General features: G+C 38.0%; 1 protein-coding gene across 1 annotated transcript; it reads left to right on the forward strand.

Annotated features, from left to right (window-relative positions):
- Positions 1-10102: 10102 nt before the first annotated feature.
- EMB1187 (Protein kinase superfamily protein) lies at positions 10103-96674 on the forward strand. The gene is made up of 11 exons (XM_089416243.1): positions 10103-10918; positions 11339-11430; positions 44704-44810; positions 63271-63376; positions 63456-63578; positions 63819-63910; positions 73624-73708; positions 74382-74487; positions 74676-74742; positions 96100-96192; positions 96312-96674. Exons 1-11 carry the CDS (start codon positions 10755-10757, stop codon positions 96432-96434), a joined length of 1158 nt encoding a protein of 385 aa, XP_089272369.1. The 5' UTR covers positions 10103-10754; the 3' UTR covers positions 96435-96674.
- The last annotated feature ends 47505 nt before the right edge of the window (positions 96675-144179 follow it).

Genomic DNA, 144179 nt, shown 5'->3' on the forward strand with positions numbered 1-144179 from the left:
CCGTTAACCTTGATTTCTTCATTTTATTCATATTCTCAATCAAATCTTACTGAGCTCACCAAACTACTTTATGCCTTTGCCTATGTACAACAACACCATAGAGCTCATTATTCATTGCTTGTCTTTGTCTTGATTTGGACATATAATCCATTACTAAAATGGTGGGGTGAGACTTTGGGAAGAATACACCTTGTTTGTAGATAGTGAAAGTAGTCAATTGTTAGACAATTGAATTTTTGTCTTCAAAATTAGGTACAACTACATCAAAAGCCCTTAAGAAGAAATCAAGGCCTTCGTAAGGTCCAAATATGACAACAAAGAATCAAAATACTTACATGACAATTTTAGTCTACGTAAACTCATGGAGGAAATCTTTTTGAGTGTCATATATTGTAGTTTATAAGGACATCTATCCAATAGAACTCTCGTGCTCCTCATCTTCCTCTCTGTTTGCATCTACCCATCTTTTATAACAAATTAAATCTCAATTCTCACCTAATTATATGTAGAACTAATATTTAAAATGGATGGTCTAGGTAGATGATGCGTGTTGTAAATAGTGGAATCTAATTGCTATTGTATATAAAAACACACCCTACCTTCCTCATTCCCATATCTTATAAAAGTAATACATTTTCCCTCCCTCAATGCCTCCTCTTCCAAAATATTATCAAACTTAAACAATTATCATGATATTGATGGGAGAGATGGGCAAGAGGGTAAGCGAACTATGATGGTGGATAGGTTGCAATGTCATCATTGCACGAGGCATGTACATTATAGGGAACATTGAAGAGGTAAATAAGTTGAGTGATAGATGGACACAAAATAGGTGGTATTCTATACAAGGTGGTTTGGACAATTAGCTTTGGGAAAAATCCCTCCCTAAAGAAATAGTTTCAACACAAAAAGGAGTGAAAATTTTGAAACAATATAAATGCATTATCTAAGAGATAAATAATGATATTGGGAATATTTTTGTTACAGATATCAATGTTCATTGAAGGCCAAAGTTAGTTAATGGGATTCCAAGGAATATGATATGTAAACATGACAAGAGAAAGGTGAAAGCACATCCCAATGAAAAATAAATTAAAATAAGGAAAAAGAAGAAGAAAATAATTGAAAAGTGAACTCAATAGGATGAAGAACTACAAAGAAGCTCAATAAGGAGGATCTTACATGGTTGAAACCCATTACTCTATAGAAGCACTTGAACATTCAAAGCCACAAAGAGATGCATGATGTGTGTGAGGCCTTGGTAGTCATGAAGCCTACAATGCCTCGCAGGTCTATCATGTGAGATTGGAAGTTGGCCTTGGACCTATTTCTATTGGTGTCAAAGGGATATAAGTTAATGTGTAATAAACTTGGACATGTTAGTTTGGGGAACTAACCTCTATCAAGTCACGATGAAGGTCAAACAACTTATGTAGGAAGAGGGCTAGGCATCTCTAGTCTTCACAAGCCATGAGTGTCTAGAGAGAACCACGATGAATCTTCAAAGAGACAACATAACCATCCTGTAAAATCATAATAGGGAGAGCATAAAAATGCAAAATGGTCACAAGTGTTTAAGGAAACATCTAAAGAGTATGATGCTCCCAAGAAATATAATGATACGTATCAATTTGAAGTTAATGAGAGAAAACTCTAAGTCGGGCAAGAGGACCTTCAAGTTGAAAGATAACCAGAGTTTGGTGTCCCCTGAGAGTTTAATGAACTCATCATTCTACATACATACAAATCTGAGTAGCATTAAAGTATGGAGAAAGCAATTCTTTAGGCTCAAACCATGTTGATTAAAGACAAGCTTTGTAGATCTTAGTGTAAATACCTCATTTATCTTTCCCTTGGGGAGATCAAGGAGGTTACATGGTTGAAATCCATTACTCTCGAGAAGCATTTGAACATTCAAAGCCATAAAGAGATGCATGATGTGTGCGAGGCCTTGGTAGTCATGAAGCCTACAATGCCTCATAGGTCTATCATGTGAGATTGGAAGTTGGTTGTGGGCCTATTTCTATTGGTGTCAAAGGATATAAGTCAATATATAATAAATTTGGGCATGTTAGTTTTGAAAATGCAACAAGAAATTCCTAATTTAATTTTCCCTTGAACTAAATTAGGAGAAAATTGTAATCCCACATCACAAGACAACTTGAATGAGTTAACTGAGATAGTATCACTTAGTTAGCTTAGTTAGTTCGAGTTGGGGCTAAATTGAGTTGTGTACGATGATTCCTAAATTTGAGGAGCCTAGGCTGAGTTAATTTTAGTTTTAACAATTTAATCCAGTTAAATCGAGTTAAAGTCAGTTAAACTAGTTCCAACTGTTGGAGGAACTAGTAGGAGGTTTAGGAGTGGGGTGCAACTTTAGTGTTCAACCAGTTAAATGATAAATCAACCTTAATTAACTCATGCATGCATGAAATCTGAGTTACCCAGTTGAGATTGGAGTTCACGGGAAGTGTAATATCAATTGTATGATTATCCAAGTTGTACAGGTGGTGCATGTAGTTAGAGAAGGGCCTAAAAGAATTGCGCAGTTCAAGATGGGGATTTCCCTAATTAATAGGGGGATAATTCCTTGAGAAACAACGGAAGGAAATAGGAGCTTCGTAGGCATCAAAATTGGCTAAGTGTTGGCCACATCCAGTCTGTGAGGCAGTAAGATATATTATACTTGTGCAGAGGTTGCTCAGGCTTGAGCAAGCATTGTATTTCTTCTCTATTTTCTAACTAATGCAATATAGATAGGAAGGGGTTTTGATCAATCGTTTTCCCCTAGATATATCCTCATGTATGTGTATTGATTTATGTCACATGTTTTTGATATATGCTTTTAATCATGAATTGCTTTCTGCAAATGAGTAGAGTAGATTTGAGTCTTATGTTTTAGAACATTACATGAGAAGTATTGAATCTACAATTAATTTCTACATGGTATCAGATCTAGATTCACAATAGAGAAGAGAATTTGAAGTTGTCATTGTAGGAGGTTCGGATTTCAAGATTAGTGTTGCAGGCTTTCTCCAGGACTGAGAAGAAGACTTCCAATGGACTCAAGCTCAAGTATGCTATGGAAGGAACCACAAATTTGTGGCATGGAAGATCCACATGGACGCAATATTGGATGACAATGGGTTGGTAGATTACATCAAGACAAATGTAGCAAAACCACCACCATATGATATCTAGGATCTCACTTAGTGGAAGAAGGGTGTGGCTAAAGTGAGGACAATCATATTGGAGGGAGTTCGAGACCATATTGTCTCAAATCTCCACGAGAAAGAAACTTCGTTCGTGACGTGTAAAACATTGACATACTTGTTTGAGAATAATAGTAACCACAGGAAGTTTGAACTCAAGGACAAGCTTCGAAGCATCAAATGCAAAAGAATGAATCAATTCTACAATAAGGGAGCAAGTTTACATAGTGTCGTGATGAACTTGGCGGGGTCAGTGTTACTGTCCCTGAAGAAGATTTGGTAGCTCTAGCTCTATTGGGCCTTCCTAAGAGCTAGCACCGTTATTAAGATTTCATAAATGGTAGAGACAAACTACCAAGTTGGGAAAAATTATGGTCTGATCTAGTATAAGAAGAAATAGAGATGGGACTTCATCCAAGGTTGAGGATGAGGAAAATTATGCCTTGGCTGGAAAGGAAAACAAAGGGAAAGGGAATAAATACCAATCCAAAGCATAATCTAGTCAGACAGGCAAGAAGAAAGACTTATCAAAAATCAAGTGCTTTCATTTTCATGAGCTAGGACACCATGCCATGAAGTGTCCACACAAGAAGGCTGGCAAGAATCCCTCAAGAGGAGCGGCAGGTAAGCTGTAGGTGAAGCTCTAGCTTCAAAATTCGAGTTGGATTTCACCCTCATCGCTTGTATGGTGAGAAAGTGATGGGTAGTGTGTGTTATCTAGATAGTGGAGCCTCTTTCCATATGACAGGAAACAAAGAAATTTTCAGTGACTTGGAGGAGAAATACCTCAAGCATAAATTGAGTTTGGAGATGACATAAGGTATAGCGCGACAGATATCAGTATAGTCACCTTTCAGAGGGAGTTAGTCTCCCCTCTCAGACTCAAGGATGTGATGTTTGTTCGGGACTAAAGTTGAATCTTGTTTATGTCGCGGCGTTGGAAGAGCATGGCTATGATGTGATATTCAACAAAGGAAAGGTATTCATGAGACACATCGCCATGAGATGGGTGAAGCAGATCGATGTGTGAGTCAAGAACCTGTATGCACTTGAGGTAGAAGATGCATGCAAAGCCTTGAGGAGCAAGGCAAATTTTAGAGACTTGGTGGTTGAGAGGGAGCATGATTTACCTCTCAAAATGGAGCCTTAGAAGTAGCCTCAGCAAGTTGTGGAGCAACCACAAATGGAGAAGAAGAGAGGAGATAGAGTGGAAACATCCACTCAAGCAGAGACCTCCAATAGGGGGATATTTCAAGCTAAGTGGGCAGAGGGAGAACATGCATCCATACCTCCAGGTGTAAGGTGCGGTGATGTGAAGCAATAGTCCCAAGAGTGCAAAAATTTGGGTAGGGTCCATTGAGGTGTTTTTGTCTCATGGATCATTACCTTGCTACGGGGGCCTACAATATTCAATAGCAGGAGGATCAATGTCAGTCAGATATTGAGGAGTACAGAGAAGTGTTGACAACAAAGCATGAGGCTCAGTAGTAGAGTCAACAACAACATAATTTTCCAAGTAGACAATTGCAGATTGATTCAATGATTATTTATTTATTTATTTTTATGTATGCTTCTTAGTTGCATATGTTGTAGTAGTAGCAACAACAAAGAGAAGTGCTGCATGTAGTACATTCCAAAGGTGTTGGATCAGAGTAGGTGTTAATCCCTTTCTTGTTGAGAGGGAGTCTTGAAAATGCAACAAGAAATTCCTAATTTAATTTTCCCTTGAATTAGGAGAAAATTGTAATTCCACATCACAAGACAACTTGAATGAGTTAACTAAGTTAATGTCACTTAGCTAGCTTAGTTAATTTGAGTTGTGTACAATGATTCCTAATTTCAAGATCCTAGGTTGATTAATTTCAGTTGTAACAATTTGATTAAGTTAACTTGAGTTAAAGTCAGTTAAACTAGTTCCAATTGTTGGAGGAACTAATAGGAGGTCTAATAGTGGGGTGTAGCTTCAATGTTCAACCAGTTAACTGATAAATCAACCTTAATTAACTCATGCATGCATGAAATTCGAGTTGCCCAGTTGAGATTGGAGTTCAAGGGCAGTGTACTATCAGTTGCATAATTATCCAAGTTGTATAGATGGGGCATGCAGTTAGAGAAGGGCCTACAGGGATTGCGCAGTTCAGGATGGGGATTTCCCTAATCAATAGGGGGCTAATTCCTTGAGAAACAATGCAAGGAAATGAGAGCTTGGTAGGCAACAAAATTGGCTAAGTGTTGGCCAGAGTTAGTCTGTGAGGCAGTGAGATAGATTATACTTGTGCAAAGGTTGCTTAGGCTCGAGAAAGCATTACATTTCTTCTCTATTTTCTAACTAATGCAATACAAATAGGAAGGGGTTTTGAGCAGTTGCTTTCCCTTAGATATATCCTCATGTATGTGTATTGATTCATGCCACATGTTTTTGATATATACTCTTAATCGTGAATTGCTTTCCACATATGAGTAGTGTAGATTTGAGTCTTATGTTTTAGAACATTACATGAGCAGTATTGAATCTACAATTATTTTCTACAATTAGTTTGGGGAACTAGCCTCTAGCAGGTCATGAGGAAGGTCAAACAACTTATGTAGGAAGAGTGCTAGGCATATTTAGTCTTTACAAGCCATGAGTGTCTAGAGAGAACCACAATGAATCTTCGAAGAGACAAAATAACCATCTTCTAAACTCATAGTAGGGAGAGCATCAAAATGAAAAATGGTCATAAGTGTCTAAGGAGCATATCCAGTGAGTATGATACTCCTAAGGAATATAATGATATGTATAAATTTGAAGTTAATCAGAGAAAACTCTAAGTCGGGCAAGAGGACCTTCAAGTTGAAAGATACCAAAGTTTGGTGTCCCTTGGGAGTTGAATGAACTCATCATTCTACTATACATACAAATGTGAGTAACATTAACGTATGGAGAAAGCAATTGTTTGGGCTAAAACCATGTTGCTTAAAGACATTCTTTGTAGATCTCAGTGTAAATACCTCATTTATCTTGCCCTTGGGGAGATGATCAAGTATGCCCATTTAAAAGCTAAGCAGGGGTGGTTTATCAATATCGAGGTAAATGAGGTGAAGCAATGAAGAGGCTCTTACATACCACCATGAATCAATCCCATATTCTGTTTACTCCATATATTATTATTATTATTATTTTTATTATTTTCCAAAGGAAAATAATGACACTTTATATTCAAGGAAGAATATAAGATACATTTTTCAAGTGCCAATGCACAAAGCACATCGTATAGTTTATAATGTAATACCACTAATGACCAAAAGAACATTGACAACTTGTCCAACCACCTTATTATATTAACAACAAAGTGCCAAGAAATTCCTACAAATTTATGACATCCATACTTGATAGAAAATAGTTTTAACTACTTATCTCAGACACATACTCATAAGATAAAAATAATAAAAAATGTACTGACTCAAAAGCTGATCACGTAAGGCCTACTCCACAAGTTATTCGAGAGCAAGATATAAATATCTAAGAAGACCACTCAGTGAGATGCCCATTCGTCCGAGCCTATTCGTAATTATCATCACAAGAAAGATCACCCAAACAATGAGTGGAGTTCTACTAAATTCTACCAAAATAATATCATGTGACATTGATTTCCTAGTATGAAAATGTTTGGATAACTTTAAGCACTCTCTTTATCTTGTTTCAATCTACACATTGAAGGTATGGCCCCAAAACCCCGCACCCAGATTTATAAATGATAACATTAAAAAGGGAGGTAACAAGATATAGAGAATCCACACCCACAATTCTACACAATTTTTTCAAGTAAGAGAACCATGTTCTCAAGTAAGAAAAACAATCTATCTGAAAAACCAAACCATGAAATATTACAAACATCTATCTCTCTTGATAATTCAATATAGGTGGTGGCATACCATATAATATAGGCAAAGCAATATAATCATTTTAGGTCTTCAAAGATACATAAACACCACTGAATGATGCAACATATACTCTATTCCCCTTCCTCTTCGAATATTCGCCTCTATAAGATTGCTTAACAAAGAATTTTACTGTACTTATCAATTAAAGTTTTCTTGCTTTTAGGCATTAAGGCTACATGCCCGAGTGCATATGTGCCTTCATTTGAAATGTTTCCAATTAGAGCTCACTAGTATATTTAAGTACAATTTACATAATAGTTGGATTAGATTTCTAACAATGTAGTAGTGATAAAAGTATTAATTATATTATAGATGATCAAACTCTAAACCATCCACATCTGCAATTGTTTCTCCTCATACAAAGTTTCACACACACAGATACACCTTACATATTATTATGTGACACAATCTTAACCATTGTAGATAACTTTCTACACTTTTTATCACTTCATAATGCTTATGATTATCCCAAGAGAAACATTATATAATTTGGTGAAAAGAAGATTATAATCTTTATTTGTTTTATCTATAGTGTCTATGTTGGCCAAATAATAAAAAAATATCAATTTTCTCTCTCTCTCTCACACACACATATTGTGAGGTTTTTGGTTCGAGTCAAGTTAATTCTTGCTACCTCTAGGTTGCAGGGTATTATTGTATATAACAATTAAGTTTCCATCCATTGTAATATACAATTAAGTTACCATCCATTGGAATATTCCAAGGAAGAGGAGAGATTCCATGAGGTTTTAATATATACATACATACATATAAGTAAAATGTACCTCTTTCTCGTAGCATGGAACAACAATTACAAATGTTTAAAAAAATGTAAAAACTCAAGGAAATTTTTGTACTTCAAAGGATTTTATCCGGCTAGACATTTAATAAATTTGAGATTAAGATGTATATACGTAAATATATTTACATAAGTTTTTTTCTAAGGAAAACTTAGGGGAGAAACTCTCAAACACTTTCTTGCATTTTGTGGATGATATCTACTACAAACTTGTCAACATTAATTACAACAGCTAACGTGGTAAGGACATTGATTAAGGTACATAATAGATACAACTGACCTAGGGATTAACCCCTAAACCTCTTACATGAAGCTCAAAGCATTTAACCACTTGAACTAGCCCACTATATCTATATGTAAAAACTTAAATTTAACTTAATCTAGAAGCTCAAAGCATTTAACCTGTAGAAATTTTGAATAATAAACACTTATTCACAGAGATTATCCCGATTATACACTATTGTGAAATACATGCACAATACATAATCTCCTCTACGTTGATCATCAATTTAGCAGCATCAAAAACAACGAAACATCAATAGCATGCACACATTAACACAGTATGTATCCCAGGGAAAGCTTACAGTTGAAAACCCCACACTATCTGTATATTAATGATTGAGAACATGTAACATTACATAGTACAATACTCCCCACAAGTACTCAGTACTATCTCCACCTGTTACACACAATACAACTCAGATCTGATCTCCAAATCTCCCTCGCTGCTTTGCCTGCCTCCACTGCACAATCCTGCAAGAGAATGAATGAGAATGGCTGATCCAAACTCCTATTTACCTTGTGAAAATCACCCACACTGTAAATCACGTGAGCACAAGCTATATTTCACTTGGTAATGGCCCACACTACGCAGAGATCATTGGCATAACTCAATCCCATGCATGTGCACAATCTCATGCACAACTGATAGCAATCTCAACCTCTAACACCTGTCTCCACTGAACTGTACATGCACTGAGTTAACTAATGTATTCTTCAGTTGCATTATGAGTTAATAATTAGTGAATTAATTAATAACTAATTCACACAACTCATCACTTAGTCTATTGATCAGTTAGACTAAATACAACTAGTTCAACCAAGTCAAACTGAACACAACTCCATCAACTGCTCATCCAACTCCACAGAACTCAACCACATGAGTTCTAACTGATGTCTTGCATGCAATAGCTCAACTGACTCATAAGTAATCACATGATTCCTTCAGGCAGTTGCATGTGCCACATCTATAGCTCAAACTGAAGTGCTCCAAGAGAATAAGATAAAGTTTATAGTCTAAATAATATTATGAGACAATAATATTTGACTTTTCTATTTTTGACTAGCAGTCTAAAAATAGATTCTGATCACTCCTGCTGTGATCACTCCTACTGTGATCGCTCCTGCTGTGATCGCTCCTGCTGTGATCAAAAAATAGACTTTGCGCCATAATTTGCCTACGGGCCCACTTAGTGAGGGCGACTCCTTTCCACTAAGCTCCATCATCTTGTTGCATTCTCAACAAGCATTTCTTGTTGCATACTTTTCAACATAACCACTTGAAGTATCCCACTATATATATATATATGTAAAAACTTAAATTTAACTTAATCTAAAATCTATGAAGTATTAGGAAAGAGCTTAAATATATTTTAATCCAATTTAATTGAGCAATATAAAAAAACCTAAATCCATTTTAATTTTAGATTTATTAAATTTTAAAAAAAATCAGCTACATATATATATATAATATAAAAAAAATCCTAAATCCATTTTAATTCATCCTAAATACTATTTTTTGTTTTTAAATAAAAAAATTATAAATTCATCTTAAATCCCAATCTATATAAAAAATCTAAAATAGAAAACTACTAAATACTATTTTTTGTTTTTAAATAAAAAAAATTATAAATTCATCTTAAATCCCAATCTATATAAAAAAAATATCTAAAATACAAAACTACCGCATTTTCAAAAACCCTTACACCGACTCATCTTATGCGAGTGATGCCAATGAAAAGAGGTACCCTGATATTTGACATAAGTAGCAGTATAAAATTGACATCGAGTAGCAGTATTTTTAATAGATTGGTAAAAGGCTTTGATCGGTGACGTAGTAAAGGAGAGATCAAAAGCTACGTATTGTACGCGTGAATGTAAAGCTCTTACGTATCAAAACACCTATGTATCAAGAAAGAACTACAGCCCTTACGGAAGACTTCTTCAATGTCGTGGATTGATGAACAAAAGAAAGGTCGGACACTAGTTGCCCCACCGTGGAACTATAGGAAAATGGAGGTACCTATAAGTTTTATCAAGTATTTGATGATGTCTGCCTTGTAAGGAGCCAGGCCTACCATAGACCCAGTTCGGTCTGTCACGACCCACCCCCGCTGCATTTTTTTTGGAACAAAACCGAACCCTGCTTCACTATAAGACCATCAATGAATCAGTTGGGGAGGTTATTATGACTTGTACCCCTTCACAGAAGCTTGAAGTGGTGTCTGGACCATCATATCAACAGGGCACTGCTTATTTCTAAGCTGCTCAGTTCATTAACTTGTTTCCAGAACTGGGCATCTGATTCGACAAGGGGTACTTCAGTTTTAAGAAGCTGGTACAAACTCTCGGCAATACTCTTAATACTTTATTCATTTGGCGCCCTTGATGCATCCCAAGGCCATTTCCAGCTCTTGGGCGCATTAAATCTCTAGGCAGCGCCCTCTGGTTTCGTAATCCAGAGGGCATTTGGGATTTCTGAAGCAGATCTTTTCTGCAGTGTGTATTAGATCCTGGGCAGGGGGCTGCAAGGCGGCTGTATGATGGTAGGCAAAATTCCGGATCGGTTTCAAATGGGTGCCCAAAGGAATGAAAACGAGAGAAAGATTGAAAATCAAGAGACGAACGGAGATGCATGGCTACCCACTTGCTCGATGTCCGTTGACATAACTTTGCCGTCCTCTGAAATGGAAGCTCAAGCCAGGTCTCTAATGGCTGGCATTTCTCAGTTGTTATTTGGTTTTGTATGAAGTTAGTTCAATCTAGTTATCTGCTGTATTGCTCTTGAAATGAAAATGAAATGATGCACCTGCACACACAACATTGATTCTGCTGGAATGCAAATTCCGACACACCTACTTGGCTCTCTCACAAAATATAGGTCTTATCCAAGGACGTATATAAATATTTATATGGAGAAGCCTTGTGGACCCGGGATAGGTTTGTCGAGTTATTCAGACCATTGAGGTCCTATCAACAAGCAATCGCCTTGGATTCTTTTAACTGAATATGTCGGTTATGTACAGATTTATCATTTCAGAGACCCATGAGCAATGATTAGCTTAATAGAACACAGTGTGCATGCATTTGTGAGCTAATGAATTGCTGGTTATCACGGATGCAGAGATGTTTGCAGAACTCTGATCAAGAGATGGTCTGGGTTGAACAATAGTTATTTCAAGGTGGAGAGGGTGTCTGGTGGCATTACGAACTTATGTAAGTACTATTTTCATGCTTGGAATTCAACTTGATGCAACCTTGTGTTGATGGAGTTGCATACAGGATCATTCTGGAAGGAATGGCCATGCATCTTGAATCTGATTCCACGGTGCACTAAACTAGCTGTCGTGCTTTTTTTTAAACACTGACTGGACAAATTGTATTATAAAAGGACTACAGCAAAAACTGTAGTTGATTACATCCATGCTTTCTTCAGTCAGATTCAAACTAACTACTTTGCAATCTTTAACCAAGCATACAACAATCCAGCAACACAAATTGCTTGGCTTTTAAACAAAATAGCCTAGACTATCTTGGTTGTACTATAGTAGGGAAATTTTTCCCTAGGATTCTTAAACACTAGCAAAAATCAATAAAGGCTGTTCCAGTATTATCACAACTTTCTGTAATTGTTACTACTCTAACACAATAAAACATATAGTTCAATCATCCAACAATTCAACCGTATTTAATGTAGTTCAATTCCAACAATCCAGCATAAAACATCCAATTCCAGTACAATTCTAAACAAAGCTAATTCAAATTTCAGAGCTTGATTACTGATTATCTAAGCTGATCCGGACTACACTGTACTTGTCTGGCCAATTATGATTCCAGTATGAAACTTCATGCTGCTGTAGGGCTTCCCGGAGGTGCTCTTAAAACTCAGGATTAGACTAATTTGAAAACTAATTTCTTACAGTGGAACACTTGAGGAAGAGGGCAAGTTGTGGACAATTAAGATGAATTCACTGTAAATCTGTGTATAGATCTGCCTCTCACTTGTTGGTTTATTGCTTTTCATCCGAGAGGCTTGGTAGATTGGTCTAGTGGAAAATTTACTTTAACCTCTTAAATAGGTTGTTCTTAGACAACATTTTTCATGATTGGATGATGATATATCTAAATGGTTGGAGTGAGAAAGGAAAATTCAAGGAAGTATGGGCTATATTTGTTCCAGGTCATGTAGTGGAAAGTATGGACAAGTAGGAATAAGCATGCCTTCAAAGATAAAGGGGAAACAGTAGATCAAGTGACAACAAAGGTAAAATCTTTAGTCATTGGGGTAATGAACTCAAGTTCAAGAAGTATGTGCTGCATTAGTCAAGCTAATGTATTGAAGATATGGAAAAATAAGAATAAACATGTCTTCAAAGATGGGGAAACAATGCATCAAGTGGTTGCGAAGGCAACATCTTTACTGATAAAGGCAATGAATTCAAATTCCAGTCTTTGTTCGGCTGGGAACGAGTGTGATGAAGACAAGAGGTGGATGAGGGAGTTTTCCTTGGAGGCCAGAGCCAAGGAGAAAGAAGTGATGACTAGCATGGCACTAAGTTACCAACCACACCATTCGTGATCTTGATTACTAGCTTTATTCTTTGATGGATCATGACATGGCTATCCAAGAAATGTTGGAGGTAGTGGCATTATTTGTTGGCATGGTATATGTGTTATTATAGATTGGGTCTAGGCCTTGGGGATAATACTAATAATTTTACCGAGACCAAGTCAGCATACCATGGCCCAAGGAGATTGGATCTTGGGTTCTGTAGAGGAAATATTGCCGTGACTCTAAACTGATTACCAACTTCTTGCAGGCATCATCAATGCCAAGGCTTTTGGATAAGGTGATATAGGATAGAGTTATTACACGATTATTCAAAAGAATTTGGTATGCCAAGGCTGACACCATAGCTGAAGAGGTGGCTAATTTGAGTGAGGGAGAAGTTTGTGAGGCTCAAGAGGATGATTCGAGAAGTGTTTGAGAGGGATCAACTTCCAGCTCAGGGAATTCAACTGTGTAAGGAAGTAATCAGGATCTCTATTTTGGATTTAATTGTTGTATTTGCTGAGTCACCACCATCACATGATTAGGCTGGAAGCATGGGAAAAGATTGAATTCCATTGCATTATGGAAAGTTTGCTCTAGATTAATTTGCTTCAACCAGGTTTGACTCATTCTGGACATAAGGGGCTGTTAATTCTGTTAAAGATGTGAAAGTTGACACTTTGAGAAATTCCAAGAAAGCTTACAAAGACCTTCTTAGAGATGGGCAAGGGCAGAGGAGGGTGTGAGGATGTTTTGAAGGCTCATGGATAGGACCTGGATTGGATTGCAGCAGGACTGGATGAAATGAGCAAAGCCTACCGGGTGATTGCAGGGGTACTACTGGGTGATTGTAAGGGTGGCTGCTTTGGTTAATGCGATGAAAGCATCCTTAGTCCAGCATCATATGGACATTGATGAAGAAATTGACTCTTTGGTATAGGTCCTAGGACAAATCAAATCAGATCTCAGATCTGCCTGACTCAGGTAAAGTTCATGACTTGTCCCATGTAGGGGAGTCAACAATGGAGAAGGACTTGGAGGACGATGATTCAGACTGAGGCCTGCGGTCTTCTACGTGTTATTGTTGTTTTCTGGCTTTCTCATTAATTTGTGGCTAGAAGTTTATTTCTGAAAATCTTCAAGGGCATTTTTATAATCTCAAACAAATGACACAAATGGCATTTATAGTGAATGTTTTGGCAAAGTTTTGTTCAAGTTGTATAAAATGTTTGGGAGCCCAGGAAAATTTCAGTTTAAATCCCAGACCTGTAGAGGAAATTATGGCAACCAGTGAAGTGATGCTGTTTTTGTAATGAATTTAGTATATTTTGTTAGGAAAAATACTGAGGGGGGGGGGATCAGTATTTTACACACTTCAATTTTTCAATTTCTTATTCTGATTTATGTACGCTACTGTCATTAAGGAAACAAGCATATGTACGCGACTGTGATCAATGCAACCCGCATACATCCAGATAACTAGTTTATCATTAATTTCATTAACTGTTCATCTTTAACCAGTGCATCATTACTTCATTATTCATTCATTAAGCAACAATAAAGAGTAGATAGATCATCAACACACAAGAAACATATCAACACACATGAACACCAAGATTTTAGGTGGAAACCCAATGTGGGAGAAAACCACCGCTGCCATCGTCTTTGTCTTCTTCTTTTATTATAAAGGAAAACTTCTTACAATCTTGTACTAGCACAGACTCCAACCAGTATGCTGGCACCCACCTGCAAAAAGCTACAACCTTCTCTCGTTCTCCAACACCTATTGGAAGGGAGTTACAACCTGTTAATTTCAGGTATGTTCCATAGTTTTAAAACTCCGACTCCGACTCCGACTCGGCCGAGGATCGACTCTGACTCCGACTCCGAAACGGTAATGACTCGGTCGGCTCGATTTCAATGACTCGGTCGTTGTAAAAAATACATTAAATATTTTTTTTTTCATAAAATAAAATAATTTTAAAGATTTTAAACATAATTTTAAAGATTTTCATTCATGTTTCCAAACACACAACATTATAATATAGATGGAAGACAACATATGATCAAAGTAGGCTCATGAACCAATCCATTATATCAAAATGGTACCCAATGGCAATACATAGTCAACTGTCATACATGATCAAAGACTCAAAACAAAAAACACATAACCAAGGAGGCTACAAATGGCCTCTATAATAAAAGTAAACTGTGACGGTGACCAGAGTCCAGTGCTAGTAATACTTAATACTGGCTAGTAGCTACTGCCAGAGGATCCAAGATCATGTCGATCAATCTCTGGATCATCATCATCAGAGTCAGACAGGGGGCCCCATGGCTCCTCCTCATCATCATCATCTCCAACTGCAACTGTAGAAGTGGTACCACTAGCAGGCTGTGCAACTGCAGCAGATGAAAGCTGAGATAGAGTAGATATGCAGCTGCACTTCTGTCGTGGCTGAGCAGAGGAAGCACCTACAACTGGAGTCCTTGCTGGTTGTGAGACTGAGGCTGGTGGATTGGGATTTGCATTCAACTGAACAGGCTGAAGTTGAACAGTGTGTTCAAGTTCAATTGATGTCTCGAAATCTAAATCTAAATCAAGATCCTCATCAGGATCAAACTCTGCTAGACGACTCTCCACTACCCAATTTGATGTTGGATCAATGTCTTCCAACATAATGGGATCTGAATCAGGTCTTTTGTTCAGCAAATGGTTTCGTCTGAGCTGAAGGTTGTATTGGACATAAACTAGATCATTTAACCGTTTTTGATCCAAACGGTTTCTCTTCTTTGTGTGAATCCTCTCAAAGACAGACCAATTGCGCTCACACCCAGATGCACTGCAAGTTTGACTCAAAATACGAATTGCAAACCTTTGCAATTCAGGACAATGGCCACCAAAGGCCTCCCACCATTGTGCTGCAAAAAACATAGGAGTGTAATGAGTCAGCTCAACAAAATTACAAATTATATCTAACTTTCAAATTATAAACAATTTAACAAACTTAAAAAAGAGTAAAACTATTAAGAATTTGAAAATTGAAATTTTTGTTTACCTGGCTCATCTGCTTCTCTTGTAATCTTTGCTAGGTTCTTCCCAAAGGTACCTGATGCATTGTTGAAGATATTGGCCTGTCGGTGTATCTCCAGCTGATCAGACTCCAATGGGATCATGCGATCAATGCAATCAATCAGTCCATCTCTGACCTCCCCCCTCAAAGCTCCTGACTCCTTAGCTTTATAATGATACCGTGGGTTCAAAAAATACCCAGCTGCATGTATAGGGCGATGGAGTTGATTGTTCCATCTTTCATCAATGATTGCCCAAATGGGCCCATACTTTGCCACTCTATCCTTGTATACCGTCTTTATTTGCTCCTTTGCTTGATCCATAGCCTCATAAATGAAGCCCATAGCCAACCTTTCCCCATCCACCAACCCCATCCAAAAAGTTTCTTCATGGACTTTCCTTTTCAATTCTTTGCCTTCCGGTTTGTTAGACCAATTGCTTTGATTCCATTCATCACTGGAAAACATCTTTTGCAAGTTTCTATGTTGGGAAAGCATAGATTGCAATGTCAAAAAATGTGTAGCAAATCTAGTGATGGTGCCTCCAGTGTGTTTCCTCATGAGGCTCAAAACCAATGTATGATTGTAGATAAATTTTGTTATGCTTTTGGCATGATCTATAGTGTTTTTGACCCAATCTAATTTTCCAATATCCTCAAGCATGAGGTCTATGCAATGTGCAGCGCATGGGGTCCAAAAGATGGTCTTGTGTTTTTCTTCTAACAATTTACTAGCAAGAACATAGTTAGAGGCATTATCTGTGATGATTTGAACAACATTAGCCACCCCCACCTCCTCAACAACCTGATCCAATAGCTGAAACAACAAGTGGCCATCTTTTACCTTATCAGATGCATCAACTGATTTTAAAAACATGGTTCCCTGTGGGCAGAAGACAAGAAAGTTTATGATGGTACGGTTTCTTTGATCAGTCCATCCATCTGACATGATGGTACACCTTGTTCTTGCCCATGAGTCCTTGAACTCTTGCAAATACTCATTAATGGATTGAATTTATTTCTGCAAACGAAACCCCCTTAGCTCATGCATAGTAGGGCCTTTGAAGCCTTTTCCAGCAGCATGTATGGCATCAAACATAGGCTCATAATATGGTGAACGAGCAGCATTAAAGGGGATATCAGCATCATACCACCATCTAGCTATGTACTCACAAGCAGTCTCCCTCAATTCTTTCTTCCAATGGTCATTTAAAGTGGGTTGCATTTGAGTTTTACTAACTTCAGGACCATGTGCATCTGATGGAGAGGAGGGAGTGAAATAACTTTTGATAGCCACATCACCCTTTTTCAAATTCATTCTACCCTTTCCCTTATATTGAACAGAACCAAAAGAGGGAGGAACATATTGGAAAGGGTTGGATGTATCAGTTTGAGGGATAGAGGAAGAACCCTCAAAATCATAATGGGGGTTGGTAGCCATCATTTTTTGTATCTCCCTCTTCCTCCCAATTTCAGCCTGTATGTCTCTTTGCCTAGCCTTATCTTCTTTAAATTTCTCAAAGCTGGCCAACAAATGCTTCCTAATCTCCCCAATTTCTGGTGAGGTACATGGGGTAATTTGGCCTCTAATCCCTACCAAGTGTTGTTTCAGCCTATTAATGCCCCCAGGGCCTTCCTTAATTTTCCTATGGCAAAATTTGCATTGCATTTGACTATCAACCATTTCAACATATGCCCAAGCAGGATCTCTTGCTCTAGGTGCCATTTTTTGACTAGGAAATGAAAGCAAACAATCTAAAAATGAAAAAAAAAAAAACCTTGATTCAATGTTCATTTATTTGACAAAAAACACTCTCTAAGCTTTCTAGATATGCACCTAAAATTTACTAAGCAAAAACAGATTTATAGAGGTGAAAAAAAATACCTCCAGGCACAAACTGCCTCTTCAAGCTTGCTCCAAGAATCAGCTCCTCAATGCTGCTCCAAATGGCTGCCCAAGAAGCTCCTCACTCCAGCTACAATGCTCCTCCAAGACTCCTCACTGCTGCTCCAAAACAAGCTCAAGAACTACTCACTAACTCTCAAAGAAGACTCTCACTCAAATGCATAAGATTGCTGTGAGAGAATGAGAGCACTTGGGTGTGTTAAATAGGGTTTGGGAGGGGGAAATGGACCCCAAAATTCATTTAGCAAATTCATATAACTGCTTGGAGTCCAAACCAACCAAAAAACACTTTAAAAATCCATTAAAAATTTATTAAATCGCAGTTTGACGTGTGCCTAGGCGTTTTTTTGTGACTTGGCCGAGTCATAACGGAAATGGCCGAGTTGGCCGAGTCATGGCTGACTCGGCCAGTCGAACCGTTCCAAGGGCCGGGTCACAGCAGAGGGTAATGGCTCGGATCAACCCGACCGTTTCGGTATCGAAACGGCCGTTTCTTAAAACAATGGTATGTTCTATGCTTAGAGCAATTTATTTCAATTTTCAAAGTTAGGTCAATATCTTTTCAAGATTAGCAATCACATCAACATTAAAGTAAACTGCAAATAGAACATAAATCGCAGAAGACAAGCCAAGACAAGAGGACACAAGATGTGGTGCTAGGCTGCTAGCCAAGGACAAACCCTAATGTGGGGAAACCCTTGATCAATTCTTCTTATATGTTCTTCAATAGTTCAACAGAGAGAGAGAGATAGTACGTTTACAACAGAAGTCAACACTTTGACTTATCTAGATAAGAGCATAGATCATCTCTAAGAAGATGATACATGAGATCAGTTGAAGACATGCTGTTTCAACTGATTCTCCAAGGTGACTCCTTCACCTATCGTTGTGCTTCATTTCGTCATCATGCTGCACCTCACCGCGTTGCACCATGCTGCACCCATCATCTCTATGCTGCATCTCATCACGCTTCATTAAGCATGATTGTACCCATCACTCTACTGCATTATGTGCCATTGCTACACCATGTTGCCGTATTGACCTATGCTCTGGCTGCACCTTGTTTGCTTGTTGTCCCTAGCATGCTTGTTGTCCTTAACATGCGTGCTGTTGCATGTTAGCTGTAACATTGCATGCTTGGTGTATTTGCTGCTAAGTACCATACAACTGTCCCAATGTTAGTTAACTGTCCCTTGCATGCTACTCTCCTTCAGAGACAGATGCTCCGACAGTTCCGGCTGTTCTCGGCAGTTGTCGGAAGTTTCGGTAGTTTCGGCAGTTCCTGGCAGTTGCGGCAGTTCCGACAGTTCCCGATAGTTCCCGATAGTTCTAGCTGTTCTTGGTAGTTCCAGTTATTCCCGACAGTTTCTGTAGTTCCCGGCAGTTCCGGCTGTTCTGGCATGCTTGGTGTATTTGCCGCTAAGTACCATACAACTGTCCCAATGTTAGTTAGATGTCCCTTGCACGCTGCTCTCCTTCGGAGACAGATGCTCTGACAGTTCCTGGCAGTTCCGGCAGTTCTGGCTGTTCTCGACAGTTCCCGGTAGTTCTGACAGTTCCGGCTGTTCTCGACAGTTGCGACAGTTCCCGACAGTTCTGACAGTTGCGACAGTTCCCGGCAGTTCTCACAGTTGCGGCAGTTCTGGTAGTTCCTGACAGTTCCCGACAGTTGCAGCAGTTCCGACAGTTCCCGACTGTTTCCGGTAGTTCCGAGCTGTTCCCGCTGTTCTCGGCAGTTCCGGCAGTTGCTGGCAATTCCGGCTTCTGCCCTCTAGATTAGGGCAACGTTATCCCTTAGGCTCCCTCCTCCTACTAAAACCCAAAGACAAGTAGAGAGGAAGAGATCCAAGTGTGTTGAAATGACTTGAAGGCCACCTCTATTTATACTAAAACGTTGAGCACAAGTGGGGTTTATTTGGTTGCTAGCCGACCTTGACAAATTGTCCCATAACACAAATAAATTCATATCTTCATGAATACTTATCGAAATCGGATGATCTTTAGATCAATCCTACACCTCTCGATGAGAGGAATGCAAGAAAAATATCAGCTTCCATTAATAAGATGACCCACATGGAGTTTGGCCCTAGTTGCCAATTTTAACACTCCCTCTCAACTAGGGAGAACTCCATCCGCTGATCCATATGTTTGACTATACTATCTCTGCCATTAGTGCCCTGCACTGCTTTGCTCTGCTGAACCATGAAGAAGAAGAATTGATCGAGAATGTCTCATACCATTCTCTACTGACCCAAAGTCAGTGTCATCTGAAGAGAGTGTGTCACATCACTCTTACTGGCTCGAAGTCAGTTTTATTGATCCCAGATCAATATCACAAGAGAGTGTCTCAAACCAGTCATACTGATCCCATATCAATGGAGGTCATCTTAGCATAGGGAGTATGGTAGATACATCAATGCATCCATCGTTAGTACTACTATGGTCCCTAACCCCATTTCCCTGTTCATTGATAAGATGAGAGGTACTTCCCATGAGTCGCACACTGCATGGGTAGGATGCCTTGAAAGGAGAACTAATCATCTTGTCCACAAGAAAACGAATCATCCTACCCCACAATTGCCACGGTAGAACTAATCATCCTGATCCACATGAGAACTAATCATCCTGTTTCGCAGTTGCCATGGGAGAACTAATCATCCCGGCCCACAGGAGAACTAATCATCTTGTTTCACAGTTGCCACGGGAGAACTAATCATCCCGGCCCACAGGAGAACTAATCATTCTGTTTCATAGTTGCCACGGGAGAACTAATCATCCCGGCCCACAGGGGAACTAATCATTCTGTTTCACAGTTGCCACGGGAGAACTAATCATCCCGGCCCACAGGAGAACTAATCATCCTGTTTCACAGTTGCCACGGGAGAACTAATCATCCCGGCCCACAGGAGAACTAATCATCCTGTTTCACAGTTGCCACGGGAGAACTAATCATCCTGGCCCACAGGAGAACTAATCATCTTGTTCCATAGTCGCCACGGGGTATCACAGGGGAAGGTTGAACTTGTCATCCTGTACATAGCGCACCACCAGGGGAGGGTGAGTTGCCCTGTGGTCGTATGTTGCTCCAGTAAGTACCCCAAGCCCCCCCAGAGCTCCCAGAGCTCAATGCATGCAACATGCAAGACCCTTATAAGAAGGTCTCTCAACGACTCCAAGTTGTTCGGGAAAGTCACAGATTTGACCTTTCCTCGGGGCTTTGACAAAATGTTTGCGACCTGTACATCAGTCTCAATGCGATGGAGCCTCCTCGCTCATCGACTTACCATATCCCAGATAAGGCAGTATCTGATGTCTATCTGCTGGAGCAATCATCGAATACGGGATTCCTCAATAATCGAATCCCTCCTTTGGTTGTCACAGAGAATCACAGTGGTATTCATCATGTGTACAAACAACTCACTTAAGAGCTTCTGCAACCATGCAACTTCACACGAGATCATACTCGTAGCTATGTATTCGGTCTCGGCGGTGCTTATAGCAACCGACTTCTGCTTCCTGCTCATCCATGATATCGAAGCAGAATCCAAAGAGAACCAGCACTGAGAAGTGCTCTAGTGATCCTCCACACTGCCTGCCTAGTCAACGTTTGAATAATCATGTAGTTTCATATTTCCGGCAGTGTATCTCAATCCATGAGAGATTGTGCCCCGAAGATATCTTAGAAGATTCTTGGCACCAATCCAGTGAGGCTCAACCAAATATGAGCTCACCATGCTAACTGCAAAACATATGTCCGGATGAAAGTTCACCAAGAACATCAATGCGAATGAGTTTATGAAACTCAGAGGCATTTCCCAAATCTGGTTCGACATCACTACCATATAACTTCTAAAAGTTAAGATCCTCGAGGTAGTCATAGGCTTGCAGTTTATCATTCTACATCCGGAATCCAACTCCCTCTTACTTCTGCAAATGAGAGGGTCTGCACCTATCAGAAATAGGTCGTCCTCATAAGGTGTCGGTATGAGAGGTCTATCATCCACAACCTTTGGGTAATGGTTTGGATCAGTTTCACTCCTAGTGAATCTCAACTTCATCAGACAACTATCAATCCTTTCATACTACGCCCGGGGTGTTTTGCTTCAAGCCATAGAGGGCTTTCTTCCACCTATATACATGAGATTCCCAATCATGAATCTCAAACTCCTCGGGTTGTTCCAAACCTGTGGACCTGTTGTATGAGGGGAATGGTCCCCTTATAAGATTTTTCTTCAGTACATCTCAGACATGTACCTTCATGCTCTTCTTGAATTCAGGCATCCCTATCACCATCTGACTCACATCGGGTAGGGCCCCATAGGTAGACCTCCGGTGTTATAGATGTGATATGTCAATTGTCATGATCCCTAATGGACCATCCTGCAACTTGATACAAATTGCCAACCCTAAACCCATGAGAAAAAGCATCTTTGAAAAGTTTATTTTTTAACACGTACCTTTCCACCAATGAATGCCACCCTGAAACCTTTCACTTCCATTTTTGAGATGGACACCAGGTTCTTCTTGCGATTAGGTACATAAAAGAGATTATTGTAAATGAATAGAGTTACCCTCATTCAATTGAGGGGTAACATTCCCTACACCCTTTTTGGGAGAGGTGGCATCGACTCCAAGTATAATCCCACGGTTGTTTCCGTCTCTACCAAATTCGAGAGAGCACCCTTCTATCTGATGAGGTGCCTTGAAGCACTACGATCAATAAGCCAGATTCCTAAAGAATTTGAAGGAGAGGGCCAATACAAGATAATGCTTCTTTATCTTATCAGAAACAACATTTGGTTCTTCATACCTGGGGTTCCTTGCTTTCTCTGAAGAGTTGGTCGTTTCCTTGATGACCTGCATTACCTGTCATTCCTTTGATCATTGAAGATGTCCCTGGAATGATTGTTGTCTTCATCAAGAGATGTGTCTCTGCCATTCAGATACTCCTTCGCATAATGGCCGAACTTATTGCAACCAAGGCATTTGCCTTTCCTTCCATCCTTAGATCTAGACTTCCCAATGAAGTGACCTTTAGGTAGGCCATCAGAAACTTCTGTTGCGTCATTCTGATAATATTCTCTACTTCGACTTCACCCTTGGTGAATTTGAAGAGGGATGAGGAATCCACTGATCCTTTTGTCCTTTCCCAACTGTCTTCGGTGATTGCTCTTTCACTCTTGCTTGGGCATTGTCTTCACCTCAGCTCTGATACCATGTTAATTTTAGGTATGTTCTATGCTTAGAGCAATTTATTTCAATTTTCACAGTTAGGTCAATATCTTTTCTAGATTAGCAATCACATCAACATTAAAGTAAACTGTAGATAGAACATAAATCGTAGAAGACAAGCCAAGACAAGAGGACACAAGATGTGGCGCTAGCCAGGGACAAACCCCAATGTGGGGAAATCCTTGATCAATTCTTCTTATATGTTCTTCACTAGTTCAACAGAGAGAGAGAGATAGTACGTTTACAACAAAAGTCAATACTTTGACTTATTTAGATAAGAGCATAGATCATCTCTAAGAAGATGATACATGAGATCAGTTGAAGACATGTTGCTTCAACTGATTCTCCAAGGTGACTCCACCTATCGTTGTGCTGCATTTCGTCATCATGCTGCACCTCACCGCGTTGCACCATGCTGCACCCATCATCACTGTGCTGCATCCATAGTTTTAAAAACCGTTTTGAAAAACCGGTAACCGGTCAAACCGGCCGGTTAGCTAGCTGGCCGGTCGGAACCGGCCTAAAAACCCGGTTTAACCCATCACTTGCCCGATTTTTTGACCTAACCGGTAAAAACCGGCCGGTTTAGGACAAAACCGGCCAGTTTGTTACAAACCGGTTGGTTTTGTCCTAAACCGGCCGGTTTTAGGCACAACTTGTGACCTGTGAATCTGTGATCAAAGATTTGAACCAGCAGCTCAGTAGCAGTTTTTTTGGATACATACAAACCTAAGGTAATAATTAATCCAAGAGAGGAGCCAAGAGAAGTAACAGATAACACAAGTTTCAGCACTTAAGACATCTTTCAGATATCACATTACAACAGTATGTGCAGGACTCTATCATGGCACATAATGATTGTTAAGCAGAATATAGGGACCTCAATTAGACGTGATTCTGAAACATATATCATTATTCCTTGGGTTGCATGCTTGATATGATTGCAAACCTTACATAACACCATAATCCCTGGCACGGCAGTTACCTTAATATGGCAAAGCTTTCATGACAAGAAAACAGAGATCTTGTAAAGACTCTTATGACAGGATTCTATGGCTTGACTCATGACAGTGACTTCACAAACAGTGCAACAGTGATGACTGCAGCATGACAGAGAGGTATGGCTATGATCTATGGACAGTGAAAGTGGCAATGACACAGTGATCCTCTTGATGGCAGTAACATGGTATTACAAGTAAGCAAGTGACAGCAGTGTTAGTGGACAGTTGGATCAGTGGGAGCAGTGAACAGTTGCATAGAGGGAGCAGGAAGTGCAAAAGGAAGATGCAGTGAGAATAGCAGTAGGCAGCAGTCATAGAGCAGCAATGAATGTGTGAATTGATTGATTGTAAAGGAAACTGAAGACCCCTGCAGACTTAGTCTGCATATCTTTAGACTTGGGGAGTCTTGTACTACCTTCCAGGTTTACCTGCTAAATGTTGGATGTACATTATACATAACTGAGCTTATTGTTGAGCAAATTCTTGTGTACTCTCCTTGATGTCATTGGTGGCATTGATACTGAGGTTGCAGATCAGGCTGAGGCATCCTCAGACTCTGAACCAGATGATGTCTATGTAGCTCCTGATGATGATCCTGTGTCTAGTAGTGGTGATGGACTTGATGATTGATCATGTGTACACTGTAGACTTGTAGTAGGCCAATGGCCTCATAGCTTGCAACATTGTTTTTGGACTTTATAGGCCATTTAGAGCCTCATTTCTTATGTATTTTGCTATTTTGTCGATGATATGTATTGCACTCGGTGCCATTTTGATATAATCACCTTTGCATGGTATATAAATGAGCAAACTTTGCATATTTTGTCTCTATTGGCTTGGAATCATGGTTTTACATCTTAAAAATAGTTTTGTTTCATTAAAAATTAATTATTTAATGTATTTTTTTAAAACCGGTTCGTTTAGACCAAACCAGTCCCGGTTAGACCGGTTCCGGTCGGTAAACCGGTTCATTAGGTGGACCGGTCCGGTCACCGGTTCCGGTTTTAAAAACACTGGCTGCATCTCATCACGCTTCATTAATCATGACTGTACCCATCACCGTACTGCATTATGTGCCATTGCTACACCATGTTGCCGTACTGACCTATGCTCTGGTTGCACCTTGCGTCCTTGTTGTCCCTTGCTTGCTTGTTGTCCCTAGCATGCTTGTTGTCCTTAACATGCCTGCTGTTGCATGCTAGCTGTCCCTTGCATGCTCGCTGTAACATTGCATGTTTGGTGTATTTGTTGCTAAGTACCATACAATTGTCCCAATGTTAGTTAGCTGTCCCTTGCATGCTGCTCTCCTTCGGAGACAGATGCTCCGACAGTTCTGGCTGTTCCCGGCAGTTCCAACAGTTGTCGGCAATTTCGGCAGTTTTGGCTGTTCCCGGCAGTTCCGACAGTTCCGCCTGTTCCCCGCAGTTCCGGCAGTGCTCGGCAGTTCTGGCAGTTCCGGCTTTTCCTGACAGTTCTGGCTGTTCTCGGCAGGTTCAGCAGTTCCGACTGTTCTGGCATGCTTGGTGTATTTGCTGCTAAGTACCATACAACTGTCCCAATGTTAGTTAGATGCCCCTTGCATGCTGCTCTCCCTCGGAGATAGATGCTCCGACAGTTCCTGGCAGTTCCGGTTGTTCCTGGCAGTTCCGGCAGTTCTCGGCATTTCCGACAGTTCCCAGCGGTTTCGGCAGTTCTGGCTGTTCCTGGTAGTTCGGCTGTTTTGGCTATTCCCGACAGTTCCGGCTTCTGCCCTCTAGATTAGGGCAGCGTTATCCCTTAGGATCTTTCCTCCTACTAAAACCCAAAGACAAGTAGAGAGGAAGAGATCCCAAGTGTGTTGAACTGACTTGAAGGCCACCTCTATTTATACTAAAACGTTGAGTACAAGTGGGGTTTATTTGGTTGCTGGCCGACCTTGACGAATTCTCCCATAACACAAATAAATTCATATCTCCATGAATACTTATCGGAATCAAATGATCTTTAGATCAATGCTACACCTCTCGATGAGAGGGATCCAGGAAAAATATCAGCTTCCATTAATAAGATGACCCACATGGAGTTTGGCCCTAGTTGCCATTTTTAACACAACCCCTTGAACTTGTTTATCGACTTCTACCGGAAGGGAGCTCCTACCCCCTTTTTGAAGGCTACTTAGTGACCACTTTTCAAAATGTTTCAAATTGGATCCACCTGTCAAACATCAAACCGCTTGTAGGCCACCTTTCATCAAATTTTCAAACTGGACTCATATCAACCATAAACCCAAACAAACTAAAGCACTGAATCTGAGACACTATCACATTGTAAATCAACTGAAATTCTGAAGTATTAAGTCATTGAAAGCAGAACCCAACCAGAAATAATAAATATCAAATTATGTATGCGACTGTACTGAATAAGACTCGCGTATATACATGCTTTCTCTGTATAACACCTGCGTATAGTTCTCAGAATACTGAATACTTAGATCATTAGTCACTAAACCATTCATAGACCATTTCATTAGCTACAAATCATGGAATCAATCACAGATTTTTGAACCAATTATAGATCATATAGTCAGTCACACTCCTGTCCCATTAAATTCAACCAAGTCACCTCAATCATGATAAAGACATCATCGACAAACAGTAGCAAGTAAACCAGATAACATTAACTGTGAACATTAATCATCAAATCTGTAAGCATCAATCAACTGATCAAATCCTGGTTTATGTACGCAACTTTCATAAGGAATATCAACGTATGTACGCGCTGACCATGCACAACACCTGCGTATAGATTTGCATAAACTGAAAATTATTTCGTAGAAAATATCAGTGTGGAAAAAGTCGGGAAAAAATCGGGATTAAATCCCCATAATGCGATTTTTTTTGGCTGGCCGATTAAATCGGCCGATTTTTTCCCAGTTGAAAAAGTCGGGATTAAATCGAAAAAGTCGGGATTAAATAGGGACTTTTTCCAGAAAATCGTGAATGAGGTAGTTTCTTTAACGATTTTTTATTTTTATTTTTTTGAAAAAATCGGGATTTTATTGAAAAAGTCGGGATTTTATTGAAAAAGTCGGGATTTTTTAAAAAATGAATATTTTTGTATTTTTTTTTTTAATTTTTATAATTTTGCCGACTTTTTCAAAAAACTCCCGACTTTAACGACTTTTTCAACTTCTGGACCCTTGCCGATTTAATCCCGACTTAGACTTTTTCCACATTGGAAAATATACGCGACCCATCAAAGTTGGATCCGCATATGTACACAATTATACCCAAACATACCTGCATATAAATTTGAAAAATTTTCGCTGCAAACACAATTTCACTTTCTGCAACCTTGATTGTCAATACTACAGGGTTTTGAATAAATTGTTTAGATCACAGCATCACAGTTTCATCAATATTAGACATTTGTAGCAAGTAAATCAATTAAGCATACATGTCAACATATTTTAGATCTGAGTCTTCTTCTTGTTCCCCGATGTACACCTGTTTCAGATCAAATCGTTCATCGAAAACACAATACTTGCACACCTAACACATTGATCTCCATCTCCTTATATAACTTTAGCCTTAGCCAATACCTTAGGCCAATCCCTTAGTAATGTCGTTGGTATTCTTTGATGGGATCAAATAATCGTTCACACTCATTACTATGGGCCAATACCATGGTAAAGGCCCTTGGTATTCAAGTTACCATGGTGTGGATTCTGTACACGACTTTGCTTCACAACACCCGCGTATGTACGCGACCTTTCTGCATAGGATCCGTGTATACTTTCCCAAACTTTATATTCAACATCCATTTGTCTCTGATATTTCATTTCTCTGTTCATTACTTTTGTAGCATCTGTTCCAGCCTGCATAATCATCCTATTATCGTAATGTTGACATTTTTATCAAGTAGGTTGCCATCAAAGACAACACATTAGCGATAATGCCAACATATTTTGTATTCTATTTTCTATAGATAGAAACTTGTTAAAAAAATCTTAGTACTTACCAAACTATTAAGCATTCTGAATTTGTTCAGAGTAACTTAAAACCTTTTTACTTACTAAACTGTTAAGTGTTGTAATTTCCCTCAGAGGTCGAAATCAACTATGGACTGTGCTGGATCATGGATGTATAATTATAATTCTGACATCCAATATCTTACAATATATGCTTTTCTCTTCTCATTTATGGAATGAATGTTCACGATGGTTTTGTCTTGAGCTTAATAAATGGGATATTTTAAACCATAAGAAGCATAAGCCACCCAAGCTGATTGAGTTTAAGGTTCATTATAATCAATTGATAATTAAGCTTAGCATTTAGATTTGTATTGTGTGTGTAAGTGAAAGGAAAGCATGAAACTTGAATTGGTTTGTTGATAGTGTTCTCGTTGGTAGTTATATAGGGATACTATGTATTGAAGATTCTTTCTAGGAGTTTGTCTGAGACAACTTTGGTCTCATTTTTTAGATGTCTATGGAGCTAAGTTCTAACATCACATCATTCCATCCTTTTGAATGAGAACTTCTGTAGAATAAACATCACTTGAAAATTATGTTGCATGCAATGGCACTATGTCAAAAGTTTATGAAACAAGTAGGTATTTTAGTTTTCAAATTCAAATTTTCAAGAAATGGGAAACATTAAGTATCACAGGTTCAAATCTAGAGTGAGGTAGAGTATGTACACCTCTATAGACTTTAGCAGTCAAATAATTGCATGGAAGGGGGTCCCTTTGTAGAAAATCCATGAAAATCTGCCACTGCGCTAATGAACAATTCGAAAACTGGTTTATTTTCATTAGGACACAAATTTTCTCTACCAAGTTTGGTCCACCGGCTAGGCATGATGTAATCATTGTAACCAACAGTCCCATTGACCTATTATGGTCATTTGTTGGACATTAATAAAATTATCTTATCTTATCTTATCTTATCTACCTAATTTGCAGCAGAATAGGCAAAGAAATAAACACATCACACAATTCAAGGCAGAATTTCTAGGGAACCCAAATAGGAAAACCCTCTGCTTGATGAGAATTTTGTTGATAGCAAAAACTGAGCAATTAATCTCTTACAAAATACAATTGTTTCAATCTGAAAGACACACTTGTCATTTCTGCTTGACCTAAGCTTGAAACCTTTGCAAGCCTGCCGATCTCTGCTGCCCTCTACCAACCTGTGCACAAGCTTCTCTTGCACACTCTTTCTCTCACAAGCTCACACACACAAACCTGTGCAAACTGCTTACAAACCCGTGAGCTCTATTATCTTGTATCACCAATTTGTGCTCACAAGATAATGAATAAATTGTGCCTTTGTTTCTCCTTTTAAAGCAATTTGAATGGCTAAGTTTAGCAAATTTCTAATTAAGGAATAATTTTGTGATTGATTGAGTTAGCATGAGTTAACTGCTCATGCAACTCGTCCTATCTCTTGAGACTCAACCACAAGTTCTTTTCCTCAATTAACTCACACTAGAAGACTGATAACTCGACCTTCCACTTTGACACATCAGTTAACTGCTTCATGAACACTTCCTAAATTTTAGGAACTCGCCCTAAATTTTAGGAACACGTCCTACTTTTAAGAACTTAGCTACTAACTCATTGGAAATCATGCATGCTCAAGGAGAAACTTGTTGTGGTTCTTCTGATTAAGGCACAAATCAAGGAACCCTTTCTTGCTATTATTTTCAACACTCATAGCGAGGAAGGTGTTCCTAGAAGAACCTCCTCCACCTGGATCTGGTCTCTAATACTACCATGTTCCCTGTTGTTGCAACTGCTCCCTCTGAAATAGAAGGCTTCCCTGCTCCCTTTTGCGGAACCTGCTTTGAAGACCTGCTCTTTTCCACAATACTCTACGAGTCCACCACTTTAGTCATAAGTGCCATGTGCCCTGTGTACATGTGTGTCTATTTCTTGATGTTGGGAGCCTTAACTCTCTTCTGATCTCCCTTAATTAAATCCTCTGCCCACTTGGCTCAAACTGTCCCTATATTGGGAGTCTCTGACTGAGTGGCTGCCTCCACTCGCCCTGGGCTATGCTCCTCATCATCTTGTTGGTCAGCCCAACTGCCAACTAGCTTAGACTCAAACTGAGATACTGGCTGAGGCTCCATCTTGAGAACTCTATCCTGCTCTTGCTCAACCACCACTTCTCTACTCTGAGCTCTCCCTACCTTGCTGCTCAAGGCTGCACTTGTCTCAAACAAATCTGCCCACTAGCTGCTCTCCTGCTCCTCCAAGATCGTCAGCTCTTAGGGTCTTCAACAAACTACCCACTAGCATTGATATGGCTGCTCCATCATCACTGCTCTTAGAGACTTTTGGAACTGCCCTCTTATCAACCATATGGCTCCTTTCATCAGCTGAACTAGGGCTCCCATTCGAATCTACCTCCTAATAGCCCATGACTCCTTCCATGAACACTGTACTTGAGGTCTTCAACAAGGCTTGGCTTCTCACAATAGATAAGTACATCTACCCACTGCATACTCGCCCATGAGAAACATTGTTCACAACTTCGTTTGTGAACAATACTCTGCTGCCTAAATTTTTTTTAGGACTGCATTCTCCGTGTGTTGGTCTAGATTCTGTTCACTGCTCTGATACCATGTAGAAAATCCATGAAAATCTGCAACTTCTCTAATGAACAATCTGAAAGCTAGTTACTTTTCATTAGGACACATATTTTCTCTACCTAATTTGCAGCGGAATAGGAACAGAAATAAACACAATCACACAATTCAAGACAAAATTTCTGGGGAACCCAACTAGGAAAACCCTCTGCTTGATGAGAATTTTATTGATAGCAAAAACTGAGCAATTGATCTCTTACAAAATACAACTGTTTCAATCTGAAAGACACACTTGTCTTTCTTGCTTGATCTAAGCTTGAAACCTTTGCAAGATTGCTGATCTCTGCTGCCCTCTACCAACCTGTGCACAAGCTTCTCTTGCACACTCTTTCTCTCACAAGCTCTCACACACAAACCTGTGCAACCTGCTCACAAACCCGTGAGCTCTATTATCTTGTCTCACCAACTCGTGCTCACAAGATAATGAATAAATTATGCCTTCGTTCCTCCTTTTAAAGCAATTCAAATGGCCACGTTTAGCAAATTTCTAATTAAGGAATGATTTTGTGATGGATTGAGTTAGCTTGAGTTAGCTGCCCATGCAACTTGTCCTATCTCTTGAGACTCAACCACAAGTTCTTTTCCTCAATTAACTCACACTAGAAGACTGATAACTCGGCCTTCCACTTTAACACATCAGTTAACTGCTTCATGAACACTTCCTAAATTTTAGGAACTCGCCCTAAATTTTATGAACATGTCCTACTTTTCAGGAATTAGCTCCTAACTCATAGGAACTCGTTGTGGTTCCTTTGATTAAGGCACAGATCAAGGAACCCTTTCTCGCTATTATTTTCAACACCCTTGTCCCACAAACAAGGTGGGTTTCATACACCAATGTGGTATCTGGTTTGGCTGTGACCTTAAAATTAGATTATTATTGTTATTTTTAGTGAAAAAATTAAAAATTACAAAATATTAGAGCCCCAACAGTTATGCTTTTCATCATTCAAAATATAATCGTACATAACGGAGTAGAAAACAAAATTTTACTTAATATATAAGACAAGTAGAGTAGATCAGGGCCTAGCCCATTTAGAAACAAATAACTCAACATGCCAAAATCATCAAGTAGATTAGATTAGGTCCCAGTCCATCTATAGTTATTAGAAAATAACGTTACATAACAAGATCATAAGCCCTAAATCGTTATACATTTGATAGCTAATACTGAGTAGTGTCATAGTTTTTACACCAGAAGTCACTGCGGAGCCGGAAGAAGATCTTTCAACTGCAGAAGTGCCTTGTTCTTGCGAAGACAAGCCAAGAGTCTCGAAAGTTGCTTCCAATCCATATTCTTCAGGATTTCTGTCCTGTTTCTGTAAGGCCCTAGTTTATATTCATCCTTCCGCTGAGAGAGGAGTCATAGATTGGAGCGGGTGTAGACCAAGTCTTCAACCTTTTGTGAATCCAACCTGTTGCACTTTACTAAATTGATAATGTTGTGGGTCTTGTAGTTCCTTTCACATGCTGATGAACCATTGACATGTGAAAAGACATGAATGGCAATATTCATTAATTGCTCTGATCCAATCCCATAAACTAACTCCCAGACAATCAGGTCCAATGTCATTGCTTCACCAATGGAAGATATATCTGAAAGTTGTGCCGTTCCAGGAGAAAACTCTTTGAAGCAAGCTGTTCGAACTGTTTCCAAACTAGTATAGCTTCTATCACAGTTGGAAAAATCTGTTAAATTGATGTCCTCACTCTGATACATTTTATTATCCTTGTGTGGGGCCTTCCTCTTCTTACTACCATCGAGAAAATTGTCATAACAGTGTTTGGGATAGATCACATTTGCAAAAATGTGCAGAGGATTGTTGAATCTGTCACACCTATCAATGAGTCAACCTTGATATGTGAGATGAAGCCTGCATGGGTGATTTCTTTTTGCATTTCCCGTTCAATCCTCATTAAGAATACAAGCTGGAATCATAATTGCCTTACCAGTTTTTGACTGCCTCCAAACAGCCCACATCCGACTGAAAGCAATTTTCAATTTTGTTTGCTTAACTTCTATGAGGTGCTTCAACAAAATGAAGGCAGCCGAATATATAGACAGCTATTTCAATAACTCTACTTTAGAGAATTCCTTGAAAATAGCTTGAGATATGGTGGTTTGTGATGAAATTAATAGCCATCCTGCACACCTGTACAATACAAGGTGTTTGAGTACAAATATGTCAGATTACAAAGCTCAAACTATGTATGATGCATGGAGTCCCAGGAAGCATGGGTACCTACTCTCCACCATCCATATAGCTTCAAAAACAGAAACATTGTCTGTGACAACCTGCGCCATCAAATGGGTTCACTTTTCTCAATTGTCCCCATTTAAATTTTTGCAATAAATTCTGCATCGTTATCCTACAATGAGCAGTTTTTGGCAGAAATAAACACAGAACCACTTGCCGAAGAAGCAATGATATTGAAAAGGGCCTCCTAGTAGTGACTGCCCAATCATCAGAAGCAATGGAAACTCCAGATATATTCCAGCTAGATTTACACTCTCCAAGCACCTATCAACAAGATTCATCTCCTTTGAAAGCAGTGTTGTTCTCACCTTCTCATAACTAGGGCCCTAGTATTCCCTTGGTGGTTCATTGACAACCCCTGCATGCCATTCAATACAGCAAATTGATGGCATTAATTGGGGTTTCTTACTGCCCAAAGCAGCACTTAAGTGATAAATCCCCAAATCACAAGCACAACCTTGAGGGAACTAAGAGGGGCTGTCCATTGTCACCACAAGAACATGCTCTCACTTTAGAATGGCTCTCCTCCGGCACAATTGGGGTATCCGTAGAATAGGATCACTAAAGCTATGCAATAGGGGCTGAAGGTGATATGAAGAGTTAGCTTTAGAAAAACAGAAATTGTAGTATTGGAAAATGAAGTGGCTGGAGGACCGAGACAAATGCCTATCCAATGTAATATCCCAGGGTAATTTTACCCTTGGGTTTATTATTCTAGCAAGGGTTTCTTCAAATCAATCAGACAGATTATATGGCTACACACATATTCATTCATTTGAAAGAAGATATCACTGAGTAACATAAAGATATTCAACAGCAATACATATCTCCAATAACAATACGACTTCCTCAATAACACAATAAGATGAGACTAACTGTTCAGAAACAGTAATCCACCAGAGTCTTATGGCTATATTCAGTAGAATCAGTATGACTAATAACGCTGTCCAATCCTCTGTGCTATTATACTATGCTCCTCTACTTATCTAATGCTGTTATGATCTTACAGTAATAGAAGGTCGAGTTGCCCTGGAGCTAACCGGCAGATCTAAAATGTAATTTATTGGCCTCAAGGAGGCCTCACGAATTGGCTGCAGAACCCTTCAGGAACCCTGTTTGGTATCCTGTAGAGATACTTGGACTGGTTTGGCTGCAGTACCGTATGATGGCCTTGTAATATGTTCTGTTCAGGAACCTTCGCTTCGATCTAGCCACGATATTTTACACTGGAAGTCTAGAGATGGCCAGCTGTTGATCTCAGTTATTCACCTGGTTAGACAGTCTTATTGCTCCAACATCCCCTGCCATCTTACCATCCGGCGTGGTGCTCAGGAAACCCTACCGCAGCTTTGGTCTCTAAACATATCTATGATAGCCAGACAGTTTCGTTGTTTTAAACAGTGGGGTAGGGTATCTTCTGTTGTGCCTGGCCCACTGATTGAACCTTAGATATGACCCTTGCTTCAATTAGGGTATCCACCTGACCATTTCAAACTTCAGTTCTTTCAGGATAGTTCTCGCTGTACCAGAACAACGATTTGGTGGCAATTAGACCGCAGAATATCACATGTAAGTCCCAGCTTCTAAAGAGTACGGTGGTGATAGGATGTCTGCAATTTGATCTTTGATACACAGAGAATCACAAGAAAGTCTACCTTCCAAATTGCCTTAACGAATATGCCGTATGCCAGAACAAGGGAAAATATTCAATCCTTAGACCAAACTGGAATTGCTCCAATGGCCTGTGCCAAAACAAGAGGAAGGGCGACTAGATAGGGTGGGATCTCCTCCATTGAAACTAGTCTAGGCAGAGACGGGTTTTAAAACCCTCAGAGCCTCAGATTCAAAGAAAACAGAGACAAATTAATCCAATCCAATGATGATTCAAATGATTCTAACTCTCTTGTATTTGTAGATTTCCCTGTAGGTGTTGCTCCTTAATTAATTGAGAGGGGTTTGTGGCAACCCCCAACTTTGGGCTCTTTTGCCCCAACTGCCCCAAAACTTACCCCATGTTGCCCAAACATTGGGTATTTTGGGGTTTTTTCCCTTTATCAAAGACTATAGCCTATGGGGATTAATAGGCTACTTCGTCTCTCGGGTCAGTTAATCAATTGGGGACATTACATCCAACTTGTTAAAATGGAGTCAATAAAGGAAACCAAGAGAACTGAAAATAGACAATGGAGGGGGGGGGTTGAGAAGTGCTGTTACAACATGCAAAATATGGCCTATAAATGACAAATAAGATTGCGAGAAATGAAGGTTTGTAGACCCTTACAAAGGTGCTCTACTCATGCATGCTACACCAAGAAGGGGAAATTTTACTTCTAGCAGAAATACAAAATGTTTTCTTTCAATGAAATTTGAAATTTCATAGCATTACTGATTCAAACTAGTGAGTAAAAACAGCAAAAATATGAATATATAGAACTTCATTTAATCACATTCCTCAATGACACTGCCGACCTATACAAGTCCTTTATTGTAACAGAATCATTGTTATAATTTCTAGCAATATATGTTTGTCAATATGGGAGAACATGGAAGCCATGCTTATCACATTCACTTTCATAAGATATACAACCAGGCTCCAAAGAGGTGTTCTTCATTAATCTAACCATCATAAAAAATGAAGAGAGCAAATCCTTATATAGATTTCAGCTCAACTCCTTTAGAATAAAATATTAATCAATGGTTTCTAGATCTGCTAATTGCTCCTAGAAAAAGGCTAAATTATTACATAAAAAGGTTATCCATGAATTCAGAAGTAAAGCCACTTAAGTGAGGTGCCTGATATCATCTCCTTTAACCCATATACTCAATTTATGCCGTCCTCTTCTCCTTCAGAAGACCCTTCAAGGTTAGTCTTCAATATCTCCCTTCAATAAAATATGAATTTATGCCAAGTCAAAGGTGTTGAATTTTGTAGCTATGGTCAGTATTCATAATTAATATTTTAGCCCTTGAAATATATGTAATAATGAATTTAGGACATGTTGGTTTCAAAAGAGAAAATTTTGAATTTTTGGCTCCAAAGTGATCAAGACAGCCCTCCCTCAAGTCAAGTTGCCCCGAGTTGAAGTGGCACAAATTCGACCATCTAAAACACTATATATACTCCACTCGTCCTCCACAAGGCAGAATTCAGATCACAACAATCATCTGTTTTTTGTTCATGTGCAAAGGAGAGAGAGAATAAGAAGTGTTCATGAGTAACATGAAGTTCGTGTTAACAAGAAGTGCAGATGAGTAATAGGAAGTTCACGTGAGTAACAAGAAGTACACATGAGTAACAGGAAGTTTGCATGATTAACAGGAAGTGTGCATGAGGAACAAGAAGTTCTTGTGAGTAACATGAAGTGCACATGAGTAACTGAAGTTCACATGATGTGTAGGGGGTCGAATTTTGTGGGTAGTTTGACCAGGTGTGTGTAACGACCAAAAGTTGTATACGCAGTGGAAATATTTAAAATACTTCGTAAACAAAGACATCCTTCGTAGGATAGTAATTGTAAAATTTATATTGTATAAAAGAATTGATAAACAATCATCTGTTTTTTGTTCACGTGCAAAGGAGAGAGAGAATAAGAAGTGCTCATGAGTAACAGGAAGTTCGCGTAAGTAACAAGAAGTGCGGATGAGTAATAGGAAGTTCACGTGAGTAATAAGAAGTACACATGAGTAACAGGAAGTTTGCGTGATTAACAAGAAGTGTGCATGAGGAACAAGAAGTTCGTGTGAGTAACATGAAGTGCACATGAGTAACTGAAGTTCACATGATGTGTAGGGGGTCGAATTTTGTGGGTAGTTTGACCAGGTGTGTGTAATGACCAAAAGTCGTATACGCAGCGGAAATATTTAAAATACTTCGTAAACAAAGACATCCATCGTAGGATAGTAATTGTAAATTTTATATTGTATAAAAGAATTGATGTAGGATGAGTAAAATTGAGAACAAGGGTCTTGTATATGTAGCCAGGTAAGTACCCTTTCACGAATAGACATGTTTCTATATTTACATAATTTATTATCATAACATTGCCATCTCCTTCAAAAAGCTTTGTCCTCAAAGCTTACTGATGAAGGATCAGATCTCTTCTGTCGTTCAAAATATCTTCTTGTTTTTGAGCTTTTATATTTGTTGATACAAGACGATATGATGTTCTGAGCGATAGACAAAATTGTCGTACTGAAAACGGATCGGACCATCCTAGATTAATCTTTTGGGAAATCTTCTGATCCTTGGAGATGTGTGGTGAATAGTTATCGTATGACCGGAGTGATAGATTTGTAGATTGATTAAGGTGTCTACTCTTGTGATTCAAATGTAGATAAGGAATTTTTCTTGTTTGAACTTCCTTAAACGTTTTTATTGCAGTTTCCTGATTTCCATCAGGCATTGTTGTTGTTGACTTAACTACTGAATCCTTATTTGGGGTGTTCTCTGTTTGAACGACAACCTCTGAATACATTTTTACTTCAGTAAGGTTTGGATTTGCCTGAACTGCGAGATTAGTGGTATTGATGTTTATTTATTCAGTTTGGACTGCTACATCTAGAGATTTTGATGCTTCCTTTGCGACAAGTTCTTTGAATATATTCGTCAATGATTTCTTTTCGTCCTTAAGTTTTTACTCTGTTTGAGCAGATTTTGATTATGATTTTTGAGACGTAAGCATTCCTCATTCTGAGTCAACTTTATTTTGGCCTTCACGCTTCTCGTTTTTTAAACACTTGATTTGTTCTACAAATGTTTGGTTAAGGCTCTTTAAATGTAAATTTTCTTCTTGTTATAAACGTTCCTTGAGTTTCTTCTTTGATGCTTTAGCTTTCTTAACTTGTTCGAGTAGTTTTTCTTGGTCATCTATGAGGCGTGAAATTTCTTTGTTTTCGCTGCAGATGACTTCTTCAAGCTCTTTTTGCTTCTTTGATATCGTTTTTTCGTTATCTTGAAACATTAAGTTTGAGATATCCTTAAGGTCTTTTAATGAAGATTTTATTGATTTTGATTTACTTGTTATGTCTCGAAACATGACCATCTTCCCTTTATAAGGAAACATCAAAACTTGTTTCTCTATGTTTAACATGAATGTACCCAAATCCTTAAACCAGGGTTGACCGAGTATGATGTCAGTCTTTTTATCCGTCCTTACAACATGAAATTGAGATATGTACTCATAATGACCTATTGTCACTTGTAGATCACTAATTTTATACTCTTTTTGGTCAAAAATATTTTTCTTTACACCAATGCTTAGCTCTGGAATTAATAGTTGATTTGCCAAGTTGATGTTGATATAATTTTTATCGTTGCTTGGGCTGATGGTGACATTAACTTCTCTTCCTTGGATACTTCCTTTTAATGTAATTACCCCTGATCTGTAATTGAAAGACCATGATGTGAAAACCTTTCTTCCTTCGTCATTTTAGAATTGAGCTCCATCATTTTTTCAATGATTGATCCCATTTTGTTTTGTTGAGAAGAGTTTAGGTATATATTTAAAGTTCCTTTGGACTTTGTACTTCAAGCCTCCTTTAAAAGTGTCTTTTTAATATATATATATATATATATATATATATTGTTCAAAACTCTTTTAACCGAATTTCCTATTATCCTTAATATTTCAAAACTCCTTTGTATTCTTTTTATATATTTCTACTTACGCTTTTTTCCTTTTGTACTTTAAAAAGAATATTTAAATATTGTTTCAATTGGCTTCTTTTAAGTAACCTTCTATAATAATACCCGCTTTGTACTTATATATATTTTCAATAATTCTATGACTTGAAATTTTCTTTAAATACCCCTTTATAATATAAAACTTCTCTTTACATATCTTTTATTTATAATTTTTTCTTTTTCTTTTTGAAAAGTTATAACCCTAGGGAAACATGGCTATTCACCTCTTTGGGGTATAATGTAAAATATATGTCCACTTATGTGCTTTTGACTCGGTTAGTGTTCTCTACGTAAAAAGTAAAACTTATCATTCACATAAAGAGTTTTGTATTCCTTTTGTTTTTTTTTTTTATACTTCTTACGTATTTGCAAGGATGCATAGTACAAGCATTGAATTGATTAGACATATGGGAATAGTAGTATAGTGATCATAAGCTTGAAGTAATAAGGACTAGTACACTGACTAGTATGTACACAAGATTAGGGTAAGATGATTGATATTAAATATTCAATGATTACACTTTGATCAATATTCCATAGCTTGAAAATACCATGGGAAATTACCATGGGTTGCTAAAACCACGGGCTTGTAAACTACTTAATGAAGAATCAAGATAATATTATCTACTCTTTCTTCTCTTACGTATAGTTATAAATATATTTGGAAAGGAACCCTCTTAACTTTATCATGCACGTTTTATCAATAATGTAGAACTTTTTTATATATATTCAAAATTTACATCGGACTATATATATATATATATATATATATATATATTTTTTAATCTTTATATGTACTTTTATTTTATTTTATTTTTAAATCTTTATATGTATTTTTTTTTCTTTGACTGTCTTATTTTTTTCTTCCTTTTTTTGTTTTGTTTAATGTCTAAAGCCTTGAATGACAAAACCAGTGGAATGGAGAATCTCCAAGACTGGTGTAGCGAAATGCTTAAATCACGACGACAACAAGGTTGACGATAGGTTGATGGCCAAAGGCTAGATCAGACGTAGCTCTGATATCAATGTAACAACCAAATGTCGTATACACAGCTGAAATATTTATAATACTTCGTAAACAAAGACATCCATCGTAGGATAGTAATTGTATATTGTATAAAAAAAGTGATGTCGGATGAGTACAATTGAGAATGAGTGTCTTGTATATATAGCTAGGTAAGTACCTTTTCATGAACAGGCATGTCTTAGAGACATGCCTTTTCATTATTAACTAACTAACCATTAGTTGATTTACTTATTATTTATTATTATGATTATTATTTATTATCTATTTTTACATAATTTATGTTCATAACAGTGTGACCAGGGCTGTGTTGCTAGTCATTTTGACTTTATGTTTGACTTGAAGGATTAGATGTATCTTTGTTGAATTGAATAATTTCTCTTAGGAAAAGGTTGCTGGGTTTTTCTAGGGTAAATTTTGTGTTATCTTTGTACATTTTGATCTCTATTTTGTCCTATTGCTTTTCTAGTTGAATTTCTGAAGTGTAATTGCTTAATGATAAACTGGAAGTGCTAAAATAATATCTACATCTTTGGAAGTAATTGTCAGTTTCAAAAATTAATGCTTGTATCTATTGCACTTGAAAAATCAACATGGTATCAGAGCTTTTGTGAAGAAAGGACGTTGAGATCACTCTTTAAAGAACTTTTTCTCTAAAGCAGAAGACTCTGTTCTGAAATTTTATATATGTCCAACAATTCTGAGCCGATGGCTCCCTCTTGTAAGGAAGGAAACAAGCTAGAAGAAAAGAAATTCCAAGTTTTGAAGAACTACGGACCTAATGTACTCAAGAAGAATCTAGACTCATATCAAAAGGAATAATTCAAAGACCTCAAGAAGGTGACTCCCAAGCATTTTCAACGCATTTCAAGAAGGCTGGAGGAAGAAAGAAGTTTGGTTTCCAAAAAAGAAATGCAGGTAGAAGACTTGCTCCTCAAGAAAAGAAAGATATGTTGAAGATCCAATGTTATCATTGTCAGAATCAATGTCCCGAAGGATCGAATCATAGGAAAAGGAAGGGCAAGCAACATGCTTCCACAACAAATACTGATCATGAACATCCAAAGAAATCCAAGAATGGAAATCCATGTAACAAAGATTTCTTCTTCTTCACTGCTCTTGCAGGTTTTGTTGCAGATAACAGTGACATGTGGTTGGTAGATAATGGTGCCTCTAGAGATATGGCAGGGGATCATGACAATATCACAAATCTAGTGTAGAAGAAATCTTCACAAAATGTAGAACTTGGATATAACAACAGTTATGCAGTCAAAGGTATTGGGTCATCATCCATTGAGATGAAATCAAGTGAAAACATTCATCCAAGCAACATACAGTATGTACCAATTTTGAAAAAAAATTTGGTTTCTACTTCATGTTTGGAAGATAAAGGATATAGAGTAGCATTTGTTGATGGTCAAATTCTTTTATGGCCCAAGTATAGATTCTGCTAGAATAATTGGAGTTCGTGAAGGTGGATTGTATAAACTTTTGGGACAACTAGCTCAAGCATTAGTGCATGGTAATTTTAATCTATGTGAACTATGGCATAGGAGTGTAGCTTATGCCATAATGGAGAGGAATGTAACTTATGCATTAAAGAGGTGTAAGAAGAATCTTTTTATGACGAGTCATTAAAGTGTGTAAGAGAGTGTAAGAGGTGCGTAAGAGCATTAAAGAGAGAGGAGAATGAATCCATTTAGAGAGAGAGAGTAACATATGCATTAATTGAGGGGAGTTATATATGACATGATTGAGAGACTTGAATTTCTTTTTAGTAATAAAATAATAATATCATAAAGAGAATAATAGTAATAATAATAATAACATTGATGATTAAGTTAAAAATTAAACAATTGTGATTGATTAATGACAAGTTAATTGATTTTCCATCATGTATATATGATTACGATTGATGGAAGGTGATTTACTATTTTTGGAAAGTCATGGTTGCAAAGATAGACATGAATTTCTATTTTTAGAAATTCACTTTAGAAAGGTCAGAAATGAAATTCTATTCAATGAAATTCATCCATCCCATAACTGTCAATTTTCAACACCCTTCTATATAGTATCAACATTCCCATCCTCCAATGTCCCACATGGTGTCCAATCTACCATTTGACCCATGTTTCCTCCTTACTTCTTGGGCAATGTTATTGATCCTGCTTTTGGACTCATTCTCCTCTAGTTGCTTTCTCTTGTGATTTTCGTTGTCTTTCCTCACTTATGTAAGGCATTTTTTATGGATGTTGGAAGAGGAACATGGAGTGTGTTGGGATGAATGGAGGTGCAACCTATACATGAGCGTTAAACCTATGCATGAGCATTTTTATATGGAGAGATGAGCATTAAACCTTTGGAAAACCTTCTCGCATAGGTTGCACCTCCATTCATGCATTCCTCTTCCAACCATGACAATCACTTTGGTAACGAGAAGGAATAATTACATCAAACAGTAGCACTTTTAGCTCCCTGATTAGCGTTGTGAGGTGAAGAAATAGGTTTTGGCTGCTACTGCTGTACTTTCAAACTCGCTGGTTGCACAAACAAACTCATCCGAAATAATTGTTGCACTCCCAAATGCTGTCATATACTTGTTTTAAGAAAGAAATGGTTTGAAAATGTTAAAAAATGTGTAACTAGGTTCAGTGTTCATAAGTACGAAATGTATTTTTGATTCTTGCATATTATGAAATAAAATAAAATTATTATTATTGTTTTTGGAGAATGGGTTTCATGCTCAAGGTCTTTTATTTTATAGGTCAAGCACCCGTTGAGTGCTTCCAGGGTTTGTTGTAGGTCAAGAAGTCAAAAGAGTCATTGTCATAAGTTGAAGACCCCACTAGGCACATTGTAACTTGTAAAGAAAAATATTTTTCTTTTTAAAAGTGTCGAAATACCTTCCAAGACCAAGTCGGCCTGGGAGTTGGCAAGTTGGCCTAAAGGAAGAGCCTATATATAGAAGAGGATTCGACCTCTTTGAAGACACTCACTCATCTCTCTCATTGAAGCGAAGGAAAAAGAAGAAAGGGGCAACGAAGGAGAAGGAGGACGAAGAAGTTAGTGTTTGGGCTATCTTTCTCTTGCACATGTGCTAGAGAAGACTAGGGTTTCTGCACTGACCTAGGGTATCCTTCCACATGTTTGATCTTGGTGGAAAGGAGGCAAGGAGGTGAGGCGAAGGCTACCAAGGGTCTCTTTCAAGCTCCAAAAGTCAGGCAAAGGCAAACGAAGGTTAGAGAAGGGCTCTAAGAGAAGAGTGAAGTTCCCATGTGTGGCAGCCGCTATTTTCTGGGGGGCGAAATTTCAGATCTGCAGTAGGAGGTTGAAAATCTTGCAGCAGAAGGTCGAGAAGGTGCAACTGGAAGAGATTTGACTGGGTTTGACTAGATCGAAGTTGGCACATCACTCAAAGAGGTTGGTCTTGGTTGTGGAGGGTATTGGTCTCAGTCTTAAGGTCCTGGAATTCGTCAATTGAAGAAATTAAGGAAGAGGAGATTTAATGGTTTTCCTCTCAAGAGAAGAGGTTTTTCCCTGGCTTGCAGCCTATAAACTGTGTCATTGTGCTTTTTTTTGTTTTGGTAGCTGTTTGCTGCTTCACACATATAATAATAAGGAACAAAGTAATAAGTAAAAAAGAACCACGAACAGTTATCAAGTAAAGAGAATTAATCATGATCATTGCCCTATTGAATTCTCAACAGAAAAAAGATATCTTATGGGCATTTATAAAGAAAATTGCTTTAAAAAACCCATTTAATCAAAAAACATTTCTAAAAAATTCCGGGTCCAAAAGGCCACTTCAAGGCTTTATTGGACACTTTTTCCATGAATTTTTAGTGGCAGGGGCTGTGGTCCCTATGACACATTTTAAAAATCTAAAATATTGGTGTTTCCAGCTATTGTCAGGCCAGGATACTGAAAGATAGTGTTTCCTGCCATACCGACTGCTTTTTCAGGATGCGACCAGGCAGGAAATGTCACCCAGCGGTGCTTTTCCAGGGGCAGAAGTTGTAATTTTGTTTTGCAATGTTTTATTCCTGGATACAAGCCACACAAGGTATGTTTGTAAACCCGACTTAACATGATCTGAATAAGAGAACACACACAGTATACAAAAGAATATTAAGGTTGGATTGTGATCACCACACTGAAATACACAATATAAGCCACAACTGACTTATAATAAACCCAATTTTGTATTTACTCCTAATATTTTGTTATTTACTATTGATGGCAAATAGTTCAGGCTTTTCTGCCATGGTTTTTGGTGGGTGGTCAATTGCAAACCAAGTAATTCTTTGCGATTTTTCTTAAGGTCCAATAGACCAAAGCTGGTATTAGTGGATGGTAATAATCATCATGATCATCATTAGTATTCATGTGATATGGAATGACGGCTTAACAGACTGATGGGTTTAATGGAGATAAATAGAGATAAATGTACATTTTCATGGGCCTATTGTTTATTAATTTGGGCTCTATAAGGGTTGCCTGGCAGCCGATTTAGTGAGGTAAAAATATCCTTGAAATGGGCAAGTCCTATAAAAAGGGGTACCTGTTTTTGTCAATTGTTTGGTATTGCCTTTGTATTTTCCAAAGTCATGTTTTTACCAGACAGCAGAAGCATCCATTTTGTAAGTTTGGAATTCTGTTACACATATGTTGAGTTGTAATGGGGACTAAGCTCAATAAATGGCCTATATGTTTTCCTTGATTGTAATGGTGATTAGAATAGAGTCTTAAGTCTTTCTTGTCAAAATTGGACAGTGCAATTGAAGAGTCAACTGTTTTGGAGACTTTGACATTTGGCATTAAATGGATGAGGAAGCTTTTGACATATGCTTTAGGTGGCATCCTAAGTTTTGAAGTTAGTGCACATCCATTTGTAGATATAAACAATATTAGCTTTACTGCACCAGTATAAATATCAAAAAACTAACTTGACGCTATTACTGCATGCTGTAAAACTTTATAGAAGGAAACAATAAATGTGAAAGTTGCCATTCTCTGATGTCCTATCTTTATTCCATTTTGAAAAGATTGAAGTTATAGATTTCATATTTTTACGAGTGGTGGCATCTTTTTTGGCACCTTATGTTGATATTGATTTTTTATGATCAGTGTTGAAGGTATCAGTGAAGAATGAACACGAGGAGGATGCTCCTGTAACAGTTCGTGTTTTTGGCCCTAATACAGATGTAGTGATTGACCGTGAACGGGAGCTGCAGGTTTATTTCTTCCACCTATTTAATTTTTAATTCATCACAATCTGTATAGTTGAAGTTCAATTCTTTTGAATCTCCATTTACAGAAATCAATTAATTGCAACCTTCCTACCTTGCTTTTGGGACTTCTGTTTCAGGTTTTATTTATTTATTTATTTTTCACAGAAATAAAAGAAAGAAATGCATTGATGACTTTCAACTTAAATTATGCTTTTTCTCTTAAGCCTCTGAAACTGAGATAACCATAGAGATATGAATGCATTGGAACAAGTTTTTGAAGTTGTAATGAATAGGGCTCGTATAAGCAGTGGAATATTCAGAATATCTGGAATAAGGTAATATCCATTATAAGAGTCAAGACAAGTAATATTTATATAGAAATGTTTGAATGTACAAGAGATATGAGATGACAATGTTACAAATGAGGGCCCTGCTTATATACTAGGAAGGTGCCTCTTCATGAATAGTCATGTCCCAAAGGACATGTCTCTTAAATAACTAATTATTATTTAATTAATCATAATTATCATTATTACTATTATTTATATTATTTTTATATATTATATTCATGACATTGCATTCCTCTATGGAAAAGTTTTGTCCTCAAAGCTTATTGCTGATAAGGCATGTCATTTGTTTTTTTGTCTTGTAATCTATTCGCATGCTTCGAAATTTTTCAAGTTGTCGTCTTCGATGATACAAGAGGATAGGATCCTTTGAGTGATAAACAAAATTGTTGAATTGAGAAGGGTTCTGACCATCCTAAATCAATATTTTGTGGAATCTTGTAGTCACTAGATACTTCAGATGAGTTTTTATCAAAAGACTGAATTGTGATGACATTAGTAGTCTTCGGAGCATAAGTCCATTGTTTCCTTTTTGTATGATGCTGACATGTTCACTGATTAAGGTTTCTGCTTTTATGATGAGGATGTCGATAGGATTTCTTGTGACCTTATTTTCCCTCATCATGCTTTTGGAAATATCCTGATTTACTTAAGGTACTAATGCTGTTGAGTTGGTTATAGAATCTTCACTTTGAATTTTTATCTTCTAAACTATAGCATTTGAGTATGATTTGACTTCAATCGGGTTTGGACTTGTTTGAACTGTGAGGTTAATGGGATCTGTATTTGTCCCCTTTTCTTCAACTTGAATTTTTACATTTGAATATTTTGACGTTTCCTTCTTGATAAGCTGTTGTATCTTGTTCTCCAATGACTTTTTGTCCTTTTTAAGTTTCTTAATTAGCGTTAATAATTTTTCATTGTGGTCCTTGAGGTAAGAAACTTCTTCATTTTTATCTGTGATAATATTGTCAACTTCCTTCTGCATATTTTGCATTGATTTTGAATTTCTTGAAGGATTACTTTTGAGATATCTTTTATGTCTTCTGGCGTTACTGAATCTAGTTTCAATGTAGCGTTCTGTAGCGTTATTTTTTTTTTCTTCTTCTAGAAAAATGTCAAAAACTTTTTCTTCGCATTTAAAATGAACGACCCAGGTGATTCTATCTAGGGTGAACCTAAAATTATTTCACCTTGATCGCCCCATAGTGATTGAATAGAGAATTGCGATATAAATGTATAGCCCCCAATGTTTATTTGTAAATCAATTATGTCTTATTGTTTTTGTGTTCAAGATGTCTAATTTTTCGATTATATTTAACTCATGAATCACCAATTGGTTAGTGAATTTAGGGTTTATATAATTTTATCTTCGATGGGTGAGATAGAAATAGTAACATATTTTCCTGCAACAGTGCCTTTAATTGTAAATAGAACTAAAACATAGTTATATGAAGTTTATGAAAATCTTCCTTTCTCTTCCTTTATAGACTTCATTCTTTTTTATTCAATGACCGACTCCATTTTGAGTTTGATGATAAAAACAATATGTTGATTATGCAATGTCTCCAATTGATTAATTTCCCACAGGAGGATGAAGTAGCCTATCCAACCTTGTAGGCTATAACCTTGATAAAGGGGGAAAACTCAATTATCCCATGTTTGGGGCAACGTTGCTTAAATTTTGGGTCGATTGGGGAAAAAAGCCCAACTTGGGGGTTGCACTTGCAATCCCTCACATTAGAGTGGACTCCATAAGAAAATCTATAAATAAAGGGCAGTTGGAATCATTTGGCACAATCAATTTGGATTGGAATATTTCTAATTTTTCTTGAGCCTCAGGCACTGAGGGTTTTAAGACCCCTTCTATTTTGATTAGCTTCGATGGAGGTGATCCCACACTATCCAATCCTTTCGTCTAGTTTTGGTGGCGCTGATCCCACCCTACATAGATACTCTCTTTTCTTTGTTTTGGCATAGGATATTCTGTTGGAGTAAATCGAATCTGTTTTCGATAGCCAAGAAGATACTCTTTGAATCAAGGAATTTACCTTCTCATTCGAAGTCTGAGGATGTTCTAGAGGTAACGAGGATATAGTTGGTGCTAACTGAAGATACAATCAAAGTTTTTTCCCTTCTAAAGGCACAACGAGGGGCAACAAAGTCATCAGACTAGTTTGAGGCTTGTTTTGATTCTGCAGGCCACAAGGCCGTAGGTAGTCGAGGATCATCCTATACCATCACAGAATAAGAAATAGGGGAAGAGTAGGAGAGTCGAGTCTGTCGAGAAATCTAGGGGCAGCTAGATTAGGTGATTTCTCTTAAATTGATAACTGCTTGTGATGTCTTATTACTTATCTTGATTAATTTCTTCTTCAACTTAATTATTATTGTGTTCTTATCATCAAACAACTACCAAACAATCAAGAACATTGAGACAAGAGGACACAAGATGCAGGCGATCAACCAGGGCCAAAACCTCTCCACTTGAGAGGAAAAACCACAAGAACTCGTCTATTCTTATAACTTCAAATGACAAATTCCAAGCCTATGACCCTTGACCAAGTCAAATCACTCCTTTGATCAGTTCTTCTTCTACAAAGTCAACGCTGGTCAAACTTGCTGCAATACTTCAGATTTCAGCTTCCTTTACAAGTCTGTAATTCTTGGCCTGCGTGAAATTTTTGCGATTTCACACGTGTGGACAATTTGGAGCAGATTTGAGAGCCTTCTCTTCTTCACTTGGATATGATCTTCTTCCTTGGGAACTCAGCTTGCAAAAAGAGTTTTCTTGACACCAAAAGTGTCTTCTTAATGGTTCTGCAATTCGGTCTTCCTGCAGCAGATAGATGCCCTAATTCACCTCGCATGTGTGAGAGTTTTTATCCCAAAACAGATCCCAAAGTCTTCGATTTATTTATCCCTTTTTATCTTCTTCTCTTTGCTCCTTTCAGGTCTTCTTCTTGTTCTTTATCGAACTTCTTGCATTGTCTCAAATGTGATCGACCTCCCTCTTATATATAGGCTTCTAGAGAGCCTCATTAGGCCGACATGTCCTTCTAGATAGGCCGAAGTGCTCTTTTTGAAGCCCAACTTGATTGTAGCATTTTGACAAAGTCTTGGAGGGTCTTTGACTGTATTCTTGACTCAAATAAATTTTCTTTACAATATGTAAGATGCCCAAAAGGGTCTTCCATACATGTCAATGACTCAATTGACTTGTAGACTCAATGACAAGTCCTAGAAGCACTTAATGGGTGCTTGACCTATACAAATAAATTTCCCTTAAGTATGAAACCAATGTCTCAAGAATAACAAGAAGAAATTTATTTTTCTTTTTACAACAAATACATAAAATCATGATTACATATGTCATTATGAAGACGAACGTAGTTACATATTTCAATAGAGTCACTATGGCAGAAAGTTGGACCCCGCTTAAACATTTAAGACTATCACAGATCAACATGGGCACATCAAGGTCTGTTGTGATTGTGGATTTTTGGTTGGGACCTCCACTAACAACACACAAGTTCAGTAGATAGTGAGCTGGTAGTGTAATAACAATAGAATTAATAGTACTAACAGTGGTACAGTTAAATGCTGTTTTATTAAACTGTTGACATTGCAAATCAAAATATACTAGTAAATTATTGGTTGGATAAGACCTGTTGTTCATCGGGCAGTCAACACTACTTATTGTGGTTTTGTGAAGAATCGTATTGCTGTTGACAGTCCTTATATTATTCATGCATATATATTGTTTATGAATGTGTACCATTATTAATGATTTATTGAAGAAATCCTACCCAGAATAAGAGCCTTGTTGTTGCTCGAATTGTACACCTTACGTGACAATGCACAGGGCAGGGACTGTCACTTTGATCCTCGCCCTCTTTGTTTAGGCTATCTCCTATGCAGACTAAGGAGGGTAGTCCCTATAGATGGAAGGATGATAAAACTGTTGATTTGTGGTAGCATCAGATGTGCTCTAGCCATGAAAATTGGTGGAGAGGCTAAAACACATGAGATCTCCAAGACCCATAATTGGTTTGGGGAAATTCCACCTGGTTAGAGAGATATTAAAATAATTAATAATTTTAATGGGGTTCCTAAGTCTAAACTTAGGAAAATTAAAATATTAATGGGTATTAATATAAAACTGGGTGAGAAGGTTCTAAATGACATGGATCAAGCCAAATCTAATCTTAACCGTTGATTAGAGACTTAATCTCGGTCGTTGAAGACTCAACAGGAAAAGTATAAGAGGAGGCTTGAGAGGGTCAGTTGGAGATACACCAAGTTGATCAGTCAATTCGATTTTTTGGAGTATGGTTTGTTGAGAAAATTCGAACAAGTGATTTGTTGTAGTGAGGGGCAGTGAGTACATAGCAGAGAGGCAAAGACACTGCCTGAGGGTTAGCACATTGCAATGTTACTTGGGAGCGGGAGCGGGAGCGACCATTTTCAGAAGCTCCCAGTTTGGGAGCGAATCCCAGAGCGATTTTTTAAAAATATATATATTTTTTATATTTTTTAATTTTTGATACATATATGTCAACAAAAACATGTAGAATGATGAAATAGACATAAAAAACATAAAAAAACATAAATTGATCATTGAACCATATCACATCAATCATCTAGAAATTATAATCGTCATCAACCTTAGTAAAATTAAAATACATATTACAACTGCAACATATTGAGTCTTATAAATCATGATTCATCAAATTCAATATTAAAGTTTCAACTTCAAGCTTTCAGAATTGAAAATTCAATAACATTTATCATCATTGATCACCAAAGTAACAAGTTGTACTTGTAAGCCAAGTTTAACCATTACAAGAAGTAATATCGAAGATATTTCTAAGTCCTAACTTCTAACTGTTAACATGATATGAAATGTTAAAAATTTATAAAATGAAACATGAATAATGAGATGAAATGAAACAACTTTAGTCTTTCACAAAGCATCATATTCATAATTCACAATCATTACCAATGAGTTATAATTGCCAAGGCCCAACTTCAAACTTCAAATTTTCATTGTCACAGTGATATAATGTTTACAAAAAATATCATAATGTCATAATGATATGAAAGAGTCAAGAGTCAAGGACTCAAAACTCAACAGTTATGAAAACTAAAGTCTAATAGAAACTAAAAAAGACAAGTAAACTGTAAATCTACAAGTGGCCCTTGCCACGAGAGTCTCCAGGAGTATAAGTAGGTCGTGGTGGTCTTCTAGGAGTCTCCCGCACAGACCGACGACCAAAACTAGAGCCTCCACGCGAGGGTGTCGATGGAGGTGGCGACAGCAATGGAACAAGACTCGGGCCCCGAGAACTGCTACTGGATGGTGGAGGTGGAGGTGGCATGGCTGCTGTAGCTGCTTCAGCTTCATCCCGTACAAGCTCCTCTTCTAGTTCTTCCATATGTACAATGCCATCCTCCAAATTGCCGTCCTCAGGGTGATTGTCCCAAATTTTATATGTGGGATCTTCATTAGCCCGATCACAGTAATGGCTCAACAACCTCAAATTGTAGTGCACATAAACCAAGCTTTCTGCTCGGTTTTCGTTGAGCCTGTTTCTTTTCACATTATGTATATAACTGTAGGTGCTCCAACACCTCTCTGCAGAAGAAGAATTTACAACCTGTGAAAGAACTTTTTTTGCCAATTTTGGCAAAAGTCCGTGGCCGCCATATGTTTCCCACCATGTGAGAGAATCAAATTTATCTTTGTCGTCCATTGCATGGAAGTTACCATACAAACCGCTGCCAGTGAAGTATCTGCCTATTTCAAGGCGCACAGCTGCACATTCCTCCCTGTCAGGCACCAACTTTTGTAATGCTTCCAGATATCCTCTAGTTACCTCTCGATCTAAATGGGGTTTGGTCCTAACACCACCCCCTGCTGCAGGTTTGCCCAACCAAGAATCTGAGTAGTATTTTGGCGTAAGGATATACGCCAAGCAATGTAGTGGAAGGTTAAGCCTATTCCACCGTTCACACACACAATCGTGAATCAATTTGTACAAGTCGGGATCTCTGTTATGAACAATGTCTTTTATTTCCCCCAACATGGTATCCATTTGCTCATACACCTCGCCAATCACTGGTTTGTCTGTATCTGCAAACCGAATCATGTTATAAATTGGCTTGGTGAAATCCAATACCTGTCTCACAGTTGTCCAAAACTGCCCATCAAGAGCGGCCTCCTCCACCGTTTCAAAACCTGCAATGTCAGCTACATTTGTAGCCCTTTCCTTTAACACCTGCCAATGTGGACTTGATACCATGCTAGCTAATGCCTCTCTTACCTTCAAAAGGCGCCTGAAGGTGAGGTAATAGCTACCAAATCTAGTCCTCGCAATCTTCAGCAACTCCAATCTCGAGTGACTGCGGAAAAGGCCATGGGTATTGCTATGATTTGTAATAAATTTTATCATTTTTTTTCCTTTCTTGTACAAATCACCAATCCATTGGTATTGTTCATTTTTGTTTTTGACAATATCATGCAACAGAAGGTTCAATGTGTGAACCAAACATCCAGACCAAAATATGTTCGGGTATTTATCCTCAATAATTGTTCCCGCTGCCTTACAATTAGGAGCATTATCAGTGATGACTTGGATGACATTGTATGGGCCAATACGCTCAATTGTTTCAAGCAATGCTTCTGCAATGTTGATAGCGGTCTTGAACTTGTCTGAGTAATCATGTGCAGCTAGAAAGATGGGACCACTTCGGGACACAGCAAAAACACTTATCAATGGCTTGCCTTTTACATTTGTCCATCCATCAGATACAATGGACACCCCATTGTCAGTCCAAGAACTTGTCATTTTATTCAAAGAATGTGATATTTTTGCTTTTTCATGATCAAGGCCAACAGTTCTTGCCTTGTCATACCCAGGGCTCTTGTATCCTTTAGGGGCATCATTTATGGCAGAAACCATTTCGTGCCAATAAGGTGAGCATAGAACATTGAATGGTATCCCACATGCATAGAGGAACCTGTAAACTTTTGAATCCACATCATTCCTACACCCCTCATCAAGGAAATCTGATATGGTTCTACGGCGTAAAGATGATGACCCTGTGCCTCCATGTCCATATCCACTGCCTTGGGAGGATGCTGAAGGAGTTCTTTGTGAGCTTGGTTCAAAGAAACCCCTTGATCTTTTTGCTCTGTATTGGGCGTCCTCCTCTTCCTTTATGTATTTGGCTCTATCTGCTGTTGACACCGCTGCACAAGTTTTGATTCCTATTTGTTTCTCTCCATCCCATGGCCTTTTCCCGCAGAGGTGTCTTCTAGCACGGGTGTATGAGCCTGTGTAATCAGTGTTGCAATGGGGGCAATGAAATTTAGTGGTTCCACCCCCTCTCCCTGTTTCAGCCCTGTGAACATATTTCCACAATGGAGTTTGGTCTTGTTTAGTTTTTTGACCCTCATGTTCACCCTCCTCCACATCCTCCTCACTGGGGTTTTCACCCATTTGACTTCCTCCGGCTTCTTCATCCACCTCTTCAGTTTCAGGCCCCCTCCGTTTCCTACTCTCCACCACCATAATAACCAGAAAAGGGACCAGGAAGAGGAAAATGCCAATAAATATCCCCAGGTCCATCGTGTTTGATGTTTGTAGGGTTTGAGTCTTGAATCTGCAAATTAATTTAGTTTATTGGGATTAATTCATTTAATTTATTAATTTAATTTAAATTAATGATCTTTAAACTCAAACAGGTAAATTAAACTAACCAAATTAACTACCTAACCAGCTAAACTAACTAAATGATTAAGTTACTTACCTCTGCAAGCTTGCTCCTCGCTCCTTGGCACTTGCTCCTCGCTCCTCAGCTCTGGCTCCTTGCTCCTCAGCTCTTGCTCCAGCTCTCAATCTCTTGCTCAAGCTCTCAATCACTTGCTCAACAAAGTTGTAATCACAAGTTTTTGGCCCATTGGGCTTATAAAACAAAAAAAATTAGCTAAATTTTTTTAATTTTTCGGGTCCGGTGGAATTTTTTTCCGCCGAACCGCTCCCGGCCGGTTAAAAATCGCTCCCGGAGCGTTTTTTAATGCCCGGGAGCGATCAGGGAGTGATCGCTCCCCGATCGCTCCCGGGCATTAAAAAACGCTCCAGGAGCTCGGGAGCGATCACTCCCTGAAACGCTCCCTATCAGAGCAGGGAGCGTAAATTTTTTTAAGGGAGCGCGCTCCCGAAAATCGCTCCCGTCCGGGAGCGATTTTGGGAGCGCGCTCCCGACCCGCTCCCGCCCGGAGCGCGCTTCGGGAGCGGGTTCGAAGGGGGGGGGGCGCTCCCCCGCAACACTGGCACAGTGACTGAAGAGGCTGACGCAGAGGTAGTCAAAGCTATGCAGAGGCAACAGGAGTCACGCAGAGGCAACTAGAGACTGCGCAGAGGCTGAGGGGCCTGCGTGGGTGACGCAGAAGGCCAGAGAGCTGACACAGAGAGGTAGAAGGCCAGAGAGCTGACACAGAGAGGCAGAAGGCTGACGCAGAGGGTTTAGGAGCTACGCTGAGGCTAGCAGGGTTGACATAGAGCTTAGGAGAAGCGCCAAAAGGATTTTCGTGGGGCAGACTAGTGCTGAGAAGCTGAATATCTGTCTCTGAGAAGAGGTATTACTGTCGTGTAACAATCTCTGTTGGGTGAGCTAGTTTGGCACCCTGGTTGTACTCAAGAAATCTGCATAATAATAAAACCCTTAGATCTGCTGCATCGATTTTCCCGCATTGGGTTTTTCCGGGGATGATTGTCCAAAAATAACGGTGTCCCTTGTGTGTTTGTTTGGTATTTCAGTTGCTGATCTGTATATGAGTTAAGGTTGCATTTGTGTTTATTTTCAGTATTTATATGTATAAATAACTTGTTAATGGAATAAACAAGTAGGTGAAATAAACCAGATAATGCGGTATGGATTTCTAACGTGTCAGACTTAGAAATTTCAACATGGTATCAGAGCATTGCAGATCATAGGAGGATTGAAGGCATCAATGATATCAGAAATTTGCAGTAGTAGCAGCTGTCTCGAGAGACAGAGCTGCTCCTAAGCAGAATGCAGCAGAGAAGAAGTGACGCAGAAGGACCTATGTCATCATTTCGAGCTAGAGAGAGGGCCAACATAGAGGCAGAGAAAGGCAGAAGAGGCTCACGAAGAGCCACATCATCCTACTAGGCCAGGTAGGCTTGACGCAGTTGGCCAGAGGAGTGATTCAGCCTTTGTCGGGATTGCGCAGAGCTGGAAGGCTCAGTTTCTTCAGTTGCTGGGGCCTAGGGAAGAGGTGGGGTGACATCGAGGTGTAGTCAGGAGGACTACAGAAGATGAGGGGCAGGATCCTTTAGGTGCCCAAACTCTTGGATCATATCTGGCTAGGGGAGCCCTGAATGACAGTAGCAAGATGACAGATGTTGGTAGAAGCAAGATGCGATGGAGCGACATGGCAGTGCTAGAGTGCATAGGCCTGTAGCAGCACAGTGGGGGTTGCAACAGTGCGAGAGGCATAGAGGGGTTGCAACAGTGCGAGAGGCACAGGTGTTTGCAGCAACGCAGAGGCAGCAGAGGGAGCACGGGATAGCAGCAGAGGTAGCTTCAACATCAGGGGGCTTCCAGACTGACAAGGATATTAATAGTTAGGTAGATTAGTTACTTCTCGGTAATTGAGTTGCCGTGCAACGATTAGCTGTGGTAGTGCTATGGGCAGCATGATGCAACATGTTAAGAGGCGACTGCAGTACAAATGTAGCAGTGGCAGTGGCAGAGCCATGGGCAATAGTACAGGAAGCAGCAGTGCAGTGGATGTAGGGCAGTAGGCCCAGCATCAGCACAGGTACCGGTGCGGAAGGATCAGTGTGATGTTCAGTGGTGGAGCATTACTAGAGCACATTCCTCTCTAAAAGGGAGTGTTGATTTGTGGTAGCATCAGATGTGCTCTAGCCATGAAAATTGGTGGAGAGGCTAAAGCACATGAGATCTCAAAGACCCAGAAATGGTTTGGGGAAATTCCACCCGGTTAGAGAGATATTAAAATAATTAATATTTTTAATGGGGTTCTTAAGTCTAAACTTAGGAAAATTAAAATATTAATGGGTATTAATATAAAATTGGGTGAGAAGGTTCTAAATGACATGGATCAAGCCAAATCTAATCTTAGTCGTTGATTAGAGACTTAATCTCGACCGTTGAAGACTCAACAAGAAAAGTATAAGAGGAGGCTTGAGGGTCAGTTAGAGATACACCAAGTTGATCAGTCAATTCGATTTTTTGGAGCGGGGTTTGATGAGAAAATTTGAACACGTGATCTGTTGCAGCGAGGGGCAGTGAGTACATAGCAGAGAGGTAGAGATAGTGCCTGAGGGTCAGCGCAGTGACTGAAGAGGCTGACGCAGAGGCAACAGGAATCACGCAGAGGCAGCTAGAGATTGCGCAGAGGCTGAGGGGCTTGCGTGGGTGATGCATAAGGCTAGAGAGCTGACGCAGAGAGGCAGAAGGTTGACGTAGAGGGTTCAGGAGCTATGTTGAGGCTAGCAGGGCTGACGCAGAGCCTAGGAGAAGCGCCAGAAGGATTTTCGTGGGGCAAACTAGTGTTGAGAAGCTGAATATCTGTCTCCGAGAAGAGGTATTACTGCCGTGTAACAATCTCTAACAATCTTTGTTGGGTGAGCCAGTTCGACACCCTAGTTGTACTCAAGAAATCTGCATAATAATAAAACCCTCAGAACTGCTGCACCGGTTTTCCCGCATTGGGTTTTTCCGGGGACGATTGTCCAAAAATAACGGTGTCCTTTGTGTGTTTGTTTGGTATTTCAGTTGCTGATCTGTATATGAGTTAAGGCTGTTGTGTTTATTTTCAGTATTTATATGTATAAATAACTTGTTAATGGAATCAAGTAGGTGAAATAAACCAGATAATGCAGTAGGGATTTCTAATGTGTCAGACTTAGAAATTTCAACAAAAACCCGTTGGAAATCAACAAGTCCAGGAGATACAACTGAATTTCCTAGCAACTTGAGTTAGAATTATGTGACAAATAAGATTATTAAGCACAACCAGATTAGATTATTTAAGATAGATTCTTTAAGATATAGACGATAGACCAGTGCCGTGAAATTAGACAATACTTGCACAATAGATTAATATATCAAGTTACTGGATGAACAGTTGCTGCAAGATGCAAAATCTATCCTAGATGAAGTGCAGGACCTAATCTAATGTGAGATGCAAGATCTTGGTCAATTTTAATTAAATGCCTAGTCTAGGTGAATCCTTCCTCTCAATTATTTTGAATCTAGTCTCGAATGCAAGTTGTAGAGAGAAGTTGATGGGAAGGAGGCTACGACCTCATTAACAGTACCTCCCCTGGAGTTCTAACCACCCATGTGCCTCCGTTCCTACAAGGGATTGCCCGCAAGAGAACTGCAAGGTCACCTGTGTTAATTGCAAATGAGGGTCTAGGCTTCTCAAATTATGTGAAGAATGTGGTCCTATCTCTCTTACAACCAAGCTTATGCTTGGAGGTAAAATTTAAAAAAATGCACTTCTAGTCCTAGAATGAAGATGCATGTTATGAGTGATTGCTTCAATGAGATTACAATATGTAAAATGCTCCAATATAACAAAATTAAATCACTTGCAACCAAGATATTTCAGAGTGATTACACAAGATTACAAGGATGCCAATAGCAAATAAATGAAGCACTTTAGAGAACACTTTATCTTAATGAAACAAGATTAGCAATATCAATTATTCAATAATTCAAGATGCTTATTATGATTTCTCTTATTTATATTGTAATGATTTAGAGCACAATAATGAGAGCAATATCCTCTTATAACTTATATTATGAGCCAATTGGAGACAATAAAGATTTGCAATGTTCTTTCAAGCACAATAGCAACAAGCACCAATAGAGATAAACACAAGGAGAGATGAGATTGCTAACAATGATATGCAATGCAACAAAGAGACTAACAAATGCAACTAGACAACATTTGAGATGCTATGCAATAATGCAAAAATGCAAGGATGCAAATGAGAGATATGCAAGAGTGCTATCTTATCCTCGAGACCCAAAGAGAGACCAATGCACCAATATTCTTATTATTCAATGATCATTAAGAAATGCACTAGACTTCAATGAATGCTTATGCCAATCAGAGCAACCCATTGCTATTATGAAAACAGTGCCAAATCATTTGAAAACAAAGCAAATGATGGATAAGCCTTTACTAAATGCGAGTTAATCCTTTAGGGTCTTAGGCTTATTAGAGAATGTTTTTAGGCCTTTTCAAGGTGATTATTATGAGATTATGCCATTGATGTGATTAGCTTCAGATCTGGTTACTAATGTGACAATCAAGAAAAGAGGAAAGACTAGAGAGATCAAACTGTTAAGGCTTAGCGACCTTCCTTTGATGGCAAGCTTCGCTGGTTGAGGCACCAAATTAGTGATGTTTCAACTTTGAAAGTGCAATGTAGGCTCTCTAACACCTGCAACCACAAGATATCAGTCTGAAAACCAAGGGAGAAGGCCCTCAAAACTCCACGGCTAGGGCTAGAATGACCTCCTAGGTCTGTGGCTAGGACAAATGAGTAAGAGTAGTAAGTGAAAGCCCCAAAAATGTGAGTTTTAGCCTTAGAACAAGTGTGAAACTCTTCAAGACACTTGCAACCACAAAAAATGTTAGTTCAAATCAAATTTGATGATGACTCAAGCCCTCAAGAGCTTGCAGCTAGGCCTAATAGGCCTGTAGGAGCCTGCGACTTGGTGGATTAGTGGCCCTCAGCCTTGCATTTAGGGCAGGAAAGCCTATGTGATGGGTGAAAAGAGTGTCAAGCCCACAAATCCTTATTCAAAGTGGATAATAAGCCTACAAAACCAAAGATTAGTCCACGAAACACCAAATTTCACAAGCCCTAGTGGATCAGAAAATGTAATGACAAATCAATGATGAGAAAAAACCTTTCAAAACACTTGCCAAGATGGTATTTACTATTTAGGCCTGCAAACAAAGATTATTTTAGAAATAAAACCAATGTGAAAAAAAGATCCAACTAAGGCACCTTCAACCCTTGCGACCTTCCTTTCGGGGCCTAATTAGGCCTCTTAGGGTTGCGACTAGGCCTAATAGGCTCCTTAACCCTTGCGACTACCCTTGATCAAGCAAATGGACGAGTTGTGTGCCACAAAATCTGATATTGGCCACCCAAGATCACTTGCCAGGCCTTCAGATGAGAAATTTAGCCCTCTAGGACTAACTACTACCTTCCAGAGGCTAGACATTGCAATTCCAAGAGTTGGGTCTTGTAAATCAAGGTCTCTAAGGCCTAGATCCACCCTTATATGTTGAATGCTCTCACTCAAATGCTTGAACGACTCTTCCAAAGGTGCTATGATGCCCAAACCCTAGCCATCTAGGCTAGGTGAGGGCTTAAGCTCTCAAACTTCAAATTTGTCTTTGAATCCTCGAGCCTTGTCACCTGCAAATTATATAAATAGAGCCAATCCCCAAAATCTAAAAGAAATTTGAAATTAAAACCCCAGGGTGCCATGTGTTAGCTCCAAAAGTTGCCACATCAAGTTGTCAATGGAGTGCCATGTCAACTGTCAACTCAATTGACTATACTTTCACGTGTGTGCTCCAAAAGTTGCCATGTCACCCTTTGACTGTTGACGTTTTGCATGTTGCCCTTAAACTTCAGATGAGCATATCTTCATTATACAGACTCAAATTGAGGTGCCATTCGCGTTGTTGGAATCGTCTCAACGAGATCTACGACTTAGTGCTGGTTTTGCTGAGTTTTGAAGACTTCAAATTTATGGCCTTTCTAGATCCTCTTGGATCAATCCTCCCTAGAAGTTACTACAATTTCATACATGTGTTATCTGATTTATAACAGAACCAACACCCTTTGCTATCCAACAAAAGGCCAAAAATATCACTATGTTGCATTCGTAAGTGATGTTATACATTTCATACTTTGACAAGTGTTGCCCATTTATGGGTTCTTTAAAAAGCAACATGTGATTTACAATGGTGCCCACACTCAACTACTTAAAAAGGTACCCATCTCTTGTTTAATTAGGCTAATGGGCTTTCTTCTTTCTTCCTAAACTGCTTCATCGACTGGTTCCTTCATAGGTGCTTTCTAGTCCTTCTTTGGACATAGCTTTGGATGGAGCTTCCAACATGTAGCTCTTTGGTGTCCTCTCTTGTTGCAATAGGTGCAATGGTTTTTCTTCATCCATACTTTCTTGCCATTCTGTTTCTCCTGATGTGGAGAGGAGTCTTTATGTTGTGGCTTCTTCATTGAATGATTGTCTTTGGTGTAGCTCTGGCGAGGCCAATTTGACTTAGCTCGTCCTCTGAGATGTTCACCTCCATTTGGAGATGACTTGCAATCATGATCGCTAGAATGGTGTGATGGACTCTTAGCCTCTTGCATTCACTCATACTCGTTATATGAATACTCTCTTGCTTCTGTGGCTTTGGAGTTTCTTTCATTGGTGGTCTTGGAGGATGCTTCGACTTCCTCTTTGACATAAGCAAGTCTTGCATATCGAGGTAGTTCCACCACTTGGATGGGATTCACAATGCTCTGACCATTAACTCCTAGGCCCTTCATTTCCAATCCTCTTCATTATCTTCGAACCAATGCCTATAGTGTGTGCCTTTCAAAAGGCACCAAAATCATCATCATAATGAGAACATGAAAGTGAAGAATCACTGACACTGTTTACCTCAATTGACGATTTTGAAGCAGGTGAAGATGGCTTTGCTAAACCTTCATTTCACTGCAAATTTTCCAAGGCCTCTTTTGTGGCTTGTAACTGAAGCTTCAATCCCTGTATCTCCTCTTCTGCATCTTGTAGTAGTCTTCTTAATTCAATATTCTTTGTTTGAATGCTCTGATTGATTTTTTTGAGTCCTTGGAGCCATGCATTCTTTGGTGCTTTTCCCATCTTTGGTTCAACACTTGTAAGCCCAACAACTGTGATCTTCATCTCGTCACCTGAATCAAAACCCAGGTCATGTTGCATTGTAGCAACAATTTTCTGCTTCCCTTTTCCTTTAACTCAAAATGTAGTTTCCAACAATGCTCCTCATCATGCCCATCTTTCTTGCAAAGATCGCAAGATGGATTTCCTTCCTTTTTCTTGGTTGTTACTGTCTTCTTTTCATGGTCGTTTGGTTCATGCTTTCCCCTGTTTTCAAGATGAATTGCTTTCACACTAGCTTCATCTAGATTAGTGGGATCAAACAACAACAATGTATGACAAAGATAATTGTGTAAAGCGCCAATGTATTTTATTAAAGTCTCTGGTGAATCTAAAGGAGTATTCAATGCCAATGCTTGCTTCTTAAACTCTACTGTAAAACTTTGAACATCTTGACCTTTACCCTGTCTCAAATGTAGCGACTCCATCATGGCTTTTTGCCTATAACCGAATCGGTAAAATTGTCCTTTTAATATAGAAACAAACTCAGACAATGATGAAAGGAGTTTACCATTATGCTTGCTACCTTTTTGAAGTTTGCTCTCCCACCATACGAGTTGTGCCCTAGTGACGTGCCATGTGGCACCATTTCATTGGTCCACGTGGCATTTTGTCACTGGCCACACAACCCGGTCAACTATGCCACGTCAACTGCCAATTGGATGCCACATCGACATTACTACTTCAGCCGTACTATTGTGTCAACCCCATAGTGTGCCACGTGTTAGATCCAAAAGATGCCATGTCAGCCTATCAATAGAGTGGCATGTTAGTTGTCAACTCATCTGATCGTACTGTCGTGTGTTAGCTCCAAAAGTTGCTACGTCACCCTTTGATTGTTGACTTTTTTCCTGTTGTCCTTAAACTTCAGATGAGCATATCTTCCTCGTACAAACTCGGAGTGAGGTGTTGTTCGCCGTTGGAATAACCTCGATGATATCTATGTCTTCATGCTGGTTTTGTTGAGATTTGAAGACTTCAAATATTGGGCCTTCCTGGTTCCTCCTGGATCAATACTTCAAGTAAATCAAGAAATCGCCACAACTAGGATGAAGGCAAATCAGATCACTATAACTCTTTATCTAATGCTCCGATACCAATGTAATGAACAAAGTTCATATGCGCAACAAAATACTCATAAAATCTGAAATATGTAAATATCCATTATAGGGCAAGTAATATATTTATATAGAAATGTTGAATGTACGAAAGATATGAGATTGATTACAAATGAGGGCCCACTTATATACCTAGGCAGGTGCCCCTTCATAAACAGTCATGTCATTAGAGACATGCCTCTTCAATAACTAATTATTGTTTAATTTAATCATTATTTACGATTATTATTATTTATATGATTTATGTTATTTTTATATATTTTTATTCATAACATTAAGAAACTTTTTGGAAGTACCTGTTTGATGCAACTATCATCAATATGACATGTGACAAAAGGTATGTCATTGTGAGGGTTGGTTAAACCACCATAATTGTATGAGGGTGCCGTATACATTGTAATGATATATAATCTATTTGAAAGGGTGATGTGTGTGATGGTAGTGTACCTTGGTCTCCTGATGATGTATATGCTGCAGCATGAATATAATGAGACATTTATTACTCTCTTCATATTTGTGTGTCTATCATAGTGTGTATGCACACACGTAAATCAACAAGATAGGGCCCCCTTGGCAGGTTTCTGTTGAAAATTTGAAAAACATATGTAGGACTGCTACTGAATAAGGCTGAGAAAGAGGGATATGTGTCCTCCCTTGCAAGGTTCACTCCTCACAAAACCCAAACTTTGTTGGAATCTCAATTATAAATTCTCACTTTGCTTGGTCATAAGCATTTGACATGTTCAACTCAGTGTAGCACGACTCTTATAAGTCCTGCGCGTACCTGTGGGCCTTGATGGGTTTTATAGTGAGATGGGTCACTCGCATAGGACCTGCGGTTTCTACTTGTACCCACCAAAACCCGCATAAAACTCGGCTACCCGCATTGAACCCGTAAAGAACCGCATAGGACCCGCATAAGACCTGTGGAGACCCTTCAAATTCGATTTGTTTTTTGGAGATAATGTGGAGGGAAAGGGAAAATGGAGGCCGATGAGTCTTATACGTGTCGTTCCCAAGTCTTATATGGGTCGCCAAGTCAATAGTTAGACATGTCTTATACGAGTACGATTCGTGCAACATTGGCTCAACTTTATTGCCAGAATTTTGTCCTTTCAAACTAGTTACCAGGATGTATCACTGGTCTCCTGTGCCAGCAAGACACTACCTATCAATTGTTTGCTTTAGACGTCTCTTTGCCTCTGAGATGATTTACAGGAGACACCATAAGTTTACTACTGTTGCATAGAGAGATCACTTTAAGAGTGTCATAGGGGACAGTATTCTCGCTTTTGGGGATTATAGCTATTGATGTGGCATTTATAGTTCCTGACACCTTGCTTGTTTTTCTTGATTCTTCAGATACCTCCAAAAGGTCTTTATTGACCATATTTCATGCTACTTTGTAGAAGTGTGCTAGAAACCCATCATGTCCTAGGGATGTTTCAACCTTTATCCCAAACACAAATGCTTGGATCTCCTCCATTGTAATTGGATAAGTTTCAAATTTTATTCTTCCAGCGTAGGCCACTGTAGTCGAACGTTTTTCCTTTTGCTTTCACTTGGTCCATCTCCTCTTCTTGAAGATCTTTAAAGAGTGAGATTTCTGTCTTGATTCTGTTTGAACATTGATAATGGATGCTAATTTGGGTAAGCATAGCATAAAGGCTTGCCGCATCCACACTGTTGCTTCTTTTATGTTATTCTGGTACTCTAAATCATAAAATTGTGCATTCTTTGAAGTACTTTAGCATTTCTGAAAGCAAATAGTAAAACACTTCATAAAATTGTTCTTTGAACAGACTACCTGGCCACATACTTTGAGAAGTTTACTCAGATATAATTAAATTTAAAAGGTGCTTTAGAATTGTGTAGTGGGTAAGCAAATCACATTTTTGTTATTCTTATTCTGTTATTTGAACTTTGTATTAGTTTAGCCTTTGTTCAAAATTTAACTAACTCTTGGTGATGTAGGCAATATGCTGTCTTTCTGCTGCAGGATTTGGTGCAAAGTTGCTAGGTATCTTTGAAAATGGAATGGTGCAGTCTTTCATCGATGCATGTACTTTGACTCCAACAGGTGAGAAACTGTAGATGCAATTTAGGATTTAGATGCATATTGTTAAGAAATAGAGCTGATAGTACCTGCATGTTTGCAGACATGAGAAAGCCAAAGCTTGCAGCAGAAATTGCAAGGGAACTTCGTAAGTTCCATGAAATGGAAATTCCAGGTTCCAAGGATCCACAACTATGGTCAGATATCTTCAAATTCCTTGATAAAGGTTTGAATCCTCTGTCAGCTATGATGTATACTTATAGTTATAATGCTAAAAGTTTAATAGTGGTTAAACTTAAAAGGATTGAGTCAGGTTTCTAGCTTTTACGGGTCAAAATATCACCTTCCTCATTATTGTGGTTTTTGGCAGACCTGCAAATGATGTCTTTGCTTCAAAAAAGCTTTCTTTAATATTTACGTTCTGGTAGAAAAGTAGCATTTCATCACTAACTCATTTTATTGGCAGCTTCCAGTCTTAGATTTGAGGATGCTGCAAAGCAGGCAAAATATACATCAATATCATTTGACGAACTCAGAGAAGAAGCAATGTCTCTGAAGGTATATTTTTTTCTGAGTCATTATACTCTTTTTTGAGACACTATTTGCTGTTCTTTTGACTTGCTCAAATTTTGCACTAGGCTGCTTCTTATTGACTTGAGCCATCCCAGAGTTGTGTTTAAGACATTCCCTCCGGACTTCGTCGATCATATCTTCAAACAGACATCACAAACCCTAACACTCCCTTGTTTTCAATTTCCTCAATGATTTTGTTTGATTGAACCCATATATTTAAAGGCATTACCAGGTCCACAAATGCAATTAATATTAATAATACTTAGATGGAGCCTATCTAATCTCCATTGCTTGAAAGTACTGATGTTTCTTCTGGTTCAAAAGTTCTCTCTGTAGGTGTTCATTTGGGTCTTCTCATTGGCATCCTTACAACTCTCCAAGGTTCATTCTTGTAGTATATTCAACTAGAAGTCTTTAGAGTCCATGTTTTTTAATCTTAGTTACTAGGAAGTGGATATGGATCTCAATCTGGACAGGGATACTAATCTGCCATATTTTTGAAAAGCTAGGATCCCGATACAGTAGGGAAATGACAAGTACAAAAATATAAAAAATATTTTATAATTAAAAAAATATCTGAAATACTAAATATATCATGATTCATAGATCACCATTGTACAATTAATATTAGAATAGTTCATGAAGATAATGACATGTTGGAACTTGAGACACAATGGACTAAAAGGGCAACCCTTCAACACTATGCTCTGGGTGAGAACGCCCCTCTTACTTCACTACCGAAGCATGATTTGACAGGAACAATCTGGAAGTGCCCTTGGAAAAGCTCTTCTTGAGTGATCCTGAAGTTCCTTTGAAAAGACACTTCCAGATCACTCCCTCCCGGGAATGTGCTTCTGGATTGCTTTCTCTTGGGGGTGTTTTTTGGTAGTACACTCCCAAGATTTTTGGGGTGCTCCCTGCACTTGTGGGAAGCACTCAACGAGTGCCTTGGGAGTGGCACTCCTGGGGTGCTTCCTGAGCCTTAAAAATTCTCCACCTTCAATATGGATAAGAGGATAAGATAAGTCATTGAATGATCTCCAAGTAGGGTGCGCTTTCCCAAGGTCTGAATAGAACATTGCTTGACACACAAGCCAACCTGGAAGGATAATATAAACTTCTTGAAGTTGAAGTTTCCACTTTCTTTATATTTCCATTTCTACCCATTTAGTTGTAATTTTTATATTATTATGAATTGCTTCAGGATGTTTGAGAGGAGTTCCAACCTCATCAAATCTCATTTCAAGAAAACAGAGTTTCACATATGGTCCAAAATTTGGCAGGCTTGGTAGTTTTCAGGACTCCAGCAAACTACATTGCATCTCACCAAGACAGGTCCACTAAACCATCAAAATATGCCAAATATGATAATATTTCTGTGCCAAATAGCAGTGAGCTCCACAAATATAGAAACTGAAGAAAATTGAATTTCACCACCATGACCAAATAGATGCATATCCACCTAGCATAGTACCTACTAAAATAGAAATTTACTAAAATAGTGAATTTTCCAATTGATCCTGTTATTAATAAAATATATATAAAAATAATACAAATAATGTAAATAATAATAATAATAATGATTAATGATTAATTAACTAATAATTAATAAATGAAGAGGCATATCTCTATGGACATGACCGTTCATGAAAGGGTATCTGCCTAGCTATATATATAGGACCCTCATCTGTATTCATCATCTCACTTGTATTCAAATATCTTCTTTACATTCTTATATATTATATTATCTGTCCCATGATGGACATTCTTATATACTTAATACTAGATATTCTGATTATTCCACTGCGGATACAAACTTTGTTTGTTACATTGGTATCAGAGCCAGGTATCTCTTATATAAATATATTTGTCCTATAATGGATTTTACATATTTTAGATCTTTGAATACTTCTGTTGCGTATACGAATTTGGTTCGTAACATTGGTATCAGAGCATAAACAAACTTTGTTCATTACATTGGTATTAGAGCTGTTCGATCTTCTGGCCGTTCAACTGCTGCATAGAGCCAGTTTGATCCGACCTTTGGCCATCACCATTCGTCAACCTTGTGGCCGTCACAATTGAAGCGTTTTGCTACACAATATCTGAAGCTTTTCCATTTTGCAGGTTTCATCGTAAGGGCTTTGGCCACATAATTTAAAAAAAGAAAAAAATAATAATAAAGAAAAAAAATTCAATTTGGAAAAAAAATTAGGAAAATGTTTAGAAAAAAGGAAAAGAAGAGTTATAAAAAAAATAAAAAGAGAGTTAACAAAAAAAAAGAAGATAAAAGGGTTTAAAAAATTATAAAAAGATTCAAAAATAAAGATTATATGTGAAAATAAAAATTTAGAAGTTAATATATATATATATATATATATATATAAAAAAAAACAGCAAAAAAACAAAACAACCCGACTGGCCGCCAAGCTGTCATACAACCCGATCGACTGCCAAGGCATCATACAAAGTGACCATTTCCTTGACAGTGCTCGGCCACTGCCAGTCTACAGCTCGATAAATCCCCGCCGATATTGTTCACGCTTATCACCACCGGCTAGCCACTACCGAATGACCGTTGTACACTACTCCACTACTCTGCCATTACTGTCGTCCATTCGCATCCGTCTACAGACCTTGCTTCTTGTCACAACAGGCCACACCCTATTTGTATACAACCCACCCTATGTGTTACTTGTCATTGTTCATACAAGATTGAGCAAACCTCGTTCTTGTGCACCCATTGTCAAGTTGTTCTTTAGAATTAAATTTATCACAATTTTTTTTTATTGCAGTGTACACTCCATACGGATGCGTCTGTTCATCGACGGAAATTCATAAAACGTTTTGGTGTTTAAGTTGAATTATTTATATCTCCTCCTTAAATTATAAAGGAAGATATTTTAACTTTTATGAAGTGGAATATATATATATATATATATATATATATGAACAATAAAGTCTCTTGTTCAAAGGTTGCAAGGAAACTTCTTATAAGTGTTCAAGGTACCTTAAAGAAAGGGGCAGTTTAACTCTAGGTTTCAACTCAAGGGGAAAGTTAAAAGTAAAGTCATAAAAAATATATTCCTTGATATTGAAGAAAAAAGGTGGTTGGAAAGTTTGAAAGCATTAAGTTCCTTTTTAAAGGAAAAGTGCCACATATTCTTAGAAAGGTAAAGGGGGTAAAGGGGGTTACTTAGAAAAAAAAATTGAAGTTCAACTTAAAAATAAAAAGAGGAGAAATTCGAAAATGATGGAAGGAAGATTTTTAGAAACCTCACCCAACCATGCTCCAGTGCTAATTAGAATTAAGGAGACTTTTGCAGGAAAAGATGTTACTATTTCTATCTCTCCCGTCGAAGAAAAAAAATGATATAAACCCTAAACTCGCAAACCAATTGGTGATTCTCGAGTCAAATATAATCGAAAAAGTAGACCGATGGAATAAAAAACAATGTGACATGGCCAATTTACAATTAAACATTGGACATTATACATTTATATCACAATTCTCAGTTTGATCCCTATGGAGCCATCAACTCAAGGTGACTTTATCACAATTCTCAGTTCGATCCCTATGGAGCCATCAAGGTGACGTTATTCTGGGTTCACCCTAGTTGGAAACTCTAGGATCCTTCATCCTAAATACAAAGAGAAGTTTTTAACATTTTCATACAGGAAGAAAAAATTAACACTACAAGACATTACATTGAAATCAGATTCAGTAACATCAAAAGACATACAAGATATCTCATAAGTAAATTTTCAAAAAGGTAAAAAATATTACAAAATATGCAAAGAGAAGTTGACAAAATTACCGCTGACAAAAATGAAAAAGTTTCTTGGCTTGAAGACCATAGTGAAAAATTACTAACGCAAATTAAGAAGCTTAAGAAGGACAAGAAGTTAGTGGAAAACAAGGTACAACACCTTATTGAGAAGGAAACATCAAAATCTTCAAATGTAGAAAATCAAGTTGAAGAAAAAGGAACAAATATCGATCCAGTGAATATCACAACTCAAGAAGATGACAAACCAATTGAAGGAAAAACATATTAAGATGTTGTAGTTCAGACAATGAAAATTCCAAATGAAGATTTTGTAACCAACTCAACATCATCAGTAACTGAAGTAAATCAAGAAATTGCCACACGCATGATAAGGGAAAATCGAACCATAAGGACTCCTTATTGACATCCGAATCACAAGAGCAGACTACTCAATCAGTCTACATATCTATATCATTCAGAACAGAAACAACAAATTTATGTTCTGAAGTAAATTGATGTTAGCACAGTCCAATCTGACGATAACAATGTATCCCTATTATCAAGTAATTGCAAGGTTCCACAAAAGATTGATTTAGGATTGTTAGATCCCTTCTCAGTTCGACGATTTTATTTCACTCCAAGGATCTTATCATCTTGTATCAATGAAGATGACAAATTAAACAATTCCCAAAGATGCGAACATATTACAAAGACAAAGAACATATGACACACCTTGTCAACAATAAGCTTTGAGGACAAAGCTTTTTGAGGAGGAAGGCAATGTTAGGAATAAAATATATGTAAAAATAATACAAATAATGTAAATAATAATAGTAATGATTAATAATTAATTAACTAATAATTAATAAATGAAGAGTCATGTCACTATGGACATGATCATTCGTGAAAGGGTATCTTCTTAGCTATATATACAGGGCCTTCACTTGTATTCAAATATCTTCTTTACATTCATATATAATATATTATCTATCCCATGATGGACATTCTTATATACCAGATATTCTGAGTATGCCATTGCGTATATGATCTTTGTTCATTACAGATCCCAGAATACTAAAACATTGCTTGTGGGAATAGCTGCTAATAGTCATTGTTAAAAATATTACCAACTTGCATGTCTTTGAAAACTTGTTCATCCGACTCATTTTGTACCATGGAAGAATAAAAAAATGACAATGAAAAATGCATTTTAGAGTCAAATAGGTAGGACCAATGTTTTAAAACTCCGACTCCGACACTGACTCAGCCGAGGGTCGACTCCGACTCCGTATTGACTCGGCCGGCTCGATTTCAATGACTTGGTTGTTGTAAAAAATACATTAAATATTTTTTTTTTTTATAAAAAAACATAATTTTAAAGATTTTCGTTCATGTTTCCAAACACACAGCATTAGAATATAGATGGAAGACAACATATGAATCTCAAAGAGCTGCTATAAGTATATAGCCTTGTCTCTTCATATCTTAGCTTTTAGCTATGCACTTTTTGTGTATTATTATATTTCACAATTTCAGTGATTGGACCTTTTCCAGTTGAGAACATACTGTGTTACTTGAGGTTTTCTGATAAAATATTTTTCGAGTTGTATTCACTTGTGTGATGAATTCATTAGAGCTTGTCCAATTGAAGAAAGATGCAACATTTCATGTTTTCTTGAGGTTTTCCAATGCTGAATAATGATTTGTGGAAATTACAGAATACTTATTAAGTTATTATACAAATACAGGCTTGGTTTTTGTGATTGAGTAAGCTCATGTATAATTTGTTGAATCGTTGGGAGAAGAAAAAATTCCATCTTTAGCAACAGGACATAGTTCAAGTCTCAAGATCATCTTATGCATTACTTCTCCCCGTGTCTTAGTTTACAGACAAGGGGAGGCAGAAGACAAGAAGCCTTTGGTCTCCAGCAAGGGAAGGCAGGGTCTGTAATTGTATTGTACAGCTTCTACATTTGAACCTCAATCTCCATCCCACAAAACAGATGTATGTGCTGAAAAGGATTTGTTCAAAAGGATGAGGTACACACACCTAAAGCATTAGTGACTTTCAAATTCTTGAATGGGAGACCAAAGCAAGGGAACTGTTGATGAAGCTAAGTCATACACCATGCCTGTGAATATTGAATTCATGCCCCAACCTCATTTGGTTTGGATTTGATAATGGACGTTGATGAAAATGTTTGCCAGAACAAGTAAATACATGTAAATCAGTTCTATTTGCAGAATCCATAGAGTTTTTATATTTATTTTCAGTTTTTGAGAGGTAAAATGAAATTCATAAACAGAGGTCACGAGCCAGATATTTACATGCTGATACAAAAATGTTGAAAGGGTACATCTTCGCCCCCTTTCCACCTGGCTAGTAAATTTCTTCTCTTCCCCTCCTTTCTTTCTACATTTCTACAGTTTTTCTAACCTTGATAAACTTTCCTCTATATAATAACCTTATAAAATTTTCTAACAGATGAAAAAAGACATCCAAGGACTGAGGAAGTTTGTATGTTGTCTAGGATTTCCATTCACGTTCTCTTTTCTGAGCTTCTTCCATATGCATTTCTAGCATTTGGAGCTCCTTTTTGTCTTGGAAGTGTGATTCTGCACTTCCGTCTACTGAAGTCCCCCACACTCAGCATTTAATAAAAAAATTTAAAAAATCGCAGATTTTTTAGTGCCTGGGCCGCTGTACGTAACCCGGCCGGGTTGATACGGACTTGGCCGAGCCGGCCGAGTTGTCTAACAACTCGGCCGGCTCGGTATTAACCCGGCCGGCTGAACCGGTTACTTGGCCGAGTTGATTTTTTCAGGCCTGGCTCGGACCAACTCGGCCGAGTCGGTTTTGAGCTGGCCGTTTTTTAAAACACTGGGTAGGACATGGCTAGGGCATGTGTCGGATGCATGTTTGACACGTGTCATATGTTTAGGACATCTGGCAAATGTGTGTTAGATACATGTCCTGGCGTGTCCGTGTCTGACATGTTGGATATGGACACAAAGGCCCTAGGGGCCGTATCTTATTGTATAGGTCATTGCTAATCAGAGCTGTAAGCTCTCCGGTGAACACATTGCCTCAACCTGCATCACATCATGGAGATTTTTTGCCTGGACCAATATGCAACCAGACCAGAGTTAGACATTTAGTAGGAACCATTTTGAGATATTCCACGACTTGTGCATATGCTAGTGTGTAGAAGCATCTTGGCAGCAGAAACCGTTTTGACAATGTACTACATAACAGGAAATATAGAGCACTTGTAGGCTGTAAGCATACTTCCAAAGTCAACTATTTGTGTATACAAACGATTCTTAAAAACAAACTAAAAATCAATTATCAAACAATGGCTCAGTTGAAAGTGAACTAACTTGGGCGAATCTCATCAAATTTGTGTAGCTGCTGATTAAATGTGTTGGATTTCAATTTTTTCCTTAAAGGTAGGTAAGTGCGGGACTATGGTTGTAATAGTGCTGCAAAATCAGTTTTAGCCATCATACTAAGATTGTAAAGATGCGTTAGTATTCTTATTGCATTCTTGTTTCATCATTTAACATCAGGATCTGAAATATGAAGCAAACGACAGTCTTCTATTGAGAAAAATACCCAAGTTACATAACATAATCCAAATTTGAAATCAGAAATCTTCAAGAGGGAAAAATAGTCACTTTTCAAAGCTCTTATGCTGAAGATAAACCCTATAACAGTAGCAACATTCCCAGCACACGAGAAAGGAAAGCAAGATACAATAATAGCCTTACAATAGGTGATTGCGGCCTTGAATATTTCTTGAATAAAACTTAAAACCTGCACAGATATATTTGGTTTGCAGCCCAATATTCAAAGGATTTCTCCACAATGAAAACATACCTATGTCAAATGGAAGATACCTCCTTTTATTGGCTTCTCTTGTAGCTTCTTAGGGACTAAAATATTATTTAGGGTGTTCTAGATCTTCCTAGAAGTAGGGCTCTTTATTAATTAGGCATTTGATTTGATCTTGATCGGTTCAAAATGTCCAAGTGTCACCCTTCTATTCCAGACGTCCCACCAAAATACTCCTTTTTCTCAATATTCATGCCACTGAAGAAAATTTTCCATGGAGCAACTCATCAAAATAGTGCTATTGCATCATAAGTAATCCTTCAAAACTTCATTCTAGACCTTTCTAAGCAAGTCCACATAATGAGGCTTGAAGACTTTTTTAATAATGGTTTCATGGGTGTATGTGCCACTTGGGAGCTAAGGACAGTCTCAATAAAATGTAATTTAATGCCATGAATGCATCCAAGCTTCACTTAGATGATGGATGGCTCATGAATAACTGTATAATTGGCCTTTTAAGGGGGTGTGGGGTGGTTCTGGCAAGCCATGTGTCTGTTGATTTTTCAAGGATCTCCTAATCTGATAATTACTTCTTATGATTTCTTATATTAATTTTTCTTGCATTCACATTCATCATAAAACAATTACACAGAAGATCTCAACAGTAGAAACAAAATGGCAGTAGGATCATAAAGAGACAGCCAAACAAGAGACACAAGAATTTTACCCTGGGAAAATCCACTTGGGGGAAAAACCCAGCAACCTTTTCCTTAGAGAAATTTATTAGTTCAACAAGAGATACATCTAATTCTTCTAGTCAAATACAAGGTCAAACTGATCAACAATACAACCCTGCTCAAAGCTGGTCAAACTACCCTCTTTTCAAGTCAAACTACTACCCAATGAACTCGGCCTGGTCTGATCTGCTAGGGCTGAATTTCGGCCTCCTACTGGGACCAGAGAAGCTCGGTTCTGCTGCCCAGGACCCAGAAGTGCCCAGAAACACCACACGTGCGTGGCTGCAGAAGAGAAAGACATCACACGTGTGAGGTCAAATGAAAGAGAGAGAACTCAGTCAGCTGCTAGAGAATCCATTTGTGGATTTGATCTCTACCTGGTTGTCTTCCCCCATAATAATGGACGAGGGGAAGGAGATGCAAAATGTTTCTAAAGAGTTGCCCCAAGGCAGAGTCCTGTACCCTGTGCTATTGAACCTATATCTTCATGAATTCAATTCAGTGATGGGAAATGACATGGCTTTCTTCTTCTCTGTTTTCTTTTCTTGGATGAACAGAAAGATACTTGTCCTTGTGAGATACAAATTGTCAAGAGTAGGAGGTTGCATACCTTATATAGTCTTCTGAGAGTCCTAATGGGCGTCTCTTCAAGCTCGGCTGACTTGACACTGGGAGGGCTGACTTGATCCTTTTGGATCCAAATTCAAATTTTTTTCTTTTGAAACCGACACGAAGAACATGTCTCTCATATTTTTCATTCCATATATTTCAAGGGCTAAAATATTAATTATGAAGACCGACCATAGCTACAAAAATTCAACAGTGGCCTCTTCCTATCAATGGCATTTCACTATAGTGCCACGTAGGGAATGCCAACACATCATACCATGCCTTCGAATATGCAAGCACATATCTTGTGAGATGTGAAAAGTGCCCATGAAGTTGATCATGCCTCCAAATGTGTAAATATGCCTTGGGAAATGTGAAAATGCATCGAATATGCCCAATGAAAGGTTACACATCAACTTGTGTGGTAATGCTCCCTTGTCTCCAACACCATGCATGTTCTAGTGGTAACAGAGCTAACAAATTATGTGGAAAAAGTGTAGAGTCTAAGCTATGCTTACCATCAAAATGGCTGCTACATGAGGGACATTGTAATTTGTGTAATGCTCTTTTCTGTTTTTGATGTTTTGTTAGTCTACATGTTCTGACAAATGCATGACATATTTCTGAGTACTGTTTATTCTCATCCAGTAATTTCATTATTTTCTTCCATTTTATTTAGATATGGCTTGTGTGACATATTGTATATGCAGTGCACTGAGATATGTTTTTATTGCTTATAATGTCCAGGCGTTCACTGATTGTTTAAGTGCTCCTATAGTGTTTGCGCACAATGATCTTCTCTCAGGGAATTTGATGCTAAGTGAAAAAGAAGGTAATCTACAGGTTTGAGCAATGCAAGGTTGCCATTGAATTTTCATATGGAGAATAATTCAATTAATAGATGGAGAAGCAACATGCATTAATATAGCATTAGCAAATGACTGAAAATTTTAGCATCCTCATTAGAGTTAAGGTCAATATAGAAAACCTTTAGCAGCATGAGTGTCCCTGCTAGGGATTAGAATGCAATAGAGTAAGCTGTTGGCTGAAAAAATCGTGATATTTTGACGGTTATGGAAATATTTTGATACTGTGCTTTTGTCTGCTACGATGTGCTGATTCTTTCCTTTGTTTTCCTCTTAGGCTGCCTAATGCACTTATCGTTCATATAAGCACCCCAGTAATTACTTAGAGGATGATGTGCTATATTGCTGCTTACCATATCTCCCTAATTTTATTTTTATAACATAAGGAGATGGGATTTAGAAGGCATCTTATCCCTTTTCCAGTAAGAAATGAATCTATTCTCTGTTGAGCTTACCAGAGAATATAGGATGACTAGAATGTTTTTAATATTTATGGAACAGAATCTGGTTTGTATTGCTAAAGATAGTTGACATAGAGGCATGCATGTGTAGATAGACAAAAATATGTTATTTTCTGCATCAAATATAATCTAATTGCAATGCTGCTAAACATAATCTCTTGAATTATCTTTTTTCCAGAGAAGCTTTACTTGATTGACTTCGAGTATGGATCCTATAATTTTCGAGGATATGACATTGCAAATCATTTCAATGAATATGCAGGATTTGAATGTGATTATAGTTTGTAAGTAATTATCTTTTGCTTTACTAAATACTACAATCTGTTTGATTATTTACCATAGAAAAATTAATCAATGCATTTTTTCAAGGCCAAGAGAATTTTTTTTCTTGATGAAGATTGGATTTGACGTTAAATGCCAATATTTTGGACCAGTGATTTCTAACAAATTACTATTGCTTGTTTTTGTCTAGATATCCTGACAAGGATTCCCAGTATCATTTCTTTAGGCATTATTTATCACCTGATAATCCTGAATTGGTATGTAGTCTTTACTTTGCATAGTTATTAGCAATTTCTTTGCATTTAGATGAGTCTATTATGCAGTTTATAATACAAATATTCATGTAAGTCAAATGGTCTCTTAATCAAAGTAGATCATTTCGTAATTTACTTTATGCTAAAACGAAGATACCCAAGGAAATTGGTGTTTGAGGAGGTCTTCTACAAACGGGAACTTAAATGAATGCTAACAACCCTTTAATTTTTTATAATGTTGTGTTTCTCGGGATGTGGCACCCAGCCTAGAGGACCTGTCTCCTTCACACCGGGCAAGAACTGAAATGTCCCCGACAGCCAGGGACATCTCCTGCCCTGCCAAGGGATGCCCTCAGACTGAAAAATAAAAATCAGGGGATGGACATGTTACAAGGGAGATCCCCCTAAAACTCTCAATATAAAATCCTGACAGCTGTGGCCACGTCAGATTCTTGACTGTGGTAGCAGTGGTAGGCAATCAAAAACTTTTTACCTCGGGCTAAGGCAAAAACTATGTCCTTTTGTTACACTTGTATAAATATTGGTAATATCCTGTCTAGTAATAGTCACCATTCTATCTTTTGTATTTTATCCATTATTTAATTACTTGACTTCTTGTAGTATTTACAAGTAACAACCGTAAGGTTCATTACATGTTCGCATTTAAGATTATTATTTTTCAAAAGCAACTCTTGCTAATCACTGAAACAATTCCCCGCACCCTCTAAAAAGACGACGTTGTGCTCCAATGCAAAACACGCATGGAATGCCTGTCTTTGCATCACCGAATCTTTCCTATTGAAGGAAGACACTCATCTTCTAGTTCTTCTCCTGACAAACAGCAACAAACTTGACATCCTTTCATGTTTTTGTAGGGCATGATTTGGAACTAGAACACTTCTGTCAAACCAGGATGGTCTGGCAAAATTCTATAAGCTGTAATTTGAGGGTTTGTGATACCATATTTGCTGTCAAAAGGACCTCTGACATTGAAGGATTTAAAGTTTTGAGATTTTTTATTTTCTCCCTCTTATTCCTTTTTATGTATAGTTTGTGTCAGGTAAACCATTGGCTTTCTGCATTTATGTATGTATCTATTTACTTGGTTTTAAAATATATTATTTCAAAAGTATATGTACACTAAATTTCCTAATTGATTTACTTGAAACACCATGAATATGGTATAACTGTTATATTTTGATAAATTTGGAGCATATTTTAAATGAGTGATTTTAATTTTTTAGTGTTCCACCAGGTTTCCAAGCCATGGGGATGTGAAAATGTGTTGGGAACGTCTAATTTTAGGGAATGTCGTGTCAAGTACCCCGCCCAAAATTCTAAAACTTCAAAATTTAAATATGTGAAAAGTATATATATCATGAGTGTTTGGGTCTATGTTGCATGAAACCAATGTTCCACCAAGTCTCTGGGACGAGGAGGCGAGGGAGTGGGGATACGCAGGAGCGGCCTATGCAAAAGCTCTCCACCAATTTTTAGGAAACGTGGGGGGACGTCGGGGTCTTAAAAACTTATAAATATAAAATATAAATAGATGAATCATATAACTGAAACAAATTTAAAACAAAAAGCATGATCATTGATATCATTAATAATTATTATATAAATTATTAAATTATAATCATACATCATACATTAAGTTTGTAATTGTACAGTGGTGTAACTAGTAACTACTAGTCTACTAACTTACTAACAATGCCCAATGAAAATAAACTATAAAATTATAAATTCATTAAAATTTTAAACTTTAAAGTTTAAAGTTTAAACCATATTGATGATCCATTTTCAACTATGAACATTGAATGTTGAATATTGAAATAAAATTATAAAATTAAAAAAGTCAAGTCTGATACATCCAGAGTCAAAATTTTTAAATTTCATAGAGTCAAAAATTAAAATAACATAAGAACATATCAAAAGATAAATGCGCATAATTGCTAAAGGTAATGCCCTGCTAGTCTCTGCATCCAGTTGGTGCATGAATAAATCAGGATCAACCATATCATCATCTGAATCAGAATCACTTGCATTCTCAAACATGCTAAGTGGCACACCAACCAACCCCATCTGTGTCTCATCAAGTCTCTCCTCCATATCTACCTGTGCATCATCCTCTGGATCGACATCCCATTGTGTTGCTGGTTCCTTCAAATACTTAGGGGTCTTCCTATGCTCAAGACGTAGGGCACTGTGCACAACAACTAACTTCTCAGCTCTTTTAGAGGTAAGCTTGTTCCTTTTGATAGAGTGAATGAAGCTATATGTGGACCAATTCTTCTCTGCTGCAGAGGAACTAGCAATCTGAGACAACAAACGCATAACTAGATGTTTGAGCTCTGGAGCACCATCCCCATGCATCCTCCAACAATCAATTGGGTCATCTTGGGCTAGATCTATGTGATCTGCTCGTGCACCACGTGTGTTGAAGGGGCCACTAAGAGATGCAAACTGAACAAGCTGTCTTCGAAATCTTGCCCCCTCCTCCTCATGGTACATCTTTGCAATTGCATCTAGGAAACTGTTCTTCACCTCAGGATCATCAATAGGAGGCACCCTCCCAGGCCTTTCAACATACCATTTTGGGTTTAATGCATATGCTGCCATGTGCAAAGGTGTGTTCATGCGATCCCACCTACGCTGAATGATGGGTCGAATCTGAGATGTATAGAACTCTAATGAGGGCTCCCTCTACTGAATGGTTGCCTTCACATGACCCAACATGCTATCAAAGGTCTCATAGATTTCTCCAAGACTAGGAGCATCTGAATTAGTGTAACGAATGACCTCCACAATAGGGCCCAAGAATGACACCAAATAAGAACAATTTGCCCACCAATCATTGTCCAACACTTGAAGCTTGACCTTCTTCCCTGTGTCTGTCTTTGATTCTGACCACCTTCCCCACTCTGAACTTACAACCAAGGATTGTAGATGTGCTTGTACCTCTAGCATCCTCTCCAATAAGAGAAAATAGTTAGCGTATCTAGTATCAATGGGCTTGAGGAATTCCTTCCTCATGTGAGCCCTGTACATGGCCAAGGATGTGCTCTGGTTGCAGATAAACATCTGCACATCTCTAGCAGCTGTCACCAAGTCTGATATCCACGGAACCTTGCCAAGTCCTTCAGTGCATTATTGAGTGCATGCACACAACAAGGAGTCCAAAAAATATGTTGATACGTGCTTTGAATCAATAACCCAGCTGATCTACAAACTGCGGTTGCATCTGTCACAACCCGCACCACACTATCAGGCCCAACATCCTCTATAGCTTCTCGAAGAAGCTAAAATTAGAAAGATGCATCCTTGCGCTTTCCAGAACAGTCAGCAGCTTTAAGAAAGAATGGACCTTTTGAAGATGTCACTACGATGTTGATTAGTGGGCATTTTTAGATGTCAATCCATCCATCCATAACAATAGAGCAACCAAACTTCAACCATGTTTGTCTCGTTCTCTCTTTTTGCACATTAATTTGGACACTTGTTTATCTAAAATTGTTGTTTTTAGCTTATGTTCTCCGAGTGGTACATATGAAGGCCCTATTCTTGCAATTGCTTGGACCATTTCCTTGTAATAGGGAGAACAAACAACATGGAAGGGAATTCCATTGGCAAAAAGAAATTTGCCAATTGCATCATCTATGTTATCTCGATCTAAAACATTGTACATCCCAGACACTGTAGCACCCATTGCACAAGAACGAGATGCACTAGTAGAACCCTTTGTCTTTTTTGATGAAGCACTGGATGGAGGCATATTTGTGGATGGATCAACATTTCTGCTAGAAAACAGTCATTTTCCAGTGGCTGCCCTTTCTAGCCTCCAAAGTTGCTCTCTGAGCTGAATTCAGGTTTTTTGAGGGACACATATTGACTCCTTTACCTGTAATAGCCAAAATATGTTGCTTCACCCTAGTATAACTGCGAACAAAGTGATGCCCACAAATATTGCAGATCCAATCACGTCAGCCACCACCAACTTTTGGATTTGTTTTCGAAGTCTGGTTACATAGATTAGAAGCGGTTTTAGAGGATTAAATGTCCCCTTTGCAAATTTTTCCAGATCTCTTGGTGGGCCTTCAGAATCTACACCATGCAAAGGCCTATTCTGATTTCTTGCCCTCCTGTGACTGCTTTCAATTTCTTCTTGTGCATCATGTGGCTCACTACCACTGTAGCTGCTGTCACTGTTCCCATTGTTCCCAGAATAACTCTGACTCATAGTTGTAAGTTGAATGTAACTTGTAGCTTGTAGGTTGCAGCCTGCAACAAGGGTTTACCGTTTAAATTTAAATTTTATTTTTAATAAAACCTTTAGGCTTGCCGCTTTATGGCATATGCATACTGATTATTGATACATAGTGAAAATAAAATAAAATAAAAATTACACAGGCTGACTAATACTAACAACACATACATCAACATTGAATATATTTTTTTAAATATACAAGAAAAAAATTAAAATTAATACACAGTCAACACTGAAAAATTAAAAAAATTTAAAATTTACAAAAAAATGAAAGAAAAAAACGCAGTGACAGGCACACAGTCAAGTTTCAACACTGAAAAATTTAAAAAATTTAAAATTTGCAAAAAAAACGCAGTGACAGCCTACAGGCACACAGTGAACACAAAAATTAAAAAAATTTACAATTTACAAAAAAAATGAAAAAAAACAGCAGTGACAGGCTGCAATCATCAATGTTAAATTGTTAATGTTACTTACTGTGCAAACTGTGGCCAGGTAAAGTCGATGGGGGTTGCAGTTCAACTTCAAAGTCGATGGGCTGCCTGCAGTTCAAGTGCAAATGAAAAAAAACTTCGAAGTCCCCAATTCCCTGCGCTGCTTGTGTTAGGATATTCCGACACATAGGAAATAGTTAAGTACAACTTAGGTCTAGTATAGAGTTAGGTATAGAGTTAGGTAAAGTGTGTGTGTTTCTTTACCTTGTACATTTTGTAACTTACAATCCGACGGTCACGATATGTAGTGATCCGACGGTTCATTCTCTCCTCGGTATTACCGACACTTGATCCGTGGCTTGACACCCGATTGGTCCATGATTTCTATTTAAAGCGCATGGAGGGTCATTTGTAGTGTAATCCGTCTATGAGAGAAGCTTATGTAAATTTTCATTCTTTTATTAATAAATTGCCTGAAGTGGCCGCGTTGGCTCAGGTCGTGGACTGTTTCCCTCTTTGAGGGTTTTAACCACGTCAAAAATACTGGTGTATTGATCTGCAATCTGGTTGTGAGCGGTGTCCTTTGGTGTTCTGTCTGAGGAACTTACCTTGTAAATTCCTACATGGTATCAGAGCTATTTGAGGGTCGCGTCCGTTGGTGATCCAAATCTGAAGCCGGTAGAACTGCATCCGACTGCCGTTTCCTAGATCTACTGTTTCTGACTGCTCTCGGGCCGAGAGGACTGCTCTGTTGTGTTGGGAGCATCTGTTCCAGTGAGGAACGCCTTTCGTTTCACGCGAAAAGGTTTCCGGTAGCCCTAGCTGCGTCATTTTTAAGATCTGGAGGTATACAATGTTTATTTGCAGTTTACAGTTATTTTCTCTCTGTTTATTTCGGTTTCGGTTTATTTAGCTTTTTTTTATTACCGGATCTATACCTTTCATTTCTGCGTATGCTCTTTGCCCTGTGACTGTGTGCGATCTGGGCAAATCAGAAACAGAAAGGAAGGATTTTTTTCATGCGTATGCTCTTTTCCTTGCGCCTTAGTGTGATCTCGGAAAATCAGAAACATTGAGGAAAATATTTAGTTTCTGGCTAAAGCTAACTTTGAGCCGCAAGGTTCATTTTTGAAAATATTTAGTTTTTCGGCTAAAGCTAACTTCGAGCCGCAAGGTTCGTTTTTTTGTTATGTCCGTGTTGGGTTTTGTGTTTTTTGTTTTGTAGGGAAAAAGAGCCTTCTCAAAGCAAGCACGCAACCCAAAGCATCAACCCCCCTCTCTCTCTCTCTCTCAAATTTTTTGTATAGCTCAATTGGTCCAAAGCTATTTTAAGAGAGTAGAGGTCTTGGGTTCAAGTCTCCATTTTTTGGGGCGGATTTTTTTCATTTCCGCACATTCCCGCACTTCGTCGGCGACTTCATCAACTTTTTTCAAAAAGCCATAACTTCTTCATCCGGAAGCCGTTTTCAGAGCCGTTTTTTTTAAACCAGCCTAATTTTTCGAGATCTATCCATTGGAACACTTATTTTCAGCATCTTTAGCTTCAGTTTCCATTGAAATGGAAAGTCAATACCAAGTTATCCTTGACAGCACCAACTACTTCCAATGGTTGTCCTACATTGAGGATTTACTTAGAAGTAAAGGTTTCTACAGAATAGCCTCAGGCCAAGAAAAGAAACCAAAGGATGAAGATAAGGCTGCTAAATGGGAAAATAGGCAAGATCAAGCACGTGGATTGATAGGGATGTCTATTTCTCCAGATCTTAGATTCCATATTGCAGAACTTGATACTCCTGATGAAGCAATGAAACAAATCAATAAAGTTTTTGGGATTAAAAATGAACTTAGAGCCCATCAACTTGAAAATGAGTTGCTTACATTGGACCCTAATAATTTTTCTTGCATTGAAGATTTCTTGTCCAAATTCAAGACCCTTAGATATCTCTTGGAAGGTGTTAAAGTTAAGAAAGAAGATAGTAACCTTATCTATTCCATTCTTACTAAGTTGGGACCAACCTACTTTGTGTTTGTTTCCACCTTCCATTCTACAAGAGAAGCCTTCATTTCTCAAGGAACAGATTACAAGTCCCCTTCCTTTGACTCTTTTTGTGATTCTTTAATAAGAGAACAAAAAAAACTCTTACACCTTGGTCTTCTTAATCTTGGAAACTCTTCCGAGAAAGCGTTAGCCGCCCAGCAGCAACCAAATTCAAAGAATCCTAAGAAGTCATATCCTAAAAAGAATGGTCCTAAACCAAACAAGGGTCCTAAGCAATCTCAACCTCAAAATGAAAAATCATTTCAACCAAATGATAAGACAAATAAAAACAAATGGAAGAAGACTGATAGACATTGCAACTTTTGTAATCGAGATGGCCACTTAGAATCCAAATGCTTTAAGAAGATGGAAGCCTTGGAAGCAGCGATGAAGAAACATAACATCCATTTGGAGCAATCTTCAACTTGAACTTCAGGAATGGCACTTTCTGCATGTGGTTGTCAAGCATCTCGGTCTTGCTATGCACTAAATGTATCTTCTTCTTCTCATTCTCATGAGTGGCTCATTGATTCTGGAGCTTCTTATCACATGGCCAAAAACAAAGCCATGTTTTCTTCTTTAAATGATTGTAACACCAAAAATATATATGTTGGTGATGATAGATCTCTTAGTGTTGTAGGGACTGGAACTGTTCATCTAGACAATGGTCAGTTTAATGATGTATTATGTGTTCCAACCTTATCCTGCAACCTTCTATCTGTATATCAGATAACTCATTCAGGTGAAGGTAAAATCGTTGAATTTTCACCTCATGATGTTGTAATCAAGGACCTAAGAGATCCTAAACAGATTTTAGCTACTGGCATTGCTGATGATTCTACAAGGTTGTATAAGTTTCACAACTTTGGGTCATCAAATCTTCCCTCAGTATTTGTTGCTCATAACAATGAAGTGAGCAAACTTTGGCATGGGCGATTTGGTCACTTAAACTATCGGTCCCTTCAACATCTATGCAAAGAAAATATGGTGACAGGTCTTCCTATGGTATCTTGCAGAGATGGTGTTTGTTCCGGATGTGTACTCGGAAAACATCATCGGGACAGTTTTGAAAAACGTGCCTCTTGGCACGCCTCAGCCCCTTTACAACTTGTGCATAGTGATTTATGTGGTCCACTTCCAGTTGTTTCATTCTCTGGCTGCAAGTATTTCTTAACTTTCATTGATGATTTCTCCAGACGCACTTGGGTATACTTCTTAAAACTCGAGTGAAGTATTTAACACATTTTTGGCCTTCAAGGCCTTTGTTGAAAAACAATCTGGACATCAAATTCTTAAGCTAAGATCTGATAATGGCGGAGAATATGTTAAAAACACATTCATCAACTTTTGCACTGAGAATGGAATTCAAATGCAACATACTGTTCCATATACTCCACAACAAAATGGTGTAGCTGAAAGGAAGAATCGCACCTTAAAGGAAATGGCTAATTGTATGCTACAATCTAAAGGACTTGGTCTTAGTTTTTGGGCAGAAGCAATTAACTGTGCAAATTACATAATAAATCGCACTCCTAGTAAGGCTTTAAAGAATATCACTCCAGAAGAAGCATGGAGCTCAATCAAACCAGATGTAAGTCACTTTCGTGTTTTTGGAAGTGAAGCATGGGCCCATATTCCAGATGAAAAACATAAAGCTTTAGAACCTAAGAGTGAAAAATGTACTTTTGTTGGATATTTTGAAGATGTCAAAGGCTATAGACTTATTCCATTTAAGTCCAAAAATGTTATCATTAGAAGAGATGTAAAATTTGATGAAAATATATCGGCCTGCGAGCCTAGTCCGGCGGATGTGCCACCTCTCCCTATCTCTTCTACTTTTGAAAACATTTCTTCTTCAGATGATGAAAGTGAGGATGACAATCCTCCCCCACCATCTCAGGATCCTCCTTCAGCTCCTCAGCTTCCAAAATGGGTTCGTGCTACTCGAGATGCAGCAGGTGATCTTGCCGGTGATCCTACAGATCAACGACGCACACGTTCTCAGTTTGACAGAGCCTCTTCTTTACTGGCTCAAGCTCCAGTAAATTATGATCCTGACACCTTTGCAGAAGCTTCAGGCCATCCAGATTGGGAAGCAACTATGAATGAAGAATATCATTCATTATTGGCAAATGATACATGGGATCTTGTTCCTCTACCAAAGGGACGAAAACTTGTTAGATGCAAATGGGTTTACAGAACCAAGTATGGACCAGATGGGAAAGTTGATAAACATAAAGCTCGTCTTGTTGCTAAAGGTTTTTCACAGGTTGAAGGCATTGACTACACTGAAACCTTCTCCCCTGTTGCCAAAATGAACTCTATCCGCCTTGTTCTTTCCTTGCTGCCTCATTCAAATGGGAAGTCCATCAGATGGATGTTAAATCCGCCTTCTTGCATGGGGACTTGCATGAAGAAATCTATATGGAACAACCTATTGGCTTTATACAAACAGACTCCAGCCTTGTATGTCGGCTTAAGAAATCCCTTTATGGTCTCAAGCAAGCTCCTCGAGCTTGGTATGCCAAAATGGATAACTTTCTTTTAGAATCTGGCTTTTCTAGGTGTCATTCTGACAATACTGTCTACACCAAGAAAGTGGGCAAGTCTCTTATCATTCTTGTTCTTTATGTTGATGATCTTATTCTGACTGGTAGTGATCCCAACCTTATAAACCATGTGAAGTCTAGCCTTAAAAGGAAGTTTGAAATGACAGACTTAGGACACTTACATTATTTTCTCGGTCTTCAAGTCTTGCAATCCAAGGAAGGTATTTCTCTTTCTCAGTCCAAGTATGCCTGTGATATTCTACGCCATTTTCACATGGAAGACTGTAAGCCAGCCCCTTCTCCCTTCCAGTCTGGAGTCAAACTTTCAGTCACTTGTACCTCTCCTGAAGTTGATGCTACCTTATACCGTCAACTTGTAGGAAAACTTTTGTATCTAACCCATACTCGTCCCGACCTTTCCTTTTCCTTTGCTGTTGGCCTTGTTGCTCGGTTTATGCAAAACCCACGTGAAAGTCATTGGAAAGCAGCTAAAAGAATACTTCGTTATGTTTGAGGTACAGTTCAGTTTGGGATTCATTACAGTGCCGAAGCAGCTCCTCTATTGGTTGGTTTCACTGATTCTGATTGGGCTGGTGACCCTGATGATCGGAAGTCTACTGCCGGTTATGTGTTCACTCTTGGTTCAGGACCTATTACATGGGCTTGCAAGAAACAAGGTGCCATTTCTCTTTCTTCAGCAGAAGCAGAATATCGTGGTGCCGTAGAAGCTAGTAAGGAAGCCTTGTGGCTTCGTCAGATCCTGTTAGAGTTTGGCTTTCAGCAGCAGCATCCGACTACACTTTGGTGTGATAATCAAAGTGCCATTCAACTATGCAAAGATCCAGTCCAACATCAGCGCAACAAACACATTGAACTGCACATGCACTTCATCAGAAAGCTCATTCACGACCATGTTCTTGAAGTGCAATATTGTTCAACAGATGATCAAGTTGCAGACATCTTCACAAAGGCTCTCACAGAGGCGAAGTTCACTAAACTTCGATTTATGGTTGGAGTTCAGGAAGTTGTCACTAAGGGGGGATAGGCTCTAGTGCCTCCTTCCTTCTCCTATTGTGTCATATTTGTAAATCCTTCAATCCTATCCCAAGTTGTTCTTAAGGGGGGATGTTAGGATATTCCGACACATAGGAAATAGTTAAGTACAACTTAGGTCTAGTATAGAGTTAGGTAAAGTGTGTTTCTTTACCTTGTACAGCTTGCAGTTCAAGTGCAAACTTCAAAGTCATGAGGCAAGTAGCGGTTCAAAAATGAAGAATCAACAGTGAGGTGGTTTTGTCGTTCGACGACGTGCAGTAGAGACAGAGGTTTCAACGACGTCCAGGTCCAACAACAATGGCGTCCAACGATGGATGTTTCAATGGCGTCGGCGTCCAGCAGCAGCGATTGCGGTGTTAGAAACTTAGAGGGATGGGCGTCGAGCTTGAACAATGAAAAAATAAAACCCTTGCGGCCGGAAATAGTCGACACAATATTTTTTTTTTAAAAATTATGATTAAAAAAAATTCATTAAAAAAATTCGAAATTGGTCAATGGAAATGACCCTAGACGACCCCTTTTTGCGGAAACGACCCCAAAAATGGAGGAAACGACCCCTGACAAGTTTCCTTGCGTACCCTGTTTTTTGGGAGCGTGGGGAAATGACACCCTCTCGTCCCCAAGTCCCCGGAGCGCGAGGGAGCTAGGAAACTCGATCCCCAGGTGGGGGGACGCAGCCCCGTGGAACACTGCATGAAACGTTTAGGACCTGGTGTTTCAGGCCGTACACGTACTCGAAATGCAAAAATACAACTGAAACTCGGTCGAAACGTGGGCTTCATGTAATCAACTATGCGAGTTAATATAGACTTGGTTTTCCTTCTAAATTGTCATCTATGGGCCTTATTCCTTTTTTATTGCAAGATAATGTGTTATTCACTTGTGTGTGTGATATATATATATATATATATATATATATATAGACACACACACACACACACGTTTTGGTCGTCATTTCCATTTTTGGGAGGTGACATTTCTAAACGTACCCATTTCTGAAACTTTGAAACATTTCGGCGTTTCGTGCATCTTAGGTTTGGGTGGATGTAAAGTTGTTTATATAAAATAAAATTAGGGTTTATAGGGTAAGTGCTTTACATTTGGGTATTTGGTTTTTTGTTTACTATTATTGGTCTATTTTTTCTATCATGGTGAATGCTTTTGGAAAGGGAGCACACCCAAAAGCATCTTTTTCATGGTACTTGTGGGTCTCCCCATTTTCTATGGGGATGGCTGCATGTGCATTTCCTAGTGCAACCTTAGAGAGGGTATGTAGGGAAACATATCATGAGAGTGCCCATCTCCTAGGAGTGCAGGGAGCGTGGATAACACACTTTTTACCCTTGGAACATGTCCTTACGTAACAATGGTAATTTCAGATTTCTTTTTCTGGCATATTTCTGAAAGAATACTTGGTTGTTAAACGATGGCCCATAAGAGTTGCATCTGATTGAGATACACTAGGTTTTAAGTTTAGACAAACACTCCTTTGATGGCAAGTTGGTGTCAAGCATAGTCTGATGTATTTTCCCCTCGTTCCTAAGCTTACACTTCTTTAATGAAATGCTCTTTGATCATTGACTCTTTGATGATTGACTCGTCTTGGTTGAATCTTACTGTTTCCTCACTTTACAAATCAGTTGGTGATTCTTACTTATTTTCTAAGTCTTTAAGCAAGCTATTATAGTTTGATTGAGTCATAACTAAACATTCTTCATTGTGTTTTAAGTGTTACCACAAATTGTCCTTTTGCCATTTGATTAATTTGGCTCTCTTTGCTTTTATTTTATTACCTCAAGGCTCATAGCTTGTTAGTTAGTCAAGGTTGTAGGAATTTACAGGGTAAGTTCCTCAGATAGAACACCAAAGGACACTGCTCACAAACAGATCACAGATTAATACACCAGTATTCTTGATATGGTTAAAACCCTCAAAGAGGGAAACAGTCCACGACCTAAGCCAACACGACCACTTCAGGCAAAATATTAATAAAAGAAAGAAAATTTACATAAGCTTCTCTCATGAACGGTCACCCTACAAATGAGCCTCCATGCTCTTTAAATAGAGATCATGGACCAATCGGGTGTTAAGCCACGGATCAAGTGTCGGTAATGCCGAGGAGAACTGTCGGGTCACTTCATGTCTAGAACATATCGTGACTGTCGAATTGTAAATTACAAAAGTACATAGTAAAGAAAGAAAATTTATTAATAAAAGAAAGAAAATTTACATAAGCTTCTCTCATGAACGGTCACCCTACAAATGACCCTCCATGCTCTTTAAATAGAGATCATGGACCAATCGGGTGTTAAGCCACGGATCAAGTGTCGGTAATACCGAGGAGAGAATGAACTGTCGGATCACTTCATGTCTAGAACATATCGTGACCGTCGGATTGTAAGTTACAAAAGTACATAGTAAAGAAACACACTTTACCTAACTCTACACTAGACCAAGTTATACTTAACTATTTCCTATGTGTCGGAATATCCTAACATCCCCCCTTAAGAACAACTTGGGATAGGATTGAAGGATGTACAAATATGACACAATAGGAGAAGGAAGGAGGCATTAGAGCCTATCCCCCCTTAGTGACAACTTCTTGAACTCCAACCATAAATCGAAGTTTAGTAAACTTTGCCTCTGTGAGAGCCTTTGTGAAGATGTTTGCAACTTGATCATTGGTTGAACAATATTGTACTTCAAGAGCATGGTCATGAATGAGCTTTTCGATGAAGTGCATGTGTAGTTCAATGTGTTTGTTGCGCTGATGTTGGACTGGACCTTTCATGGTTAAATGGCACTTTGATTATCACACCAAAATGTAGTTAGATGCTGTTGCTGAAAGCCAAACTCTGACAAGATTTGACGAAGCCACAGGGCTTCCTTACTAGCTTTTACTGCGCCACGATACTCTGCTTCTGCTGAAGAAAGAGAAATGGCACTTTGTTTCTTGCAAGCCCATGTAATAGGTCTAGAACTAAGAGTGAAGACATAACCTGCAGTAGACTTCCGATCATCAGGGTCACCAGCCCAATCGGAACCGGTGAAACCAACCAATAGAGGAGATGCTTCTGCACTGTAATGAATCCCAAACTGAACTGTACCTCGAACATAACGAAGTATTCTTTTAGCTGCTTTCCAATGACTTTCATGTGGGTTTTGCATGAACCGAGCAATGAGGCCAACAACATAGGAAAGGTCAGGACAGTATGGGTCAGATACAAAAGTTTTCCTACAAGCTGACGGTATAAGGTAGCATCAACTTTAGGGGAAGTACAAGTGACTGAAAGTTTGGCTCCAGACTGAAAGGGAGAAGGGGCTGGCTTACAGTCTTCCATGTGAAAGTGGCGTAGAAGATCACAGATATACTTGGACTGGGAAAGGAAAATACCTTCCTTGGATTGCAAGACTTGAAGACCAAGAAAATAATGCAAGTGTCCTAAATCTGTCTTCAAATTGCTTTTTAAGGCTAGACTTCACATGGTTTATAAGGTTGGGATCACTACCAGTAAGGATAACATCATCAACATAAAGAACAAGAATGATAAGAGACTTACCCACTTTCTTGGTGTAGACAATATTGTCAGAATGACACATAGAAAAGCTAGTATCTAAAAGAAAGCTATCCATTTTGGCATACCAAGCTCGAGGGGCTTGCTTGAGACCATAAAGGGATTTCTTAAGCCGACATACAAGGTTGGAGTGTGATTGTATAAAGCCAGGAGGTTGTTCCATATAGATTTCTTCATGCAAGAAGGTAGATTTAACATCCATCTGATGGACTTCCCATTTAAAAGAGGCAACAAGAACAAAGTGGAGAGAGTTTATTTTGGCAACAAGGGAGAAGGTTTCAGCATAGTCAATGTCTTCAACTTGTGAAAATCACTTAGCAACAAGATGAGCTTTATGTTTATCAACTTTTCCATCTGGTCCAAACTTGGTTTTGTAAACCCATTTACATCTAACAAGTTTTCTTCTCTTTGGAAGAGGAACAAGATCCCATGATCATTTGCCAATAATGAACAATATTCTTCATTCGTAGTTGCATCCCAATCTGGATGGCCTGAAGCTTCTGCAAAGGTGTCAAGATCATAATTCGCTGAAGCTTGAGCCAGTAAAGAAGAGGCTGTATCGAACTGAGAACGTGTACGTCGCTGATCTGTAGGATCACCTGCAAGAGAACCTGCTGCATCCAGAGTAGCACAAACCCATTTTGGAAGCTGAGGGAGGATCCTGAGAAGGCGGGGAAGGATTGTCATCCTCGATGTCATCATCTGAAGAAGAAATATTTTTAGAAGTAGAAGGGATAGAGAGCGCTGGCACATCCGCCGAACTAGGCTCGTAAGCCGATATATTTTCAGCAAACTTTACATCTCTTCTAATGATAACATTTTTGGACTTAAGTGGAATAAGTCTATATCCTTTGACATTTTCAGAATATCCAACAGAAATACATTTTTCACTCTTAGGTTCTAAAGTTTTATGTTTCTCATCGGGAATATGGGCCCATGCTTCACTTCCAAAAACACGAAAGTGACTTACATCTGGTTTAATTGAGCTCCATGCTTCTTCTGGAGTGATATTTTTTAAAACCTTAGTAGGAGTGCAATTTACTATGTAATTTGCACAGTGAATTGTTTCTGCCCAAAAATTAAGACTAAGTCCTTTAGATTGAAGCATACAATTAGCTATTTCCTTTAAGGTGCAATTCTTCTTTTCAGCTACACCATTTTGTTGTGGAGTATATGGAACAATATTTTGCATTTGAATTCCATGCTCAGTGCAAAAGTTGATGAATTTGTTGTTAACATATTCTCTGCCATTATCAGATCTTAGCTTAAGAATTTGATGTCCAGATTGTTTCTCAACAAAGGCCTTAAAGGCCAAGAATATATTAAATACTTCACTCTTGAGTTTTAACAAGTATACCCAAGTGCATTTGGAGAAATCATCAATGAAAGTTAAGAAATACTTGTAGCTAGAGAATGAAACAATTAGAAGTGGACCACATAAATCATTATGCACAAGCTGTAAAGGGGTTGAGGTGTGCCAAGAGGCACGTTTTTCAAAACTATCACGATGATGTTTTTCGAGTACACATTCGAAACAAACACCATCTCTGCAAGATACCATAGGAAGACCTGTCACCATATTTTCTTTACATAGATTTTGAAGGGAGCGATAGTTTAAGTGACCAAATCGCTCATGCCAAAGTTTGCTCACTTCATCATTATGAGAAACAAATACCGAGGGAAGAGTTGATGACCCAAACTTAAACTTATACAACCTTGGAGAATCATCAGCAATGCCAGTAGCTAAAATCTGTCTAGAATCTCTTAGGTCCTTAATTACAACATCATGAGGTGAAAATTCAACGATTTTACCTTCACCTAAATGAGTTATCTAATATACAGATTGAAGGTTGCAGGATAAGGTTAGAACACATAATACATCATTAAATTGACCATTGTCTAGATGAACAGTTCCAGTTCCTACAACACTAAGAGATCTGTCATCACCAACATATATATTTTTGGTGTTACAATCATTTATAGAAGAAAACATGGCTTTGGTTTTGGCCATGTGATAAAAAGCTCCAGAATCAATGAACCACTCATGAGAATGAGAAGAAAAAGATACATTTAGTGCATAACCAGACCGAGATGCTTGACAACCACATGCAGAAAGTGCTATTCCTGAAGATGAAGTTGAAGTTGAAGAGTGCTCCAAATGGATGTTATGCTTCTTCATTGCTGCTTCCAAGGGTTCCATCTTCTTTAAGCATTTGGATTCTAAGTGGCCATCTCGATTACAAAAGTTGCAATGTCTATCAGTCTTCTTTCCTTTGTTTTTATTTGCCTTATCATTTTGTTGAATTGATTTTTCATTTTGATACTAAAATTGCTTATGACCCTTGTTTAGTTTAGGACCATTCTTTTTAGGATACTGCTTCTTAGGATTCTTTGAATTTGGTTGTTTGGCTAAGGCTTTCTTAGAAGAGTTTTCAAGATTAAGAGACCAAGATGTAAGAGTTTTTCTTGTTCTCTTATTAAAGAATCATGAAAGGCATCAAAAGAGGGTGACTTGTAGTCTTGTCCTTGAGAAATGAAGGCTTCTCTAGTAGAATGGAAGGTGGAAACAAACACAGAGTAGGCTGGTCCCAACTTAGTAGAATGGAATAGATAAGGCTACCATCTTCTTTCTTAACTTTAACACCTTCCAAGAGAAGTCTAAGGGTCTTAAACTTGGACAAAAAATCTTCAATGGAAGAAAAATTATTGGGGTCCAACGTAAGCAACTCATTTTCGAGTTGATGGGCTCTAATTTCATTTTTAATTCCAAAAACTTTAGTGAGCTGTTTCATTGCTTCATTAGGGGTATCAAGTTCTGCGATATGGAATTTAAGGTTTGGAGAAATAGGCATTCCTATTAACCCACGTGTTTGATCTTGCCTATTTTCCCATTTGGTTGCCTTATCTTCATCTTTAGTTTTAGTTTCTTGGCCTGAGGCTATTCTGTAAAGACCTTTACTTATAAGTAAATCCACAATGTAGGACCACCATTGGAAGTAGTTGGTGTTGTCAAGAATAACTTGGCATGGACTTTCAATTTTAACAGAAACTGAAGTTGTAGATGCTGAAACTAAGTGTTCTAATGGAAAGATCTCAAAAAATTAGGCCGATTAAAAAAAACGACTTCCGGATGAAGAAGTTACGGTTTTTTGAAGAGAAGTTGTTGAAGATGACGACGAAGTGTGTGAATGTGCGGAAGTGAATGATAATGTTGTATTAAAAAAAATCCCGCACCTCCCCCCTTCCAAACTTAATATAATTAGCTCACTTTAAAAGATTTTATGTGACCCACTTTTATAAATAAATGAAAGTCACTTTTACAATGGTACTTTATGAGCTACTCACTAAATTGTAACTTAAATAAAGATAAAGAGACTTTAGAATTATAAGTGACTCACTTTTTATAATGGATGAGAACACTTTTACATAAAGTAACTTTAAAACATAAGTTACATGTGCTTTTTGAAAAAGTAACTCAACGAAAAGAAAGACTTGAACCCAAGACCTCTATTCTCATAGAATAACTTTGGACCAAGTGAGCTAGTTTAAAATGTTAATAATTTTTGGAAAATAGGAAGAGGTTTTTTTTTAGTCACTGAAGCTTTGGGGTGCGTGTTTACTTGAAAAAACTCTTTTTGGCCTACAAAACAAAAAACCACACAACCCAACATGGACATGCAAAAAAAACCAAACCTTATGGCTTGAAGTTAGCTTTCGCCGGAAAATAAATATTTTCCCCAATGTTTCTAATTTTCCGAGATCACACTAAGGCGCGGCGGAAAGGAGCATACACATGAGAAAAATCCTTCCTTTTTGTTTCTGATTTGCCCAGATCGCACAGAGTTGCGGGGCAAAGAGCCTACGCAGAAATGAAAGGTATAGATCCAGTAATAAAAAAACAGAGCTAAATAAATCGAAATAAACAGAGAGATGAATAACTAAAACTGCAAATAAAGACTGTATACCTCCACATCTTAAAAATGACGTAGCTAGGGCTACTAGAAACCTTTTCGCGTGAAACAGATGATCCTAACATAATAGAGCAGTCCTCTCGGCCCGAAAGCGGTAAAAAACAATAGATTTAGGAAACGATAATTGGATGCAGTTGCATCGGCTTCAGATTTGGATCACCAACAAATGCGGCCCTCAAATAGCTCTGGTACCATGTAGGAATTTACAGGGTAAGTTCCTCAAATAGAACACCAAAGGACACCGCTCATAAACAGATCACAGATCAATACTCGGTGATGGTAGTGGCTAGGTTATCAGATAGGATAGTGGCACAGTTCATAATGTGGGAATTGACACAAGTGTCAATCAAAGGAATCCATTCTATGGAAAACTTAGCATTGTTAGGTAATCCATATAGCCTACATAACATAGCAGTTGCATAGTTGTAGGGGTTTGCTAAGGAGGCTACAAGATACATACCCGTTTTGTCAAATTTGAACTTGTTCTCTAGTACCCTCCAGCCCTGGATCATCTTGAAAGGTTCTTCGTTTTTCTTTGCAAAGTTGGCCAGGTATGACTTGTCATATATGTCCTGAGGGTCAGGTATATGGTACATTTGCTTTAGGTCTTCAGCTTTGAATGACCCCATGAGCTCCATCCTCGAGTTCTTGAATTTCCTGTCTTCAATAGTGAGATTTTCCACCACCCACCTAATCATATCGGTATAGGGGAGGATCTTCGCTCTCGCTCCTATTCTGTGAAGGAAAGAACAGGCAGCATCTTTGAATTGGACTCCCGAAGGTTTTATTGAATCAACCGTTGCCTTTACGACAATAATTTTGGGACGCTCATCCTCAAGCCTGTTGTATATGACTTCCCATGTTGTCACTCCCCCATCGGCGCTGCAGACTATATCAGAGAATATAGGAGACATTTCTGATAGCTTAGACTCTGTAATGCTCTGCTTTTTCTGCTTTTGCATCACCTTCCGCAATGACATGTCTTTTGAAGCTTGCCTGAAATGGAAGAGATATATCAGCACAGACGATATAGGGCAATTAAGGCTGAAAGCTCTCTGAAATGACTTTGAATCGTGGGAGGATTTCAAATGAGATATTCAATGTTAACTAGCCATAACTTGAAACATCATTACTTCTCCTTGGGCTGCTAAACATTAATTACCCTGTCAAACCATTCATTATTATATTAAAACACAGTAACTTCCCATGCTTGGTGCTTTATTCACGCATCGCAACTTTTAAACATTGTAATATAGCGTTGCCTGCTTATAATGCGAAATGCGATTGCGAAAATCGCAATATCGCATTTCGCAAATCGTTAAAGGATGACACAATGGCATGGCTTATTTATTTGCGACTTTGCGAAGTGCGATCGCGTGTTCTCAAGGCATTCCGATCGGTATATCGTAGCGGGGGGTCTCATCGCATATCACAATTCTGGATTTACTTAAAGATGTTTATAATTATTACATGGGAAAAATGCGAAATGCGATTTGCGACAAAGATCCTAAACTTGGGTTGTTTTCTAAGAGTTTTCAAGGCAATTTCTTAGAGTTAGGATTTATTTTTCAAAGACTAAAAAATTTAAGAAGGGTCCCCATTTATATGTCAAATATCAACTATTATTTGTATAAATGTGGGGGGGGGGGGGTTGTTACATAGTACAACAGGATCCTGCCATGATAACCATTTAGCCATACCTTTTCCCACAAATTGCTCCACTGATGAAACCTTTCTTGGCCAACCACTTTTGTACAATGGAGTAAGTAATCCTGGCTATCCTCTATCTGTTGAAAATATCCAAATTGTGTGTGCAGACAAATCCCAACCTTGGAAATATAACCGAAACAGTCCCAAATGTAAATGTTTCAAGACCAATTCCCATGCTTGCCATATCCTTCTAGAAACGCATGAACTAGAAATTTTAGAAGCATCAGCTACATTGACTATGTCCAGAGAATGAAAGGGCCAGAAACACCAGCTACATTTGTAGCATACTGGATTTGGTGCTACAGAAGAAGTTGCCAAGGTGTATTACCACTCATTGCCCGAACAACCTGTTTAGCAGTTAGTGCAGCCCTCTGTGCATATATATCCGCTAAGCCAAGTTCTTCATCCTTTATGGGCAAACTATATATTTCCCAGGAAATAAATGACTTGTCCCTATTGCGTCCCTCCTAAAGGAATTGTGTAAATAACATTTCTGGCTGCTGTAGACTTGCTTTTGCTTTAGTTTGAGAAGTCCTCGACAAGCAAATCTCCAGTGTTAAGGCACTTTGGTACCATAATCATCCTTCTAAGTTCTTTGTGCTACATGCTTTCAGTTTTACAATTTAAATGCACCATAACCTAGAGGTCTCGGACCTACATCCCAGGCACAATAGTTACAGTTGGTGTCATTCATACTTGCTCTCTGCTTGACTTCTGTTTCATTCTAATTAGAAGGCATTTAGAATTCAAAATGACTCAGGTGTCTATATATTGAAGAAGTAAAGTGAAAGTATCAACACCAATCTATCTCTCGAAAAACAAAGCCAAAATGCTAGGAATTTATTTAGATCCTTAACTGACAATGGCCAAAAGTTAATCACGGATCACACTTCAACACCTGAAAGGCAACTAAGCAAATATCGAAAATGTTGGCCTTAATCATATATAGAAATCCATAGCCCTTTAAGATACTCCATCGGTTTTCCTTTTAAGGAAAATGACAAGAATGGAAGGTGCTCTTTTGGATTTTTCTTTTGTATATGTATTTTTGTGCATTTGTCCCGATACTTTGCATTTCGACAATGGAAAGATTTTATTTTTGAGAGAAATTATATTCTTGTTATTTTCCTGGGGAAAAGATCAATTTTACAATTTGTCCCCTATTCTAGCTCATGTTTTTGTCCCTTTAATACCATTGAAATTCCTCCTCATAGTCAAAACTCATAAAATCTGTGATTTTAAATTCAACTGGACTTATGCACAGAGTCAGCGCTATTGTCTTCTCAGAATATTGTAGTCTATAGAAATCAAAAGTTATCGTAAATGCTTTATTCTGTATGACAGTTGCTTACGACTTAGGATGCCCGTAAAAATTCACCTCTGTAATCATTAGTTCATAGGGATATCTCCAATATATGTGCGGTTCGTGCTTTGTACACATTTGAGTCTCGAGACGACATTTTCTATTAGTAGTCCCTTTATTTCCATTCTTTTGTAATGCTGGTTATAGGTTGGTATCGTACATTCCTTCATTTTTGTTGGTTTTCTCAGGCTATAAAAAAGTGATGCAAGACAGGGACACGGACTTTACAATATTTTGAAAATATTTATAGATATAAATCAATACTCCATCTGGAAATATTCATGCGAATAGTTCAGGAAAGATTTCCCTGTTTTATTAGGGGAATTATGATCAGTATTTAACTCCAAATTATTATGCATTAATTCTGTCATATTCTCTGGCTTTGCTCCGTTTTCAGGCATCTGAATCTGAGCTAGAAGCAGTTTATGTTGAGACGAACTGTTATGCTCTTGCTTCACATTTATACTGGGCCTTTTGGGCTATTGTTCAGGTAAAATTTTCAATATAGTGCTTTTATATTCAATGATAGTGGGAGTCCCCTGCAGGTGCTTTTGTTCAAAGCTCTACTTTTAGCATCTTTTCAGAGTGCCATACTTCTTTCATATGCAGGCAAAGTATTCTCCAATAGAGTTTGATTACCTGGAGTACTATTTTTTGCGCTACAATGAATACAAAAAACAGAAGGATCGCTTCATATCGCTTGGGCAATCATTTCTTTCAAGGACCAATTGAGATGTTTTTACATTTGACAATGCCTGTACCATTCTCTAAAGATTCAATTGGGTTTCTATTGTATTAATAAGTATCGAAGAGCAGTGCTAGTGAATGTCATTTTAACACTCAATGTCAATTTCATATTGGGACATGGGGCCCATTGTTATCTGAAGGTCTTTAATTAGCCTTGTATCATATGCGTTTGTATATTGTGCCTAAATTTGAAAACATTCAAAAGATTTAAAAAATTCTTGGCAAGATTTTGTGAGAAGTGAACTTTTGGATTTATGTAAGCCTTTTTTTGGATTAAAATATTTCCATTCTTTTTACAATCTTTATATTTATAATTTCATAAGTGGTCAGTTCTCCCGTGGCCTGGAGCACAGTTCACGATCTACGAGTAGTGCATGATTCTTACCTACTCAATCAGCTAGGAGTTTTACCATGAAGGCATGTGATGCACAATTGCATATTTGTCGAAAAAACATGGCTAGCTCTTGATCTCCAACCAAAGACCCTATTCAGAGGTTAGCATCAGGTATTCATCACTACCCTTTACAACAACATGACTCCATACCCCACGGGCCACAATAAAACTAGAGACACATTGTCGAAGTTACACAATATAACTTGAGGCACATTGTTGAAAGTAGGGGTGTAATCTCACTCTTGCCACAATGGTCCTTATATTGTAACATTAATTATATCTATAATTTAGGTTTGTAAATTCTCTCGAGGAAAGCACCCTGTATATATACATGAACTCTCTTTTGTAGTTCTCATTTGAGCGAATCGTTCTTTATAGAAATGTTTTTCCCTAGGGGTAATTTCTTTTGTATTTCTCTTGTTCTTTGTTTTGTTAACCTTCCTACTGCATTTATGTTCTCTCTATAACTCAGTCTTGTGCTTGGTTATGCTTGTCTCTTTAGTGTGCTTGTAAATTTGTTATTGCAGAATTTGAGTTTGTTTTGGTTTTGTTCGATTCTCTTGCTATCACTTGTGAATCTCAACATGGTATCATAGTAGCAGTGGATCTGATTCACTCAATTCAAGAGTTGATCCATTTTTTTTGGCTAGTGTCATACCTCAAAGCTTCTTTGCAATTGTGGAATTAGGGTTTCTTAGATGATCTATTTTCAAGGGTTTTAGCTCTCTTCCATGTTGAAAAGTGTAACTAGGTTCAGTCTTCATAATGACATGTAATTGTGATTTTATGTAATTGATGAAAAGAAGAAAAATAAAATTATTATTGTAATGTTTGTCTCATGGGTTTCATGAGCAAGGAATTTTATTTTTAGTAATGGCTCCCATTGTGAGTCTTTAGGTTTTGTCATCTAGTCATAAAAGTCAAATTGAGTTAATGTCATGTATGAAGGACCCTTCTTGGGCATGTTACATTTTGTATGAGTCATTAGAATAAGCATGAACACCCTCCAAGACAAGCACAAGACCTCTCCCTCAAGTTGGCTCAAGATGAAAAAAAGATGATCTCGAAAAGGCATGTCGGCCTTGTCTCCAAGTCATGTTGGCTAATTTGCATGGGCAAACTACTATTTACAGGCAAATCAACTTTCATTCTAGGCGTTGAATTCGGTCATGCATCTGAAGTACAACAAAAAGTGCAAAAAAGAGAAGTAGAAGCCTCTCTTCCAGCACAAGAAGAAGGAGAAGAATCTAAGTTGTTTAGGCATTGTTTTGGTTACCTGTTCCTCGCACGTGTGGCATATATTAAAGATTCTATAGTAGGATTTCCTCAGTCAACGAAGAAGCATATAAGAAGATCTTTATCTCAACATATATCACAAACGAGGTCATAAGATTGAGTCTCCTAGTCAAGCGAAGAAGGAAGATACCTCCAAACAACTCACACGTGAGAATTGCAAGGGTATAAGATAAACCGAGGTTGCAGATTTGTGGACGAAACTGGAATTGCTGTAGTGCAGACAATTTGACTTGTGTTGACCATAAGTGAAGGAAAGAGCAACAAGTTTGTTTCAAGAGGATTTCATCAAGGAAGTTTGTGACTTGGTCTTTGAGTGACAAAAAGGTCTACGGTCTTGGTCTTGGTATTCGTCAATTTGGATCTCTATAAGAAGAAGAATTTGTTCGAGTTTTCCACTGAAGGAGAGGTTTTGGCCCTAATTGATAGACTATATTCTATGTCTCTTGTCTCTTTATGGTTTATGGATTGATAGGTGTTTGATGAAGAATAACTATATTAACATAAGATAAAATATCCTAATCTAAGAAGTAAAAAACATTCACAAGCATTTATCAAATTGAAGAGAAATCACTTAACCTTAATGCCCTAGTTTTCTCAACATGGTATCAAAGTTAAGGTAACAAAGCAAAGGAAGGACATCTTATCAAGGGACACTCAAGGAACAAATCTCATGGAATCATAGAAAAGATCATCTTGAAGTCAAGTTCTATAAAGAAAACTTCAAAACCCTAGATCAAAGAAGTCTACAAAGAAGTATTGGGATCATCATCAAGAAAAGAAGGCCAAAACCCTACATCTACTCAAGTTGAAAAGATCTACGAATCAAGTTGAAGTGTTTTGAAGACTATTCATCCAAAGGAAGCTAGATCAAAAGGCGTTGTCATCAAGACTCTAAGGGCTATCTCTCTCTCTTGTTGAAACTAGATTCCTACCATTGAAGACATCATTGATCTTCATCAACAAGACTTCACCATAAAAAAGGATCTCCTTCTCTGTGAGATCAAGGATCATTATTGAAGAAAACTATCTTCATCAAGGAGAAGTTTTCTATTCTCTAGATCATCATCAACATCAAGGAAGCAATAAGGAGAAGGAACATCTTATCAAGTAAGTATATTTATGTCCACATCTGCATCTGTCAAAATGTCTTTTTGCAAGGAAAACAACAAATTGGTTGGGGCTTCAAACTATCTTGCATGGAAGAAAATGAGATATCTAAATCTCATTGAAAATGAGGTTATGGAACATGTCAAAGGATCTCACTAAACCAGGAGAGGAAGATGCTCAAGCTCTTGCAAAGTATATGAAAGGGGAAGTTAGGGCTCAAAGGATTCTCATAGAATCCATCAAGGATCCCCTCATCCGATATGTATCTAAACTCGAAACTTCAAAAGAAATCTATGCTAAACTGGTAGAGTTGTATTCTGTAAGCACTATTGGATAAGTCATCTCATTAAGACAATAACTCTACAAGCTGAAGATGTCAAGAGAAGATGGAATAACCTCATACTTATGAGAATATCTGAAATCAGGGATCAACTACAAAGATCTGGGAGAAGTCACGTCTGATAGAGAAATGACTACAGTTGTATTAAATGCACTACCGGAGGAGTGGGGTAACTTTACTTCAAGTATTTATGGAAAGAAAGAAGCTAATCCATTCCAGGATCTATGGTCACTATGCAAGATTGAAGAATCTAGACTAAAGGCCAAATCTGATGTGGGAGCAGGTAAGCAAAATCAAGCTTATGCTACAATGATAAGAAGAAAAGGAAAATTTGGGAAGTTTGGTTCTCGGAAAAAGAAGGACATTGTTATATACCTAGGGGGGATAATATGGGGTACCAAGGGAGGTACCCAAGGTAATAATGTAATAATGGGATGGGCCATAGTAATAAATAAGGTGGTTAACCCATGTCATGTAAGGGACCACAAGTAGTTAATAATAATGTAATGGGCCCATGGTATTAGTTGATGGTATGAGGGAACCATGGTAATGATGCATGGTATTGTATGTATGAGGCCTATATAGAGGCTAGAGACTCCACATGGAGAGAATGAAGAGAAGTATTATTGTATGAACGAGCATATGGCTTGTGGAGTGTTCTCCTTCCTTAAGGAGTGAATGTATGGTGTTGCCCTACCTTAAGGGTTTTGATAATAAAGAAGCATTTCTATCTATTTTGATCTTGTTGTTCTTGGGTTATTTTCTATTCTCATATAATTTTGGGTTAGATCTATAACAAGTGGTATTAGAGCTACAACAATTGGTATCAAAGCTACAACAATTGGTATCGGACCTTACATGACATGGGTTAACCACCTTATTTATTACTATGGCCCATCCCATTATTACATTATTACCTTGGGTACCTTCCTTGGTACCCCATATTATCCCCCCTAGGTATATAACATTCCACCCCCCTAAGCATGTTTCGTCCCCGAAACATGGGAAGAACACAAATAATAAGATCTACTCAAAAGAGTAGTCCACTGATACCATGCACGTGCATCTAGCCATCCAAGAGAAAGGTGAACCCTCGATCTCGCTGGTGCCTCGCTCGCTTGAGATGGAAGTTGACCGTGGCAGTTCTTCTGTGTTGATGTGTAGTAGGTGGATCGTCTCTCCTTTCTATCCATCATGTGACTACTTGGTTTCCATCTTGATGGTTGTCTTGCGGGGTGATGTGGGTGATGATATGTTGAAGTTTTAACCCACGATGGCTTTTGCTTGACTTCACCCTGCTGTGGTGCCTGTTGTGGTGTCTTCTTTTTCAATATGACTTCAACCACTGAGCCCTCCTCTGATGTATCATCACCTGTAACCTTTTCTTCTGCAGCCTCTGTTTGTGTTTGATTGTCGATCATCACTGGCTCATCATCAGATGTGTAAGTGTCATTAGAACTTTGTGCTTCTGCCTCCATAGTCTCTGCTCGGGTCTTAATGGAAATATCATGCACTGTAATTTTCTTCTTTTTATACCAGAGCTTCAGGAATTTCTTCTGCACATTAATATTAATAGTACCCACGGATTCCATCCAAGGATATCCCAAAACAACATCCATATTATCCATCTCTGAAGTATAAAAATCACCATGCAACACATACTTATCTATAGAAATCTTCAAATCCTTATACACTTGAACATCCTCATCCTCCACCTGTGTGTTTTTAATGTTTTTGGCAGGAACTTGCAATTTTTTTGCCAAATTAACATGGATGAAATTATGCTTGCAACTAGGATTTATAGAAACAATGATCTTCTCTTTTTGAATCAATCCATGAACCTGCAATACAGATATACCAGTAGGAAATAACCCCACATGTTTCCCCTTATTTTGTTTTCTAGTCTGAGACCATTTGTCCATAACGAGTTTTTCCATTTCTTCATTCGAGATTTTGGTCAAGGCTATACTGCCCAGTGAGTTCCACCATATGGCGGCCTCGTCTTTCAAAAAAATTCGTACCATAAACCTCCAGTTCTCCTCTTTATATATTTTCTTTAGGCTTTGTATGAATTCTTCAATAGTAGGGCTATCATCTTTTCCAGCAAAATATTCCATGAAGAGGGTTTGAGAAAAAAAATTCACTTACTTTGGCGAAAATTTGAAATTGTCACAGTTTCGTCAATATTGCTCAGAATCCTTATTATAACCTGTTTTTGGAAATGGAACAATCATTCTGCATCTGCCCATGTGATAGAAATCCTGATTTAGACATTGGAATTTCAGATCTGAGCTGCTACTCTCCCGCCGTCACCCAAAATTTCTGCAAAAAGAGCTGATTTTAATTCAGCGATATCTCCCTCATCCGGACTCCGATTCGACTGATTTTTTTTTTTGAAATCAGGTGTTTTTTCTCAAAGATTCCAGATCTACAATTAGATTTTGCAGATCTAGTGCCAAGACGTCTAGATCTGCGCCGCAAATTCGCTGCCCCGAAAGATTGCCTGCAACCCCACTGATTTTTAGATCAGCGATATCTCCTTCATCCGGACTCCGATTCAACCGATTTTTTTTTTGAAATCGGCTATTTTTTCACCTAGAATACAGATATGCAATTAGATTTTGCAAATCTTGCACCAAAACGTACAGATCTGATCTGCAAATTCGCCACCCAAAAATCCCTGCAAAAATAAAAAAAAATTCTCCACGGTTTGCCCAAGAAAGTGCTATGATACCAATTGTTGTAGATCTAACCCAGAAATATATGATAATGGAAATAAACCCAGAAACAATAAGAGAGAAATAGATAGAAAAACTTCTTTATTGTCAAAACCCTTATGGTAGGGCAACACCATACATTCACTCCTTAAGGAAGGAGAACACTCCACAAGCCATATGCCTGTTCATACAATAATTCTTGACTCTTCATATCTCTCCATGTGGAGTCTCTAGCCTCTATATAGGCCTCATACATACAATACCATGCATCATTACCATGGTTCCCTCATACCATCAACTAATACTATGAGCCCATTACATTATTATTAACTACTTGTGGTCCCTTACATGACATGGGTTAACCACCTTATTTATTACTATGGCCCATCCCATTATTACATTATTACCTTGGGTACCTCCCTTGGTACCCCATATTATCCCCCCTAGGTATATAACAAAGAAAGAGTGTTTGCTTTGGAGTGTTGAGAAATCAAGGACATTGAGGTTAAGTGGTTTCTCTTCAATTTGATAATTGCTTGTGAATGTTTTTTACTTCTTAGATTAGGATCTTTTTTATCTTTTGTTCTTATAGTTATTCTTCATCAAACAACTATCAATGCATAAACCATAAAGAGACAAGAGACACAAAATATAGACTATCAGCTAGGGCCAAAACCTCTCCTCCTAGAGAGGAAAACCTGAAGAAAAAAAATTCTTTTAATAGAGATTCCAATTGACGAATACCAAGACCAAGACCCTAGACCTTTTTGCTACTCTAAGACCAAGTCACAAACCTTCTTTGATGGAATCCTTCTTGAAACAAACTTGTTGCTCTTTCCTTCTCCTATGGTCAATGCAAGTCAAACTATTTACACTATGGTAATTTCGGTTTCATCCACAGAACTGCAACCTCAGTTTATCTTATACCCTTGCAATTCTCATGTGTGAGCTATTTGGAGGTATCTTCTTTCTTCGCTTGACTAGGAGACTCAATCTTATGACCTCAGTTGTGATATATGTTGATATAAAGATCTTTTGTGCTTCTTCGTTGAATGAGGAAACCCTACTGCAGAACCTTTATTATATGACACACGTGCGATGAAAAGGTAACCAAAACAGTGCCTAAATAGCTCGTATTCTTCTCCTTCCTCTTACACTAGATGAGAGGCTTCTAATTCTCTTTTTCTCACTTTCTATTGTACTTTAGATGCATGATTGAATTCAGTGCCTAGAATGAAAGTCGAGTTGCCTATAAATAGTAGTTTTCCCATGCAAATTAGCTAACATGACTTGGAGACAAGGGCGACATGCCTTTTGGAGATTATCTTTCTTTCATCTTGAGTTGACTTGAAGGAGAGGTATTGTGCTTGTCTTGGAGGCCTTTCGTGCTTATTTTAATGACTCGTACAAAATGTAACATGCCTAAGAAGGGTCCTTCATACATGGCATTGACTCAATTTGACTTGTATGACTAGATGACAAAACCTAAAGGCTCACAATGGGAGTCGTTACTAAAAATAAAATTCTTTGCTCATGAAACCCATGAGACAAGCATTAAAATAATAATTTTATTTTTCTTCTTTTCATCAATTACATAAGTCATTATGAAGACAAAACCTAGTTACACTTTTCGACACTCCCTCTTAGTTAGGGAGGTATTCATAATGGTACTTAGTCATTCTCAATCTAAAGAACTTCTCATAAGAAGAGTCAGATCAATAACCCATCTATATAGCATCATATCAACCATCGTTGTCACATAGCAAGGCCTTGACTAGGAGCTCTATCTCTCCACGACATCTGAGCACAATGTTGGTGAGAACAATGATGTATAGACACCCTCATCATTGCCTGTCTCGGAACATACTCCACTCGGGTTCTCAGGGTGTGTTCCAACAGGGTTGTTCTTATCTCGGATTCCCAGTCCTAAAAGAATATCGGTCCTCTACGACTACGCTTATCTTGGATGCCCTAGCACATCCTCAAAGAGCATCAGATGCCAGATATTTACCCAATCCTCCATTATGTTTTCCCAAGTGAAGACAAGAATGATGTGTTTATCTCTCCCTCTTAATTAGGGAGGACATATCTATTCCAATAAAGGAATGTACTCATTCCTATGGAATAAATGTACCTATGCTCCCTCTTGACTTAGGAATTTTGTTTCCAAGTTTCTACCAAGTAAAAAACTTGTTTCCAGACTCCCTCTTAATTGGGGACCTATAGCAGCTCCTCGAGTGGAGATGATGGGACAATTAGTTGCTTGAAGAACTCCTCACGATGTCATGAACTTCTTTTTGTTATCTAGGAGTCTTCATGTTTGGGACTTATTCATAGGGCACAAACCATCCATCACTTTCATCCATGAGTCAGTGATGTCATCATCGAAAAGTGATCGATCAGTTCATATCCAACCTGCCTTCATGCCATGCTACCTTCTTTATGCCATGTTTCCTTAAGGATCTTTCATCCTACTACATGTGCATCGGTGGTGGAAGATATCCATAGCTCTTTCCTCGGTAGTCCTGCATAAGATATTTGTTCAAAAATAAGAAATGAACACTTAAATCAAAATTACCTTTGTGATGGTCTTTCATCATGACACCTTCTAGTTTGCTTCAGCGTCCTACATACATATCGACACATCTCCCAAAGATATATATATTGTCAAGGGTCTCTTTCTTTTTCTGGACTCCATTAGAATCTTCATATTTTTCAGGGAGATATCCTAGTCAAATATTCTTGGTCTTTGGATGTTGATTGCCCTTTTTTTCCATGGTCGCATATCCCACGATCTCTTCCTTCCTTTCTTCACATATTTCATTCCCAGGCACTTCTAATCAGAGTTCCTCCAATTAATGTCAACAACCTAATACTTCATATGAGGACATATTATGTTGATTTCATCTAGTGAATGTGTGATCCATGCATTCCTACATCCCTTCGAGGGAGGAGATCCTTCCTTTTGATTATGCTCTCAAGATAGTGCATTGATCCATGTTACCTGCAACCATTGGCGTGGCTCTACAATATTGAATGTAAGCATACATACCTCATTTTTCCTTTGGGTCATCCAAACTTCCTGTAACAGCTCCCTTGATTGAAAAAGCTTCAATCCCTTGTTAAGCTTATTTTATGTCATCACACCATCATCCCATGAATTCCACAAGTTTGGAATTCTTGATGAAACACTTGCTTCCTCTCTTGATCGGTGAACCTTTCGATGAATATTCCATCAAAGAATCTTGAGGATCTAAAGTATCCCCATCTAGCAGATGTTTCCTTTTGATTGATGTATGATGAGCTTTGACCTGGATGACATTTTTCTTTTCCATAAGTGCCACTTATGTTTCCAATGAGGTTTCCAAGAGCTATATCCTTCATTGTTGACTGCCATAGATTCCAACCATCTTTCATGCTTCTCTATGATGATGTCCCGAGCTCTTGCTTTCAATGCTTCTATAATGCCTGGATGCATCATCATTTTCTTAATAAATCATAATAGTCATATCTTTCAACAGAAGACTTAGGAACTTGAAAAGAACTTATGTGAGGAAGACTATCTCAATAATAGAGGTCTCTTACTTCCTCTTTCTTGGACTTTCTTTCAGCTTCCTCTACTTCTTTGGTGATATGGACTTCTTCTCTTCCTCTTTTGTTATTGTCCTTCTTGGTCTTAGGACAATCTTGTTTGTAGTGCCCATATTCTTGACACCCATAGCATTGAATCTTAGTCATGTCCTTCTTTTTCCGAGAACCAAACTTCCCAAATTTTCCTTTTCTTCTTGTCATTGTAGCATAAGCTTGATTTTGCTTACCTGCTCCCACATCAGATTTGGCCTTTAGTCTAGATTCTTCAATCTTGCATAGTGACCATAGATCCTGGAATGGATTAGCTTCTTCTTCCCATAAATACTTGAAGTAAAGTTACCCCACTCCTCCGGTAGTGCATTTAATACAACTGTAGTCATTTCTCTATCAGACGTGACTTCTCCCAGATCTTTGTAGTTGATCCCTGATTTCAGATATTCTCATAAGTATGAGGTTATTCCATCTTCTTTTGACATCTTCAGCTTGTAGAGTTATTGTCTTAATGAGATGACTTATCCAATAGTGCTTACAGAATAGGTATATAACAATGTTATATACCTAGGGGGGATAATATGGGGTACCAAGGGAGGTACCCAAGGTAATAATGTAATAATGGGATGGGCTATAGTAATAAATAAGGTGGTTAACCCATGTCATGTAAGGGACCACAAGTAGTTAATAATAATGTAATGGGCCCATGGTATTAGTTGATGGTATGAGGGAACCATAGTAATGATGCATGGTATTGTATGTATGAGGCCTATATAGAGGCTAGAGACTCCACATGGAGAGAATGAAGAGAAGTATTATTGTATGAACAAGCATATGGCTTGTGGAGTGTTCTCCTTCCTTAAGGAGTGAATGTATGGTGTTGCCCTACCTTAAGGGTTTTGATAATAAAGAAGCATTTCTATCTATTTTGATCTTGTTGTTCTTGGGTTATTTTCTATTCTCATATATCTTTTGGATCAGATCTACAACATTCTTCTTTCACTTTGTAGTAGGTAGCATATTACAAATTTCCATGAAAGCATTAATACCTTTAGGGCTATCAAAGTGAATTTTTGAAGACTTAATTCTTTCACACATTTTTTGTTTTTTGTTTTTTTGCTTCCGTTGAACCTAGTGGACTCAAAATGTTGTTTGTTTGATTGAATGGGGCAAATTATCATGCTTGGGTAGATCAAATTACCACACTTCTTTGGAGTGAGGGATTATGGATTATCTTAGCGAAACCCACCCTCCCATCGATGATGACAACTATGACATATGTATGGAGAAGGATGAAGTTCTTGGGCTAATCACCCTATATGTCAAGTCAAATGTGATTCATCACACTAATGAAAATAGAAGTACAAAAGGAATATGGAATACCTTAAAGACACTTTGGATTGATGAACACTGCTTAGGGCGATAAAGTCATAATTGAGCTTTCTAATCTCAAGATGGGTGTCTTTGAAAACCTTGAGTATATCATGTAGCTTAAGAGTTGAAGGTCGACCTAATTACTTATGTAAATACCGAATAATCTCTCTGGCATTCAAATCCATTGCTATTATATTTTGTAGTATCCCATTATTTACGAAGGGTTATACAACCTTGAGGAGGTTTTTGTTGATCTTATCTAGCATCAAGTTGTGTTGAGGAATATGGGAGGGTTCCCCACCTTGAGATCAACCCCATCTAGAGGCTATCTTAACTCTTAGGCATGTGCCTGAACAAGTTAGCAAGGAAACTCAAAATCCCCCAAGAAGAAAACAATTGCCATAAGGAGGGACATGCCTTCAAATTCTTGCATATCCATCTTAAATTATTTGTTGCACTCGCAAGACAAATATTTGATAGTGAGGATATTTTTGATGATATTGTTGTATCTTCTCACATTGCACATTTTGGATGTGTACTTTTCTTATTAGTCCTCACCTTCTCCATAAGAATGACACTAAGTTCAGAAGTTATTACTAGGCATATGACTAAACAATGACACATTCTCTCCAATTATCATCAATATCATAGTGGACATAAAATGGCCATTGTTGGTAACTCAATTCATTGATTTCAGTGTGCAGTGATGTCATCATTGACAATACCAAGTTTGGAGATATTCATGATGTTCCAAGGTTGGACCAAATCTTCTTTATATTTACAACTTCACACAATTAAGTAAAAATGTAAAATTTTGACCAAATAGATATGTTGTAAAGGACATGAGTGATGATTCTAAAGTGGTCTCATGTAATGTCCCCAATGGATTAATTGCCTGAAGGGCCGAAGTAGCCTATAAATTCCCGTAGGCTATAGTCTTTGATAAAGGGGAAAACTGTAATTACCCAATGTGTGGGCAGCATGGGGTAAGTTTTGGGGCAGTTGGGGCAAACATATCCCAAAGTGGGGGGTTGCCATGAACCCCTCAATTAATTAAGGAGGAGAAACATCCACAAGAAAAATTGTAAATAAAAGGGAGTTAGAATCATTTTGGTTATCATTGAATTGGATTGATTTGTCTTTATTTTTCTTTGAGCTTCAGGCTCAAAGGGTTTTAAGATCCCTTTCACTTCTTTGAATAGTTTCGGTGGAGGTGAGCCCACCCTACTTAGTCTCCCTTCTTGTTCTGGCACAAGTCATGGGAGCAGTTCTGGTTTGAGGAAATTGAAGGTTTTATCTAGTCTTGGCACAAACTATTCTTGAGCAGCTTCGATATTTTTTGAAGTAGTTTTTGGTGTTCAAATGAAGTCCTTCCTATGGCCTCTGTTGGAGCGAAGGTCAACCAAAGTATCTTTTAGTTAGAGAACCCCTTGATCTGAAACAACGGGGCTCTGACTTGGTTTGGAGCTCTGCCAAAGTATTAATATGTCTAAGAAGGATTCACATTAGGGTACCCGAGTCCGAAATTTGTTGGATAATTCGTGGCCCTGCTTACTCATTCATAGGCACACACTTTTGGGCAGCAAAGGGTAGCAAGATATACCTTTACGGCTTGGTCAGAGCAGTGGATCAGGACCAACGTCCAAGTCTTCCAAGGCTATGGACTAGTTACTGAACACAAGACCGAATTCCTTCTAGACGTATTAGACTTGTATTTGGGCCCTCCTAGGGCTGCGGTTCACTATAGGAAAACACTTAAGTTTCATCCCTGAAGCATTCGACCCTCATCGTTGGCTGCGATTCACTACAGGAAGGCATCTGAGCTTCATCTCCAACTGCGAACACTTTCAGGGAGGCATCCGAGCATATTTTCTAAGCTACAAGTAGCCGAGTTATTGCCAGATTCTGTAGGTTAGAAGAATATAATAAGTTGATAGTTGAATTCGGTTAAATTATAGAATTTGGTTCAATATAGTTTCCACTGTGTTGTGTTGAAGTATTGACTGTAGGCAACCCTAGTAATTGGGTAGCCAATATTGTTTTGCGGTAGAATTGAGGTACACTAGATTGCTATTATTCTTACAGTTCTATTGCTAACTAGCATTATGTGTAGAAATGTCTTCTATGTTATGATTGCATGAATATCTATTGCTATTCTGATGGGAGCCCTAACTTGAATTAGAACCCTAGGACACTTTTATACCCTAGGATATTACATCTCAAGGTATTGTAATGAATTCGATCATATGTTCAAGCTAGGGAAGACTCTTTCCTCGCAAATACAAAAGGTTTGTTACAAATGTCGATGACACTAACATGATATGACATGCTATAGTATCAATGTTTATGTCATACCAACTTTGGGTCTTTGTGACATATGAGCCAATTGCATATCATTGATGACTTCCAATAGATTGAACTGCCTAGTGGTGTTTGTAAAAAGTGTGTTGGGGAAACACCATCAAGAGTCCTTCGCTAAGTACAAAGCGAGATAAGCTTCTTAACCTCGAGTTGATTCATAGTGATATTTGTGGTCCTATGGCTACCCATTCTCTTAAGGGAGTTAATTACTTTCCCACCTTCCTTGATGACTTTTCTCACATCACTTGGATATACAACATTCAATCCAAGGATGAAGTGTTTAGGAAATTCAAAGAAATTAAATCTTTGTTGGAAAATCAAAGCAAGAAAAATATAAGTATGTCATCATAGATGGCGGATGAGAATATACCAACAATGCTTTCCAATCATTTGTCATTTCTCATGGTATCCCTTGGTAGCACATGATTCCTTACACCGTAATAAAATGTAGTAGAATGAAGAAATAGAGTTATTATGGAGATGGTTCAATGCTTGCTTCACCCTAAGAAAATGACACAAATTTTGGGGAGAAGCAGTTCTATGTGAAACCCTCATTATCAAATGGACACCTACTTGTGCCATTCAAGGTATGACTCCATATGAAAAATGACATGGGCACAAACTTTCCATTGTGTTTTAAAATTTTTGTATCAAGCATGAGCCCATGCACCTAGTGAAAAACCAAACATATAGATTCAAAAAATCACTCCCACACTCTAGTAGGCTAGAACAAAGTTTTTCGAGGACATTGTCTTTATTTCCCTTTCACTCACTAGGGGATTGAGAGATGCTATATTTGATATTCCTATTCATGATTTGCCAACATCTTTCCCACTACTTATAACTGATTCTTCTACATATTTTTCCTAGCATGTATTAGTGGATCTTTCTCCTTCACATTATGATATTGCTCCTCTTTTCATCTCTAGGAGTACTTCCTTAACCATTCATCCTATGTTAATTGGGTGTACATATGTGGTCCACTAGGGCCTTATTGATGGCTCGGTTGGCTCCAACCCATGGAAGTTTATTCTCCTATACATGATGTTCCTTCTGTTATGCCCCTATACCAATAGGTGTCATATATCATGATTGACTTGGTTTAGCTCTGAAATATGTACATACCTTTGCTTGTTGCAAATGTTTTCCATATTTGTAAAAAATCAAAAAATCAAAAAATGTAAAGAGGGTATACCCTAAAAGAAAAATCAAAAGGTAAAAAGAATAAAGAAAATGTCAAAAAATGAAAGAAAATGAACCCCAACAAAAAGAAAAGACCATGAAAGTGTGCAAGCCCAAATGCCACTACTATTTACTTTATGCATAATAAAGATTGTGTGCAACTTGTTACCTATGCCACAATCCATGGTAACCAAATAGCTTAATCTTGGTTATTCCATGTTTTCAATTTCATGTTTTTAGATATAGAGAATAAAGATATGACCAAACAGTTTAATTTTGGAAGATAAGTAGATAGGTAGAGTGAATAAAAGGAGCTCAACAGTTTAATCTAAGCACTTGGACGTAATAAGGTTAGGTTTAGATAGATATCACTATATAAAAGAAAAAAAAGTTTGAAAAGGGTTTGCCAGTCTAAGTGTACCCTAATAAAGGAGTAAAAATGCTAGGATAAAGTAGGTAGTGTAAGTAGATGATGGTTGCAGAATAAATGTGTGGTGAATAGTTAAGTTTAATACTTAAATCTTTTGCTTTCATCACTTGGACAAAGCATAACTCACATTGAAGACAGCACATCAAGGAACCAAAGTGAAATTAATTAACTTCCTTACTCCAATTTTCCCTAAAAATTCACTAATCTCCCCTAAGTGCTAAAGGTATCTATAACAAATTAGAGGGGCTCAGAGCATTTCTATGATTTTTGAAGGGACCAGACCATCGGCCCAATAATTTGAAATACCTAAAGTACTTAAAATCCCCTTCATCAACATGTACCCCTCCATAAAATCATTTATTCCCTTGATAAAGCTTTTCCTAAGTAAAATCCTATTTTACTTAGGGAAATTAAAACATTTTTATGCCTCAAAACCCTCATATTAGCCTAAGTCATGAATGTTGTATGATGAAATGCTTTCGGAAACATTTTAACTTAGTGCATATTCTTATCCGAGAAAGTCATATTAACCGCTAATTGGTATTATTATTTAAATCTCGAAAAAATCACCCATTACCCGTATTACTATTAAAATCCCAAAAAATATTTATCTCGCCCCGCAGTTGCAATATAACCTTAATAACGTTTGATAAATGGGATTAATTAGTCAACCTGTGACTAATTAAGAGCCCCGACCCCCGCCATGCTAAGTAAATGATTAATTAATCAAACTGTGATTAATTAATAACCCGTTCCTCCAATCATATCGCTCTCGACGTCATTAAACCGTCCTAACCTGCAGCTAATGTCCCGTTGGACCCCTCCATTAACCCCTCGATCAAATCACACTCCCGATCACCGTACGATCTAACCCCTTCAGATCCAATGGTTGACGCTCATATCGGGCAACCTTTGAAGGCCAACCTTTACCCGCCCGATGTGAGCGGTTTCACTATTCACCCCGCCGCTACGTGGCGCCCGATGAATGGCATCGGGCGGCCTCCCCCCAATATCGCCAAGCACCCAAAAGCTGTGCGAAACAAACCGCTTACCGCCCGCCCGCTATGCGACAAACCGTCTACTATTCAGTTCGTGCCATATTTTAAAAGTTTGCCCGTTAAAGTTCAAACCCCAAGAACCTAGGTTTTCTCGCCCTTCACCCATTCTACTATGTAAACTTATGAAACCCGTCTGCTCCACCTGAAGCCTCTGCTAACCAATTCAAGCATGGTTTACCTTCCAAAATAATTTTGGACTCACTCCATAGACCTATACAGCTTGATAAATCCATTAATGACCCTCTCTGTCAACCCAACGTTTTCCTAACAGTTTGTTTTGTTTTACAGGCGATCAAAAGACCGTAGCCTTGGATAAACAGTTTTAATATTAGTCATAAGACCTGTTTACTCCGAGATTGTTATGAGTTCTATTCAAACAGAGATGAAAAATAAAACATACAGTTAAAAGACAAGCAGAGGAAACATGAAATTAAATGATTTACTATAGAAATAGACAGTAAAAAACCTAAAATATATAGTGAAGGTAAAAGGACACAATAAAGAAGAGTCAAAGTGTATCAGGGTTAAAGAGTATCAGATTGAAGGCCAAGTCAAGTAAATCAGCGAGCATGAAGATAAACAACAGGGAAGACAGTTATAGAGCATACAAATTCATGTCAAAGTGAAGACAGATGAAAAACAGAGTGGTAAAAGTAAATAGTAAACAGTAAAAGTAAACATGGATGCAGTAAGGGTTAAACAGAGATGAAAACACTTTCACCAGAAACAATGAAGTTTATCTAAAGTAAAAGTGAAAAAAAGTTAAAGGAAATTCAAGGTTAAAAGATGAAATCAGAGCAGAAATGGTACATTCTTCAGAAATTTCCTGTTTAAGTCATAGTTTTGCAGAAACTATTGTGACCAATCCAAGATGTATTTTGAAAACCTGGAGGAGGATTTTGTTCCTAACAAGCCAATCTACAAAAAACTATCTCACATTTTACACAGGTATTACCAAAAGTGAGATAAGTGTATGTCTTCACAGCCTATTTTTCAGTTTATGCAAAGTCCTGTTTTTGACATCTTTTTGCAGAGAATATTGTGAACAACGGGAGCTGAATTTTGGGAAACTGAGAGAGATTTATCTCACAAACATTCTTATATACAATAACCTCTTTCACTTTTTACATATCTATCTTTGATTGAGATATACAAGCGTATCATTGGACCCTAATATTGCAGAATTGTTGGAGCAGAATGCACAAAGAAAGGATGCAGTTAGTGACTGGGATGCCTCATCATCACTTAAGAGTTGCTATCAAATTAGAACCTCACTTCTTTGTCACCATAAATCCATAAACATAGTGCCAAATAGATTCATTAGTTTTGAATGTCCTTTATTTAAGTTTTATTATTGTAAAACAGTTTGAGATATTTGTAAACCAATCTTGATATTTTTTCAAGATATTTCAGTTTAGAATTTGTATAAATACTTCACGAGTTGAGGTAATTAGGGTGGATTCTATAACATTTCTGTAACGCTATTCTATCAAGCTAAGAAAGCTTTTGTACTCAAGTTTGGATTTTGCTGGAAAATGAATAAAAGCTGAGGACATTTCATCAGATTCATGTGCAGTTTAATAGCAAATAAGTATTCTATCATTGTGATTTATGTGTTTTATACATGTTTTAATGTTCCATGCATCTTAAAACTAAATGGTAAAATAGTCAAAGTATATCAAAATTAGCTTCATTGGTCTCTGCTATCAACAGTATGCCATTTACATGTTTTCTTCTAAACTATTACGTAAAGGAATTCTTCATTGCTCCTCTATCCTTGTAGTTTTCTTTAATAAGTCCCTGGTATAGGATTCTTAATTGCCTTATGCTGGTTGACCTATATTCCTTTCTTCTTTCTAATCCTAACTTGAGGATTTTTAGTTTCCCTCTTGTTTTGAGCAGAAATATCATCCATTCAAAGCCCAAAGTTTGTTTTTACTCTGTTATCTTGTCTGTTGAAATCCTACCTCAGCAATTTGACTTGATCTAGTGAATTATCCCTGATTGACTCCATAGCCCAATGGCATGAAGCCTAGTTTGCCCATTTGTTTCAGAATTCCACCACTTTCAAACAAAACAACCTTGAAAATTAATAACTAGCCTAATATCACACCAAACAAAGCTGAATTATAAAGAGAGATCCCTCTCTGAGTACAGAATGGCTAGATTCTGTACTTAAAAGATTGGTTTGTGGTTACCTCGGACCCCTTTCCTTCTTCCCATAACTTCTAAGGAAAATCTGAGTGATAACATAGTGGTGACCACACTGGGGAATGAACAATTCCTCAGTTGAAATAAACCTTTAAGAAACCGAAAAGTTTGATTTGAAAGCATCTTAGAGGATTTTAGAAGTTATTTTGGAAAGTTTGTATATAAGAAAATTCATAAAAAATTGAAATCTGGCTTCAGAAAGGACTCGTTACACTAGGGCTAATCCTGATCCCAATCCACCACCTGTGTTTGAGAATCCTAACCTGATTCCTAGAATCATCAGAAGACAAGAAAGCTCAGTAAGTCCCAGACCTTTGTTCAGATCACATTCATGTCCTGTTAAACGGATTTCCCTAGAAGATCTTCCTTTTGATGAATACTTCGAACTCTCTCTGTTTAGAACCTCATCTGACAGTGAATTATTAAATCTAGTCCAAGATCCAGAATTCCTTAGAGAGCTAGAAACACAACGAGCCAATTTATCAATTGATCAGTATTTGCAGAACTCTTCTCAGTCATCCCTTACCACTGAAAGCATACCTAAATTTTCTGAAACCACGTCACTTTCTGCTAGTTCATCATTATTCCCTTATTCATCTGAAATCCATTCCACTCCTTTCATCCCTTCACTCCCTCTTCAATCTATCACCACCCAACATCTCATCACCACTTCCAGTTCCTCCTCCACAACACAAACACCTCCCATTACCCCAACTCCTGCCCAACCTACAATCATGGCCAACATATATGCTCCCCTAGTGCTCCCTGCTAACTTAGGTGCAATGCCGCAAGACTATCAAAGTAAGATTACCACCTTTGATGGCACTAGAACCTACACTGCTCAGCAACACACCAAGAAGATGATCGATTACTTTGAAATATATGAGATAGACACTGCTGATGTTCAAATGAGAATTTTTGTTCAAAGTTTGTCTGGAGAAGTTAGAACCTGGTTTAGAGCCTTAAAACCCAATAGTATAGATAGCCTACGAACTCTCTACCAACAATTCTTGAACAGGTGAGAAAAAGGAAAGACCCCCTTTAGATTTTGTCTGAATACGAGAACCTTAGAAGGGGGCCCCGTTGACACCTAATCCTCACGATTGGGTGAATTTATGTAAATAGTTAAATTAGGAATGTGAACAGTCATCAAGAGATGAACTGAGCAATCACACCCTTTTGTATATAACAATAGCATACCTAATGAAATGAATCAAATCAGTTTTACTGCCTATTGGAGTTACTGCCTGGCCTGACATGGTATCAGAGCCAGTTCTCAAAATAGTTGTAACTCCCTTCACTTTTGCTACTGTGGGCTGTACGCTGGTCTGAGCACTGTCCATTGAGCGCTGTCCTCTGTCGTTATGACCTGAGCACTATTTTGACTGACCTCTATCCTCTGCGTTGTGTTTCATTGCCTCAACGCCTCTGTCCTCTGTCCTCTGCATTGTGTTTCATTGCCTCAACGCCTCTGTCTAGAGCGGAAGGCAGACAAGCGTTTTTTCAGTGAACTGGTATTGCGTTTTACTGCATTTTGTATGCGTTTGACTGCAATCCGTGTTGTGCTGGATTGCCATGGGAAATAGTGATGGGATCAATGGCGTTTGACTGCTCCTCCTTGTTGCTTGGTTAATGTCTAGATTGACTGTATATCTCCTTGTTATAACACCCTCCACCGATTAAACGCTGTTGAATTGACTGTGTTATACACCCTCCACTGCTTGATCCATCGATTGAATTGACTGTGTTATACCATCGGTTCTCAAACAGTTGTGATACCCGCAATACCGTCTCTCCAAACCACACTGTCCTGTGATATAACATTGTCATATGGTAATGTGTATGGTAATGGTATTCAGATAGTGAATGGTGTGTGAGTGTAGCGGAAGCGTGATGAGCCCAGGACCCAGGTCTCTTCCCATGTTCGTGGTGCCAGGCGGAGATCTCATAAGTTTTGAACGCTGGTTATAAAAGTTTTGAATGCTGCTTAACATACGCTGGTTATGAAAGTTTTGAACGCTGGTTATGAAAGTTTTGAATGCTGCTGACATACGTTTTGAATGCTATTTCAAATAAATACGTTTGCTGCTGTTTCAAATACGTTTGCTGTTGTTTCAAATAAGTTCGAATGCTGCCTGAATGGTATATGATCCAACGAATTCCATTTACTATGCAACATTTCAAGCAATGGTATCTGGTGATTTTTGTTTGGATACCAGCGCATTTTTAAATTACTGTTCAGATTGGTGCGATATTTTTTTACATGAAAACATTGGTGCGGTGAATTTCATGTGTGTAAAAATAATAATATATTATATGGAGTGATAATATATTATTTTGAATGGGAATAAAAGTGAACCTGAAATTCATTAAGTTTTTTATGGCGATATGTTATATGGTATATGGAAGGTATAGCATATATATTTGAGAAGTGGAAGGGATAACATATATATTGTTTTCTATCAGCAGAAGTAATTTCTTCTTACAGAATGCACTCAATCATATCCATGGTAGGAATAGTTCTCACTGGCAAAGATAACTATCCTGAATGGTCTCGGATGATAAAACACACTCTCATCTTTAATGAGTTGTGGAAAGGAGTGTGTGTCGGAGAAGGAGACAATGACCCAGTACAACCTACCTCAAACAAAGAGCTCGTCATTTGGGAAAACAAGAACAACAAAGCTTATGCATTAATCGCAACATCCGTAAATGAAGAGGTGAGTCGCCATATTTCGTCATATTCAACTGCCTTTGAAGCCCTAAAAAAGCTGAAAGAACTCTATGACTCACATTCTGCACTTGAAGTTGTCCAACTCATGATTAAACTCTTCACTCTTGAACTGCAAAATAATGATCCTCTTGCTCTTGCATCTAAAATAAAGTCTATAATGCATGATATCAAATCCACTAAGGTTGAATTGGATATTCCTCTTATTGCTTTTCTCAAGGCACTTTATCCTACTTACTCCAATTATCTTGAGTCATTGCAAGCAAATGGAAATCTCAAAGATATAACCTTTGACTCTCTTGTGAAAAAGTTTGCTGAAAGAGAGAAAGCTTTCGGAAAGAAGACAACCCATGAATCTTCTGAAGAGACTGTGTGCCTTGCTCATAAAGAAAAGCATCCTGCTCAAGATTCTACAAGAGGAAGAGGTGGACGAAGAGGAAGAGGAAGATATTTCAGAGGCAGGGGGGCAGACATTCTCATGGAAAAAAGGCAGATTTACACTGTATTCGCTGCAAAAGAAATGGATCACATGATGCCTCTACATGCAAGCTACCATGGGACAAAATTAAGCAGAAAAGAAACCAACAGAAAGGTAAAACTGATGATACAGACAAAGGTAAAGCACCTGAATCCGCTCACTATGTTGAGGCACAATGTAACATTGGAGTAAATGAAGACTTGTTTAATGCTTCACTTGCTTCATGGAAAAATGATTGGTTGCTTGATTCAGGAGCAACCTGCCACATGTCTCATAGAAAAGATTTTTTTGAAGATTTCACTGACAATGTTGATGGAGCAGTATACTTTGCAGATCAATAAAAAATCAAGCCATCAGAGCTTGGCACAATCAGGCTTAAACTCCCTGGTCTTCCAGACTTTCTTCTGGATCATGTTCTATATCTCCCGCAGCTCAAGAGAAACTTGCTGTCCTTGGTCCACATCCGCCATCAAGGTAACTCCATTCATATGTTTGATGACAAGCTTGAGGTAAGAAAAAAATCTGACCACTCACTTGTCATGAGGGGAATAGAAAAAGAAAGGCTTCTCAAACTGCAAGGAACCTCTGCTCATGCACAACATTTCTCATATATTTCTCATCATGAAGAAGGTATACTTCCATCAAGTTTATTATGGCATGCTAGATTTGGACATTTAAACTATGACAATCTCTGCTTATTGAAGAAAAATGGTGTTTCTGGTTTGCCTACAATTCCTAGGAAACTTAAGCAATGTGATGCTTACATTCTAGGAAAGCATAGAAAACAGTCTTTTCATGATTCACATTCAAGAGCACATAGGAAACTTGAACTCATTCATTCAGATTTATGTGTTCCAATGCTTGTTCCTTCTGCAAATGGAAATAAATATATCATGATGTTTATTGATGACTACACCAGAATGTGCTGGGTTTATTTATTGCAGAACAAATCTGATGCTTTCCAAACATTCAAGAATTTTCATAAATGGATTGAAAATGATGCACAATCTCATATTGGGTCTATTCGCACTGATAATGGAAAAGAATATACATCAAATGAATTTGAAAACTATCTTCGCCAACATGGGATCAAACATCAAACAACTGTGCCTTATTATCCCCAACAGAATGGTGTAGCTGAAAGAATGAATAGAACAATCTTGAATATGGTACGATACATGCTTTTCTTCAAAAAATGTAAAAATAATGTTTTGGGCTGATGCTGTTCTATGTGCTGCATATATAAAGAATAGATGTCCATCTAATGCTATAAGAAACAAGACTCCTTATGAATTGTGGTATGGACATGTTGCTTCGGTAAAACATCTCAGGGTCTTTGGTTCCACCTGTTATGCTTTGATACCAAAGGTACATAGAAACAAACTTGGTGCTAGAAGTCGTAAGTGTATCTTCTTGGGGTATTCAAACACCTCCAAAGCATACCACCTCTATGATGAAGTAAATAAAAATTTTGTTGTATCTAGAGATGTAATTTTTCTTGAATCATCCAAATCTGACAATGTTGTTGAGCGGCAACTTGATCGCTTGGATAGATTCGCAAAAACAAAATCATTTCAAGAATTTGATAATCAGATTCCACATCTTGAAGGGGGGATTCCTATTCTAGATCAACATGTGGAATCTTCTTCTGAAGAACACTCTCCCCCGAATGAAACTCCAACAATGGATGATGCTTTAAGTGATGTAATTGATAGAATTAGGAGACTCAATCTTGATTCAGTCCCAACTCAATCAATAGAACAACCTGGACCATCTCAGAAAGGTCCCCCAAAGTGGCTGACAAAGACACTTGAAAGTGTTCATCCTGATGAAATTGGAAAAATAGGAACCAAAAATTCAAACCGGGAAAATGGAGGTGATGTAGATTACTCTAATTCACCTGTTGATATGGATGTTTCTTATGATTGTGAATTGAACTTGTCTACAGATTTTGAACCAACTTCCTTTAAAGAAGCTGCTCCTCATGATGAATGGAAAGAATCGATGCAAAAGGAGTATGATGCCCTCATAAAGAACGACACTTGGAAGCTGGTTGATCCTCCATTTGGAACCAAACCAATTGGCTGCAAGTGGGTCTACAAGAACAAGTACAAAGCTGATGGCTCACTTGACAAGCACAAAGCTAGGCTTGTGGCAAAAGGTTTTGCACAGAAGGAAGGGGTCGATTATGAGGAAAATTTTTCCCCCACAACAAAATGGGCCACCATCCGGACACTCTTTGCACTAGCAGCTCAGAATGGTTGGAAAGTCCATCAAATGGATGTAAAAACTACCTTCTTGAATGGAGATCTAAAAAGAATGTTTTTATGTCCCAGACTGAAGGATTTGCTGTGAAAGGACATGAACATAAAGTATGCAAACTTGTGAAGTCCTTGTATGGCATCAAACAAGCACCACGAGCCTGGTATGAAAAACTAACTGAGCATCTTCTGAAACTCAACTTCAATCATTTTGATCTTGATGATGCAACTTTATTTGTCAAGAAAGTTGGCAAAACAGTTGTATATCTTGTGGTATATGTAGATGATCTTTTAATGACAGGGAACAATGAAAGCTACATTGCATCCATAAAGAAGGAATTGGGGAAAAGTTTTGAAATGACTGATCTGGGCTATGTTCATTACTATCTTGGCATTGAAGTAACCCAACATCCAAAGTCCATATTTGTTTCTCAAAAGAAATACATTGGAGATTTGTTAAACAAATTTGGCATGACAGAGTGCAATCCTCTTACTACTCCAATGGAACAAAACTTAAAGCTCACATCTATTGAAGGAAAGGAATTTGAGGATGCAACAAAGTATAGACAACTTGTAGGAAGTCTCAACTACCTTACTACTACCAGACCAGACATTTCATTCGCTGTTGGAATCCTCTCCAGGTTTATGAAAAAGCCTTGTGAGGGACATTGATCTGTTGCAAAAAGAGTTCTAAAGTACTTGAAGGGAACTCAAGACTTTGGAATCAAGTACACACAGGTGGATGACTTCAGTTTTATCGGATACTCTGATTCAGACTTCGATGGAGAAAAAGGAACTCGGGTATCTACTTCAGGATATGCTATGAGTCTTGGATCAGGAGCTGTCTCCTGGAGATCACGCAAACAATCAGTGCCAACAGATTCCACAACAGAAGCAGAATACGTGGTAGCAACTGAAGAAACAAAATAAATTGTGTGGCTCAGGAAAATTATTGAAGATTTGCAGGTAAAACAAGTACAATCAACTCCACTCATGATTGACAACACCTTTGCAATAAATTTGGCCAAGAACCCAAAGTTCCATGATCGAACAAAGCACATCAATACCAAATATTATCTGATCCGACATCATGTTGAGGCCAAAACAATCCATCTCCGTCATTGTTCCACAAATGAGCAAATTGTAGACATATTCACCAAAACGCTTGGAAGAGAAAAGCTTGAAAGATTCAGAATGATGCTTGGACTCACCAACATCCCTTCAGATTAAGGGGGGGAATGTTGACACCTAATCCTCACGATTGGGTGAATTTATGTAAATAGTTAAATTAGGAATGTGAACAGTCATCAGGAGATGAACTGAGCAGTCACACCCTTTTGTATATAACAATAGCATACCTAATGAAGTGAATCGAATCAGTTTTACTGCCTATTGGAGTTACTGCCTGGCCTGACAGACCCCATGAAACCGTCCAGGACTATTGCACTAGATTTAATAGTGTTTATAGTGCCATTCCACTCGACCTTAGACCCCCTCCTGGTTTAGCCCTGATCAAATTTCCTGATGGATTTGATTCAGACATGGCTTTTCAACTGAGAGAAATAAATCCCCCCACTCTAGAAGAAATGCAAAGCATAGCTGTAAGTGTTGAGGCTAATCTACTTTCTAAACAAGCTAAAGCTAGAAACGAGAGAAGAATACCTACAAAAGATGAAAGTTCACCCTTTGAACAAAAGCTTGATGCTATTGTTAAAGGAATGGACAAATTTTTTGACAGAGTTGATACAATTGAAAGGAAATATCCTTGGGATGGCCAGCAGGCCAATTCAGGGAGAAATCCTAATTTTAAGAAAAATCAGAATCAAAACACTGGTAAGAATATTCCTGACCAGAATATCAGACCACCATTCCAGGAAAACTATGCAGAAGCCTCTCAATCAGAAGACCTGAGCAAGACACTCAGATAAATTTAATGGGTCTAGAGGGGGAGGAATATGTATTTCTAACTCAAGATGATCAAGAGTCTCATATTCTCCAACAATTTCAGACTCAGACAGGAGAATCATTCGATTTCAGACAAGGGTATGACTCTTCCATCTTTGAGGTGCACAAACAGTATAACCTGAGAAGTAGAAAAAGTACTGATAACCCCGAAACAAACCAAAAAACAACTCCTAATCAACCCAAAAGAGGTAAAACAGGCTCAGTGACAAAAACGCTTCAGATCCTTTCAAGAACTAATCAAAACCCTTCCAGCCCCACCATAGAAGATGTGTCTGATAACCAGCCCAGCAATAAACAACCTTCCACTTCAATTCCCTCCAAGGAAACAGTGGAAGAACCTCAAAAGATTGCATCAGAGAAATCAGCAAAGGATGTTTCAAATCCCGAAATAGAAGAAAACGTAGAAAACATTTCTGCCAGAAACCCAAAGGTTCAAACTGACAAAACAACCTTGCCCTTTAATCTAGGAGCAGAGGTAGCCAAGCTTAAAATTTCGGTTCCTTTAACAAAATTGGTGAAACATGATGTTTACAGGTCTCAAATCAACAAATCATTAAATATCATTGAAAATGCAGATTCTGTAAATATCTTTGATGACCATCTCGAATTGATTTTTGGCCCTAAAGTAAATGGGAAACCATTGGAAGGAGGGATACTACCTTTCTATGTCAGTCTCAATATCCATGATAAGATTTTGCATAATGCCATGTTTGACTCTTGTGCTTCTCACAACCTCATGCCCAAATCTGTTATGGAGAAACTCAACCTAGACATCACGAGACCCTATAAGGATTTATTTTCCTTTGATTCCAGTCAAGTGAGATGTTTGGGTCTTATAAAGGATTTATGTGTTTCATTGGTTCAATACCCTACAAAAACTATACTTATGGACATAGTGGTAGCTGACATTCCACCCAAGTATGGCATGCTATTGTCTAGATCCTGGGGTGCCAAACTTCAGGGATCTCTACAATTAGACATGTCATACACTACCATATCTGTTTTTGGACAACCAAAGAAGTTATATAGAGAAACTTTAATGAAGTATGTAGTGAGTAGTCAGGAGAAGCCTCAAAACTTTCCCATTTACTCAGTACATTCTGACATGGATTCCTTTATTCTCTATAATGCTGAAATAAATCCAGAAATTGATAATCCTAAAGATTTAGCAACAGAACCAAAAGAAATTGAAAAAGAAGAAAGGTCAACTGTTCAAATTCAAGAGATATCAGATGACAAAGTAAAATCAGATGATGAAGAAAATCCTAAGACCTTAGCTAAGAAAGACTACACTACCCCAGATACAAATTATGAACATGAAATTTTATGGCATTTAGAATTTGATGGTTCAGTAAACAAACTAGGTGTAGGGGCAGGCGTATGGGTCTATAGATTGAATTTCAAATGTACAAACAATATGGCAGAATATGAAGCACTCCTGCTAGGCCTCAAGTTAGTTAAAAGATTAGGAGCTATAAGGGTATCAATCATAGGAGATTCTGAACTGATAGTTAAATAGATAAAATGAGCTTACATAACCAGAGATCCTAGATTGGGATATTACAGAGGGACAATCATAGAAATCCTTAACACTTTTTTGGAAACCCAGCTTGCAACTATTCCTAGAAAACATAATATGCAAGCTCATAGCCTGGCTATGTTTTCCAGTACCTGCAAATTGCCTTTCCAGCCCAATAATCAGTACACTGCTGAGATCAGGCATAGGCTAGCCATCCCTGATAATCTTAAGAACTGGCATGTTTTTGATAGTGATACGTAGATTAATAATTTTCTAACTTTAAATGAGGAATTTTCTAACATTAAGATAGATGTATACCTGGTTTCGTATTTTGATCATACTAATGAGGTAGACATTAACAATCTGGAGGAGAATTCAATAAACATGCTTCACCCTATTAAATTCTCACAAGCAAAAATCAAAGGCCTGAAACAAATGGGCCTAGATGAGATAATTGAAGAAGAAACAGATGTTATAAATCTGAAGGATAATCATTTACCCAAAGGATTAACTCCTTTGGAGGACTTGTTTGATTCTAATGACATTCCAAAAAAACCTAAAATGGAGCCTTTAAAAGCAGACATTGAAGAGTATAACATAGGAACACAGGATAATCCCAAATTGATAAAATTGTCAAAATCTTTACCTCCTGTTCAGAAGCTAAAGTATGTTGAACTTATGAGGGAATTCCAGGATGTCTTCGCCTGGAGTTATGAAGATTTGAAATCCTATGACACCTCACTCATTCAGCACACTATCCCTTTGAAAGAAAATCAAAAGCCCTTTAAGCAAAAACTCAGAAGAATTAACCCTGTGTTATTACCATCAATTGAGAAAGAAATAAAATGCATGTATGAAGCAGGAATTATTGCCCCTATTAGATTTTCATAATGGGTATCTAACCTAGTACTTACTAGGAAGAAAACGGGGGAAATAAGATATGTGTTGACCTAAGAAATGTGAATAAGATCTCGCTTAAAGATAACCATCCTTTACCCAAAATGGACCATATACTGCAAAGGGTAGTGGGTTCTTCTAGAATTTCACTTTTATATGGGTTTTCAGGTTATAACCAAATGTTAGTTCATCCTAATGACCAAGAGAAAACTGCGTTCACTACACCATGGGGTACCTTCATGTATATTAAAATGCCATTTGGACTAAAAAATGCAAGGGAAACTTTCCAAAGAGCAATGGACACTGCCTTTGCAAAAGAGATTCATGATTTTCTTGTAATATATCTTGATGATCTCACTGTTTTTTCCAAATCAGATCAATAGCACTTGGAGCATCTCAGGCAAGTTTTTCTAAAATGCAGAAAATATGGTATTTCCTTAAATCCAAAGAAGTCTTTATTCGGTTTAGAAGAAGGAAAGCTGTTAGGTCACATCATTTCCAAAGATGGCATCCGAATTGACCCCTCCAGGATTGAAGCTATTTTGCAAATACCTCACCCAAGAAACATTAAAGAACTTCAGGCATTTTTAGGAAAGATAATTTTTTTAAGAAGATTCATCTCTAACTTAGCTGAATTAATTAGATTATTGAATAACATGTTGAAAAAAGATTCAACCATTAAATGGACAGTTGAGGCTAAACAATCATTTGAAGAAATTAAACTAGCCTTAACTCAAACACCAGTCCTCACAAGTCCAAAATTTGACAGAGACTTCATTATTTTTTCTTTTGCATCAGAACACACCATAGCTGCAGTTTTACTACAAAAGGATGATCAAGGATGTGAAAAACCAATAGCCTTTTTTAGTAAAGCTCTTAGAGATGCCTCATTAAAGTATAAGATAATGGAGAAACAAGCTTTTTCTTTGGTAAAGGCTATTAAAGATTTTAGAGTATATTTTTTGTATTCTCATGTAGTAGCTTGTGTTCCAAATGTTGTAGCCAAAGATATACTGACATAGGATGGAGTTGATGGCAACAGGGGTAAATGGATAGCTACTATTTTAGAGTATGATATAGAGATAAAACCTACCAAGTTAATTAAAGTTCAGGGGTTGGCCAAGATCATGGCAGAAACAAATTGCCAAGCCCTAGACGTCAATCTTATTATAGAGCTGGATAACAAACAGGAGACGACGACTCCACAGATCAGCCAGTCCTTTTTAGATTCTCCCTAGTATGCTGATATAATATATGTTATACAAAACCTGCAGGCTCCTCCAGGGTTATCCAGAACTAAAAGTAGGTTTTTGAAAATGAAAGCATCAAAATTTTGCATTATGGATGATACTTTATTTTGGAAAAATCATGAAGGAATTTGTTAAATTGTTTATTAAAAGAAGAATTTGACAAAGTACTCGAAGAATTTCATGTAGGGGATTGTGGTGGACATCTCTATTGGAAGTCAACTGCTGACAAAATTCTAAGAGCTGGATTTTATTGTCCAACCTTGTTTGCAGATGTGAAGAAATTTGTAACTTCCTGCCATAAATGCCAAATATTTGAAGGCAAAAGAAAATTGTTACCTTTACCATTGAAACCTATATCCACAGAAAAACCTTTTCAACAATGGAGTCTTGACTTCATTGGGGAAATTCATCCACCTTCTGGTCAACATAAATGGATGCTCACTGCAACTAATTAATTTACTAAATGGATAGAAGCCATTCCTTCTAGACAAGCCACAGACATTATCATCATAGGATTTCTAGAGGCCAATATTCTATCCAAGTTTGGTTGTCCTGAAAAAATCATCACAGATATTGCTGCAGCGTTCAAGTCAAAGAAAATGATTGATTTCTGTCACAAGTATCATATAACACTTGGTCATTCCACAACTTACTATCCTCAAGGAAATGGTCTTGCAGAATCTTCCAATAAAAGTCTAATAAATATTATCAAAAAACTATTGGAAGATAATAAGAAAACTTGGAACAAGAAATTAACCAATGCTTTGTGGGCAGATAGGCTTACTACTAAGAAGTCCATTGGAACCAGTCCCTATGAGCTAGTATATGGAATGGAGGTAGTTTTTCCTTCATCTTTAGGGGTTCCTGTCATGAAACTACTTCAAGAGGCTCAAGTGGAACCAAATGATATACAGAGAAGAATAAACCAGACCATCCATTTACAGCAAACCAAGGAGGAAGTGTACCAAAGATCCCAAGTACTATAAGAAAAAATCAAGAAGATTTTTGACAAAAGAACCAAAGCAGAAGACTTCTATCTGGGAGATAAAGTGTTAAGGTGGGATTCTAGAAGAGAGGACAAAGGAAAGCATGGGAAGTTTGACTTCTTGTGGAAAGGGCCATACATTATATATGCTTTTAGAGGAAATAATGCATATTTTCTGAAAGAATTAGATGGTGCAGAAATTGAAGGAGGACCAGTCAATGGTCAGATGTTAAAACATTAATTTGATCCCAGTTTTTAAAATCTAATTAGGTTTCTAACTGTACATAATATATCCTTTATAATGTTCAATGTTGATTGGATGGTAAAATTGTGAAGTTGAAGCCCGAAGAGAAGGCCCTAAGCTTCAGAAGTATTACTGTCATACATACAAATAATGCATCAGGCAAGAGGAAGATTGCAGAGCACAATCAAAGTTTTTCAGAAGGCCATTGATCTACTGTTCTTGACTTTCCACCAGGGAAAGCCATCCCCAAGTGGAGCCACTGTTATGCCCCTATACCAATAGGTGTCATATATCATGATTGACTTGGTTTAGCTTTGAAATATGTACATACCTTTTCTTGTTGCAAATGTTTTCCCTATTTGTAAAAAATAAAATAATCAAAAAATGTAAAGAGGGTATACCCTAAAATAAAAATCAAAGGGTAAAAAGAATAAAGAAAAGGTCAAAAAATGAAAGAAAATGAACCCCAACAAAAAGAAAATACCATGAAAGTGTGCAAGTCCAAATGCCACTACTATTTAACTTATGCATAATAAAGATTGTGTGCAACTTGTTACCTATGCCACAATCCATGGTAACCAAATAGCTTAATCTGGTTATTCCATGTTTTCAATTTCATGTTTTTAGATATAGAGAATAAAGATCTGACCAAACAGTTTAATCTTGGCAAATAAATAGATAGGTAGAGTGAATAAAAGGAGCTCAACAGTGTAATCTGAGCCCTTGGATGTAATAAGGTTAGATTTAGATAGATATCACTATGTAAAATAAAAGAAAGTTTGAAAAGGGTTTGCCAGTCTAAGTGCACCCTAATAAAGAAGTAAAAATGCTAGGATAAAGTAGGTAGGGTAAGTAGATGATGGTTGCAGAATAAATGTGTGGTGAATAGTTAAGTTTAATGCTTAAATATTTTGCTTTCATCACTTGGAAAAAGCATAACTCACATTGAAGACAGCACATCAAAGAACCAAAGTCAAATTAATTAACTTCCTTACTCCATTTTTCCCTAAAAATTCATTAATCTCCTCTAAGTGCTAAAGGTATCTATAACAAGTTAGAGGGGCTCAGAGCATTTCTCTGACTTTTGGAGGGACCGGACCCTCGGCCCAATAATTTGAAATATCTAAAGTATTTAAAATTCCGTTCGTCAACATTTACCCCTCCATAAAATCATTCATTCCCTTGATAAAGCTTTTCTAGGGAAATTAAAACATTTTTATGCCTCAAAACCCTCATATTAGCCTAAGTCATGAATGTTGTATGATGAAATTCTTTTGGAAACATTTTAACTTAGTGCATATTCCTATCCTACAAAGTCATATTAACCGCTAATTGGTATTATTATTTAAATCCCAAAAAAATCACCCATTACCCATATTATTATTAAAATCCCAAAAAATATATATCCCGCCCCGCGGTTGCAATATAACCTTAATAACGTTTGATAAATGGGATTAATTAGTCAACCCATGACTAATTAAGAGCCCCGACCCCCGCCATGCTAAGTAAAGGATTAATTAATCAAACAGTGATTAATTAATAACCCGTCCCTCCAATCATATCGCTCCCGACGTCATTAAGCCACCCTAACCTACAATTAATATCTCGTTGGACCCCTCCATTAACCACCCGATCAAATCACACTCCCAATCACCATATGATCTGACCCCTTCAGATCCAACGACCGATGCTCATATCGGGCAACCTCCGAAGGCCAACCTTTACCCGCCCAATGTGAGCGGTTTCACTATTCACTCCGCTGCTACGTGGCTCCCGATGAATGGCACCGGGGAGCCTCCCCCCAATACCGCCAAGCACCCAAAAGCTGTGCGAAACAAACCGCTTACCGCCCGCCCGCTACGCGACAAACCGTCTACTGTTCAATTCGCGCCATATTTTAAAAGTTTGCCCGTTAAAGTTCAAACCCCAAGAACGCAGGTTTTCTCGCCCTTCAGCCATTCTACTATGTAAAATTATGAAACCTGTCTGCTCCACCTGAAGCCTCTGCTAACTAATTCAAGCATGGTTTACCTCCCGAAATCATTTTGGACTCACTCCATAGACCTATAAAGCTTGATAAATCCATTAATGACCCTCCCTGTCAACCCAACGTTTTCCTAACAGTTTGTTTTGTTTTACAGGCGATCAAAAGATCGCAGCCTTGGATAAACAATCTTAATACTAGTCATAAGACCTATTTACTCCGAGATTGTTATGAGGTCTATTCAAACAGAGATGGAAAATAAAACATACAGTTAAAAGACAAGCGGAGGAAACATGAAATTAAATGATTTACTATTGAAATAAACAGTAAAAAACCTAAAATATTCAGTGAAGGTAAAAGGACACAGTAAAGAAAAGTCAAAGTGTACCAGGGTTAAAGAGTATTAGATTGAAGACCAAGTCAAGTAAATCAGCTAGCATGAAGATAAATAGCAGGGAAGACAGTTACAGAGCATACAAATTCATGTCAAAGTGAAGACAGATGAAAAAACAGAGTGGTAAAAGTAAACAGTAAACAGTAAATAGTAAAAGTAAACATGGATGCAGTAAGGGTTAAATAGAGATGAAAACACTTTCACTAGAAACAATGAAGTTTATCCAAAGCAAAAGTGAAAAACAGTTAAAGGAAATTCAAGGTTAAAAGATGAAATCAGAGTAGAAATGGTACATTCTTCAGAAATTTCCTGTTTAAGTCATAGTTTTGCAGAAACTATTGTGACTAATCCAAGATGTATTTTGAAAATATGGAGGAGGTTTTTGTTCCTGACAAGCCAATAAAGAAAAACCTATCTCACATTTTACACAGGTATTACCAAAAGTGAGATAAGTGCATGTATTCACAGCCTATTTTTTAGTTTGTGCAAGTCCTGTTTTTGACATCTTTTTTGTAGAGAATATTGTGAACAGCTGGAGCTGAATTTTTGGAAACTGAGAGAGGGTTATCTCACAAACATTGTTATGTACAATAAACTCTTTCATGTTTTACATATCTATCTTTGATTGAGATATACAAGCGTATCATTGGACCCTACTATTGCAGAATCACTGGAGCAGAATGCACAAAGAAAGGATGCAGTTAGTGACTGGGATGCCTCATCATCACTTAAGAGTTGCTATCAAATTAAAATTTCACTTTTTTGTCACCATAAATCCATAAACATAGTGCCAAATAGATTCATTAGTTTTGAATGTCCTTTATTTAAGTTCTATTATTGTAAAACAGTTTGAGATATTTGTAAACCAATCTTGATATTTTTTCAAGATATTTCAGTTTAGAATTTGTATAAATATTTCACGAGTTGAAGTAATTAGGGTGGATTCTATAACATCTCTGTAACGCTATTCTATCAAGCTAAGAAATCTCTTGTACTCAAGTTTGGATTTTGCTAGAAAAGGAATAAAAGTTGAGGACATTTCATTAGATTCATGTGCAGTCTAATAGAAAATAAGTATTCTATCCTTGTGATTTATGTGTTTTCTACATGTTTTAATGTTCCATGCATCTTAAAACTAAATGGTAAAATAGTCAAAGTATATTAGAATTAACTTCATTGCTCTCTGCTATCAACAGTATGCCATTTACATGTTTTCTTCTAAACTTTTTCGGTAAAGGAATTCTTCATTGCTTTTTTATCCCTGTAGTTTTCTTTAATAAGTCCCTGGTATAGGATTCTTAATTGCCTTATGCTGTTTGACCTATCTTCCTTTCTTCTTTCTAATCCTAACTTGAGGATTCTTAATTTCCCTCTTGTTTTGAGCAGAAATATCATCGATTCAAAGCCCAAAGTTTTTTTTTACTCTGTTATCCTGCCTGTTGAAATCCTACCTCAGCAATTTGACTTGATCCAATGAATTATCCCTGATTGACTCCATAGCCCAATGGCCTGAAGCCTAGTTTGCCCATTTGTTTCAGAATTCCACCACTTTCAAACAAAACAACCTTGAACATTAATAACTAGCCTAATATCACACCAAACAAAGCTAAATTATAAAGAGAGAGCCCTCTCTGAGTACAGATTGGCTAGATTCTGTACTTAAAAGATTGGATTGTGGTTACCTCCGACCCCTTTCCTTCTTCCCATAACTTCTAAGGAAAATCTGAGTGATAACACCTTCCAACATTCTAATATGAGTAGCTCAGTGATGTGGATATGTAAACTATCATGGATATTCCATTGGAATAGTCCATTACAATAGATTTAACAAGTTTCTACAAAATATCTCCATTGTAGCACTAAAATGAATGAAATAAATTGAGAATGCAATAAAATGAGCTATAAAATAATAAACAACACACCATCCACACAATGAACATTAGATATCACTTGTGAAACCCAATATGGGAAAACTTAGTCAAGAGGTAAGGATGATGCCGTGCTATTTCTTCTTTGGTATGAAATGCAAATACAAAGAAAGATGAATTCACCGTCGAGTTGTCATAAACATTGTGGCTTGGATAATTGCTATAGGGTCTTCTACTTCCTTTGTTCTGTTCATGATATCCAAATGCTTTGCTTTTCTCAACTATGGAACATTAAATCAATACAACAAGTCCTTCCTTTTCAACAGGCTCAATTAGGGTTCTGTTTTTGCACGATTCAATAATCAATTAGGGTTAGGGTTTTGGATCCTCTAGAATCTTCTTAAAATTCCACATGTGAGTAATGGGAGTTGATGTGGCATCCACTTCATGTTTTGGTAGTTAAAGCATATGTCAACTTGTGGGAGGCACAATTTCCTCACATTGCATCTAATTGAGGTGATAGTTGCATCCTTGGAAAGCTCTTGACATGTAGAATGACTTTAAATAGCCGTGGGCTTTCAATGCAGAGTTTTGATCCAAAAAATGATCTTTGAACACTCCAAAATGGCTTCAAAACTTCCCGGGCTCTTAATCACCAAAATAAGACATGCCCCTAAAATGGCCCCTAGAATTCAATACTCCCAATTTTTCCACTCATAAAGTACCAAATCATACTTCAAAATTTTAGGGTAAGTTTTAATCATTTTAAGGAAAACAATGATACTTATTTTTAAGAAAAAAGAGTGTAAACATTGGCACAAACAATGAGAGATTTACCTTGGAAACTCTTAACCTCTTAATTGGTCACAATATAATATTAAGGTATTATGTAGCATTTGAAATCATAATATGCTAACCCAAATTTATATTTCTATTTTAATTCATTAATCGACATTAGGTTAAATGGGCCCAAAAACATTGACATAAAAGGCATAAAATTAAATCAAAACTAAGATTTGGAAAAAAAATTGAGGCGTTGCCTCAAATCCCTTGGCCAACTCCTAAGGGGGCTATCACCCCTTTAAAACCTCGATGAGGGGTAGGTGACTTATGCTCCTCCATGCTCCGCTACACCCGCCCCCCCCCTCCTCATTGTTGAAAATATAGGGCATCCTCTATACAAATAATTACTTATGAATTTAGTTAAGTTAATTCATTTCTTGTGTTCTTTTCCATCATAAAATAATTACACAGAGGAGCTCAACAATAAAAACATAATTCCATAAGGATCATAAAGAGACAACCACACAATAACACAAGAGTTTACCTTGGAAAAACCCACATGGGGGAAAAACCTACAATATTTTCCTTATAGAATGAATTCAATAATGGAGACATCAAAGTCAAGATGAAAGACAATTGACTAGCATGGATGAAAAACTCAACCTCTCACTAAGAAACCAAGTCAACCCTCACAAAATTGTCCACAAAGTGTACTTGAATAACTTGATCAAGATTTGAAATAGGTATTCTACAAAGGGCTGAAATTCGACCTCTACCTTAGCAAAATTTTTTTAGCCCTGACCACAAATGAATCACAAAAAATTTTGGACTCTACCTTAGAAAGATACCACAAAAACTCACACTGATCTTGACCTCCTATACTTGATTGAGTGAGAGAAGAATGAATGCTTCTTATACTTTTGTTTTCAGCCTCCTTGACTCCTTGTGTTCCTTCATAGATTGTAGAGATATATTGCTTGTTGTGTGTGATGCAAAGTACCCCAAGAGGGAGTATGAATGTCTCTATATAACCATCATGAGGCCGAATGGGTGCCATAAGGGGCTGAGACGACTTGAGCATTTAGAGGAGCCAACTTGGTTTCTTGTGGAGGAAAAAATACAAATTCAAAATTCTTCTTTTGCAAATCTCATGAAGAACATGCCTTTCATATTTTCTTTTGATAAAATAATGAGCATGAAGAACATGCTAAATAAATATATAATTGATGAAAATATACATTATGAAGACCGACCATAGTTATAAAATTCAACTTTCATAAGTGTGGATATTGAATTTTCCTTTGGTGTAGCTAATGTCTCACGAATTCAAGCACATTCTATGTGTTTAAATTAATGCTTCATGGATTCATGCACAATCTACATGTTGCAGCTAATGCCTCATGGATAAATACAGTCTACATGCAAAGAATATAACACATCTCCAACATTTATGAGGCTTTTTCTGGTTCCTAGAAGCTTTTACTGAATTTTTTTCCTCTAATTCTCTCTAGACTACCATTTGGCCTTGCTTATCCTCTAAATCTAACATAGCAAAGTTCTTATAGCATATGTCTAGTTTTTCTAGCCTTCTATAAAATTGTATCCTCTACTAACTATCCTTGAGTGGTTGGTGCTAAGTCCTCTATGGTAAGTAATACTTGCCACTTTCTTGGTCCAATAGGGAAGGCTCATGGAGTTTCAAATGTTCCACAATTAGTATTAAGTAAATGAACATAAATTGAGGTAGTTTGAGTCTATGGGTATTATCACCTACCTACTCCAACATTTCAAAAGGACCATATCGTAGTGCTTTAGTCTTCTTACCAATATTTTGCAGCCTATTTTGTTCAAATGTAACCAAACTCAATCTCTTACCTTGAATGTCTTCTCAATTGTGCTAGTCATGGCCTTATTTTGTTCTTGTGACTTCTTCAATGTTTCTTATACTTTAAAATTGTTGTCTTTGGTCTTATTAATGAATCTTCTAGCCTTAAATGCTTTCCCCATGGTGTGCTTCCTCACTCCTCCTTGCTATCCATATACAATATCTAAAGGTGAAGGTGACAAATATCCAAAGCAAGTTTGAGAAGGGGATTTATTAGAGGAGGTGTAGACTGCTTTGTTATAAGAGTGATAAATGCAAATCAATTTTTTGCCCCAAGTCCCTGAATGCTTTTGATTATAACCCCTCAAAAGATAAATCAATGTCTTGTTCGCTACTTTTGTCTGCCCATTCATTTGTGGATAGAAAGCTTTAGATATCTCCAATTTGGTGTCTATCTTCTCCCAAAGAGTAGTTCAAAAGGCAATGAGAAATCTAGTATGTTTGTTTGAGATTGCACTTAGACCTTTTCAAAGAACATGATTGCTACATCTTGCTGCTTGATGGTATTTTTACAAGTGGCATGCAAAATCACATCTTATTAAACTTGTTCACTACCACAAAGGGATAGTCACATCCCCACCTAGTTCTTGGAAAAATACCCATGAAATTTGTTGTCACTCAGATTGTACAAGAATGATGCGACAACGACTCAGGTCGAGGGCTACCACTCTTATCCCTGACCTCTCCATTCTAGTTGTCTCCCAAAAATAGGCTATGGGGGATAGTCCCTATGGAATATGAAAATGAAACACCAGTTGGCAACTAATAAGTTCGGGAGATATGATTGAATGACCTATCCACTTGGTTGATTTTAGCAAGTTAAGAGATTAGATTAGATCATTATATGATACCAGTGACTTATGGAGTCAATTACTTTATTTATATCGATTAAATACCAAGTGACCGAATGAACAATTGCTGCTTAGATTCTTTGCTATCCTATATGAAGTGCAAGTCCTACAATCTAGGTGTGATGTAATAAATCTTGGTTTATTTTAATTATATGCCTAGCTAAGTTTATCCCTTAATCCTCAACTATTTTGAGGCTAGTCTTTAAATTAGGTTGTAGAGAGAAGTCAAGGCGATGCAAGCAATGGCTTGGTTAATGAAACCTCACCTTGAAATCTAGCTACCTGATGCCTCCGGCGCTACAAAGAATGTGGCTCTGATGACTGCAAGGTCACCGTGTTAACCACTAGAGAGGGTCTATCCTTCACAAGCTAAGAGATGATGTGTGTTCCTATCTATCTATCAACCGAGCTTATGCTTGGAGGTTAATTAGTTAATGCAAGACTAGACCTATGATGCAAGTGCAAATTGATTTGAGTGTTCTTGAGTTAAGATTGTTTATGACTTTAAGTACTTAGTTATGACTGATCTTATGACAAAGAGTACTTGAAAATGAATAAGAAACAATCTTAAACACAAGATGGAGTGCCCAATTTTAATAATGCTCAAAAGATATATCAATGTAACCAAGAGATAATTGCTCAAGAAATAAGATAAATTCTCTTTAGAACAAGTCACCAATATGCCAAAGATAAATATATATTCACTTTAACCATAAATCCAATAACATAATAAAATATTTGAGCACTTATCCATGATATTATTCAGAACAATTAACCAAGGTTCATTTTAGAGACAATCACAATAGTGAAAAGGATGCCAATGAGAGGTTTCTTAAGAGACAGACAATTAGATGACAATTTCTCCAATTTTTTTCAACCAATTATTACAATGCTAAATTAAATGTGTAACAATTAGATCTTCAAGAGATACCAATTACCAATTTAGGCATTATTAACCAACCAATTATATCTTAGGCATATGTGCTTATGTGAGTGAGCTTATTAAGTGCAAAATTGTAACTTTGAATATTATGAAACTCACAATAAACAACAATGTGTTAGTATTTTTATTAGAGAGCAATAATACCACTTGACCAATTAACAATGCAATATCACCAATACCAATAATATTTTCAACAATAGATCATTAACCAAGAGCAAGATCCTTTATCCAAGTTATGTCGAAATAACATCAAATAAGCATAAGTGAACCTTTTAGAACACTAGTAAGTTAGTTATGACAGTTGATCCAGGGGATCAAAATATGCTCAAAACTCAAAGTGCTCAAAATTTCTCGAAACTGGTGCCAAATCATAGTGCTCGTCATTCTGATTCCAATGCCGCTTGAACTGCCTCAATCCGACGTCGTATGAGAAATTTATGTTGTTATGAAGTTTTTGCCCAAAAACTAAAAGTTAACTTGCAAGGTTGACTGGGAAGTCTGTATGATGACATCATCAGTTGACTATGCCAGGTATGGTGTCATATGGGCCAATGCCATGATGATACATGACAGGTTCATACAGGTCGAGTTGGTAGTTTGTGATTGGTTATTGATTGATTGGGTGGCCCAATCAGGAGGCACCACGTGGCCCAATGAGAGGGCAAAACATGGCCCTTTATTATTGGCCAAAAATTTCATAATAGGGCCGAAGGGCCTTGGCGCGGTTCGACTCCTAGACCTCCTGCAGAGTAATACCATCGTTTACCGTCAAGCCACAACAATAGTTCTTAACTTTCTGGCTATATTTGAATTGAAGCTGTTGGCGTGTTGGGGGAAGGGGGCGGGGCACTTGGCCCCAATCCCAGGTTTTATGTATTTATGTGACTAGGGTTAATGATAGAGGGAGCGGGTGGATAGACTCTGACCCTCGGTTCCAACAGACCAATGTAACCGTCAGCAGGAGTCATGGCGGAGGGGGTGGGTGGATAGGCCCCAACCCCCGATCTTATTAGTGACACGTGACCACTATCTGGCATGTAGCAGGAGGGGAGGACGTGTAGCCCAACCCCTAGCCACGTGGCCCATATAACAGGACCTGTGCCAAAGAAATCAACGCTTAAGGCCTTATGAGTAGAATTAAGTAGGAGACAAATTGCACCAATTGCCGTGGGAATCCCATCGGTCCTAGGAGAAATTGTCAATCAACAGCCAATGAAAAGATGGATTTCATAGAACAATTAGTCAATTTTGTCATTTTGCAGGACCAATAGGAGGGAATTGGAGAAAGATGCCTAACTTGGTCATTCTTCAACCTTTTTGAGCCCAAGAAGAGCCCAGATAGGTGTTTTTGGGTGTTCTGGACACAATGGCAGTGTCATTTTTCAATTTGAGCTATGTAAACTAATGTAATTTCAGATTTGAGCATATAATTAAAAGGCCCAACATTGGAATATGGACCTAAAGACATAGCCTAGGAGGGTTGAACTCCGTCATCAAATTGCTGTTTGTGTGATGTTGTTCATGGTTTATTTTTCTCTGTTTTATTTATGAAAATTTAACTAAAATACACTAAGTTTATGTGCTTTTGCAAATTGATCCATTGCCCACAAGACATAAACTTGCAAAATTGTTATGAAATCTTCAAGTTTTTAATTACAGATCATTTTGGTATTAAAGCATGGTTGTTTTGAAGGTTTGACGGTGTTTGCAAGTGTTTTCTTGATGCTTACAAGGTTAAAGTTGAAAATAGGAGAAGGAGTGCTTGAAGAGCCAAATCCTCAAATTGGTTCAAGGAGGTCACAAACTACTCAAAATCCACTAGTCATGGCACATGAAAAAGGACATGGGATGATGTCTGAGGATGACAGAGCTTTTAGAAAGGATTTTTATGACATGTATGACATGGTGAGAGTTTTATATGAAGATAGGAAAACAAGGTTGCATGGAGAGAGATCAAATCAACCAATAGGTAATGGTGGTGATGGGAGGAAGCTCCACCTCCACAGTCTCCTCCATTATCATCTCCTTCTTCATTTCCTTCACATGCTCCTCCTAGATCTCCAAAAGGACATGCTAAGTATCTTTTGTTAAATCTTGATGTCAAGTTTGAATTGCCTATGTACAATGGAGAAGTAAATGCTGAAAAGTTGGATAATTGGGTTCATCAAATTGAAGTCTATTGTAGAATTCAAAGGATTAAGGATGTTGTGATCAAGATCCAACTTTCTTCTCTTCGTTTGGAAAGTGCAACTCTCATCTGGTGGGAGGTTAGAACTCAAGAAGACTTAAAGAAAAATGCTAAAATTATGTCTTCTTGGAATGATTTTGTAGCTTCATTAAGAAGACAATTCTATCTATTAGCTTACATGCAAAAAGAAATTATGGATTGGAAAATTTTTAGACAAGCTAAAGGTCAAAGTGTTCAAAGTTACAGACAAGAATTTAGAAAAATAGCTTTAGTCTTGGGTGTAGATTTGTCTTCATAAGACACTCTCCTTAAATACATAGGTGGATTACATAGTTATTTGAGGCATACAATTCTTATGTTTAATTCCACCAATCTAGATGAAGTATGTGTTCAGACAACTCATTTAGAAGCAAGAAGGAAGAATGTTCCTCAAGAGACTAGAAAGAAGCCATCTAAATATGGAGACAAATGAAAGGGGAAGTTTAAAGGCAAAAAGAATGCTTCAATCAAGAAAGAGGGGGAGAAACTTACCTGTAAACGTTGTCCAAAAGAAGGCCATGATGAAGACCATTGTTGGAAACTACATCCAGAAATGAGACCAAAGAAGTTTAACAACAAGGGGAAACAAAAAGATTGCTGCAACAACTCAACAAGATCTAGGATCTGACACAGGTGATGAAACCAAAATCACAACCATGGGAATGAAAGGTAAAGATTCTAGTTCTTCTAGTAAGCCTATTGAGTCTCAAAATTATAAAGAAAGAATTGAGCTTTTCCATGTTAGGGTCATTACAAAACATACCAAAGTTGATACCTTATTTGATAGTGGATCCCAAGTTAGCCTTATTTATGAAGATATTGTCAATAAACTAAACTTAGAAACTACACCTCATCCTAAACCTTACCCTTTGGGTTGGGTATGTGAAAATGCCAAATTGAAAGTGACAAGAAAATGTAAACTTAAATTCACCAGCACTGCAAACTTTATTGATGAGGTAGAGCTTGATGTAGTGCCACTTGACATTTGCGGAATTGTCTTAGGGAGTCCATACTTGTATGACTGAAAAGCCATATTCTATTGTCATGAGAACGAATATCATATTTTTAAAGATGGAGTTGAGTATATAGTTATAGCACATCACAAGAATATGAACTTGTCCCTTGTAAGTGATGGTCAAATAAAAGGCTTGTAAATGCTACTAAGAAATTTGTATTGTTGATGATCAAACCCAAAGGTATTGCTGAATCTGAAGCTTTCCAAGGATGTGATTAAAAAATTAATCATGATTTAGTTGGAGTTGTTAACACATATGATGTTTCAGGAACCTGAAGGTGAGATTCAATTGCAGCAGGATGCACCTCTTCCAAACATCGACACGTACAAAATGTCAGTTTTGGAGAATTTAGAGATCAAGAAGAAAATTCAAGAGCTTCTTGAAAAAGGGGTCATTAGACCAAGTACATATCCTTGTGGGTCTCTTATTGTCTTGGTTCCAAAGAAGGATGGTACATGGCGCATGTGTGTGCATTTTAGAGCTTTGAAAAAAATCACGGTAACTAATCATTATCCTCTTCCTCATATTGATGATTTGCTGGACCAATTAAAGGATGCTGTCTATTTCACTAAGTTATATTTGACAAGCGGTTATCACCAGATAAGGATCACTGAAGGTGATATTTGGAAGACTTCTTTCAAGAAAAAACAAGGTTTGTTTGAATGGTTAGTTATGCCATTTGGGCCTTGCAATGCACCAACATATTTCATGAGAGTTATGAATGATGTGTTGAGACCATTCCTTGATGATTTTGTCATAGCCTACTTAGATGATATTCTGATTTTCAGTAAGACTCGTGAAGAGCATGTCAATCATGTGAAACACCTTTTAGATGTCTTAAAGAAAGAGAAATTGTATTTGAAGATGTATAAGTGTGAATTTGGGAAAACCTCTTTAGTATATTTGGGTCATATTGTAGGAGGGGGTGAATTGAAGATTGATCCCTCAAAAATTGAAGTCAGTATGAATTGGACTAAATCCAATAATGTGATAGGGGTTAGGAGATTTTTGGGAGTAACCCAATATTGGAGAAAGTTTATCGCTAATTTCTCATCTATTGTTGCTCCACTACATGATTTGACAAGTGTGAAACATGTCTTCCAGTGGGGAGGCAAGCAACAAAAAACTTTCAATACATTGAAAGAGAAAATCAGTATCACACTAGTTCTTGAATTTCCAGATCTTAAGCAACCATTTGAGATTCAAACCGATGCAAGTGATTATGCCATGGGAGCAGTTTTGATGCAGCATGGTAAGCCTATTTTTTATCATTCTGAAACCTTTACCAATGTAGTAATTAACTATCCAACTTATGATAAAGAGTTGTATGCTTTGGTACAAAGCGTGAAGAAATGGAAGCACTATTTGATGGGTAAAGAAACAATTATTCATACTGACCATCAACCTTTTCAATATTTACAATCGAAAACCAAGCTACAACAAGCTATACATTTCAGGTGGATGGGATTTCTACAACAGTTTCATTTGGTAATCAAGTACAAGAAAGGTATATAAAAAAAGTTGCTGATATGTTGTCAATGGCTATTGTTAATGCATCTGTCATTCTGAAGCATAACTCAATCATGCACGAAATTTATACTGAACAATATGCACAAGATGATGATTTTAAAGATGTTTATGCAACTTTGATTCAAGGAAATCATGTTGAAGAGTTGGATTATCATGTTCATAACAAGTTGTTGTATCATCTTGGCAAGTTATGTGTTCCATAGGGTGAAATAGTCAATTTCATAAGGCAAGCCCACACTTCTCTTATTGCTGGTCACTTTGGTGTAGGAAAAATAGTTGCACAAATTCAGAGGTATTGTTTTTTTTTAAGACAAAAATGGTTAATTTTATTATCAGGCGCCAGCAATAAGGCAATTGGTGTATACAACGCTTTCCTGGAGAAAAACCGAGGACCTGTTTCTCCAGCAATTACACAACACTGTTAGAAATCAACGGATCCAATAGCACTGCCCCTTTCGGATTTGTAGCCGTTCGCTGGTTGCTGAATGGGCCTGGAGGCAATAACTCTCTTCATAGCCGCAGTCGGATTCATCAGTCCCAGAACTCCTCAATAATCATTCTTCATAATAATCCTTTGGATGCCCTTACAGCAGAGAAAAAGCGCAGGGCGATAAGTCAGCAGCAAAAATCCAGAGAGCTCTTTTTAGGGGATGTTGCAGAAACAATCGACCTGGTTAACTGACAGCGAACATTTGCTTCGCAAAACTCCTTGGTTGGCTTCCATATCTGCTTGGGAGTTTAAATTCCTGAGGATGTGATAGAAGGAGATCTTGTGGAATTTGGGCAAAATAAATCTGATTCTCCTGAGGATGGTTGATAAGTGGAGCTGAGAAGGATTCTTTTTGGAATGCAGAGCCTGGATAATAATTCTGGAGTCCCCGAAGACTGAAATGGAACGGACGTTGGCTTTGATCGCTTGTGAGAGTCCCTGCCACAGAGCCAGAGCCTCCGCTCTGTTGTTGGACTCCTTGCCTAATCCCCAAGCAAACCTTAACTTCTCAGAGCCATCCGGACACAATAGAACTCCGCCTCCTCCTGCGAAACCGGGGTTGCCTTTGGAGGCCCCATCAAAAAACAGGCAATGCTCATTCAGAGCCGACCTCCATTTAATGAACTCTTGCTCCTCCAGCCTGATTTCCCAATTGGTGGGAACGTTGATAGTGATGGTAGCACAATCTTTTTGGTTTGGGACCAAACCATTCAGCCAAAGCTCCTCTTCTCTATTCAGGGCTTTCCCAGATTTTTTGGCAGTGTTGGCATCCAGAGTTTCTCCTAAAAGAGCTTTAATTTTGGTGATGACTTTGATCGGGTTGCAGCTTTCATTTCTGAAAAGTCTGTTATTCCTTTCCAGCCACAGCTTCCAACAAACGAACTTGGGGATCCAGAGCCAGCAGTTTTTGAGGAGGATATTTTTGGAGAGACCATACGGCGACAATTTGCTCCAGGACTGGAAAAGGTTTTGGATGTTCCTGGGGAGCTCGAAATTATCAGCATTTAGCATGAGGACTCCCCTCCAGACTTCTGACGCAAAAGGGCATGTTAAGAACAAGTGATCAGCTATTTCTTCCTCTGACTTACACAGATTACACCAGGATGGTCCTTCCATTCCGTGCCTACGGAGATTATCTCGAGTGAGAATACTATTGTGGGCTAATGTCCAGCAGAAGAAATCAATTTTGGGAAGAGAGGGGGAGTCCCAAATAAAATGCCATTGAGCTGGGTTTGGGGGAACATTCGGGATGGCCATGATGCTTTTGTATCCTTCAGCAGCAGAATACGAGCCTGTGACAGATCCCCACCCTCGTTTGTCCTTTGCTGAAGCTTTTACAGGGGCTTTCCCTTGTAGCTTATCCAATAGAACAAAGGCTTCACCCTCCAGCCACGGAGGGACCTCCCCCAAATGCCAGCTTTCCCAGAGACCATCCTCCGACCAAGAGGAGATATCCCAAAGAGTGTTCAGGTTGCGGTCTTGAAGCCAGTCTCTGATATTGGAGATTTCTTCCTCCTGATTCAACGGTTGGTCACCTAGAATAGGATCATCCCAAATTCTTATTTTTCGCCCATTACCTGGAATCCAATACAGTTTATGACTAAAATGTTCCCAAGCTTTGATGCAGAGATTAAAAACAGGAGAACCTTTGGTGGAGCGAGGCGGATGATCCAGACATCTGAGGCGCTTCCCATGGAAATATTTTCTCCACAGGACCTTCTTGCTCCAACTAATTTTCCCAGAGACAATGTCCCAGAGCAGCTTGGTTCCCAAGGCCAGATTTTGAGCAGCCAGATCGCGGATTTGTAATCCTCCTTCCATAAATGGTTTTTTAATAGTATCCCATTTAACAAGATGTAGCCTTCTTTCGTTGTTTTTCCCCCCTTCCCACAGGAAGCGCCTGAGAAGAACTTCCATCTTGTTGATGAAGGTTTTAGGGGCCAGGAGGATAGAGTGCTGATATAACGGAAGACTTGAGAGGACCGCTTTCATCAAAATGATCTTCCCCACATTATTTAGCCATGAAGCTCCCCAGGCATGAATTCTGTTTTTGATCTTGTCCAGCAAGGGCATCCAATGGGCAACTTTGGAAATGGTCCTGAAGATAGGGATCCCCAGGTATTTGAAGGAGTCCCAGTCCCAGGACCCTTCCATATGGAGAATCCTTGCAATATCAGATAGTTCCTTGACCGAGCAATTCCAGCTATAGACTGTGCTTTTTGTATAATTGATCTTGCTGCCCGAGACTTCTCTGTAGCTATCCAGCTCCTTCTTGAAGGATTTTGCAGAGTTTATGCTTGCCCCACCCAACAAAAGTGTATCATCGGCAAATTGAGCATGATTTATGTCTTTGACCTGATGAACCATTCGGAGTCCAGGGAGGATTTGAGTCTGGAGGATATGGTCCAGTTGAAAGCTGAGAAATGAGGCTTGGATCGTGTAAAGAAGCGGGGACAAAGGGCAACCTTGTCTGAGGCCCCTAGAGGCTTGGAAGAAATCTGAAGGTCGCCCATTTACTAAAGGCGCAATCCAAGGAGAGGCAATGCAGGCTTTTATCCAGTTAATGATAGCTGGAGAAAAGCCCATTTTTTCCATAACCATAAACAGGAATTCATGCTTTACCCTGTCAAACGCATTTGCCAGGTCAAGCTTAATCACCATACCTTTCTCCTTTCGATGATAGCTTGAATGAACAGCTTCTTGCACCAGCACTATATTGTCAAGAATTTTCCTCCCTTTGATGAAACCACCTTGATTTTCAGGAATAATGGCAGGTAGGATTTTTTTGAGGCGGTTGGCTATAATTTTGGTTATAAGCTTGTAGCTGGAGTTACACAAAGAGATTGGCCTGAATCTACTGAAATTAGCTGCTCCTTTCTCCTTTGGTATCAAGGCCAGAAACGCTGAATTGATGCCGCCTCCGATCTTTGCACAAGATTGGGATTTCTTAACCATTCTCAGTAGGTCAGATTTGATTATGTCCCAACAGGAAAGATAGAATCTAACAGGGAACCCATCCGGACCCGGAGCTTTGTCTGGTTCCATACTATCCAAGGCATTTCTGAGCTCATTCATGCTGATCGGAGCCGTCAGCATAGCGTTGGTAGGATCTTGGACACAATGAGGGATCAAATTCATCGGATAGACCTGAGGATCCAATGGTGGTTCATCCGGGGCTGAGTAAAGATCTTTGAAGTAAGTGTGAACTGCCCGCTTTATTTCTTCGAAGTCTTTGACCACCACATCTTGTTGGTGAATTTCTTTAACTGATTTGAATTGCTTGCGGGCTTCAGCTTGCTTGTGGAAAAAGCTGGTGTTTTTGTCCCCAGCTTGTAACCAGAGAGCTCTGGATTTCTGCCGCCAGAATTCTTCTTCTT

Source organism: Pinus tabuliformis, chromosome 3_2 (assembly GCF_031772625.1).
Source record: "Pinus tabuliformis cultivar Carrire ecotype Pingquan chromosome 3_2, CPIR1, whole genome shotgun sequence".
NCBI lineage: Eukaryota > Viridiplantae > Streptophyta > Pinopsida > Pinales > Pinaceae > Pinus > Pinus tabuliformis.

What these genes read in the sequence shown, in the direction of transcription:
- EMB1187 (XM_089416243.1), top strand. Translation starts at nt 10,755, where the DNA reads ATGATGGTAGGCAAAATTCCGGATCGGTTTCAAATGGGTGCCCAAAGG. An exon ending in ACCGTGAACGGGAGCTGCAG is followed by an intron (nt 44,811 to 63,270) that starts GTTTATTTCTTC and finishes TTGGTGATGTAG; the next exon opens with GCAATATGCTGTCTTTCTGC. An exon ending in GATGCTAAGTGAAAAAGAAG is followed by an intron (nt 73,709 to 74,381) that starts GTAATCTACAGG and finishes TCTTTTTTCCAG; the next exon opens with AGAAGCTTTACTTGATTGAC.